We start from the raw sequence: 139982 nt of genomic DNA on the forward strand, positions 1-139982 counted from the left end.
AGCGCGGTGACCTCGTCTCCGAAGCGAGTCATCGTCCAGGCGTCCACCAGCGAGCTCCTGCGCTGCCTCGGCGAGTTCCTGTGCTGCCGCTGCTACCGCCTGAAGCACCTGTCCCCGGCGGACCCGGTGCTGTGGCTGCGGGCCGTGGACCGCTCGCTGCTGCTGCAAGGCTGGCAGGACCAGGCCTTCGTCACGCCGGCCAACGTGGTCTTCGTCTACATGCTGTGCCGGGACGTGGTGGACGGCGACCTGGTGGCGTCGGAGCACGAGCTGCAGGCCATCCTGCTCACCTGCCTCTACCTGTCCTACTCCTACATGGGCAACGAGATCTCGTACCCGCTCAAGCCCTTCCTGGTCGAGGCGGGCAAGGAGGCCTTCTGGGACCGCTGCCTCGCCATCATCAACGCCACCAGCGCCAAGATGCTGCGGATTAACGCCGACCCGCACTTTTTCACGCAGGTGTTCGCCGAACTTAAGAGTGAAGGCGGCTGCGGCCCTCAGGACTACAGTCGAGTGCTGGACCGGTGAGAGTTTGAGCTCCGATCCTCGCTGACCGCATGCCTTTTTGTACTCTTACTGACACGTAGACTTGCACACGACATCCAAATTTGTCAGATTTCCCTTTTTCTTCTTCTGCTGTTCTGAAGGAGAAACAAAACCCTACCTGGACAGATTTATTGCACAAATATTTGATCTCTCCATCCCCCCCTCCCCCCTCCCTCCATCCACAGACAGAAATAAGGAATTAAAACACACCACAAATATTTCTTTGAAAAATTGGCAAACAGAGGCCTAAGAGTTGTGTCTCTTCTTCTTCCACCTGAATTCACTCAAACCAGGGGGGGGGGGGGGGGAACCATTTGGTCCACCTGTCCCCTCTGACCCCCCCTGGGCATTGCAGCTCCCAGTCATCCCAGCTGCCCCCTTCAGATCTGCAGAGCCAGGCATTCCCAACATCCTCACCCCTCCCGTCTGAATGTGATCAATCAAGATAATGAAGAAGAGATAAAAAAAAAAAAAAAGTACCATTCAGGATTTCTCACAGTTTTTATTCGGGTTACATCTGAGTGGATTCACAGGAGAAAGAAGCGCGGTGCAGACGGGCCCCGTTCTGTTCTGTTCCTGAACAATATAAGGAGACATCTTGACATCCGCTGCTGTTCTTTAGCCCCCCATGTGCCAGCAGTGAAAAGTGACTCAGACTGATGGGAGCAGCTGAGGAGGTCCATGTAAGGTCCCGCTGGTCCTGCTGTGCGCTTTGTGATCACTAAAGCAAGACGGAGCAGGCGGTGTGTTTTGTGGAGCCTTTTGAGGGTCGTCTCGCCTGAGGGGTCGGTTGCTGTGTGTGTTTTTTTTTTTTCATCTTAACTCACTCAAAACCTGCCGGCCGACTGTTTCTGTTTTTATCTAATCTCTGGAGAGTTTTCCTGGTGGAAGCAGAGTGTGTGCATGGGCGTGTGTGTGCAGAGTGGACGGCAGCCAGGGTCATCAGCTGTTTACTCCCTCCTTTGTTCCCTGCGTCTTGTTGACAGCGCACCCACAGTTGGGGTATTAATGAGATTAGCCGATTACCGCTGCCCCTCCCCTCTCTCAACCTCTGCCCCCTCTACTAGTCCACTCGGCAGCCCTGCAGAGCTCCAGTGGCTTATCCAGGTCAGGCCGGACTGTAAACACACACACACACACACACAAAAACACACATTTAAATACCTTGTTGAGCGCGCTTTATTCTGCATGAAAAAAACGTTTGATGTACGTGTGCAGCTCTGAGTTCAAGTTAAAGGCTGAATTCACACTGCTGGTGAAAAATGACCTGAATCTGATTTTTTTTTTTTTTTTTTTTGTTGCTCCTTTGTGTTTTAGGTCAGATTTTTTTTGCACAAGACACATGGAATTTGATCTCTTCATATCAGATTTGGGCCACTTTCATATGTGGGAGTCTGAGACAGGCCCCATTCGATAAGTAATTAATAAGTTAACAGACAAACAAACACATCTAAACTGGGCTATAGGGCTTGTATTCTGAACGCAGCCTGAGAGAGATATCTGCACTGGAGTCGAAGACAAACAGTGTTAAGGTTGAACGGGTTCGTTGTGGTTGTTTGTTGTTTGTTGTTTCTGAATTTGCCCCACTTTCTCATGGGTCACCTGCATATTTGCATCTGCAACAAGAGGCTTTGTTTCCTCCCTTATCCCTCTGTAAACTCTTGCGCCACGCTAAATTGCTCCTCTGAATGAGTCATTGGCATCTGTGCTCTCGAATGCCTTTAATCTCTATTTCCCCCTCGTGTGTTTGTGAAAATCTGATGCGGGGAGAGAGAGAGAGAGAGAGAGAGAGAGGAGCCTAAGAGTTGCCACTGTTGCTCTAAAAAAAGATGTGGATTTTTTATTGATATGAGATCATCTTTGGCGTTGATCTTAATCAAACCTACCTTTAGGCAGGGAAGCTGAAAAGATTGGTGAGCCGTAGTCTGCCTTGTGAACCGTAAACATGAAATGTCTGCCTGTGAACCCACTTTGCCTTTTCCTCATGTTTACAAGTTGCTAGAGGTTGAACAGGACAGGAAATATGTTGTCCTTGTTCTGCTGTCGTCCTGTCCTCTGGCGCTGAGAAGTCAAATTATTCAGCACAGTTTCTCTAATATCAATAACACAATCGGAAATGAATCTGATCCCGTCTGAAATGCTCTGTCATCGGCCGGCATGCTCGTCAATCTGATCCTGTTCTGGGGAAGAAAAATGAGAGGAATAGTCAACCCCTCTCTCCAACTTATCTTGAGACCCTTTTTTCTGGGTCTGGCCCTTTAAGACAGGAGCCGCTGGTTAACAGCAGGACGCTCCTGCTTCAGGAAACTGCTTCAAACCAAAAGCTTTACTTCAGCCAAGATGTGATGCCCCACAATAGCATGTGGCAAAGCCTTAATCTTATTGTGTTTGGGCATCTGGAGGTTTCGGGCGCTCCACTTCCCTCCACCAGTCGGCGGTTCCTTTAACACACTTTTCTGTGACGCCACGAGACATACTCAGCGGGATTCCATGAGACAGAAAAAAACATCATTTTAGGGATCTGACCTTTAAACACATTTGGGATTGTACATTGTGGTACACATCCTCTCCTCTGGTAATCCAGTCCTAATCCTGCCGCCCAATTAAACAGAGAGGAAACGTGAGGAAACACATAAACAGTTTACGGTCCAATAGGATCGGCTCTCACGCTTCTCGCATAGTTTTGGCCCTTGACTGAGCCTTCAAATCCAGCTCTAAGAAAGCGGAGGCCTCAGAGACTCAACGCTCAGCTCTGCTCCCTATTGCAGCTCAGCCGGGTTTATCCGAGTCAAGCCTGCCCCGGTGCCCGCCTGAGGGACCTTCGCATGAGCTCATACCGTTCAAGCAGAGCGGAACGACAGGAGTGATTCACGCCCCAAAGAGGCTCTTTTTCTCTAACCATGACTGGCAGCCATTTTGGGCTTGTTGTTATGGTCAGTGCAGCTCTCTCTCTCTCTCTCTCTCTCTCTCTCTGGCTCAAGCTTTCACAAGGACACTTGTGTCTTACTCACCCCCCCCCCCCTCCAATCCCTATATCCATTCACACTCAGCTGTTGTTCCCTGGCTGTTTCATTAGATTTGACACCCCACACCCGCCAGCCATTGTCAGGACGAGGAAGGGCAGAATGGGACGGTTTGTTGGCAGCGTGTTGGTCGTGCTTGTGTGTGAATGTGGGTCAATGTTAAGGGCAACAACTGCTTCCACCGTGCTTCTCCTCTAGACCTGGACGTTAATGAAATCAGATCAAGTATGTCATATGAAGTGATGCGGATAGTAACATCTGGTCTGGTTTTTTTCTTGATGAAAACGAACTCACACATGATCCCGTTCATCGTGTTCACAAATGGCACAGACACAGAGGAACCCCTGTTCATTAAAGCCTAATTCAGTTTTGACATAATTTGTCAAAAGTAACACAATTTGGTCTCCCCCCCCCCCCCCCCCCCTCCTCCAATCACTCGCTCTGCTGGATCACGCAGATTTTTCCCTCCCGGAGTGGAGCGGCTTCCAAGCCAATCAACTCGTGACTCAACCAGAGCTCTAATTCTGTTCATCCAATCAAACTCCTCGGCTTGAGCGCTGAGCTCATTCCACCGACTGACAAAAAAACTCAAAAGACACACGATGCCTGCGACATCTCCTCAGATGATTTACAAACGTTGTTACATAGAAACCGACTGACTGAAGACTATGAAGGACGGTTAAAGTGAAGTGGACACGTCTCTGTGGATGGGACCTTCATATTGGACTTCAGATGAGCCTTAGACCGGCTTTGTTTTGGAGACTTTTAAAATTGTGTGAACAATGTGATACAAGATTTAACGGATAGGTCTGGTGTTATTCTATATTTCTCTTATTGTCATGAAGTGTCATTTATTGAATCATTTTCAAGTACTTTTTAATATTCCAGACTTCAAGAATCCTTAAATTCATATCATGAGGGTGAACGTTCATTTGTGAATGAAGTGGGCGCTGTAGCCTTTAAAAAAACCACGACTCAAACATGAGTAAAAAGCTTCTTTATTGGGGACTATTTTCAGCTGCGGATGAATACGCATCTTGTTCACTGAGCATTTTGGTTTACTTGGGAAGGAACGTGTTATCCAGTGGTGCTCTTTGATGTCATTTTAAAAACTTCTGATTCATTTATTTTTCTCAAGAACAGAACAGAAGATTACTGACGTGCTTTAAGAGTTTTTGGACGTAGAAATGCCACAAAGGAATAAGAAACAACACTTTATTTACACGGTTTATTTACCTGATTCATTGTGGGTTATTGTTCTTTTCCATGACAATAAGAGAGATGTTGAGTACACCATGACGTTTCCTGCAAGTCCCCACAGCTCTGTGAGTTGTGTTTAAGTTATTCGGGTACGCTGCTGCTGCTGCTGCTGCTGCTGCTGCTGCTGTAGGTCGGTGTGAGATTTCAATGGACACCTCAGACTGAAGATGTAAATATGTGGTGGAGCCGTTAAGAATGAAAAAATACGAACAAACTGAAAAAAAACTCTTGCTGTGTAGTAGCATGCATGCCAGCCAGGTAGATTAGAAGTTTTTGTTTTTTTACTTCTGCTTTTGTTTGATTTTTATATGTGATGTTTTCAATGAAATCTTGTTTCCTTGGTAACTTAAAAAATGGATCTCATTGGAGTGCTCCTTCATAGGAAACACGATTATCGACAGTGTTAAAGTCTCTAACGTCTGCAGATGTAAACTATCATCTTTAAGGTGGTCTGTTCATGTTTAGAACCGATAGAGACCAAAACAAATTATAAATAATCAATATGGTTTTCTCAAGCTTGATCTTGAAATAGCAGAGCATGTGAATTCATACGAGCTATTTACAGATTTAAACTCAGCTGTCTCGCACCAGACCTCACTGGTCAATTTGCTAATTTAGAAGTGGTCGCGGTGTTTCATCTTCTGCATCACAACATCACACAGTGCACGTATAGAAATGATCAAGACAGTGGTTATCAATAGCTTTTTTTTTCTCATCAACGCAGCAGCTGGTGTCACAAAGGCAGCCTTTGTAGATGTAGCGTAAGTCGCAGGCGGCTCCGGCTCGAGCCTGCGGCCTCAGCGAGTGTAGCTTCAGCGCTTCAGATTTCACAAACTTTTCATTCATCACTTCAACACTGGACAGATGTTAATACAGAGATGAATATATAACTGTCAAGTGCCCCCTTCCCCCCCGCTCCCCCCCCCCCCCCCCCCAGGTGTCCAGTCAGTTACTTCCCCTCCTGAGCCATCGTTGTGACTGTCAGTCCAAAAAAAAAAAAACACAAGCAGCACATCACCTCGAGTGACTTTTGTAAAGCCGCTAAAATGTGTCGCTAAAAGTCAAAAAAACTGTTGATGGTAAAACTTGAAGAAAAAAAAAGAAATGTGACTGTTTCATGTTTCATGTTTTGTTTTGTTCGTTTTTTCCTTTTTTTTTTTTTTTCATGATGATGACGATGATGATGTTGACTTTGTTGATTATTTAATAAAGTATTGAGCTGAAATCCAGACCTGCTGTTTTTTTAAATTATTTCTAACACATTCAGTTTTTACATCTGTGAGACTCACACACTTAACTCAAAGTGCCTTTGTTCTCCACACAGGACACATGAGACAGTCCTGCCCACTTAAGACTGCCGGTTAATTCACGTGGGACATAAAATAACTTAATGCACAGCCACACAATAGCCCGGCGCTGCAGATGGCCTTTTGGCTTCTTGTCAGTGGGGCGGGGGGGCTTCCCTCCATCTGAACGTGTTCTCTGCAGTCAATCACCACCCCTCTCTCTCTCTCTCTCTCTCTCTCTCTCTCTCTCTCTCTCTGTCTGCTGCGACCACAGGTGGAAAACACTGTGATGCTGCCTCGGTGAGAAACTTCAGACACGTGGAAGAGGAGAGTTGGTGCTTTGTTGACATAAACGTACAAAATGAAGAGTCAACTTTAGTTTGCACCTCTGGTTAGATTCTAATCTGCATGTCGTTGTTTAGCACCAGTACTTGTGCAATGACAATAAAGTTAAATCTAATCTAATTGGATGAGATGAGATGATCACAGCCAGCAGCTGGTTAGCATAGCTTAGCATAAAGACTGGAAACAGGGGGAAACTGCTAGCCTGGCTCTGTCTGAGTTTATTAACCAGGACCTTAAAGTCTTTATATGTGATGTTTCACACTTAAATATAATAGAAATCAAGTATCTCCTCTGAAAATAACTCTGAGTCATGACTGTCTACAATGGGTGTAACACCCGAGTCCCACTGTCTGTGATGTTTTCAGAGTTTTCAGAGTCCTATCTTCACTTTGTTTACATCGCCCAGACAGCCGGCTGACTCCTCCCCTCACGTATAAAAGTTGTTTAATTGAGGGACTAGAGAAAAGAAGAATAACATACTGTACTCACTGCTTAACTGTGTTTCTAGATCACGCTCATTTCAGGTAAATTTACATGCAGTGTGAAGATACGAGCATAATAAAGATCACTAGCATTAGCATGCTAACACAACAATGCAGCGCAAGTTGTTTTGGTTTCATGCTGGTGCTCGATCAAAAAATCGCATAGAAAGCCTTTAAGTGTTAATAAATAAAACATATCTTGTTTTTTTTAAATCCATACAAAAGTGTATAAACATTCATGGTTTTATATGATGGAACCAGATTAAGAGATGTGAATATCTCATAGCAATAATAAAGGTAAGTTTGATTTTCGCTGCAGTGATGTAGCGGGCTGTAAATATCAAAATCAACCACAAATAGAAATTCAGTGTTTGTCAGTTTTAACAGATTCATTTAGCTGTTCTAGTATAACAGATGTCTGCCATAAAAAGACTCAAATGACTTTTCAGTCAAAGCAGCTTACTCGGCGAGGCCCGATGCGTCTGTCTGCTCTCTCAGTCTGATGGTATTGGAAAATGATTATTTAAAATGCCATTTATAATCTGCTCACAATGCTGGACCGAGAGGGCAGCCGGGTGAAAAGCATATGGCGCCGGTCCGAGCCGGGGTCAGCGGTATAGGCTGGGGACACCTCAGAGGGCAGAAGAGGTGAGGGAGGTGGAGGCAGGGGAAGCTTTTGGTTAAGAACGTGGACAGATAAAAATGACATTAAGAGGAATCGCTGCAGATGGCTGCTACAGCCTGACTGAGTCTTTTCCAGCTTCCCCCTGTCCTCTGAAGACACAAATCACCCAGCGCTCTGCCTCCGTGTCACACTTCTATAGTGTGTTCCCAGTGGCTTTCTGAAAGCCTCGGCTGCTGCTGCTGTTCGCTGCCTTTTATCTGCCCTCTGGGATCTAACGTGCTTCAAAACCCCCTCTGCTAATGCGGCCTATAGAAGGCATCCAGAGACGCTATCAATTCAAGCTGTGTTTTCAAGCTGATGTCACTTTTCAGCTTTACATTTTGAATCCTATGTAAAAATAAATATATATACTCAGCAGCACATGCATGCACAAGCTTTGACTTTATATGAACACACATTGTCCAAATAAGCAAAATACAAGCAATAGTGTTGGGAATATACGTCTCTAACCAGACATTTACATTACAGTAGCAGCCTCTTGTATTTTTTAAATTTCTTTTGGACTAATAAGCCACGATGCAACACAAGAAAGCTGTTTATGTCGTTTCATATCGTACACACTGCCAAGATATTCTGCTTTTTCTGGTTTTATATGCTCTTTAGTGTGTTTTCCATGTGTCCTGTGCATGTTTAGACACATATATTTTCAAAAATTCAAAGTCAGCGTTAACGCTGCTTCTCCTACGTCCTCCTGTTAGCTGTAGCATTAGCTGCATGTAACGCTTGGTTCTAGCCCCCCTCAAATTTTTTTTTTGCCAGTGTGACGTCTTGTCAGTGTGAGATCACTGATCTAAACCCATTGGCTCGTTGTGGCAAGCCCAGCAGCTCATGTTGCACGTCCGTTAACTTCTGTAGCACGCCCACGATATGCCGTAGCCTGCGGTAGCACAGTAGAGCTAAGGTGCTAATGTTTTTGCTCGGCCCTCGGAGCCGAAGTGACTGCATTCCCAATATGGTAAAAGGGGCGTGACATTTCCAAGAACCGAGCTGAGCGACTGATCAATCACGACAGAGCCGACAGGGCCGACCAATCAGATCAGACTTGGCCCACGTGGGGACTCTGAACGTGGGCACTTCAGAGCCTTAGAGAGAGAGAGTCAGAAGCGAGCCGGTGCATGGAGCGGCAGTAAATGAAAACAGACACTTTTTTCAAACTTTAGCTATTGTGAACATACTTTAGTAGGTACATAGATTAAATATACGAACCCCAGAAAGTGCATCATATGACCTCTTTAAGAGCCTCAGTCGTCTTGAAACTCAGCTACGTCGGAGCGTTTTGGACCTTTCAGAAAATATTTCCGGCAGCTCGGACAAACAATGTGACGAGCTATGCATTCAATTCTAATGCGTCAACAAAGCAGCGGGAGATACTTGGGGTCAAGTGTCTTGCCCGGGAGACAACCGACTCCACCACTGAGACACAGCCGCCCCTTGAAAAAGAGAGGTGCTCTTACGATCAGGGTATTCAGACTAATATGGGACAAGCTAATGAATTAGCCTTGGGTTTGACTGTTTCACTTTTATAACCATGCGTTTGCAGAACCACTTTCTCCTCTCCAGTCCCATCGTCTCGTACAAACTGGGTCACATCGGGGCTGGAGAAAGCCGAGCTGGAAAGGGGAAGATTCCAAACGGCAAGCTGCAAAACAATAATCCCAAAACTAATGTCATTTTTTTTATGCAGTCTTTGGTTTGCAACTACAGTAACTCCCCTTTTTCCTACATAATATATTTGAATTTTTTCTGGCTGAATGATAGATTCAAACTTCAGAGTGTAGGATTTCCCCAAACTGCAGCGGGACAAGTTAAGACTCTGTGCTGCAGATGCACTGATATCATCTGATATCAGGGTCAGTCTCCACTCTGGGATTCTTTTACAGATCATGAGTACAGTTTGGGACCTTGGAGGGCAGAAGCCTGCTGGCACGTCCTGACTATGTGAACAGATGGTTCACTCAGCCATTCACCCATAAGTAGCGGGCGAAGGACAACGCCGAAGGGGGCTCCAGAGGACTCTTAGGGGGCGACTAATTCTGTGAACAGCAATCAGAGGTCTCATTAAAGCTTCATGGAGTGCTTCAACTAGGAGGCAAGTATGTAAAGTATGTGATGAGTATGATGAAGTGAAAACCAGCTCCTAGTCGAACAGCTACAAAATAAAAGCCCTGTTTACATGTAGCCAAGTTGGTTGCCAGTTCTGAAGTTATTAATTTAAATTGATAGACAATATTATATCAGCTTTGGCACATATTTACAGTTTCTGTGTTCATAGGGATACGAGTAAAGGCGTCGTCAATCGCGCAGTGTACACTGAGGCATGACGGCCGATCACAGCCCCGTTCAGATGCTCCAGACCGTCGGATGATTTTCTGGAATGTTTGACATTTTGGTCGTACGACTGCACACACTCACACACGGTGAGAGCAGAGCCGCGAGCAAATTCCCTGGGCTTCAGAACTTTTTCCCTGGCTGCGTCTGCAAAAAACTGCATATGAGACAACTTAAAAAAAAACTCATAGATCGGACTTCTACCTCCGTCTGTGGGCGTTATCTATTCAGAATTGAGAATGCTACAGTGTGAGCTGACACGCCACAATACAATCGTACAGTGAACGCCAGGGTTTAGCGTAGCATAAACGCTGTAAACGGGCAACAACGAGCCGTGAAACTACAACATGTCAATTTGTTTTTGTTTATTTTTTCAATAAATTCTAAAATCACAAGAGATGTTGTCCTCACTCGTGATGCTTTGAGGTGCTGAGAGGCTAAATGTGTCGTCTCTTTGGCCAGAGCTAAGCTAGCTGTTTCCTTCCGACTCCGACCTTTCTGCTAAGCTAAGCTAGCCGGCTGCTGTTCCTAGCTTAGTTTTGACAGTAGAAACATAAGAGTGGTATCAGTATTCTCATCCAACTCTCCTCAAGAGACTAAATATGTAGCTATGTTTCATAACGTATTAAAATATATGTTGAAGGTACATTTTGAATGCAGCCCTTTCAGAAATCATAAAGTATTTCTATAAAAGTGTCTTTGCTATTTTTACTGAAGTAAATGGTTGGAATTGTTCTTCCACCACAGATAATTTATTCGACATGCTTTGAAAGTAGTTTGCATGTTGGACTTTAGTGACGCTAACAGAAAAATCAGTTTAAGTGCTTCGGTTTCTGAAATATTTCCTGATGATTAGTAAGCATTCAGGCTGACGGCATGTTGATTCAGAGTGAGCCAAAGCAAAAACAATCTCCCCCCTCATGTTACTGTAATCTCCAGCATGTGACCTCCCCTCGAGCCGACGACGGAGAGAGAGAGAGAGGCTGGAAAAACCTGCGGCGCTCAACCCAAACCAGTGGCCGGTCTGCTCTGAGAGGATTTAGAGGGAGAAACACAGCAGCAGCTCTGCGCCACATATTATATTCCCACTGGTAAATCCCCTCCAACTCATTACCAAATCCTCGCTGCAGGGCTGCTAATCTCCAAACAGAGCCCGACCAGGTGCCTGTCTTTTTGTAATGGAATTGCATCGCTCTTTAAGTGATTGCATCAACAATTGCCAGATCTGATGAATTAGATTAGACCAAGTAGAATCTTATTTGTGCAGCAAAGCGAGGAGAAACTTCATCATAATAGCAAAAACAAACGTCGGATGAAAACCTATTAGAATTGATTTACATGCGCGTACATTCTAACTACTGGATTGATTGCACTATTGGGTTTATGTCTGCCCGACTGTCTGCGAGTGTGCTTTTCATCCGCGGGCCTTTCACAGCGATAAGGGAACGAGATTTGAGCTGTCAGACAGGAAAATGATTTGAAGAATTATGGGAAAATAAAAAGCCTGGCAGCGTGTCGCGGCTGTGAATGTGATGAGGAAACAATTGGGGGAATAATTGTTGCACTTTAGTCGGGATAGAAAAGCCGCCGTCAAAGCTAAGCCCATCACAGTTTGATGGAAAAGAAAGAAAAGAGGCCGAATAAATGTGTGCCAGTATGAAAATGTATTCTGGTATACCTCATTTGATTTGAGGATTAACTGTGTACGTGTGTTTGTTTCTTATAATCAGACATGGAGAGGATACTTTGAGTCTTCAATCTCAAAAAAAGGACATCATCCTTATTTATAAATCATGCTTTTAACATTAATGATTAAAGGATTACACAAAATACATATTTCGGTGCATGCCATAATCTGTGTTTCTGAGTGAATGTGACGGGCCGATACATGGGGTCAGCGAGTAATCTGATTGGTGGAGCTGTAACTGGGAGAAGAGCTGTGGTGTCCAGTTTATCAGGGAGCAGCCGACTCTCTCTCTCTCTCTCACTCTCTCTCTGTCTCTCTCTCTCTCTCTGTGTGCAGGGCGGAAACAACAGATTTGTAACGACACAGAGTCTCCACAGAAACAAATATCAGTCGGCAGCTGTTGTTTGTGACATTTCAATAAATAAATCTCGGACGTTCGCTCGAGCACGAGTTTTCCTTTCGGCAGCTGCGGCGAGGATTCGGATTTTCTTATTAGGGAGAATGTGAACCGTGCCAGGAAAGACGTGAGCCCTCTGACCAAAGCGGACGTGAAATTAGATCACAATTAACTTTGTGTTTTTTTTTTTAACACAATGTGCCGTCGAAATGGGACGAGAGAGATGTGAGGAGGAAGGTTATTTCTGCTGGAGGTTTACTCTGACTAATGAGAGCTCAGAATAACTCCAAAGAGCTCAAAGTGCTGAAGAATGAAAGTGTTGTTGCACACACCAGAACCCCAGCACAGAGAGCATTCTGGGTAATATGGGCATTTTTTTTTTTAGAGATATGAAATGCTCAAAATGGAAACCACAGAGAGACTTCTTTAGTATCCTTGTTTGAAGGTATCACTTACAATATAGACAACATCATCACAATGAAGATGAGAGTCGGTAGCTTTTTCTGTGACTGTGTCTGCAGAGATTTTTATGTTTTTTCTTTGTTTTTTGTTGACATGGGACGTTTCCGGGCAGGGGGTGGATGTGTTTCCTGCAGTACATCACCCAATGACAGCGCGCAGGAGAGTTTAGGAGTAGATACAATACAGCGATTTGGAACCAGTGAAAGTGACAGATGTGACACGGATGTAGTGGCAAAGAAGAGAAAACATAATCACATCGAGGCGAGATGCCGCACAGAAAAAGCCGATTCAGAAACGAGGGGGGAAAATGAGGGTTGGCTTTCAACTGTGGACGCAGAGTAGGCCTGCTTTCTGTTGGATAGACAGGTGCCAAACGTTGGTGGTTATAGCTTGTGCTAACGTGCTTTAGCTTGCAGTGTAGGTACAAGATGTAAATGTAACACAGTGTTGAATGTTGCTACTGACTGCACCTTTAAAGTTAAGTAGAGGTTTAAAGTACAAGCTCTTGATCGATGTAAATGTACGATAAGATTACTTCAACCACTTGTTTCTTGTTTGTATAAACTTTGAATTAACACATTTGTCTCCTCTTCCATGTGAATTGAATAGACTGCTCCGTTTGTAACTTTAGTTTCTCCAGTCATTTAAAAAAAAAAGCATTTAAAGTAAGTAGAGTATGACTCATAAAGATAAAAGTCTCTTTCAAAGGTGATCTCACCTCTGGTACAGGATCTTCTGTTCCCCCCTGACCTCCCCCCAGTCTAGCCCTTTTAACTTCCTGCGTGTCGTTCACAAGTCGATGTCACCTGTGGGTCATCAAGGTCGCAGTACAGTGATGTGAGAATCACCAGGAGTTACAAGAATAAAAGGTGTGAATTGGTGTCAAAGAGGCTTTAAAAAGGGACGTCTCAGGGCGGCTTTATGAGGAGCTGATAAGTGCTGCCTCGGGCTCCGAGCTGTGTGACACTCACACGACAAAACTGAGAGCAGCGTTGTGCTCACGGTGAAACGGGACCACATCAAAAGAACGACAGGAAGACGAGCTTTGATTACCATCAATTCAGAGAAGGGATTTGGCTGCTACTTCTGTCAGTTTAACTTCAAGTTATAGACACTGCAGATATTCCTGTAAACACAAGAGAAAGATACGGAAGAAGATACGGAAGCCCTAAGCGGACATGCATCTTTAATTTGTTTTCCTTTGTAAACAAGTCATTTCCGATTGCTATTTATGATCTTCACTTATTTTTCTCTTAATGTCAGAGTTGCAAAAGCACCAAACAAACATAGAAACAGGTTTAACTCACCTCATTAATGTGGACAATGGCTGCATGACATGTCGGGGTCTGGCCCATCACAGTGACCGGCCTGTTGTATTGTCTTCTAGATTGGCAGAAAATGTTCCTGTTATCATGAGAAAACAAGTTTTGATAAGTGGAGATCTTGAGAAACCACCTGAAATGTACTCGTTAACACAGGATAAAGAAGTAAATAGAAAGAATTGATGTGTGTCTGTAGGGCTTCTGTAGAAAAGACCAAATGTATGCATATTTAAAAATACACAGCAGTACAAAAAAAACTACATCTGCAGAGATCCTTTATTAACATGCCTTCATATCATGATGTATATGTGTTTTCTTACACGCCTCAAATGTGTCAAATTGACTGTCAAAGGCGTGAATGTGCTGCACGTAAACAGCACAGTGTGGAGTTAAATTAAAAGGAGAGATTTTTTGCTGTGATGTAAATTATACAGAAACGACACAGAACATTATGTTCCCCCCACATTCTGAAAATCCCACTCACCAGAAATGAACCGACATTGGACACACGCATGTGCACACTCAGAGTATTACAGAGCACAGAGATTTTGGGGGGGGGGGGGGAATCACAGCAGGGAGTGTGTCAGAGAGCAGTGAAAGTGGCGTCACAGCGAGAGCAGGCCGGCTCTTAAGTCGCACTACTCACAGGTCACCGAGGGGAGAGAGGGATGAAAACTGGCAGCGGACAACGGGACTAAGCTCCCAGACTCAACTGTTTAGTCTGATACGACGAGTGTAGTCCAAACTGAAATAGCCAGAAATAGGAAAAGCAAAATGTGAGCAGCATTTGAATCTAATAACGTCTGTTTGAATCAAATTATTTGCACGCTTAATTCAAACCTTTTTAAAATGAAATCCAACATTTGTTCACAGGTGTTCGGGGGACCTAGCCTGCACCAACATGGTTGCTGTAACTGTCCTACCATGCTATTCTTTTAGCATGTTTTTCTATCTGGTGTGTATCTGAGGTGTGTAAAATCAGATTAATTGCCTCAAGTGATGTCACATGAGTTGCCGATCTAGATGTGACTGCTAAAAAACATCTATGGAGGTGTAGGGTGTGAAAGATGTGAGCTTACCAAATCTCTGTTGCTCCTTATTTCTGCTTGATGCTGAAAGCTAAAGGCTAAATTAGCTGCCACTAGCATATCCCACGAGAAGATTAGAAAGAACCATCATCAGTTAAACTGATTTGTTCATTGGTACCAACGCTCCAGGAAGAAGACAATAAAGAAATATCTCTCTCTTTCTCTATTGAAAATAAAATTTATTGCACATTAAGGTTTGAGAAAATGTATTTATTAGTCTATTATTGACTCAAAACACATCTTTGATATGCACTGAAGATCTTTATGTAGAAAGTTTTTAAAGCCCAGTCGTCAGAAATCCTGTGAAAATGCAGCCTGCAGAGTCAGTGTGTGTTTATCAAACCAGCTGATCTGATCTGCAGGACACCAAAGGGACCGGAGAGGAAACAGCTCTTGCGTCACAGAGTCCGGAGAGCTCCTGTTCACAAGACAGTTTGATTGAAGGTCCTTACAGTGTGTGTGTGTGTGTGTGTGTGTGTGTGTGTGTGTGACTTCCTGCAGAGTGGAGGAGCGTCAGCACAAACACCAGGACTGACACTGATACTGTGGATTCACTGTGTTTGATGAGGAATTCGTCTCTGAACAACCCGCTGGGTACTGGAGGATTCCTGATTTATTTCATCACATTTTCATGTCACCCTTCAAAGCACATGTGAGGAGAACTTATTTAAATCACTGTATAATACAGACTTATCTAGAGACACATTAGAGCATGCTGCCTGTTCATGTGTGGAAGCATTGGGGGGAAATTAACACAAAGAGAACTCGCTTCAGTAAATCTTGAATAATTTATTTTCTCCGACTGTGGTCTTTCTTTTTTCCACTTCTCATTACTTCAGACATAATTCCCAGTCTCCCATTTTTTTTTTTTTTGAAGACAAAGCACAAAAAAAGAAGATTCGAAGTACAAAAATATATCTCGATTGTGAGCATGCATTGTGATGTACAATTTGTCATTCAAAAAGTGCATGTATTTGTTTTTGTCCCATCTAACGACGACATAAAATCCTAAACTGACCTCCCTATATGATCACACATTAAGGGAACATCCTATGTTGAAGTGCTGGCTTCTCTGACAACAAAGCAGCAGCCAGTATGTCCTCCTTCTAACTTTAGATTCTGGTCCTGAATGCTCTGTACAGTTTTTGTTTTGACCAGAGAAGTAGGCGGCATCCCCACCCGTCCGTTTTGGACGCCCCTCGGTTTGCCAGATATGAGAGCAGTTATCAGGTTAAACCAACAGATGTTGCAGCGATGGAAGCGGGCAAGAGAACTGGTTCAGATAGAAGTGATTGTACCCGACCTAAAAAGCCTCTGCATGTTTCTAATAAGCTCCACGAGCAGAAACGTGCTCAAACTAGGATCAATATTGGAGATGCTTTTGAAAAATGGAGAGAGGTTAGAACACAGAAAGGTTTACAGACCGATGCAGAGCTGGATAAACACTGAAGCTACAGTGTCTGCAACATGGCAACCTGCACGCACATCGCCCCTAAGAGGAGGGGGCGGGAGGAGACAGCTCTCATGTTTTGAATTGTGGCTGCAGTTCATATTTTAAACACTAGGTGTCAGAGTTACACATTGCTCCTTTAACTATTTTTTTGCAGCTACAGCAAATTTAGAAACAGCATCACACTTTTCATACTTTTCATACTTCGTCTTGAGTCTCAACACAAACATAAAAAACATTTGCATTTCTCAAAATTTGCCTCCAAAAATGAAGATAAGTTTAAGTAAATGTCCAGTGCAAAATGTCTTCCTGAAGCTCAGGATGAAGAAAGCAGACTCTTCCAGAAACTCGGTTTCCGTTAACACTTTTAAAACCTTAAATCGAAACACTTCATGCTAATGTACAGCTAACTTCAAAAGCGTTGTCTTGCATTAATAGATTTACATTCTTGTATAAATGCAGCTCAGTTCAGGTCCTCGGGTCAGACTGCTGTTGGTGGCTTTAGTCGTTAGTTAGCCGGGACGAAGAGGATGAAACCATCTCGAGCCTTCTTGAAATCGGAGTTGGCCTGGCCCGGTTTGGTTTCCACCGTGACGCTCTTTGGTTTTCCTCGCATGTGGACCTGCACGGCTGAACGACAAACCTTCACAGGAAACGGGACCTTTCTGATTCTGAAAGAGAAAAAAAACAAACACACATTTTTGCTTTACTTTGCCTGTGAGGTTTTGAATTTTAAACAATTATTCCCACAACCGATAAAAACAGTCACCTCTAATCCCAAACCAACACCAGGGTCCAATCCACATGAGAATTTGTTATGGTTTTAGTATATCTCATTAAAATCATTGAAATCGATGCACTGATGGATGACATATCAGAATAGTGAGAGTAGTCCAACTCTTTTTAATCCATTAATACAAATAGATATTGATTATAGGAATGTTGTGTCTAAGCTGTAATGCAGCCTCCCGCCACTACATGGTGCTGTAGCTATAGACTTGCTGTAGCTCTTTTTAATGGACCTGCTCTTCCAGCTCTACTGTCAGATGGTAACGAGCACAGATATATAGCATCTCGTAGCACAGCGCGGTTTGGCAGTATTTTTAACTTGTATTTTGAAAAAGACGATGAAGTTGTTTGTACAGGCTGTGTCAGGTTCAACTGATTTATTGGCCGACGCAATGCAGAACCACAGTCAGCTCAGGCATGTGGACGTTAACCTGCAGGGAGGACTGACGGCTGACCTTGCTAGCTCTGCTTACGTTAGCGTACTCCTCAAACCAATCCGACATCGTTTCAACAGAGACGCTGTGATCCCGTGTTCAGCTGTGTTAAATAAATTGTGCTCAAATTGGAAATTAGTCTCCTAGGAACATCCCAAATTTAATTGAACAACAATGCAATTATTAGAAATTCAGAAACTTGTAAACAAAAAGACACAACTTTTTTTTTACCAGGATATACACACAGAACATTTTTCTTTATACTGTAATAATTATTTTTTTAAGACGGGACTTTTGGCGTCTGGAGACAGCCTCAAGTGGACACTCGAGGAACTGCACTTTTTTTCACTTCTGGCTTTGTTTTTCCAACACCAGAGGTTGGCGCTTGCAGCCAATGGGCCCAATATTAAATGTCTAAAGTCTACGGGTGAAGTAAACAATCTGGTCTTTATAGTTGATATTTCCTCTCAGCTACAGAGAGGTGGGGGTATATTAGCTGACTTTTCCCAGGAGAGAAGTTGGTGAGCCAAAGTTTTAAGAAAAGTTTTTTCTTCAGTACTGCCAAAGTGAAACTCTTTTGTTTCATCGGGCGGCAAAATTGCCCACAAATATCTTGTTAAAATCACACCTCGTGTTTTGAAAAAGACACCGTGTTCTTTTCTGTTTTATTACTCATCGATTTGTCTTTGTGTTTTCACTCCATGTACCTACCATCCTGTATGATCCCAACCACATCAGGCCAGGTTCAAAACATACTCTTCTGCACAAACTCCCCCCGGTTACTAAAAAAACGCAACACAACTTTAATGTTTCCACAGATTCTCAAAGACAAAATGAGTATTTGTCTCGTTTCTTTGACAGTTTGTCATTGCTCTCTTCACACTTCACAGTAGCATCCGTGGTGAAGGCGTTTTGGCGTCACACATCCGATCGCTCTGCTGACAGCTCGGACCAGGAAGTGTGACTTTGCTTGCTCGGCAGGCCGCTCACTGCACCGTCAGCTGAAGATGATCCACTGTGAAGTGGCCCTTTGAGATCCTGCAGCTTCAGCCCCGGGCCGCAGCGACCCCCACTTCTCCACCAAAAACACGTCTGTGTCTGTGCGGCGTGCATACAAAGAGCCTCACACTGATCCATCTACGTCACAGCCTGACTCCCAGGAGAACGCGTTTGATACTTCTGCTTGTGACGTTGTTTCTCCTCAGATTGGCTCGTTTGCACTTTGTTTGAACCCGATGAGAAGGCTTTCGGAAAGCAGATGCAGAGCAATATTTGCTGAACAGCTATTTGTGGACGCCTTTGAATGCCGATAATATGACTGATAAGCAGGGCTGGCTCGTGTATATAAGCCAACCTGGCAACTGTCTGCCGACTTTGGCAACAACAACCCCAAAGTAAGTGTCAGTGTCCTGTTCTCCACAGACTGACTGCTCCTCTTCAAAAACATGGCTGAAAATCACAGCAGAGGAAGTCTCACTGTTAAAAAAGGTGAATTTAATTTATGCAGATTACATAATCCTTTATCTGTTATGCAACAGTGCTGGCAATCTGGTTTAGTAGATAGAGACAGCAGGTAAGAGCATCAGACAGATACATGAAAATCTGAGATTTAGAGCTGACACTTAGCTTTTTCACTTCAGCATAGGTACAAATACCACGAGCTTTAAGTACTTTATTTCAAGTCTAGGTCATCATCTGAAGTATACCTGATAGAAGTAAACGTACCTCTTCTACAGTTAAATACATTTTGCACTCTTAAAAGATGGATTGATGGTCAGTGGAGCTACTTTTAGTCGAATGGTTCCAAACCTAGGGGTCGGGTTCCTCCCACGGGTCATGGAATTTGCAATGCTAATAACTACTGTAGCCATACATCTGTGTTATCTGTTGTTGTTGTTGTTCCTCTTTGTCTCCCCGTCTCTATCCATCTTTGTTTTTCTGCAACTTTATCTCAACGACAACATAAGCTTGATTCCATAGTTTCCTGTTGGAGTGTCCAAACAGCCTAGGAGCAACACATCCTGACACAATGTCTCTGAATTTGTCTTTGTCACTTGGGAAGACACGTATGAGGAACCAGGAAGATCGACAAGGCGCTGGGAGTGTAAGACAGGAAGTCTTTTCTGGATTCCCTGTCTGTTTCGTCGCTCACCAGAGCTTGTTAGCTCCATTAATAATATCCATACATCAGATTAAAATGCTTTGAATGTCAACGCTGAAGGAAAGACATTTGCTGGCTCATCGCCATCAAAGGCTCGTCCATACGAGGCACCGTACTTCCATTTTCGCGCCTTCAAAATAAAAGCACCACATGCCATACTGTTTTCAGACGGAAACTTAAATGAACAGAGCATAGAAGTGAATTATAAGGGGTGCAGCGGGGACAGCGAGGGTCCGATGCTGCACGATGTTTTGCGGTATCTGACACTCATGCTCTGTTAGGACAAGCTGTAAGGTACAGGTACTACACAAGTTATCTGTACTTGTTTTTTTAATTGTCACATGATTGTAAAGTACTTATAGCTGATGTGAGGAATTTTCGACATACGTTGATTTTGGCGCCCCCTATGGACACACACACACTTATCTCCTTTCTCTTTACGATGTTGTCCAGTACATATGAAACATTTTAACAAAATGTATCTCTCATTAAGAATATTTGCTGTTGAAAATATATATATTTTTGCACCATGCAGTTATCACTTTGTCTGACACCCCCCGGCAGAGGTTTCAGAGATTTAAATTAACTTTATAGAAATAGTCAATTTCAATGCGGATGCTCTTTTATGCATTCAAAGCTCGTACAGAGATATCAATCCTCCCAGAAGCTTTAAGGAAGATGGTGAATTTAATTTCCCACCAAATCTAAAACTACAGACAGAACCTGAACACTGGCTCCTCTCTCTAAGTCGCTCATCAATGGACTTCATTTAAATACTGAACATTTTTCATGCTTCCCTTTCTTAAGCGAAACAGTCGAAAACAGCATGACCTCAGTAAATCCTGCAGAATACATAATCATCCTCTGTCCACACGTCTCCTCCTATTATTCAAACCATCCTCTCTTACATACATATGCATTAAGGAGAGATCTCGCAGGCATCTCCAGCCTGCTGCGTCCGCTTGATGAAAAAACAGCACACGTGTTTGGGGCAGAATCCATCACATCTGGTGCTAAATCAAAGTAAATGTGGCCCCTCTGTCGCTTTAACACTTCCTGCTTTGCATTTCCTTCAACAAGAAACACAAAATAAGAAACGACTCCGACAACATGCACACTCAAGAGTGAGAAAAAAGAGGAATTTCTTGACAAGTTCTTAGTGATAAATAACCAAACCCAACCTCACATTTTTGCTGATTTTCTGAAGAAGACAAACGAGGTGTGAGAGTGATAAGAGGAGGCTGAAGCTCCAATTTTCAAAACACAAAATGTATTTCACACTCAAAATGTAAGTCACATCGATCTCTTTTCCTCATCTTAAGGGTATTAAACTCGAGTCATGTTTCCAAATCTGTCTCAGCTCATCACAAGTCGCTCCAACAGGTGTGGCCTTGCTCCATTTTTTCCCCCCCTTTGTCAGCCTCAAACCCTGCCTTCCTGAACCACCCCCCCCCCCCCCAAACCAGCTGTCCGGACCTGCTGTGGCAGACGCAAAAAACCCAGACACACAAACCCACCGACCTCCTCCTGGGTTTGGATTTGTGTGCGATAACTGATCTCATCGTGTCGGCTATACCACAAGAGAAAGCCGACACCGGCAGAGCGTGTTTGGGAGAAGCCTCTGGCTGAGCCTGAGGACGGAAGATGAGAGGCTGTGAGGGCCTGTGGTGCAGAAAATGCGCTGCTAGAGGAAGAGGAGAGCTGAGGGCTGCAGAGGCTGAGATTGTACGAGCAACAATTAAAAAAACAGCCAAATACATTTAAAAAAAACAAAAGGGCAACGAACAAGAGTCATTGTATTCTGTAGAGCTGTGAAATAACCAAAAGTTTGTTTTCATTTTTCAAAGATGAAGATACAAGAAGCAGCTTTCATCTTCAAATCTTCATGACAAACTACCCCAGTATTTCTGGAACTAGAGTGGAAGTAGAATGACCCTGATAAGAGCAGCCAAACCTCTGACGGAGGAGGTTAGGGTGGTTGTTTGGGTGTGTATGACACCAGGGTTTTCATCCTGCCTCAGCATGACAATCCCTTTAACCTCAACCACAACTGTTTCCTGATTTAACTGAGTAGTTGAAGTCGGTTACAACCGCAATAACCCGTTAGATATCCTCGGTGACTTTTTTTTTTTGCCTTTTAGAAGACCGGAGAGAAAGAGAGAATACGTATATCCTGTGAACCTGTTAAACTCCTGGAAGCTGCTACACTGGTTCTATCAAACTAAACTCCACCAACCAGCAGCTCTAAAGCTCTTTGATGAAAACCTTTTATTTTGTGTGTTCATTTGTACAAAAACAGCGTTAAAAACTGCCAACTTGCAGGTTTACTGCTGGTCTCGTGCTGGACTGTTTCTTGGCCCGGAGCAGGTTCTCCGTGCAGCAACTGATCTCAGCCAGGAAAATATTTCAGCACAAAACCCTTTTAAATCAGATTTTGCACGGATTAAACCAAAGAGATATAAGGTGTTTATTAGTGAGTCTCAGCGAGAGGTTTAGTTACCTTTGGACAGAGCCAGGCCAGCTGTTCCTTCATGCTACGCTAAGCTAACCAGGGTGGATGATTAGCCTTACTGCAACTTGAAGGGGCAATTACGAGACATTTTTCAGCTTCACATGAAACTGAGAGGAGAAAAAACGAACATAAAAATGTTTCAAACTAAATTAAAATAGTCTGACAAGAGGAGCTGTCTCACGCTCGTCTGCTGATTTCTATCCAACAGAGCCGAAACCCTTCATCCTTAAATCTCGACTTCCTTCCCTCCAAACCGACCTGTCAACACATCGCTGCCATTTCCCCTTTCAATCTCAATTAACACATCCCACACTCTTGTAACCATCGCTCGCCCGGCGGCAGCATCTGCGGCCCGTAGCAGCGCGGGGGGGGCTTCAATGTGGGCTGAAGCGGGGGCAACCTGCATGTCTTGCTGTGTCATAGTGCTGATCATTTACCGATTTCCCTCCATTCCAATTACCATCTACGTCATCGGAAACAGCAGGCCTATCACCACCTGCTGCACCCTGCGTCTGGAGTCTCCTCGGGGGGGCATTCTGGGAAAAGAATGAGTCATTCTGTAAACACAGCAGAGCTAACGCATGAAGGGTGATTTATAGAAATGATGGAAGTTGAATTCAAGAAGCAAAAAAAGAAAAGCGTGCAGCGTGAAATGTGACGGACTTGAACGGCACGGTGTTATTCATGACCACCGACGTGTTTCTGAGGTGAGGGCAAATCAGCGTGGCGGCGAGGGAGCCAATCGATTATAAATGATAGGAGAAGGTTGGACACTATCAGGGTTTTTTTTTTAATGCAGCCGTGACATCGGTTCCACCTCAAAGCGGGGCCAGTTGGTCAGGCGGATGTAGAGAGATCCATCCGAACATCTTCAGCTGAGTGACAAACATTGTGCGTTTAAAGAGGAAAACTTTTCATCTCCTCCTCAGGAACTCCCGTGTCGTGTTAAACACTATGACTGTTGTGAAAGTGGTTGAGAAATCCATTTGTTGCACTCGGAGGTCGAGTTAGAGGCAGCACGTGTGCACTGTTTGAAACCCACAAAGAGGCCTTTTGAAGCAGTTTTTTCGAGGTCAGTTCAGCGGGCTCTGCGAGCGCGTCCAGGAAGCTTTGAGAAGCTCGAACACAAAGTCCCCGAGGTTGAACGACCAGGCAGGACGTCTTCCTGCTCCTCCACAGTCGATCGGTCTTTGAGGTGAATGAGCAGGAATGAGCTCGCCGGGGGGAAAAAAACATCATGTGGTGTTTACTGTCACTGAGTTGGTCGTTACATGTTTGATGTTTCCCAACCAGCCCCATCACCTCCGTTAATCCTCCACATCACATTCACAACACCTCCTCTGAAGCAGATATTCTGCCCCAAAGCTCTCTGTGAAATCTCTGTTACCTGGAAAATCATTTCCATTTCACAACTATCAACATAATGAAGCAGAACAAAGTGCATGAAGAGGTTCGACTTATCCACACACACACACACACACACACACACACACACACAGGGTCAGACATGATCCTCTCTGCCAGGCTGTGGCTGCAGATGTGTGATTTGGACGAAGTTGAAACTGAGTCCCATTTTCTTTTGCATTGTATGATGATTTAAGAGATTTGTTTGTTTCTTGAAGTAGCTCGTCAAAATCCTGAAATATTTGGGCGGACAGATTTGCAAAAAGTGGAATGGCTGTTTAAGCTTGATGGTGGTTAAGTTTGCTAATTTTGTTTCAAACGCCTGGAAAAGAAGACAGGATATTCTGTTGAACTAGTTTGACTTGCTTTTGCTTTCTCTTTTGGTTTCTTGACAATGAATATAGTTTACCTAGTGCACTCTGATCCTGGAACGTTTTAATTTATGGTGTCAGGTAAATCCCATGTGGGCTGGGAATATAAATGTACCTATGACACAATAATAACAAAAAAAACTTCTATACATGTGTTATGATAATGCGTTAGGAGGATTCACTTCAGTGTCTTTAGCGGTAGGCGTGGTTGGTAGGAGGAGAAGCAGGGTCAGTACTGATGACACACCTGAGGGGGGGGGGGGGGTGTGGTGGCTAAAAATTGGATTTGAGTCGAAGAGACGCCACGAGGAAGATCTACTGTACCTGATGTGCGGGATGTAAACAACAGACATGGCGACACTCCAGGAGGTTACTATTATGTTTATTCTGGATCTGACTAACAAAATAAGCAGCCAGCCTCGGCGACTGATGACCCGTGGACAGAACACATTTTCAGCACCGCCCCCACCCCGTTTCTCAAATATTTTTCTCCTGTGAAAAGGTTCTGAACTAGTTTTGTGTAAATGTCGATCAGCTTGTCTTCAGAACTGTCTGCCCTTGCTGCTGTGTCGACCCCGTCACATCCCCTTTGACTCTACACCGCCTCTACCCGTTCATGTGCGTACTGCGTCTTGTGACCTCGCAGCTTTCATTATTTGAGGACGTGCACAGCCAGAACCAGAAGCAGGGCAGCCAGGAGCTCAGTTTGTTTGTAGTGTGAAAAAGCCCAAAAGTTGTTGCTGACGTTTCCTGTGTCTTTAGGGGTGTCAGATCCCAAAGCTGCAAAATCTAACACTGACCTAGTTGGTGACCTGGACCGACTTCAGGCTGTTTCACTTTGGATTTGTAGTCTTTTAAATTAGCTAGCAAGCAGAACTACAAAAAAGAAATGGTGTCATCCCAAAATATAAGTGCAGATGATGATATGCACGAGTCAAACACTCAGCTGTATAGGATACGATTGGAGTATTCTTCTGAGTGAATGCAAGTCAAGAGGGTTGCTTACACACAATGCATCATGGTACATGTAGGCACTTCCAGCTCTAATGGAAGAACACAGTTTCCCGGACACTGAGGAATTCATTGCATACCATTAACACTTATTGGATATAAAATGTGTTGAAACTTTCCTATTTTTACACGTCTGACCTAATTATGTGACCTTAATGAAAACTGTGACTCACGACAAGTTCATACCAGGAAAAAAAACAAAAAACACGAAAGACCGACACAGAAAAAAACACCATTAACAAATTGCCGCCAACCTTTCTTAGAGCTGTACTTCCTGGAATTGAATGTGTCGTAATAAAAATGTGCTTTCCCGTGGAGACTTAATTATTTACAGCTGGCTCTGCCGCCACAGCTGTCAATCAATTACACTTCGCAGAACATAACGAGCTTTTAATCAACAGGCTGAATGTGGCTAAATCGCTGAAGCACATGGTGTGTCAGCTCCATATGACCTGAGGAAGAAGTAGGTCAGTGTTCATATACATCATTTACGTCCTCCTAGATTAACAGCTGTTGCATGTTACATGTGACCTGCCCCAGCACTCGTACGCTACCCAGGTACAGAACTAAAACTAGAGCAGAAAAGAAGAGACAAAACGAGGGTAAGAGAGAAAGCAGAGGGGGGACAAAGTGATGGAGGAGAGTTCAGAGCAGAAGCTGAGTCTCCTGTTGCTTCGGCCGGCAGCACCGACCGAGAGACGAACACATTGAGGACAGCCACTGAGGGAGGAGAGGAAAAAAAAAAGAAAAAAAGGGGGGGGGGGGGGGGGGGGGAGGCAAAGAGACAGAGGAGGATATTTCAGGCTTGGTATGACGCCTTTCACGACCTAAAAAGTGAATTTAGAATAGAGAGGGACGAATTTCAAACTGTTGACGCCTAACGAGGTCGACCTAGAAAAAGTCAACAAGTCCTTGGACATGAGGAAACAGCTCAGTGTGTGTCTGTAGGTCATTACTGACACATCACAAGACTTACTCACTTATATGCTTTGAGGTTAATGAAATCACATCCCTTTTTTATGTCCTGTTTTTTTTTTTTTTTCCCTGCTACGCGGTGAAGGGAGGGGTGACCCAGAAGATTTGCTATTAATGCAACACCGTCCCAGGTCTTTCCATATTCATAAGTGAAAGTGCTGATTTAGAAAAGAGGAGAAGACGGCGGAGAAGGAGAGATGCTGGAGGAGTAAATTAAAACAAACAAGAAGGAAGACGAAAAATATGACTTTCCTCTTCCCAGAATAGAAGGAGAAATATGAATCAGAAACAACTGCAGAAGTGGAAGGAGAACTCAGACGCTTTTAAAGTCTGTGTGTGTTCAAGCTTATTCTGTTTTTCTAATGATATGTCCAGCTTCCAGGGAACTTGTGTTGTGATTTAGCTCGCAAGCTAGCTTGTGTTTGATGCCGTGTGTGTTCATGGGAGAGCGTTTTTAAGGTTGTTTGTTTTTAAGCCGTGCGTATGAGACACATGAAATACACATACTGCAGATCTGACTTCAACTCCTAAATGTGGAAATCAAAGGAAACTTTGTTGAAGATTGTCAATGCACCGTCCTGATTTAGCAATCTGACCATCGGACTACAGTGTGCTCAAATAATTGGCGAGCGTTTGTCGAGCGTTGTAAACTGTTATCACTTTGCACCACACATCACATTTGTACAACCGTTCAGTGTAAAAATGCTCTGCTCAACAAATTGTGTCATAAAAAGTTTTGAATTCAGCACCAACAGGAACGATGACTGACGGATATTTTGTTGAGTAAAATAATCAGTGAAACAGAAGTTTAACAGACAACATATTACGGATCATAGAAGTGAAAATGGTGTAAGATTCAAAAGTGAAGTAAATTCATATATTTGAGTTAATTCATGTATTTAAGTTTAAAGGCTTTCTATGTGATTTTTCACACTTAGATATATAAATCAAGTATCTCCTCTGAAAATAACTCTGTGAGTCATGACTGTCTACAATGGGTGTAACACCCGAGTCCCACTGTCTGTGATGTTTTCAGAGTTTTCAGAGTCCTATCTTCACTTTGTTTACATCGCCGGGACGGCCGGCTGACTCCTCCCCTTGTGTATAAAAGTTGTTTAATTGAGGGACTAGAGAAAAGAAGAATAACATACTGTACTCACTGCTTAACTGTGTTTCTAGATCACGCTCATTTCAGGTAAATTTACATGCAGTGTGAAGATACGAGCATAATAAAGATCGCTAGCGTTAGCATGCTAACACAACAATGCAGCGCGAGTTGTTTTGGTTTCATGCTGGTGCTCAAGGGCGACATCTGCTGGATCAAAAAATCGCATATAAAGCCTTTAAGTTAAAAACGAGTTAACATTTATACAGTGAACTATTTACATATTTGAGTTTACAAAGTTAATATTGATACATTTACATGTTTTAATGTTTGCAGTAGCACCGAGTAACTGAGACCAAATATTATTGAATCTGCCAAATCTGTGTTTGTCATAATGTTTGCCTTGAGTTTAATCATCCTAACCTCTGATTGGCTAACGACGGGGACATGTGATGAGTAACGAGGAAGTGTTGTGGTTGTTGTGTGGCAGAAACAATGTGGATGAAAGTTATCCGTCTCCGTCCTTCTGTTTCCACCACACATCGGACCCTCACGTTACAAAGGTAAATCAAGAGTATGTTGTTTGTGTTCAATGCATCTACAGAAAAGAAACACTGTGGCATTAGCTTCTGTTACACAAGGGGAATACAGTCATATAATTTGAAGAATCACAGATGAAACTTTTATTCTAGTTAGAGTCGGTGAGGAGTAATAAATTAAAATCCCTAAATTACCTTTTAAGTACAGAAATCTCCTCAATCTTTTAAGGCCGGAGCAGATCATTCCCTAAATCCTTCCTTTAGCCCACTCATACTCCCCCAGCTGTCCCAGCAGATGGTGCACGAGTCAGTCAAGCACCCCCAACTCCAAACACACACACACAGCCTCCATCTCAGTCAACATACCAACACACACACACACACACACACACACACACACACAACTCATTCATACTGACAGCTCAGGTCCAGGTGACAGGAAGAGAAAGCAGGAGAGAGAGAGAGAGAGAGAGAGAGAGAGAGAGAGAGAGAGAGAGAGAGAGGGATGAGGAGGTTCGTTCATGATGAAGACGAGCGAGCTTCACTGAGGGAACCAGAGATGGATATGACATGACAGGAGACCAGACAGCTTGTCTTTGCCATCCAACGCCGCCAAACACGGAGCGCCTTTGAAGTCATGATTTCTACCTTGTGCCTCTAACGCTGCCTTCACTGACCCACTTTCAAAACAAGACTCACACTACTCTCTCGGCTGTAAACACTCACTGATCGTCGCTCTCGTGTTTGAACTACAGAGATGAAAAAAAAAAAAAAAAAAAACAAGAATTACAATCGCTCCATTCACTGTTTCCTCCTCTGACCATTCTTCAGACCTCATAAACAAAAATGACGTGCGCGTGACTCTCATCGTCTCACTTCCTGACAGAAGGAAACACGAGAGGAGTGTGTGTGTGTGTGTGTGTGTGTGTGTGTGTTGTCATGCTCCTCTCCCCCCTCGCACACATGCTCACACACACTTGAGCTCGCCCCTGACTTTGTCTCATGAGTAGCCTGGTTGAGGTCGCGACCCCCCCCTCCATTCACTGCAGATGGTGGCACAAAGACAGGCGGAGAGCTGAAACCGACTCCCCTGATGGTCGACCTCCTCCGTGGCGCTCGCTGCACCCCCTAGCAGAGCCGCACAGCTGCTGCAGGGACCCCAGTAACTGAGATACCCCCCCCCCCCCCAACCTAAAGGACCAAAAACTCAGACCAAAAGTCTAAGACTCGTAAAACCCACAAAAGCCTCACCGGGGATCTGGGATGAGCAAGCTGAACACACACAGAAGGACTCTTAAAAGTGGGAACACACACACTGATGCTGCTGCCGTCTGCACGGCCTCCAGAGAGCGAAAACAAACTCAGACATGTGATGTTTTATCTCCATGACAACAGAGATCCCACTGAAACTTCAAACTGGCTGATGACTGTAAATAAGGCTCACAATTTATTTATTTGCAGAAACATAAAATAAAACAAACATAACAGGATATTACAATGAGTTAATATTTACTTAAAGGGCTAGTTCCTGCTTTGGTAGTGGGTTTTATAAATAGTACGTTTACTGCTTACAGACTAGTATGACAGTCTTTTTAGGTATTTTATAGCATCCCTGTTTATTATTGTTTTTATGTGTTTTAGGCACTATATTTTACAGTGTTTATATGTGCTTTCTATGTGATTTTAGACACTATGTTTTACAGTGTTCATATATGCTCTGTATATGTTTTTAGGCACTATGTTTTACAGTGTTCATATATGCTCTGTATATGTTTTTAGACACTATGTTTTACAGTGTTCATATATGCTCTGTATATGTTTTTAGACACTATGTTTTACAGTGTTCATATATGCTCTGTATATGTTTTTAGACACTATGTTTTACAGTGTTCATATGTGCTCTGTATATGTTTTTAGACACTATGTTTTACAGTGTTCATATATGCTCTGTATATGTTTTTAGGCACTATGTTTTACAGTGTTCATATATGCTCTGTATATGTTTTTAGACACTATGTTTTACAGTGTTCATATAGGCTCTGTATATGTTTTTAGACACTATGTTTTACAGTGTTCATATATGCTCTGTATATGTTTTTAGACACTGTTTTACAGTGTTCATATATGCTCTGTATATGTTTTTAGACACTATGTTTTACAGTGTTCATATATGCTCTGTATATGTTTTTAGGCACTATATTTTACAGTGTTCATATATGCTCTGTATATGTTTTTAGACACTATGTTTTACAGTGTTCATATAGGCTCTGTATATGTTTTTAGACACTGTTTTACAGTGTTCATATATGCTCTGTATATGTTTTTAGACACTATGTTTTACAGTGTTCATATATGCTCTGTATATGTTTTTAGACACTATGTTTTACAGTGTTCATATGTGCTCTGTATATGTTTTTAGGCACTATGTTTTACAGTGTTCATATATGCTCTGTATATGTTTTTAGACACTATGTTTTACAGTGTTCATATATGCTCTGTATATGTTTTTAGACACTATGTTTTACAGTGTTCATATGTACTCTGTATGTGTTTTTAGACACTATGTTTTACAGTGTTCATATGTGCTCTGTATATGTTTTTAGACACTATGTTTTACAGTGTTCATATATGCTCTGTATATGTTTTTAGACACTATGTTTTACAGTGTTCATATATGCTCTGTATATGTTTTTAGACACTATGTTTTACAGTGTTCATATGTACTCTGTATATGTTTTTAGACACTATGTTTTACAGTGTTCATATGTGCTCTGTATATGTTTTTAGACACTATGTTTTACAGTGTTCATATGTGCTCTGTATATGTTTTTAGGCACTATGTTTTACAGTGTTCATATATGCTCTGTATATGTTTTTAGACACTATGTTTTACAGTGTTCATATATGCTCTGTATATGTTTTAGACACTATGTTTTACAGTGTTCATATATGCTCTGTATATGTTTTTAGACACTATGTTTTACAGTGTTCATATATGCTCTGTATATGTTTTTAGACACTATGTTTTACAGTGTTCATATGTACTCTGTATATGTTTTTAGGCACTATGTTTTACAGTGTTCATATATGCTCTGTATATGTTTTAGACACTATGTTTTACAGTGTTCATATGTACTCTGTATATGTTTTTAGGCACTATGTTTTACAGTGTTCATACGTTCTCTTAAATGTGTTTTTGTGTATTTTATTTTGAACGATAAAAACAAACACTGATAAATTCAGTTCGGCTAGCTAATATGGACTCGTGGGAGACGGGCCTTGAGCTAAAAGAGGTACAAATAAACAAAAGGCAAATGGTTTTGTTTGTCACCACAAAGTATGTTCATCTACTGCGAGGCTGAAACTTCAAAAAACACCAGCAGACCTTGTTTAAAATGAACGAACCTTCATGAACATTCATATGGACCTGGTGCAGCAGCTCGGAGGATTTCCTCCTCTGTGTGTTTGTTTGTATTTTGTCCTGTTTCCACGTCACTCCCTGTGCTCCTGGCAGGATTTGGAGGATTAAAAATTTTTGAAAGACCAATCCCAGCTGACTGGGTGCTGTCTCAGTGGGCCGTACTTACAACAACACACACCCACACTTATACACACACACACACACACACACACACGCCCCCACCGACACATCCACAACAGTCCGCTGTGTGTGAAAACTTGCTGGTAGTGCCATTCAAATAAAAGCCTGGCAGAGATGGATGTGGGTGGATGTGAATCAGATTTATAAACAGAAACGACAAATCGGGTCAGGAGTGATAAATGTGATAAATGTCAGTGTGACTGATTCATTTCACGGCGGGTTTATTCAGAGCGGGCTGCAGACGCAGACAACTATGACACTGATAAATGCCAGGAGTACCATTGGTGTAATTGTTATTCTGCATTAATAGACTACGTTTGAGCCGGGGGTCTGAAGCGTTTGTGTTTATTCAGTTGACCCAAAAGGCTGCGTGCGTGTCTTCTCGGTGAACAATCACTTCACCAGCTGAGGGCTCTCATTAACTTCTCCTCTCTGTGAGAAGATCTGCACCGAGAGAAAATGAGCTGCTGCTGCGTTTTGTCCCAATGAAATGACGTCTCATCTCAGAGAAACAAAAAAAATGATGAAGCTGAAGAAAATGTAGCAATTAATATATTTTCTATTTCTCTTTTTTTTGTTAAGATGAGATTAGCGTTTGGTGCTTTTTGGTCCTTACTAGGCGAGACAGCAGACACTCACTGACTCCTCCGTCAGTATGCCTTTCTGCTAAGACATTGCATCCGTAAGGGTGAAATATAGATGTCCCAGTGTGTGAATTCATATGACATAAGAACGACAGGCACGTGTATGAGCACAAACAGGAGCTTCACATACACACATACACACACACACACACACTCAGACATGCACACACACGAGACACTGTTCCATCTCGCTGGCTCCAACGTTACAAATTGCCGGGTCGTTGTCCCCATTACACCTCTGTTACAGTTAACAATTTCACGACAGCATTTCCCGCCTGTTTCACATTTGCACGTCAGGCGCAACAGGGATGTAAGTATTTCTCCTACAAATGGCAGTCCTTAAAGGCTTTATATGCTATTTTTTTGATCCAGCAGATGTCGCCCTTGAGCACCAGCATGAAACCAAAACAACTTGCGCTGCATTGTTGTGTTAGCATGCTAATGCTAGCGATCTTTATTGTGCTCGTATCTTCACACTGCATGTAAATTTACCTGAAATGAGCGTGATCTAGAAACACAGTTAAGCAGTGAGTACAGTATGTTATTCTTCTTTTCTCTAGTCCCTCAATTAAACAACTTTTATACGCGAGGGGAGGAGTCAGCCGGCCGTCCAGGCGATGTAAACAAAGTGAAGATAGGACTCTGAAAACTCCGAAAACATCACAGACAGTGGGACTCGGGTGTTACACCCATTGTAGACAGTCATGACTCACAGAGTTATTTTCAGAGGATATACTTGATATCTATTATATTTAAGTGTGGAAAATCACATATAAAGACTTTAAGCGCCACGCTTTAGAGAGAAAAGAAATGTGAAGGACGAAATTAAGGTAGAGAGTTGCACCCAACAGCATGAGGTGAAGCTGTTTGCTTCTGTACATGTGGTGCCTGCTCTACCGACCGAGCTAAACCAGCGCCCTTTGTTCTTCTTATCTTGATTTTAAAAAACTTATCATGTTCCCTGAATCCCTTTCAACTTCTAAAGGTTTTGAAAATGAAGGGGAGAAGTTATGATCTGAGAGGAATATGCTTTTTTAAGAAAACAGAGATAGCGACTAATGAAAGAAAATGTGTCACATGTCCATTAAAGCGACGGATTACTGGCAGAGATTTTCAAACTGGGAGACTTAGAGAATGTAACTTAAAAAGATATACGTTTGTTATTGAAAGGTGACCACATAGAGCAGTGAATCAGTGAACAAAATGTTGAAATTAATAGTTTAGATAAATATTTCTACAGTACTATACCGTTTACTGTGAGTCCTTAAAGTACTGTAATGGTTACTGCATTTTACAGTATTATAGTTATTACTGTGAATTCCTACAGTAGCATAATGGTTTCTGTAATTATTTACAGTGGAGTTATTTTTACTGTGATTTCTACAGTATTGTGTTTATTACTGTGTTTTCAGCCCTATAACACAGTGCCATACTGTAATCATATTCACAGTAATTAAGAGGGCAGTAACACAGTTAATTATTGTGGATTTCACAGCCATTTGTTACAGTGTACGTTTTAATTCAAGGCCCTGTTAAAGGTGTAACTGAGAGGTCTAATTGCCTTATTGGAGCTGGATTTAATCTTTAATCTCTCTCTGGGTTGTGTGTGTTTAGTTCTATTTTAATTAGCAAACTGTAAGAGGTGTGCTGTCTTTACCTTCCTGATCAAAGAGCTCAAAAAGGTGTTTCTAGAAATAAGAAACTTTGTAAATGTCTTTGGACGGATGATTCTTATGTGTCTGGAAACAGCAGCATCAGGCTATTTGCCCCATTTGTTGAGAGACTATAAGGGGTCATCAACTATAATCACAATTCCAAAGTCTTCCAGGAACTGCAGGAAATAAGCAAGTAAACAATTTGGGGTGGGAAGTTCTTTTTTTTTAGAGATTACATAGACGGCGGTCCACAGTTTTAGATTTTGAAAGCTCTAAAATTACGGGACTTAGAAGTAACGTTGCACACTTTGTTAGTTTAAGAAGATTAAAATCAGATCAGAAATGTCTGAAAAGTGGGAACAGGGACAAACAGTGTTTCCTTTCTGACCTGTTGCTTTAGAGGAAGTTTCAATATCTTAGCTTTTCTTGACTAATAAACCAAAATAAACCAGAAAAAATCTTAAACTTGTCTGCACATATTTAAAAAGTAATTCATGAGATCCAGGAAGCTGTGAGACAATAACCTGTTTAATGTGCCCTTGTTACAACATATGAACGTCACCAGCCTCTCCCACTAGCTTAATGTGAATGCTCTGGATAATATCCTGCTGCGTTCTCACATCACTCGGACTTAATGCAGAAACAATACTAGAGGTCTTCTAGGAGAAACTTTGGGTAAAGTCTGAGTGAAAAATCTGGCTGTTTGCATTCACACAAACAGCTCCTCTTGGAAATATCAGGAGTTTTCTGCATGTGTGAAAGCAGTAGGAGAAATCTAAACTTGGGCCTTTTCGTTTTCAGAACAACTCTGCTAGTTTTTCACAGATTTATCATCTACTGTGTAAAAACATGCTGGCTAACAGAAAGAGTATGAAGCAGCTTCATTATCAGTCCATCTTCACCCCACACACTCGCTCACAGTGAATTTCTTTCTGTGGTGCCTTCACACATGTTCACCCCGACAGCTGGCTGAAAGGAGAGCCGGCCCTGATAAAGCCTGATAAAAACTTTGAAGATCACGCATGCAGCTCACCCTGAAAATGTGGGATATTTTCAATAGTTTGGTGCATGTGTGAAAAGGCTTCAAGAGATCATGAATCCAAGTGTGCCATGTGTGCTGCCCCTGAAGATAACGTCTCTCACTGATCATTTTAAAGGCTGCGGAAGCTTTACAGCAGATAATCAGCGGATGTTTTCATGGTGAAACAGTCATGAGGGACTGACCGTGTGAAGTGGTCCACGATGGCTCCCACCAGCTCCCCCACTCGGTCCTGGTTGGGGCACAGCTGCCCTCGCTGCAGACACAGCAGCACGTCATCCTGAGCGGACGTGTGCAGCGCCACCATCTGGTCAACCCCGCTGGTCACACTCAGACCGGTGAACTGAAGAGAGGGAGAGAAAAAGTCAGATACCGACCCGACACAACACCGACTCTTAGAGCTGTGCCTGACAGCGTGCACTGTGATATTCAAGTGTAGAATGAAACGTTACTCTGATGCCTGCAAACAAATATTGAATTCATTTATTTAAACACGTTTTTTTAACACTGCTGTGCTCTGTTGATTGGTTGTCCTGCTGCGGGTTCTTTCCTCTATAACAACCTGCTCGCTGTACATTATCCTTCTACATCCCCTGATCTCTATTACGGTAATCTACGCGCCGTTTAAAGGAGGAATAAGAGGATTGAAGATCTCTTGTGTTTCTCCACCAGAGAAGAAAAACAACACAGTTTAAAGGAAGGGTAAATGTGATATTTATTTATATAAACTATAATATGTTAAAAAGAGGTTGCTTTTTTTGTTGTGAATATACTCTTCTGAGTTGTTGGTGCAGGGTCTGTGTCATCTCCAAAAGCAGTGGAACAAAATGGCAACATGAGTTTACTTTTCTGTAAAGAATTTTTAGATATCTGAAAGTTACTTTTTTGTAACTTTCATTCACTCACTGGTCACTTTGTCAGGTACACCTTGCAAGTTGCAGCTTGCTTTGTCGTGTATTGAATAAGAACAGAAACGGGGAGGAAAGAGAAAATGTCTCTCAAACAGGAGCAGGCTTCCATTGTTCAGCGCCTGACACAAGAAACCAGTTTGGGACGATTTGACTTGGTGATAAGGAACATTGAATGCTGGTCGCATCCATTACAACAATTACAAACCATTGGGTTTTCCCCCACAACAAATAGGCCTACATTCACTTTTAATACTTAAAGCTCCTTTGAGGAACTTTCTGTTCGATTTGGCGCCCCCTGTGGACAAAACAGTTTATCTTTCTTATCTTTTTGCTGACGTCCCGTTCATGTGTAGGAAGTGTTTCCTGTCAATCAAATTTGATCCTGCTGTCTTTCAACAGTCGCTGATTGTAAATCATTACTGCTGATGGCTCTGTTTGCTTTTGTACGTCACCTGGATATAGATCTTACCCCACACTCCCGTTAGTTGGACCTTTCTTTAGCGGCTTTAACACAGCCACTTCAAGATGAAACTGTTACCTCTCTGTTATAGCTCGCTGTGTGTGTGTACATAAACCCATGTGTGTATCTAGAGCTCGGCTTTTTATCCACAAATGGTGCTGCTTTTTGCCTCGTCTGTTGACAGTTTGGTGAAGTTTAAAAGTATCATTTTGATCATAAGGGCGGTGAAGCTCGATTGCTGTTGTGGAATATTTAAGTAAAAAGATCCAAACAGCTTCTTGCTGACAGATTTGACTTTTTGTCTGATACTGAACATCAGATGTGTTTCTTTTCCAGGAGTCAGTGGAAGCACACACATAGAGTGAAACCAGCTCGCAGACGGACCGATCACATATCTGCTGGAATTTAGCGGTAAGTGATGGACTCCACTCGTGATGGGAATACTGACACCAAACCATCAGTAGCACCAAAGAGTGCTGCAAATACCAGAGCTTTCACCAGAGTAACATCGGCTTCAGGTTATGAAGATTATGTCTGTGCTAACTGAATTGTGATTGCAGAACTTGCACATGGGACGTCCGGTTTAAATGTTGCATAGCTACACTGAGTTCATCATAAGAGCCGATTATTCACAGCCCGATGATCGAGATATTTAGTGTCACAACTTCATTTGTTTAAAAATGTCAGGGATTATCAGGTGAACGTGTAACACCTGTGAACTGAATCAAGTGCAGCACAGTATATCTGGGATCAAAAGATCACGGCATGAATGAAGTCAGCGGATTATTTCTGCTCGCAGTATGTAGGGTGAGGGAAACTCTGGCCGCGCTGCACGTGTGCTGCAGCTGAAGGGAGAGTCAGGAGGTGTGACCCAGTTGGAATAATGCACAGAGTTACTGCCAGCAATGCTGCAGAAGGTATTCAGACATTTGCATTTCAGGTAGAAGAGCATTATGGGGTGACGGATGGACTAGTGGTTATGCCGCCGGTATAGAGGCAATACTCCTCATTGTAGCCACCATGGGTTCAAATCTGACCTCAGCACTTTACTGCACGTCGCCCATAACTCTCTCCAAACGTTTCCTGTCTCTCTTCAACTGTCTTATCTAATGACGGCACAAATGATCCAAAAATGTGACTAATAAAGAAAAGAAAAAGAGCATTACAAAACGTAGAAATACTCGTGCAGTGTGTAATATAAGTAAAAACTGTTTTACATCAACATACACTTTAAAGGCTTTATATGTGATTTTTTTTGATCCAGCAGATGTCGCCCTTGAGCACCAGCATGAAACCAAAACAACTCGCGCTGCATTGTTGTGTTAGCATGCTAACGCTAGCGATCTTTATTATGCTCGTATCTTCACACTGCATGTAAATTTACCTGAAATGAGCGTGATCTAGAAACACAGTTAAGCAGTGAGTACAGTATGTTATTCTTCTTTTCTCTAGTCCCTCAATTAAACAACTTTTATACGTGAGGGGAGGAGTCAGCCGGCCGTCCGGGCGATGTAAACAAAGTGAAGATAGGACTCTGAAAACTCTGAAAACATCACAGACAGTGGGACTCGGGTGTTACACCCATTGTAGACAGTCATGACTCACAGAGTTATTTTCAGAGGAGATACTTGATTTATATTATATTTAAGCTCCTGTGAGGAGTTTTTTGCATGTTATGAAACATAATTATCTTTAATGACTGTTAATGGGTAGGTGCCCCCTAATCGATAGACAGCATTCTTAAATTATACGTGTATATTGTACAAATACATTGTCGATGTATTTGTACAATATACACAGTGGAGTATTTCAGGAGTTAACCTGCAATATTTAGTAATTAAAAACAAAAAAATTACCCAATATCACTTGGAAACAAGACTTGAAGTGGTTTGATTTTGTTCTTGACTTTTATCATCGTGTGTGTGTGAGAGATAAACACACACACACACACACACACACACACACACACACACACACACACACACACACACACACACACACACACACACACACACACACACACACACAGAAAGTGAGGTGTGTCACATTTATTTTTTAGAGAGGGAATGGGAGACAACGTGGGCTAAGCCTCTTACATCCCATCGGTACTCTCAGGTTAATCCAGCAGGGACGACAACGTGCCACATTCTGGCACAACCTGTTCCCATGGCAACAGGGACACACTGCAGAGGTCGTCACGCAGAGGTCAGGGATTCAGTGTGTTAAATGAATGTCATCGACAGATACATTACTAGATTTGGAGATTTATTTTTTCAATAAAATTAATGAGAATTAATCCTTAAAAATAAAAAGTTATTAAAGTTTTTGTTTTGTAACATCAGCGGATCTGTCTGTGTAGAAGGATATGTGATCTAATCCATATTAAAAAATGAAGCTTTGAGACCCTCAGTTAACGACTCTTTTCATAATCAGTCATCTTGTTTATAGAAACTGTTTAATTTTGTCTATAAAAAAAAGAGCAGCTTAGACTAACTCATAGTGCGAGGTGAAATCTCTGAGCTGCTCTTTTTGGAAAACAAGCAGCCGAAAAATTTAAATATCAGCCTCGTTTGGATAGAACCGCTAAAGAGAGACAGGAAATGTTGGGAGGAGAGAGTGTGTGTGTGTGTGTGTGTGTGTGGGGGGGGGGACATCCAGCAAAGGGCAGAGGTCAATTCAAACCCATTACCGCTGCAATCAGGACTACAAGCTATCAGCGCTCCATATATTTGAGAAGCTTAAACTAAAAACCTATTATCTTTCTTTTTTGATAAATGTCACTCATTCTGTTTTTCTTTAAACATTTATTCTTCAAATGTTCTCATCTTTCTTACTGACCTACCAAACTCTCTTTATTACTAATAATAAAATCACACATGTTGACTTTATGGACACCAGATTTTAACTCATTTTTAACTTGATTATAAACTGTAAGATATTCCTACTCACTGTCAAACTGCATCTTCCTGCCACGTCACAGCATGTTAAATAAACCTTTTGTACATATTCTGTTCAGTAAGGATTTCATGTTTTTGTTCTGTCTTTTTCTATTTAAGCCTCTTAACAATAAGAGCACAGCTTTTTAAAAGAGGTCTTGCTCTATTTTAAAAAAAAGTTTTTCTCATGTTTTGGCACCAATCCACCGACATGAATGTCTTGTGTGTGTAAACCTAGATCTGTCAAAAAACCTGATTCTGATAAATGATGTCTCGTCTGTCCGAAGCGTCTCTTCCATCTCAGCAGGAATAACGACAACAGCTGCAAACTCAGTCAGTGCCGAGCGTGCGCAGGCGGGAACAAAACATTCCCAAATTCATTCAGATTTGACCCAAATTCAGAAAGTTAATCAACTTAAGCTGCAGATTGTTCTTTTCAACGCTGTTACTTCCTGTTAGTGGTAAACTGTGAGTGTGTGTGACAGACCGCAGCCTCCCAGTCTTAGTTACCTTTTACTGTAGACCAGCGTGTAACATAACCTTTATCAGAGTAACGTTTTCAGCGCAGCTCATTTTTACTGCGACCACAGGAAGTGCTCATTATGTGAGGCATGTAAGTGGTACATGGACTCCCGTTGTAAAACACTTTTCTAGTCTTTAGAGCACTCATGGTGCTTCACATGACCACTGACCCCATTAACACACTTTCAAAGAATGATGGTGCACACTCATCTGGTTCTAACACACACACACACACACACACACACACACACACACACACACACACACACACACACACACACACACACACACACACACACACACACGAGGACACTTCGACATGCGGATCAAACCACTTACTGAACCTAGAAACCACACATTATTTATAAATCATCAGAGAACTCTTTTGTTAATTCACTGAGTTCTGTTATTTCTCATGTTTTTGTTTTTAAGCTCTTTAAACATGAGGTCAGGTGTTAAAACCTTCACTTCTGTACGGCTCTGACGATTGGTCACATCGCTCCGTCAGTCTTTAACCTGAGTGAAGTTTCAGACATCTGTGCTGGCGGTCAGACTGACGGCCGGAGAGACTCCGTTTGACACACTGAGAGGAGAAAAAAGCAGCGTTGCTTTCTTTAGTGTTTTATTCTCAGTTTCTGACCTGGATAAGACTCATTCCCCTCCGTGTGAGCAGCAGAGCTTAATGGCATCAGCTATCTTTAGCCGCTCCGCTGCCGCATAATGATGGTTTTTAACCCTCTGGCATGTTTCAGCTCCCTCTCTCTCTCTCTCTCTCTCTCTCTCTCTCTCTCTCTCCTTCCATCGCTCTCTAAAACCTCTGCCGGGTGTCCAGCGGTGCTGACTCACTCTCTGTCAGGTGGTTATCGTCCGTCCTTGTGCACATCTTCAGTGAAGTCAGTGTACGAACACGTAAGAGCAAACCTGTACCAGCGCAACACCTGATGAAGTCAAGAATAGACGGTGACATCAAAACGTCAGAGCTGAAGCCTCCGATACGACAGGAATGACGGCAAATGCCACGCCATCGAGAAAAAGAACAATAAGACGAGCACTTCATGTCTATGAAAAGTCCACCACAGTTCAAGACAAGACCGCTTTTTCTGTGTTCAATGAGGGGATTAAAACTATTCTTGGTTTATTTCATATTTAAAAAAAGAATAACTAAACCGAATAAATCCTGTTTGGAGGATTATTTTGCCCTTACTGAAGGGGCAAGGGCCAAACCCGTGACAGCAAGGACTCAGCCTACACGTCAAATGTCAACAAATATGAACTGTTTGCTCAACGGCCTCAGCGAGACGTGAATCTTAAATCAAGTTCCTCCATCATGAGATCCTGTGTCGTGCAAAAATCCATCAATCTGTGAGATCAAGTTATTATTTCAAGGGTCACAGAAAGAGTCAGATTAAACAGAGCTGTCTGCACATCAAGCCTAACACCTGACAAACACACACAAACACACACCTGACGAACACACAAACACACACACAAACACACACAAACACACACACAAACACACACACACATCCTGACCTGACATCCTCTCAGATCCTGACAAAACAGGTCAGGAGCTCTTTGAGTCAAAAGGAGACGGTGTTCTCTCCCTGTGAGTCTTCGTACTGCTTCAGTACTTTTCTTTTTGATTGATGGATGGCAGTGACCCGGGTCAAAAATGACGCAGACCTGTGTGTCTGTGAGTGTGTGTGTGTGTGTGTGTGTGTGTGTGTGTGTAAACAGATGACAGCTGGGATAGAGTACCAGGTCTGACCCACATTCCTGGTAGCTATTAGGGAGTAGAGCTGCTGTTTGGTGCTGCACAGCGTGTGTCTGAGCTCTTTTTTTTATGTGTCAGATTGAGGTTCATTATGTAACGGGTTATTTTAGGGTCAAGACTTTGTTTGGAGTTAAAGAGGGAATCCACCAACCTTTTTCAAGTCCAGTGAAGTGTAATGCTAATGGAGATTTTTAGTTACCCTGTTACAGAGAAGAAAATTAAACAAGCTCTGGAGGATCGTTGTCAAGTTGGTTGTTTTGTCATTCTCTCATTTTCTTTGTTTCTTTGTTTTTCCTGCGTTCCCGACATTTCAGATCCAGCCTCTCCCTCCTGTCCTATCCCCGTTAACTCTGTTCCTGTCTTCTGATCTTAACACCTCACCTCTTCACTTGTTCCCACCTCCCCTCACCAGCTCTACAGTAATCCACCAAACTGTCTGCTGTTCTTACACCTGAGCTGTCAAGTCTTTTGTTTTATCTGGTTTTCAGTTTTTAGTTTTTTTTTTCAGTTTTTTTTTTACTTCAAACTTCCCCCAAATTGGGAAAACCTAGACGCAATGGTAAAAGTGCTGTTGTGGTAATTTATTTTGAATAATACAAAGTTTAAAGGTTCAATACATTTCAACCTTTCTGTATCATCAGACATTAAGGAAACATGCCATGTTGAAGCGCAACAACGCAGCAGCCAGTATGTCCTCCTCCTTAGTTCAGATTCTGGTCCTGGATGGTTTGTTTTTGTTTTGATCAGGGAGGGTAGACGGTTTTAAGGCACCCCCACGCGGTCGTTCTGCCCCTTGCCCCTCGGTTTTTCAGGCAAACTGCAAACCAACAGGTGTTGCAGCGATGGAAGCGGGTCAAGAGAAGCGGTTCAGATAGAAGTGATTGTACCCGACCTAAAAAGCCTCTGCATGTTTCTAATAAGCTCCACGAGCAGAAACGTGCTCAAACTAGGATCAATATTGGAGATGCTTTTTGAAAAATGGAGAGAGGTTAGAACGCAGAAAGGTTTACAGACCGACGCAGAGCTGGATAAACACTGAAGCTTCAGAGTCCACGACATGACAACCTGCGTGCACATAACTGTAACTTGTGCGTCTAGTTTTGCAAAAGCCTGAATCATGGCATGTAGCAATACTCACCCTAATTAGAACGTATATCTGTGTTTCACTGCAGCAGAATTAGGTATAGTGGACCAATCATGGATTAACACAAGAGCAAACAACGCACGTGCAACCCCAATCCTTATACCAGGACTAAAGTACTTGAAGGGAATTTTAACCACCTGAAAAATTCTTAGAGAAATTAAATTTAGAGCAAAGCTTTTCTGGTCAATTTGTGAGTTAAGTACCCGTTACAGTTCTTCCAAGAAAGGTTCTTAGACCCTAAGGAGACATAAGCCCCGTTTCCACCAAGCGGTCCGGTTCAGTTTGGTTCAGTACGGTAACCCATTTATTTGCGTTTCCACCGTGAAAAGTTGGGAATGGTACCAAAATAAAGGATCCGTACCGTCCCACTTTTTTGGTACCCTTCTGTTGGGGAAACTGAGGAAACTGAAACAGCCATGGTGCGCCACAGCGCAGCTTTATGCAACTTTTTCAGTGATTATTTTGTTTGTTCAAAAACTACAGAAGAACACAAAAAAGTTAAATTCAAATCTATTTTAAAAAGGCCTGCGCTGCGTGTCTTTATCTGGATGTGTGCGCGGCTCCGTAGCTTTAAGGGTTCAGGGTGGAGTGTGGTGGTGCGCCTGTGCATGAACGCTCTCTCCCATGTGAGTACTTACAGCGTCCAAAGGAAGCCTCTTCAAAACCTTGTTCTGTTTCTTTGGCTCCAATTTGTAGACGTACTTGTCTGTGACGAGCAGGCCTCGGTCTGTGCTTTTGTTGAATCTATTCACCTGAGAGAGCAGAGAGCAGAGAGAGAGAGAGAGAGAGAGAGAGAGAGAGAGAGAGAGAGAGAGAGAGGATAAAGCTCCACATTTGTACATTTTCTATTTTTCTTTTTAGTTGTTGCTGTTTTCTCTACTTCAGATTCAAAACAAGTTTTCCTTATGGAGCTGCAAACAAGAAACATTCACAAAGCAGGAAATAAAAAGATAACTTCAGACTCAAGATAAAAGCTCCGGTGGGTTTGTCAGAGTTTGAGATGGTTTCATTGCCTTTTATCAAAGCCCGCATATCTTCAGGCATACTTTGGCTTAAAAGCTGCACCAAGAGTTTTAGTGGAATCCCTCGCTCCACAATCCCTGATAAGGAAAATATGGCCACTGTGATCCCCAAGGGAGACGATAAGAGCGAGTTCAGCATGAGGCAAAAATAATAATTCAGCCGAGTCTTTTCAGTGGCAGAAAAGAAGAAGACAATCTGTAGGGTTAAGGAGTTCAATTCCTTTCATGATTAATCCTCTGAGATTTGTATTCTTCATATTTCTGTCTGAGAGGGCCGTGTTCACCGCTGGAAACATGAAAACATGAAAGAGGAGCCGATACGAGAGGCAGAGAGTGCGAGGGGGTGGAACAGAGAACACAGAAGAAGGAGAGAAAAAATATCCCTGAGCTGCAAGGGGAACAGCAAAAGAAAGGAAACTCCTCGTACAAAACAGACATTTCTGATCATCTCGTTCTCCTCCCACACATACTGTACCTTTCTGCAGAAGCCCGAGAAGAGGACCTGAGAGTACTCGTCTTTGTTCCTCAGCTCCTTGGAAATATGGACGAAGCCCGGGCTGGTCTCAGGGCTGTCTCGCACCTGCAGAGTTGAAAGAGTTGTGTTATTGCTAGAAGCCGGCTGATGTCATCATCATCATCATCATCATGCAGCCACATTTCAGACGGTTTAGGGAGCGTAACTCTGGGTGACCTCTTCTTCTTCGTTTTGTTGCTTTATCTCTATAAGAAGGAGATGAAAGCTCAGGGCCTCGGGGGGGAAGTTAGCAGACACAGAGTTTGACATGCTGTCGGAGAAGGATGAAGGGCGAGGGTGGCCCTGATACTGGAGCTAAACTGCCTGATTAGAAATACAGTGGGGGGGCCCTGCTAAGAAGAAAATCTCAAACTTTTTATGTGACCATTTCTCCCAAGAACTTTTGCATTTGCTAAAAGTGTGTTGGATAAAACACCAAGAAAATGTTCCTCAACACAGGTTTCCAGCCTCAATTATCCCTGCACTCAAGTTCACTTAATTTGTCTGTCTACTCGCCGTTATATTGAATAGTTTCTGCTGATAATATGTCTACACTCATGCACTTTAACATATGTGTCACTGATTTCACAGCTCTGGACAGCTCCCCATGTCAATACTGTCCATTTACAACTCTGTTTTTTGCACATTTACATTTAATCTTTCATATTTAAGACTAGTAATGCTAAGTTAAATCCTGGTTGTATATATTCTCATTCTTAGTTTTGATATTTTTAGTGCTTATTTACTTTGTATATTGTGTATATTTGCAAATATTGTGTGTTTGGATAACCTGCTGCTGTAACGCCACAATTTCCCAATTTGGGATCAATAAAGTAATTCTATTCTAGTCATTGATGCTCTTTGGGTATGGGAGCTAATTCCTTTAACCAGGGCCATAAATGTTAACAAGGTCTTATTAGAAGATTGTTGATGTGATGCTTATTTGGGTCCATGTTCAGAGGGATCTATGGATGAGCCTGGTGACTTCCTGTTGTGCTCCTCTTAGCACACATGAAGAAGAATAAGTAATGAAATGGCGCTGCTCCTCTACATTTAGCTCCTTTTCTAATGATTCTGAACTGAGGGTAATATATCATAATAATGGCTGTAGGACGTAAGTTGCATGCGATTGCAAAGACAGTGAAGATGTTTTTTTTAAAAATCAAACGTATACGATCATCGCTCCCAGCCGCCTGAAGAATCAAGTGAAAACTTGATTTTTTTTTGATTTTTTTTATGATCATCTTTTCCAGCTCACAGCTTCTTGTCCTGAGGGGTTGCCATGCCAACAACTTCCCTGCTCTGATTTGTAAGACGAGCTTTAATCTGAAATATTGAAGTCAAACTTGTTGACCCTTTAATCTTTAATCTGTTGAAGGTTTTTTTTACGAGAATACATGACTTACACTAATTGGTCTCACTGTCCCATTTTTCTCTCTCTCCCTTTCTGGTACTCGGACACGTCAGACACACACACACACACACACACACACACACACACACACACACACACACACACACACGAGTCCCGATTCAGGCTGACTGAGTGCACTTAACTATAGGTCTTTGTAGGATTTAACTACAATCACGTGAAGCTGGAGCCCTGGAGGAGGGCGACGAGTCACGGGCCGTCTGACGGGCTAACGAGAGGAGTGACTCAGGACTCTGTGGTGGTCATGCTCACACTCCCCCCCCCCCCGAAGGCGTCTCTCAAGAGCCTCGAGCTAGCAAACACCCCCGGATTAGCTGCTAAATGAGCCGTCTGTGGGATTCATTAAGGAAGGGCTGTGTTCACGAGCGCCGTCCTCTTTCAGTCACGCTGTTTACTGCGAGCTCTCGTCACATGCGCCGCAAACATCCCCAACAACAGACGATTCCTGTGATCCGAAACGCTGCTGGGTATTCAAGTGTTGTTCACTGAGATAAATCAAAAAGGAATTCTTCTGCCCGTGAAGTCAGTGGACTTTTTCACTCATCTCTGTAAAAGGAGAAAAAAAGCAGTGTGTGTCAAAGAAGAGGTCGATGAGGTCCTCTTGTGGTGATGACTGCTTCACAGTCCTCAGGTAGGAAGTTAGAAAGTTCATAAAAAACACATTATCTAAACTAGACAACAATTTATTAAAGCCCGATAACATCGTCCGATATCAGCGTATCAAGTGACCGTCGGTATCGCCTAATTTTACTCATATACGCGCTGATATAACAAGATTTATTCACCAGTCAAAAACCATTTCATTTGAGTTTCGTTACATTGCACTAGCAGTTCTCTGTCACCAGCAGAGGGCGCTGTAGGGAGTACAACAAGCGCCATCGCTCTCCAGAGTGTCGAGCGGTGAGGCGCTTACACCGCGTTCGAATTGTCCCTCCTTTCACTGTCCACTTCACCTTAACCCCAGGGGGAAAACGTCATGAGGTCAAGGAAAGATGTTAGGAGAATTCATAAAGGACTTAGGGAAAGGCGATCTCGTTGCTCTGACGATCCGACCGCATTTTCCACTAGGCGACGTCATTAAATTACGACGGGCCGGCGGAGGTTAATGACGTGCGGTCCGCCGTGTTGACACTACAATGTTCAGAAAATGGACTACAAAAAGCGCATCTAAAATAACTTTCCCCTGTGCCTTCTCACCGGTGAAATAATCCTAATCACCACAAGGTTGGGACTGAAATAAAAGAAATATAGACTACCAGGCTACAAGTAAGAAAAGTGAAACCATCAGCTTCCTGTCCACTCAGAAATCAACATAAATATGATTGTATGAAATTAATTGTTACATTTATGTAAGATATAACCTACACATAATGTTTTAAGCATACAAATGTACAGCAGCACAAAGCATTCTTAAGTGAATTAAATATGTTGAATAAAACATCATCTGATAAAAATGTCTCTTATCTTTTTATCTCTTACATGATCTGAAATGTTGCGGTCGCAAGGAATTGTGGGGCGGCATATCTCATCTCCTTTGGTAAAGGATGGTCCAGTGTATCCTATGCTAAAGGAGGTTATAAAGGAAGCGTTGACCCACCTTTCCTTAGCTTTTAGAGAATTCAAACGGCTCTTATCGTGGCCGCCACTTAAATGCTTCCGGGTCATTTCACTCAGTTAGGAACCTTCCTGAGCAAAAATGACAATTCGAACGCACCCATACTTTCCAGTTGAGTCACCATGTGTTTGATTACTGCTTTTGAGGGATCAACACAATAAATGTAGATATATCTCGACAGATCTTACACACATCTAAGAAAGATATCGGCCAATTTATCGTTATCGGATTTTTGCTCTACTCAATATCGGTATCGGCCCCAAAAATCCATATCGGTCGGTCCCTACAATTTATTGTTTTATTCAACATGTCAATAACAATATGAAGAGAGTGCTTATTAGTCATAACTCACAGCGTCTACGTCTATATGCTGGTCTTTATGTTTCACACAGTACCTGTCTTTGAAACATGTTTCTCCTGAATCTTAAATGAATCTAACAAACACTTCTACTGTATATTCACCACTGTCGCATTTCTACTCCTCCGCTCACCTGAACCCCCACTCAAGTCATTTTCCACTCAGCCTGCCTCTGCTTCACTCTGTCTGCCGATCACTCCCACCTCATCAAGCTCAACCCCACTCACCTGCGGACACAGCTGCCTCTCGTCTGCAATCAAGCCAGCATGAAAACCCTCTCCTGCTCCCTCGCACATTCCAAGACTTGTTCTTTGACGTCGAATGCTCGACTCTCCAGCACTCGCTCTGTTACCGAGTCCCTCTTTCTGACCCTGCATGCATTGTTATAATCCTTGAAATCACCTCAGCCGTCTGTCCCTGACCTTGAAGTCTGCCTCGTCCTCTGGCCGTGTGCTGATTCTTAACAAACAATGCTACAGAGTGAGTTTACCTGTTTCCCTCCTCTGTTGATCAGAGACTCTCACTGTGTCGCTGTCTGCGTGTATTCTGTGAACATTTACCCGCTGGTCAATTACCCCTTCATCACTCGCGTATCTCACAGTTCGGACCCCCAAGCCGAAGCCTCCAGTCCAATCAAAGGACTCTGATGGATCCACGCCAAAGAACTGAACTTTACCTACCTTTACTTCTGTCCCCACCTGGGGGGGGACAGAGCCTTCTCCATAGCTGCCCCCCTCCCTCTGGAACTCACTCCCTACACACATTCAACACTGCACCGACCCTCCTACTTTCAAATCACTGATCAAAACTCACCTCTTCAAACAAGCTGCTATGTGATTGTGATGTGTTTTCTGTAGTTTTACCTTTATTGTTGTTATCTTTATGATTTGTGTGTAATGCTGCGATGTCCGTTAGTCTGTCCTTGCTGTGCTGTTCTTTATGTTTTAACTACTGTAAAGTGTCTTTGAGTTTTTCAAAAGCGCTTATAAGTAAAATGTATTATTATTATTTACAAGCTGAGTCTTAAGTAAAGATTCTTATCATTTATCCCTGCTCTTTTGTGCTGCATTTGGGTTCAAAAACACCTTTTTAACACCAGTGTGTGAATATTAATGGACAAAGCCTAAATGACGTCACCCATCTGTCACTGCAGGGGGCGCTGGAGGCTCATCAGCAGCAGTCGCCATGTGGGAAATCCTGTCTCAATCTAAAGACAGGTTGAAAGCTGGAGCTGAGCATCCTGACCTACCATTACCTAACTATGCATAACTCATATCGTTCAGACCAGTTTAGTTTTTTGTTCCAGGCTGGAAACATGTAAATTTCTGTTGTAAAAACTGGCTTTTTTTATTTATTTATTTTTTTTAAATGTGGTGTGTATGTGACTTCTGGTGCTTCTGCAGCCGGCCTCAAGTGGACACTCGACAAACTGCAGTTTCTTGCACTTCCCCATCCATAGGCTTCTTTAGCCAACACCGGAGGTTGCCGCTATATTAAAACCACTAAGGAGGTATCAATTTATATCACGGTAGCTGATAGCTTTAGCTTCATCTGACTGCATCATAATGGTTTGAAAACATGACCATTACACCCAATCCAACAGCGAAGACGTACAATGTTCACATGCTGACTGAGAAAGCATCTAGATTGAGATATTGTGAGTTATTTATTGAGATTCAGACTTTTAAAATGTGTTAATGATGTGTTATCTCCAGCGTTCCCTCGTCTCCTCTTTCCTTGTGTTGTGTGATCGTATGTGGTTCTTACATTGGCGAGGTAGTCCCTCTCCCAGGCTCTGCTGACTCCCCAGTCTTTCCTCTCTCCGCTCAGAGCAGTCAGAGCCGCCACTTTGGCTCGCACCTCCAGCATGTCAGACGGCGGGATGTTCTTCACGATCTGCCTCGCCCACCACCTGACAACAAGGGGATGGGAACAAGACAGCATGTCACGTGGGTGGAGCCATACATCAAAGGTGCAAAGGAAAACAATGCAGTGGGAGGGGGAAAAAAAAAAAAAAGCTTCAAGTCTGTGAGGGATGGAAGAAAAAAAAAAAAAAAAGGTTTTATCTGAAGTGCCAAAACATATTCATGTTGATCAAAAAAGATCTCTCTCTCTCTCGCTCACCCGGAGTAACACATTCAAGTTATTACTCAAATTCTGAGATTTATTTAACTGTTTTAATGCAGATCGGGTGGATTAGAAGATGAATATCACTTTAATGTCTGTGTGACTAAATAAATCCACATTAAGGGGTTTGGAGTGAAGAGGGGGAAACAGCTGGGCGAGGCGCCGTCAAGAGGAGTGTGCTGTGTTCAGAAGTGACAAGGCATCCAGCTTTAAGTCGTCTGGATAGAATCTTAGAAACACAAAGCTTCAAACAGAGGCCTGACACCTGTCACTGAATGAAAGGTGTGATGTACTACGAATCAAAGTCGAGCTCAACTTTTCCAGCGTTCCAGAGATGCAGAGAAACATTCACTTGTTTTCAGCATTTCCTCTCCCGTTGTCTCTCTGCACAAATCAAGTTTTCTACGTTACAGAAAATGGATGAAAAAAAAAATGTGTAACTGGCCTTTCTAATGACAGGACACAATGTTACAGAACCACTAAGCATGACTCCGTAGAAACAGAAACAGAGTGTTGAATTAAGTGCATGAGAGGCATGACGCAGGAGAGGAGGAAGAAGGCGGTCGGCATCCTTCAGCGCCCAAATCCAGAGGACTGAGCAGGGGTTATGACGGATTCAGTCCTGAGTTAAGAGAAGCCCAACATGGGACAGAACCCCCTGTAACAGTGTTCCCTGGTTTTTAACTGTACTCTTTGGTTTTACTGCTTAAAGCTAAAAGCGAGCTGCACGGCTAACTGAGCTATTTTATAAATAGCAGTTCAACTTCAGCACAGCAGCCACATGACATCGGACAGAAAAGTACTTTTTTTTTTCTCCACATGTGATCCAGTTTCACCACAATCAGTAAAAACTATTTTATGTGTTTTCATGGAATAGTCATTGAAGTCGGCGCCAAGAAATGCTGTGAATGGACAGAACCAGGCTGCCCCCCCCCCCCTTTTCCCCTTTACCATGCATAAAAAAACAACTATGTAGAAATAATCCATCTTCACATTGATGGTTTGTTTTTGTAGCTCATAAAGAGGCATCAGTGTTAACATTCAGTCCATTTCATAAACAACTAAAACTCCTCATAGCAGCTCTGATTCAATTAGTACAACTGGGAGCTTGGTTGAGGATTTAACGTAAAAAAAAAAAAACATTTTAGCTGGTTATTTTCATTGTGTCATTATGAGTTTCCCTTCCCGGGTTCTGACCTGCGATGCAGCATGACTGTGATGTTGTGAAACTGGGACAGAGCTGCAGGCGGTGTCGGCCAGTCCACGCTCTTCCCGTAGTCGGCCGTGGTTCGCACATTAGCAAACCTCCGCTCCACCTCCCAGAAGTGGGCCTTCACCTTGTAGCGCTTGTAGCAGCCCATGATGGCATAGATGGCCCTCATCCTTCTGCACCTCATGCGACCTAAAGCCCCCCGCCACACCTGAGGGTTTGAGGGAAAGAGAGACGTGTTAAAGAAAAGAGAGAGAGAGCGAGAGAGAGAGTCCCAACGAGCTGCAGACAAACTTCCTTCCAGTTCTAGACTCAGACTTCTCCGCAGAGTCATCAAAGTAGGTCAGGAGGAAGAGGAGGGAGAGGGGTGTTTCATTGAGCAAGGGGAGGTAATTGACTTTAATGTGACTGTGCTCTGGATCTCATTAATTATCTCAATTATTGTTACAGGAAATTAGAATTCAAGCAGGCAGATGAATTTCAGTCAAACATAACCAGGAGCCACATATTCATGAGACTGAGGCAAACTGCAATCTCCTCTTTGAAACCCAGAGGCCCGAGTCCGTAACGGGAGACGATAATGTTATTCATGATTAACCGGGATCACGTGATCCGAGCTCAATTAGGTCTCTGTGTCGATTAATCAGACTGTCAAGATCAATGCACTCTTGTCAAAATCCACGCACGACTTCCAGAAAACAGCCTTTGAGATCTGACATTTAAGATTTTGAAATCATGCCGAGGCCGTGGGGGAATGCTGGGCGCACGGAAAGAACCTTCGACATTACAGTCGCACTCATCCTGACGTGTCTGACCTTCTGCAGGAAAAGCACCAGGATGGGGATGAGGGCGGCTCGCTCCTGCTCCAGGGTGTAGAGGGAGCGCGGCGTCCGCACGAACAGCTTGGTGTGTCCGTACTCCACGTCGCCCTGGAAACCGTGCTGGGTGACGATGGCCTCGACGGCCTCTCTGTCCGTGGCCATCAGGTGGTTTGGCCAGGTGTACTCGCACGTCATCTTGTATCTGCGGATCGTTCAGGAAGAGAAGAAGAAATCCGGTTTAAAAAGTACAAGAGTTGTGCTCATCAGGATCCCTATTCAGACCGACGCTTAAAGGAGCAGTGATCCCCCTCCTCTGTGCCGCCTCGGGTGGAACAAACAGAGGCGTTACAGGAGGGAGAACAGCGCTGTGTGTGTGTGCATGTCTGACTGTGTGTGTATGTAAAGCTCCCGTTGTGCTGCGCTCTCTCTCTTGCCATTTTGCAACTATGTGACACACTGTGAATTCACAGATTGGGACAACAATATAACGCCGTTGTGGAGCCAATATGAGTGTCTTAGGCTGCACTCACACTAGGCCAGGGGTGCCGAGTGGCCCTCAGGTCAATTTTTACACATCAAAACATGACAAAATCTGCCATGAAATCATGAAAACCAGAAATATGTCCATAAAAAACATTTGATCACTGGTATATGTTGAGTTAAATTTGAGACATAATCGACTGTAATCGTTTTTTGTATCCTACAATTTGCCCCCCTGGCAGTGAGTATTAAATGAACGTGGCCCTTGCTGTGACCAAAGTTGCCCATCCCTGCACTTGGCACTCCATACCGTGCCCCAGCACGCAACTGAGTCTAGTGTGAGTGCCCCCTTAAGGAGAAATGACAGCAGAGGTTCTTCACTGTGTTGTTGCAGATTTGCGCCGTGAAAAGGGCGAGTATTTCTCTCTGTGGATGCAAAAGCGGAACGACTCTTGTTACTTCCATTTAAAGGGCACCGCAGCTATTTTTAACGTTGAAGTTATTTGTCTGACAATCGTAAGAGAAAATACATCCTACACAACAAACTGGGTACATAGTGAGGATTAATAAAGTTGCCATGTCAGGGCAAGAACAGTGATATTTGAAGAAACTTTCCTTTAAAAACAGAAAACTCTGGAGGGGGTTTGATTGTAGTTTACAGACGCCAATAGAGAAACACAGAGATGACGACCTGCTTGTGTTATAGATCAGAGGTCAGAATGAGTCACCCACATTGTTTTTTCCCAGGAAAGTACAGCCTCCATCAGCGTGCAGGTGACAATCAGCACATGACGTAAGTGATAAAAAAAAGAAAACTGTAAATATCTGTTTCATTATCATGTTAAGGATGTCGAGGTTTGCAGGCAGATGTTTGAATAAATCAGCTATATCAAGGTTCATTACAGAAAGTTTAGTACCCAGAGTTTTGACCCACTTAGGGGGGCTTTGAACCAGGAGAACTCTGCAGCATCATTTTATCAAAATAGCACACTTTTAGAATTCTGTATTTTTCGCTCAACCATCCCAGAAAACAACTAAAAGAAACAAATTAAATTAACTCTAAAAGAAAAAAAAACATCAAGTTTCTTGTCTCTCTGTTCTTTAAAGGCTTTATATGTGATTTTTTGATCCAGTAGATGTCGCCCCTTGAGCAGCAGCATGAAACCAAAACAACTCGCGCTGCATTGTTGTGTTAGCATGCTAATGCTAGCGATCTTTATTATGCTCGTATCTTCACACTGCATGTAAATTTACCTGAAATGAGCGTGATCTAGAAACACAGTTAAGCAGTGAGTACAGTATGTTATTCTTCTTTTCTCTAGTCCCTCAATTAAACAACTTTTATACACGAGGGGAGGAGTCAGCCGGCCGTCCAGGCGATGTTAACAAACTGAAGATAGGACTCTGAAAACTCTGAAAACATCACAGACAGTGGGACTCAGGTGTTACACCCATTGTAGACAGTCATGACTCACAGAGTTATTTTCAGAGGAGATACTTGATTTATATTATATTTAAGTGTGAAAAATCACATAGAAAGACTTTAAGAAAACTTTGAAACTGATTTTTAAGACTTATGTTGACTTTTAAAATGTAGTTTTGAGTCAAATGTCATCATGACACCAGCTGGAGTTCAGCGATAGTTTGGTATATTTCACACGCCAGGTGATACCACTGAACTCCTAGTACAAAGACACTTTCTCCTCCACTTCCTCACAGAGAAAAGGGGAAACACTGAACAAGTCTTGCTCCATAAAGCACGTCATGTTCTCTCACCGCTGCAGGAAGCGGAGGTAAGGCTGCCTGTAGGCGAAGCCCGCCCTGCGCACCATCACGTTCTCCATCAAGCCGAGGTAAGCCACCTGGTGCTGGCAGCGGGCGTCGTCGAACAGCACGGGAGACTTCATCTCGTTGGGCTTTATGCATCGCACATAGTACGGCTCCTGAGAGGGAAGACACAACAGAGAACGGTTCATTCCTGTTGGGCTGAGTGAGAGATCAGAAGGAATGCTGAACTTAAAAACATCATCACACTGTCACCTGCATGTGAATGAATTTACAGCAGAAATATAAATTAAATAGGCAGAACAGATTAAGAATGGATGCACTGAACCTTCACTGAGTGTAATCCTAATACCATATCAGTGCCTGAGTGTTGCACAATTCCAACTCAGGGTTTGTATATTGGGGATAATTTATTTTACAACACTCTTGTTTTCTCTGCACAAAATCGTATTCATCACAGTTTTTTTTTTTTTTTTTCATCATGATTTAAATCACTGCTGTGTTCATCACTGTGCAAGTAAATAATCTACACTACCCTTTGAGACGAGCTGCAGAACGGGGCCAACTGAGTCTACTGACCTTAATATCTCTACAGTGAGCAGCTGAGCCTGAGCCCACGTCTACTTATTCACTGCACATTTAACAGCATGTTTTCATTTTTTAACACCACAAAATCCTCAAATGTGAAATAACTGCTGGACGTCCGAACCAGGGGCGTGTCCAGATGAGTGGCCAGGGGTGGCATGGGCCCCCTCTAGAAATCTGATTGCCCCCCCCCCAGGTGCCAATTTTTCTTCCCACTGGACTTTAAAAATGTATCTTCCTTTCACGCACTCTGTGAGTAGTTACACACATTAAGATTTTTTTTCTCATAGTCCACTGCACAGCTCCTACATTGCACCTTTTGTACATTTTGTGTTTTTAATCTTTATTTTTTATATTTTATATTTTACATTTTACATTTTTAAATTCTGTTTTATATATTGTACTATCTTCTTATACTGTATTATTTAAGTTGTCGCTAGTTCTGCTTTATTTCCTTGTTAACTGTTTAGCACCAATACACCAAGTCAAATTCCTTGAATGTGTAAATGTACTTGGCAATAAACCCAGATTCTGATTCTGATCCCCAAAGCCCTGAGGAAGTACTTGTAGGTCTTTTATAGTTTTCTTTACATATCAATCAAGTACATTTATTTGTCTTTGTACTTTAAATTGTAAATAAAAACTTTGCACATCTGTTTCATGAGACACGTGCATAAGAAAGTGATGCCCTCTGTCTTACTTACTGGCAATGTGGAGGGACCAAAACATTGCAAGGTTCACAGTGTGCAGGAGTTTGCATGCACATTTTGAAGTTCTTTAAATTTGAACATAAATCTTCTTTTTGTGTCATTAAAAAAAATGTTGCTAATGTTGTCGTTATCGTGTGTTATGAAGTAGATATTATTGATGAGGTTAGAAAGGGTAAATTATTTATATGTATTTGTTTGTGTGCACATCACACTTCAGACCAACCCTTCATAAGTCAGTGCCCCAGTTTGGGCCCCCCCCCCCAGTCCAAGAAGTCTGGACACGCCCCTGGTCTGAGCCTTGACAGGGATCTCTGAGGGACCTCTTTCCTATAGGAGACACTTGTTTTCCCCTGTATTTCACTCTCTTCTCATGAAAGATGAACAAGAAGGAACTGAGTTAGCATTTTCCTGAGTTCATACCCCACGCTGTCGTTCATCATATCAATGATGCATGTGCATGTGTGCCCCCAATTTCAACTCAGCTCAGCGGAGATTAAAAAAGGGAGTCAGGTAGCGGGGGGCCTGGGAGGAGATGAGGTGGGGGCAGACTGGGCACAGGTGTGTCTGTGGAAGAAGACATCCGCTCTTTCAACGTGACATGAAGGGGTGGGGGGAAATGCCAGGGGGGGGCGGGGGGCGGGGGGGTTTCCTTTAACTTTACCTCAGCCACACCGAGAGGAGATGTTACAGCAACCTGACAGCAGGCCATCCCAAAATAACAGCAGGAAATGTCAGACTTCAGACGGTGAGATGAGGCCAGGAGAGGTGAGCAGCACATTTTGTGGTCCACCATCACCTTCCCTTTTCATCAGCCACCCAGCTTTACAAGGCCGACAGGATGAGGACAAGCAACCCCACAATATCTGCTATACAAGAAAGAGCACACCGGTACTTATACATGTCCCTGCTGGACGCCTGTAGAGAGGCTGTAGCTTAAACCCATCATTAGCAGAAGCCAGAATCTGTTTTACCTGGCTTCACTTTGCACTTCACAACTTCCTACAAAAGGTTAAAGGGACAGGAAGAGGAAGCCAAACTCAAACTGAATTTGCAAACCTTGCAGGCCAGTTTGTCGACGAGGGCCACGATGGAGTTCTTGAAGAGGGTGGCGGCGGTCAGAGGCCTCTTGGTGACCTCGGTGATGCTCAGCTGACCATCTGGCCACATCTCCTTCAGGACCGGGTTGGCACTTCAACAGAGAGAGGAGCGAGCGAGCGAAAAAGAGCAATGAAAGGGAATTATTAAGTAGGCGAGCATGAAACGAGAAAAATGCAAAACAGGGTGAAAGAAGATATTTTTTTTTTTTTAACACTTCACCCAGTTGTTAAACTGAGAGACTGTGAGTGGCACCTGTTGTACATGAGACGCTTGAAATCCTGGAAAAGCATGTCCTTGTTTTTGTCCAAGAACCCCTCGACGGAATATCTGTAGGAGAGAGGGACAAAGTGAGGGCGATCAAGAGTAAAAGGATGACAATAGTAGCACTGGGAGTAGAAAGGATTGTCAGGGATGTTTAAAAAAAACACCAAAGTCAGAGAGTAACAGAGTTTAAATGGCTGCAAGGGTCACTAACATTTCTGTAACTGACTCCATTGTCTTCCCCGAGTGGTCCAGTTCCCCCCCACGGCTCACGTTTTGGAGAAATGAAAATGTCTACAAAACGGAGCGGTCTGCATTTATTCAAATTGGCTGGGTTTGTTTTTTAGAGAGGCATCAGTGGGAGGTCACGGGCGCTCTGCGAGGCTCCGTTACATAAGCCGTCCAGCTCCGGGGTAAAGAGCCTGCTGCGGTGTAAGTGTTGCCTCAAATAAACCTCTACTGACTCCCTCATAATGTAATATCAACCTGCACAGTGTGGATGCTTCGCTTGAAAAAATGCAATTCAAAATCCGACTAAATATTCAGGAATTATCAGGTGAAATGTCCTCGGAACGTCAAAAGTAAAAGTCCTCGATGTGCAGCATGAGGGACACTGAGAAGGCTAATGGATGTGTTACATTATTAGTGATAACACAGATACAGAAATGCAGATGCAGTCTTTGCTGTCATGGCTGGTAAAGGTTCTTGACTACTTTAAATAGAGTTTGTTCATGACAGAGATTTATTATCTTGTAACCAGCCCTCAGACTACAGAAAACTCAACGTTTTGGGAGTTTGGTCAAAAATCTGCTTTAAATCAGAATTATTAAAGTTATTTTTGACCTCCTTCAGGTGCTAACTTGCCTTTAATCATGAAACAAAGTCACAAAAACATTTAGTCTGGAGTCTCTTAGTGTATTTTATGATTTCTGAGTAGAGTTATCAAAGCAACAAAAAGCGTGATGCTGGGGAGGCAGCTGGGCTAGTGAACTAGTTTCATTATAAGGAGAGGAAGAGGGGTCTACAAAATATCCATACTCATCCTGACTCTCATTAAATATCTGGAGCAAAATATCGATATTTTCATTAAAAGAAATTCTGGTGCTCAAATACAGATTTCTGTCTTACATTGTGAGTTACCCTGGAATTCCCCCACCCGTCAAACATCCAATTCTCATGGCGTCTAGTTTAACTTGTAACATTCAGAGCATTTAGCATGACATGACTTAGTAGCCAACACTAACTATTTGTACAGAAGCAAATATTTAATACTGATGCAATAGCAGATTCAGTGCACTTTACATCGACGGGGGCTATCTTGGTTTATACCTGAACTGTTCTATAGATGAAAACCATGTGTGAAGTTTAAATTGGAAATCACTTTTTGATAGAAATATAAATGGTAACATGAAATCTAGAGTATAGGGATGCCAGATATGTTGCACGTCATGTACAGAGGTTGTACTACTCTTAGCAGCATCCGTAGGTTCCTTTGCTGCATATCATCCCCAACTCTCTCCTCCCAACATTTCCTGTCGCTCTTAAGCTTTTCTTTCCACAAGGACAAAAATGTCCCCCAAAAAAAATCTAGAGAAGTATAAAGTTAAAAGTAAAAACGGCAGCTTAAAAACCTTGGCTAAATATACAGAGTGACTTTCCACCACTGCAGTAGCTCAGACTCTACTCCCACAGAGACTTCTCCTCTCCTCTCCTCCCTCTCCAACAAACTCACAAACACAAACAAAACCACAAACATGCAGCGTGTCACATGTCGTCTGCATGGCCCTGTTTGTGTCCCGGCTGTCACATCCGGAGGCAAAGAAAGCGGAGGCCGGCTTTGACAGATGTGTCCCCATGGCTCTCGGGCGTCGGGAAAAAAAACCAAAAAAAACCACCTGACCAGATCCCCGGAAAAGCTCGGCGAGCAGAGACACAGAGTGTGAAATGGAAATAGAAGAGCGGTCAGAACACACACTAACAAGCAACAACAGTCATTCACAAGGACAGGACAGGACGGGAGAGTGCTGGGACGGGAGAGGACATGCAGAGATAACGACAGCAGCTCTCCAGAGACAAGGGGGGATGATGAAGAGGAAAGTATATTTAAGTATGAAGGTGAAGGCTGGTGCAAGGACAGGGCTGTGTTGTGCGAGGTTAAAGGGAATACACACACTGAGAGAGAGAGCCGGACTACAACCACATCCTGCAGTAGAAAGTTGTGCAGTAAGGGAGTATGATGTATCTTATGGCTGCTCAAAGTGCTGCATGTGCAAGCTGAAAATACAACGGGGAATTAAAAAGTGGATGACAAAGAAAACCAGGTGAGGGTTGCAGAACAAAAGAAAGGAAAAACAAAAAAGGAATGAGGAAAGAGAAAAAGGGAGGAGGTGGAGGGAGCGAAGTAGGTCAAAGCTTGTGATAGTGGCAGCTCGGTGAGGCGAGGGTATATTTAGCCGGAGTGAGGATTGACTCAGATGAGGTGGGATGTGACAGGGGAGGGGAGGGGGGGGATGATGGGGGGGTGGGGGGGGGGGTCAGTGTCAGCAGGAAGTAATGTACGAAGTCTGACAGCTCAGCTGGAGAGACCCAGACGAGGCTCAGAGACGAGCTGAGGTAGGGTGACAGAGACACGCACGGCCATCTGTCAGTACCTCTGCAGGTCTGCCACACATGCTCTTATCCAGCCGCCGTGTTGGCGCTGCCAGAGGTGCAACGTACCGCTGCAACCCACAGCCCCTCGCTAAGTCATCTGTTGATTCATTTCTGCAAAACTAATGAGTGGTTTGGTCTGTAAAATGTCTGAGGAGGGTTTAAATGTCCACCAGTGACCTTCAACATTTCACTTTATTGTAATAAAGTAGTTAAAGAATCTGAAAATGTTACTTTTTGAAGAGCTGGAAACGGAGAACTTTGACTTTGTCTCTTTTAAATCACTGATAACCAAACTGTGCAGTAATTTCTCGTTGCCCAGAGAAACCAGCTACATTTAAAATACTATAAACAATATTCTGACTAACTTTTCAATACCACTCTATTGCAAATATTTCTCAATAAACCCCTGTCCATTTATTGGTGGAAAACAAATGAATCACTGCAGCTGTGTAAGTAAATAATGGCTTCAGCCTCTTTTTTTAAGACGCTTACCTATTTGAATCAAAACATGCCGATGTCTGTCTACAATTACATATCGATCACTATTCGGGCAACAATCATCTGTTTGACAAAAATTACACTTGAAGATGTCACTTTTGTTTTTTGGTTTGGGTTATAATACCGTGAATTCATCACTATTCAGTCCAAATAAAAAATATATATATTGCAGGCTCGGTTCTACGAGGGTGCAACATGATGTATAGTACCCTCATTTTAAATTTCTGCACCTGCAATTGAATGGATGCAAAAAAAAATAATGACAGTGACTCAGATCTAATTATTACATCCATGATCTGATGGTCATGACGTGTGCACGTGTCCTGTCTGTTCACTGGGGACCAGGTGATGGATCCATAGCACCTATACGCTGTTTTTCATTGCTGTTGCTGGTCAAGCTGCACCCCCTTTAATCGCAAATGCACCCTTAGTTATTTTGTTCTAGAAAACGGGCCTGACAGATTGTTAAAATAGAATAATCAGCAGATTGATCCAACTGAAGGCAGCAGAAATAATCTTCTAATGATAAAATAAAAAGCAACATTCACATTTTTCTGCACAATTTACATTAATTTTCGCTTCTTAAAGTACATTTCCTGATCAAACTCACATACTTTTATCAGGGTATAATTCCTGTGCATGACTTTTGCTTGTATTGGAGTATTTATGACCTGTGTGTTTTTGGTACTTTTACTTCAGTAAAATACCTGAACACTTCCTCCACCCCTGAGTGTTAAGGAGGGCAGGGCGGTTAGTGAGAAAACAGTGCACTGGTTGTCTGTTTGAGCTATCTGTAGCTTCAGAGAAGGATCAAATTAATCTGTGTTTTGGTCTATGTTTAACATCGTGTTAGCCTGGATTTCCCCGAGTCACAGAAACTCAATAAACCCTCCTCTGTTTCTGTTTGATTACCGCCGCCGCTTCATCTAACAGAGCCAAAATAGTCTCATCAGCTGGCTGCATCCCTTCTCCTCCTACCGTGTTCCCTTGACATATTAACGTCCTTCCCCTCTCTAGATTGAGGGCGGTACACGTGAGCAGGGTGAGGGGGGGGGGGGGGGGGGGGATCTTCTGGAACCGAAGCCATGACGGGTGACTGCTGGCCGGGGGCCTCATCTGCCCACTGTGACGTTTAAATCCAGTGAACACATTAGGGAAGTGGAGCAGCGAAGGAGGAGCAAACTGAGCGAACTCATCTTTACTCTGAGAATCATAAACCAAACAGGCACTCACATCGATGACAATTAATGTGCTTTTAGAATCAAATAAAAAGCCCTGATAGAAATTAATGACATTTTATAGTGGGAAATCTTATATATGATATGATTGACCTCAGAAAAGGGTTTCAAATCTTTTGAGTTTGACTCTAATCGAGGACCATTTTGCTCATCAACAATATTTACTCACTCATATCAGACTGTGCTGTGACTACTTGCAAAAAAAAATACTAAAAGGATCTTGAGACACATTTAAAAAAACATTTAAATCTTAAACATATGGACGCAACACTGTTTCCTGCTGTTTCTGGAACCATTTGAGCTAACTTATGCTAATCTAAAATCATCATATCTCCCCTATGATAACATGCACATTTTGTTTCTTAAAGGTGACATATTATCCTCTTTTTCAGGAAGTTTAAAGAAGTCTCAGAGCTCCTCAAAACATGTCTGTGAAGTTTCTTGTTCTAAATCCACTCTGATCCTGTATTTGATCATGTCTATAAACCCCTCTATTTCAGCCCTGCTCAGAACAGGCTGTTTCTGTGTCTGTACCTTTAAATATGTAAATGAGCTGTGTCTGACCACGCCCCCTCTCTGGAAGGGCTTGGGTGGCTCAGGCTTTCAGGCTTTCATGCACGATTGTTGACGGTTAGAAGGCAGACTCAGAGGGCAGAACAAACACCTAGCTGTGGGAGTGTCACCCACCTGGGGGAGGGGTTACTGCCCTTTGTGATGTCACAAAGGGAAAATCTCCAAACCGGCCTGTTTGAGAACACATTTTCTGAAAAGTGGAGCAGGCAGAAGACGGAGAGGATGGACTTTTCTCATCATTGGGGGGTTTGTAGACGGACTAGTGACACATATTAGAGTTAGAAAAACATGGTGAAGTGTATTTTGAATAATATGTGACCTTTAAAGTAAATTTTCTGTTCGGGATTTATTGCAACACATCAAACTAAATACAATTCTTCCATGTGCAGTGAATGTGGATGTGAAATATCTATGTACCAGATAGCATCAGGAAACGAGGTATAAGTAATCAAATGTCACGCATCAAAGCTGCGATATGGCACATGTTGTGATGTGTGATTCTATGAATTTATACGTCTATACAGGCGGGAATTACATCGACACAGATGAGGTTGTTTGCTCTCCCTGCCTCCATAATGCCACATGTGTCAAACACGATGGCGTCCATACGGCTGCCTGTGCAGATTAATGAATGTGTTTGATGCACAGTTCGCAGCTGAGGATGATATTCACGCTTTTCACGCTTTTTGAGTGGAATGTACATCGTTAACAAGCCACGTGCTTCACGTGTTGTTGGAACACCTGGCATAATAATTAGTCACCACATTTTCTATTTCATCTGCAAACCAGAGCAACGCACACCTGATCAATAAGAGAGTGTTGATTTGGTACACGGTGTGTTTAGACACTGAACTGCACAGTTGTAAACGTGAGACTTTAGATATTTTAAAATGCTTGCTGTGGATTATAGAGCTTACATTAACATATCTGCACAACATCTCTGCTGCTTTCAAAAGAGCGTAAAAATGTATGAGCGACTTACGTGACATCTCCAGCATAGTGGCGGATACGGAAGTGTTTCTGGAAGTCCATGGTTTTGTCTGTTGGGCTGAGCTGAAAATGAGAAGAGGACAACAACGAGTGAAGAGCCAGTCGTGAAAAAACAACAACAACACTATTCTGTCATTAAATGTGTTAGAAACGTCAACAGTGTGCAGAGGACAGATTCAAGATACACTGATTGTCTGAAAAGAATCTTATGAGGACTTCAAAACTCGGAAAACAAAGTCGGAAATTTGAGAAACTCTGCCCTCTACTGGCTGCAACACAACATTTGACCTTTATTACAGCAAGTTGGAAAAATGACAACACAGAACAGAGTGACTCTTTTATATTTCCCGTTCATTTAAGGTTAAAAATCAAACAAACGTAAGAATCTTTAGTAACTATCTGATGCTAAAACATGAGATTTATTTAAAAAAATTTTGTTGTATATACCTGTTTGTAATGACCCATGGGCGGTTCTAGGCAGGGGCCAACAGGGGCCAGTGCACCTGTAACACTGAGCTTGGCCCCCCACGTGGCCACCCCTCCAAAAGGAGTGAACATACACAGTACTTGACTCAACAACTGGACTCACAATCTAGTTATTACTGTTACTGAAACAAATATAAATCATGGTATTTAATGATGTGTGCTATTATTTGGCATAATATTTATATATTTTTTAAAGCGATCATCTTTGTCTATTTTTCACCTGGGTTTAACAACTGGCCCCCGTTTGGCCCCCTCAGTAAAAGTGGTCTAGAACCGCCACTGTAATGACCTCATAGATTTTTGGGCGCCTGTTTGTAGGTAAGTAAGTAAAGTTATTTACTCATACTTACTCATTTATTTATATCGCTCTTTTCATAGACAAATGTCACTAAGTGCTTTACATCAACATAACAACATAAAAATAGGAACAAACAAGTACTTCATGGACCGACATTCTGAAATCCTTCTCTTCTGGTCTCACCTTGCGGGAGGTGTAGTGGGGGTGCTGGGCCAGTTTGATGTCCATGCTGTCCAGGCAGACTGTGTCGGTGACTTTACCGACGGAGAGGCAAGCTTCGTCCAGAATGGAGATGATGCCTTTGTGGGGCTGCTCCACAAGATCCACGATGATCTGGTTGTTGAAGTAATCAATCTGTGAAGAAATATTAAGATCGACAAATGCACGTCATGACACTTTTCGGCCACCAGGGGAATCTCAAACACATCAGAAGACATAGTTTGATGATGTTGTGAAGCAGCGTGGGGTCATGGGAGTTGTTGTCTTTCTTGTTAAAAGCAAACATCATCGCCTAGGAACATCTCTCTGATGAGACTCAGGTAGAAACGTTGTTCAAGGAGGAGGAAATGTATAAAAGCTTTACTCACCTTCAGTATAATTATTCTCATTTACTCAACCAATTGGAATCAAACTAGCTAGCTAACATGAACCATTTGACTTATTACTTCCTCAAAGTCCGACACGTCACCTTGTAGTTCCTAAATTTACAGTAAGACGGAGAGTTCAGAGATTGGAACATTGAGGAAAATGTAAAGGAGAAGAAAAACATGTGGCTGTGATGATGTGAAGCGGAGAATCCTTATTTGCTGCTGGAAACACACTTTGAATAAACTGTTCTGAATTTCAACCTTGACTTTCTGCACCAGGGATCTCAGATCAAACTCTCAAACTAGGCAGCAGTGCTGATCAAACATGGATTTAGACTCTCGTTGTTCAGACTCTAGTGGAAGTAGCTTCTTGTAAGGATTTAGTGCGAGAAAGTTTGTAACAAGGCTGGATGTTTTTTTTTGTTTCTGCTAGAAAATATCAGAGCCAAAACCAGCCCAGCTAAACTCCAATTACATCACCACTCAAAGAAACATCATTTAATGGTTCTCTGGGTTCAGATGCGTCCTCCCCGGAGGACGTTTGTTTTCAACATAAGTAAAAAAAATAAAGAAAATCTCAACAACATATTTAAAATAAGTCAAGTAGACATTTAAATACATGAAATACTTAAAATTAAGAAGGAAACATGACCACATTAGAGATGCACTTAGTGCTTCTGTGTGTGTGTGTGTGTGTGTGTATGTAGCATGAATGTAGCATGTATGTAGCATGTACAATATGTAGCATGTATGTAGCACATATGTAGCATGTATGTAGCATGTACTGTATGTACAGTATGTAGCATGTATGCAGCATGTATGTAGCATGTACTGTATGTACAGTATGTAGCACATATGTAGCATGTATGTAGCATGTACTGTATGTACAGTATGTAGCATGTATGCAGCATGTATGTAGCATGTACTGTATGTACAGTATGTAGCATGTATGCAGCATGTATGTAGCATGTACTGTATGTACAGTATGTAGCATGTATGTAGCATATATGTAGCATGTATGTAGTATGTACTGTATATACAGTATGTAGCATGTATGTAGCATGTACTGTATGTAGCATGTATGTAGCATGTACTGTATGTACTGTATGTAGCATGTATGTAGCATGTACTGTATGTAGCATGTTTGTAGCATGTATGGGTGTAGTAGTGACATCACTGCACTAACAAACCTTCTACTTTGTGTCACAGCTGCACCAGATGTTTTAACCTCAAATAACTTTTTATGGGAAACTTTTTTATAAAAGACAGAGGAAGAAAAATATTTAAAGATAAAAGTATCGGCCCCCATAATCCCATATCGGTCGGGCCCTAACTTTTATGTACCGCGGCATCTCTTACAATCATGTGTTCTCATTTGTGTGTGTTTCTCACATGTTGCCAGGTGATGCCCTCTCTCTGGTACTCGTCTTGTTCCTGTCTGAGGATGACCTCGATGAAGAGCTGCTGCAGCTTCTCGTTGCAGTAGTTGATGCAGAACTGTTCGAAACTGACAAGAGGAGCGAGCACATGAGCGAGCGTCATCCAACAGTGACTCATTCCTTTACATGTTCATAAAAAAAGAATGCAGCAGGTTTGTAACGCGGCGACCCCCACCTGTTGTTGTCAAAGATCTCAAAGCCGTAGATATCCAGCACGCCAATGACTGTGTTCTTCCCATGAAGCACTGGGTTGTAGTCCTTTACTTCTATGACGCTGTTGATTCGGCCTACGATCCAACCAAATAGTCTCTCATATAGAGCCTGCAGCGAGGAAATAAGAGAGTGAGCCAGCGATAAAAAACGATGTGACAAGTGTGTAAGTGAGATCAAAGCAAACAAGTCACTGAGATAATGTTTACATAATATTATTACCCTGTGCAGAGCTGTACGACTACTCATCTGTATAACGCTTCAATCTTTATCCTGATCAGATATTTTTTCAAAAGGACATTCAGCTCGATGTGTGATTGGCAAACAGACAAAAGGTAAGCAGCAGCACCTTGACGAAAGCGTCTCGCCCGAAGCTCGCCTCGTGCTCCGAGTGTCCCTTCTCGATGACCTCGCCGCCCCCGGTGGCCACAGTGCGGTACAGCAGGCTCTTGCTGACGCTTTCCGAGTCCGTGTCGGTCAAGTTAGAGATGTGTCCGACGGCCTCGAGTCCCACGATCTGAACGACCTCACCGTCGCTCTCGAACTGCAAATTACCCTGAGAGACACAAAACTGCGCTTCATAACAGAGCCATGATCAAACGACACGATACATGAAAATGATACTTTCCACACTTTCTATTCATTTCTTTCTTTTTCTATATTTTTAACAACCCGTGCTTTCGCTCACCAGCAGCAGAATGGAGGCCAGGATCTGATAAACGGAGTTGATCTCCTCCTTTGAGAAGCCGATCACACCCAGAGCGCTCATCACTGCTTTGTGGCTCGTGCGATCATTGTTGGAGGTCTTCAAGAAAAGGACAGTGTGCAAATGTCAAAAACAAATCAGGAATTGCCTTCAAGTGCGTGTACAATGCAGGTTGTTTGGTGTCACACTCACAGTGGTCACAGCTCCCTCTCTCGTATACGTGTAAACAGCCGGATCATTCTGCAGATGAAGCGACTCCAACAACTCAGCTGAGCCGCCACGCAGCAACTGCGGAGCACATAACACACACACTCAGGTTTAGATCCAGTGTAGTGATGTCATTTAGTGGACACGGTCTGAAGTGGTGGTTCAGAGGTTTGGAGTTTACCTGGTAAAAAGAGTGGAAGTTCCTCTCCCCGTCTTGCTGCTGGACCACCCTGGACTTGAACAGGAGAGCAGAGCGTCATATTAAATCCAAACAACACACAGAGCCTGTTACACAGCTGTTCTATGATGACCAACCCTTTCCACAGCCCTTCTCAGAGTGCGTTTCTGCAAAAGCGCCGTAACTAAGCTCGGCCATTCAATATGTTCATATTGATTCTTAATTAGGCGTAATATTGGTGCCCCAGTGTGTGGATTCACATTGTGTTAAGGCATTGTGGAAGCCCAACATGTAGAGAAACAGCAGGAGCTCCACACACACAAACACTAGGGCATGCACACACAGCACTGTGTCACTGGTCCTGCCTCGCCCCTGTAATGCCCTCTGTTACTTCCTCCAAACGCAGCACAGAGAGGGGGATCACTTCATCCGCCTAATGCGCTTCTGTGACATTCACACTGAAGGCAAGACGTCAGAGGGACGTAAATATCACACCTTAACAGGCCGTCTGAATATGGCTAAGAAGATCTTTTTTTTTAAATCATCCTGCTCTGTCTTTTCTTACTTTTTCCACTTTCTTTTCCTACTAACCTGAACATTAACCTTCCTCACATCTCTCTTTGAAAAGTCTGAAGGCGAAGTTATTCATTTAATCAACAGCTGATTTACAAAATCTTTACATGTCTGTGAACATCGGACCCCGAGCTATCTTCATAGACTTCATACACCGGAAATTCTTGAACCCTAATAAAGCATCTGTTCCTCTGCTCAGAAAACTGAATTTAATTTTTTTAGTATAAAATATATATATCTATCAAGCGCATTTCTTTATGAATGTCTGCCTTCTTAACCATCATTCTTTTCCAACTTCCTCAAATCAAACTCCCTACTTCACTCTCATCTAACACTGGACAGGTTCATTGATTCAACCTTCCTTAGTGCCAAACCAAATATCTCCAGTATGCCCCTAGATATAACGCCGTACAGAAATGAAGAGCAGATATTGAATAAATACTTGTGCTTCTTTTTTATTTTTTTCTCCTTATGTTGAAGAGCGGCTGGTTGTTGAGGCCTCCGGCTCCTTCACCTCTCCTGACACATCTCATATTTTCCCTTCCTGGATCCTAATCTGATTTTCAGGTGTTAACAAAAGACTAAGACGATATCTAAAAAAAAAGGTCAGAGCAAGTTTTCTCGCATAAAGTAAGAAGTAAAATCATCATCACCATCAACACAGAGTGCAATATTTTATGTGGCCGCTCTAGAACTGACTGGATACTTTGCTGAACTTCGGTGACAAATCTTACGTCTATAAAGAAAGTCTTCACTCTTTGATTTTGAGGGGAGTAAATGTCAAAGTAACAGAACTCAAAATGTCTTATCATGCAGTCAAACACAGACATTCCCCACTAGTTATACTTCATATGTTTAGGTAGAATATTTAGGTTTTATGGGTTGTAGTCTGAACTTTAAATCAAACTGATTAGCACCTGTTCGAGCTGCTCTTTCATGTGGTTCACTCTGCCCTCTCAAAATGAATCACAGCTCCGTCATTCACACCAGCTCTGCGTGCCAGACAGTAGATTAACAGAGTGGATAAATACAGCAGCATTAAGTTCTCCCAGGTGGGCCGTTCATTAACGAGCATGAAGGAGGAGCAGCACCAGCCTCACCCACACGTCTATTCATGGATGTTCCCTCACACCTCTTTGTCATCACCTCATGAAACATTCATGTTCGGGAGGAAAAGACGTCATTTTAAGACTAATGAGCTAAACTTTGTTTCTGTACTTTTCCTACAGGGGCTGGGAACACTGTGTCGGTAGGTTCTCCACCACCCTGCCCCCGCCTCCCTCACCTTCTCCAGCAGGTAGTTGTTGATGTGTCCTCCGGTGGGATCGCCGTTGAAGTTGAAGTTGATGTCCATGTACTTGCCGAAGCGGCTGGAGTTGTCGTTGCGATTCGTCTTGGCGTTCCCAAAGGCCTCCAGCACACAGTTGGACTTGAGCAGCACGTTCTTCACGCTTGATTCATCGCATCAGGGCGACCGTTAATGGAAACATGTGACAAGCGGCCATTAGAGAGGTGGAAATGGAGTTCAAGTAACATCATATTCTCTGATCAAATAATCCATTAGTCTTTGATTTCAGACTGAAACAACATCTGGATCTACAGTTGAGTTTATATAACTGACTTGATGAATCCTCTCAGAGTGAAAAAGAAGATGTTGTAAAGTCCACTCACCTCTCAACCTCCGCCCTCTGGCTTGGGTTTGTGATGGCAGCGATGTACTGCATGATAAATTTACTAGCTTCTGTTTTTCCTGCTCCGCTCTCCCCTGAAACACAAAATAACACACTGATGAGCAGATCAGGAACTCTGTAGTTCATGTAACTCTTTATTTCTAATGAGCCAGCAGCACCTGAAGCCTTTAATAAATGTCAAGTTTTTTTTGTTAAAATGCATAATGAGTTTAATGCAGATTTGTATTCGCAGTATAACATGACCTTTAACTTAAAGGTCACATATTGTGCAAAAATACACTTCATCATGTTTTTCTAACACTAATTTGTGTCCCTAGTCTGTCTACAAACCCCCCAAAAATAAGTGAAGTCCATCCTCTCTGTCTTCTTCCTGCTCCACTTTTCAGAAAATGTGTGCTCAAACAGGCCGTTTGGAGATTTTCCCTTCATGACATCACAAAGGGCAGTAACCCCTCCCCCTTGTGTTTATTTAAAGCCAAAATCTCTTTTTTTTAAATTGGTTATTTAAAGTGTTCTGCTTTTTGGACTGAACATAATTCAACTCATCTACAATGATAGCTTTTCCTCTGGCGCCATCCTCTGGCCAAATCTTCCAATTGCAATTGAGATATCAAAGAAAAGGAAAAGTTTTGCATGTTTCTTTCCTTTAGCCTCATGTCTAGTGTCATAAAACCGTTTGGACTCTTTGTGCACAAACCACAGATAAAGGTTTATATTTGATCAGGTTTTAATGTAAAGTTTGGAAAGTAGCCTTTCACATGTTGAGCGGGGTGGAGGATGTGTCAGAGTGTGAAAAAGGGAAGAGACCTGATATGACGATGCAGGTGTCTTTGGCTCGTCTCTTCATGGCTTTGTATGCAGCGTCAGACACAGCGTACAGGTGAGGAGGGTTTTCATACAGCTCCCGACCCCGGTATGCATCGATGGTGTCTTTACCGTAAATGTCCATCTGAGTGTACGGGTTCACAGAGACCACTACTTCTCCAATGTAGGTGTAGATACGTCCCTTCTGAAACCTGGTGGAAGAACATCACAAACAGGAATCCTTTATTTCTATAGCAATGAAGACATGCTGTAAATATATATCTTTATATGTACTGTAGAATCGTTTCTGTATTTAAGGAGTGAAAGAACCCCACTTCTACATGACATTTTCACATCACCCATGAGAACACCCCCGGTAAAAAATGCACCTTTATGTCTCTGGCTGACAAGAAGTGACACAAGTCTCTGCACTCTGAAAGCAGGAAATGAGAACTTGTGGTCTGAAGGGTGTCATTTTTGAAACATACTGTGGCTTTGTTGAGGATGGGAGGTGCAAAATTGACATGTCATATGGGGTAATGGAGCCAAATGAAGTAATATCTATCTTCTATGTTAATCTTTACACGTCAAGTCAAACGTTCTTATGAAGCACATGTAAAAACAGCAGCAGCTGCATTAAAGAAACAACATTCAGGAGTTTACAACATTTATAAGAATAAAGAAATAATACTAAAGAAAACCTGATGGACCACAGGACTCAAATGCTAACATGTAAAAATACTTCCTGAGGCAGGACTTAACCGTAGAACACCAACGTTGGGTGATTTTCACCCACACGATTGTGGTGAAGTGTTGCTGCTGTCTGATTTGCGAGGGTCTTTGGGAAGCTTCATGCTGCCCCTTGACGTCATTGAAGGTAGGCGTGTTTCTCTGCTCCAGTCTCTGGTTTTTTCCAACAGGCACCTGTTCGGGTGATTTTCACCCGACGTTAGTGACAGTGGGTAAAATATTTACCTCACTTGTCAGTAATGCAGTGAGAGACTTAGCCTTCACCAGACAAGGCTCACATGTCCCAGGAACAAGTGGACCGAAAAACAAGTTCCCAGCTCTGTATTTTAGGGGGAATTTTCCCTAATTTTTAACTAATTTAAGAGACTTTTTATATGGTCCCCTCATGATACCTTTTTTTTTAGTTTTGAGACTTTGTATAAGGGGAAATAAATGAAGAGTACTTCAATTCTCCATGTATTGTTGTACTTTAATATATTTTGATGGGAAGTATATATGGTAAAATATACCTGACTTTAGTGATAGTGTTAACAAACCGTTAGTTAGTGTTCTAGGGTTAAAGAGCCCATATTCTGCCCTTTTTGGGGTTTGTATATTTAATCTAAGTACCTACTTTTGTACGTTCACAATAGATAAAGTTAGAAAAAAGTGTCTGTTTTCATGTACTGCTCCTCCTTGCTCCCTCTCCGCTCTGAGTCCGTCAGCTACGCTCTGTTGAGCCCACACTGTTAGACCCCACGTGGGCCAAGTCGGCCGATCCGCTCTGTCGTTATTGGTCAGTTGCTTAGCACGCGTCTCGGAAATTTCAACATGAGCTGCGGGGCTTGTCACAACGAGCCAATGGGCTTAGATCAGTGATCTCACACTGACAATGACGCCACACTGACAAATTTTTATCGGGGGGGGGGCTAGAACCGAGCGTTACATGCGGCTAATGCTACAGCTAACAGGAGGACGTAGGAGAAGCCGCGTTTCTGCGGACTTTGAATTTTTGTGGCTAAACATGCACAGGACACTTGGAAAACACACTAAAGAGCATATAAAACCAGAAAAAGCAGAATATGGGACCTTGAACAGAGTCCACAGAGGGGGGCAGGCCTGATGGACGGGAGGAGGCTGTTCTACAGTTTAGGGGCTTTGACTGAAAAGCATCTTTGAGCTTGGGCCGTGAGTGAGGGACAGCAAGGAAGCCCATGTCTGACATTCTAAGTGTACAGGCTGAGATGTGGGTTATGTACAATGGAGCCAATCCATTCAGGGCTTTAAAAACAAACAGCGCAACCTTAAAATTGATTCTGGGGCATATTGGGAGCCAATGACGGGATGTTAGGATAGCACTGATATGCTACAAGACGTCAGTGAGTTAATGAGCCACAGGTCAGATTTGAACTCAGGCTGCCCACTTTGATGACTGTAGCCTCTGTACATGGGGAGCACAAAGCCCGAGTCCCACAGGCTGTGTTGTTGTCAGGCTGTGTTTACACCGTGTTTACATGGCCAAGGTCAAGGACTAGAGAAAAGAAGATGAACGTACTCACTGCTTATTTGGATGTCATGTAAATGTTTCTAGACCACGATCAGTCTGTGTAAATTTAAATGCAATGTGAAGCTACAAGCTAACATTAGCCTGCTAACCCAACAATCCAGATTTTGTCCACCGATTGAGCTTAATGGTGCTTCATTTTGGTGCGTTCGATTTGATAACTCCTCAGTGTGAAGGTGAGGAGAGGGGGAGTTGGAGGTGTGTCGCTGGAGGAGAGCGGAGGCTACAGTATGTGCGGAGGTTTTGCCAAACATGTTTGTTGTTTTGGTTTCATGCGACCACTACCAGAATCAGATATTCAAGAGGAATCTTAAAAGCAAGAAATTGAACTTTTTACCCAAATTAAATGAAACTGAGACTGATATCTTTACCTATCACCTAAAAGTGAAGTGACCTTCAGTGATGGGATGTCATGTGGGAAGTGAAAGCTGGTTCAGTCCTGAGATCAGGAGGGGTAAAGGGCATGTCTGTGTGAGCAACACATCCAGGCGGATCCCTGCCTGATCTTACAGCTCAAGGTGATTACTGCTGCACCTGAGTCATTAACCCCCCCTTAACAGTTTAAATAATCTCTGAATGTAGTAGTGCAGTAGGGTTGAACTAGAACTGGCAGTAACACATGTAAGGGGCCCTCTACGTGAGAGTTGTCTTTGGTGCCAGTTAAATGGAGAAGTCGGACTAGTCTCCTTCCTGGTGATATACTGACCAATCAGACCACAGTTGTGCGAGTCCATGGGAGACTTTATCTTTTATGAACAGGACAGAACCCGAGCTGCACAAACTTTCTACTGCCTTGAATATATGTTGATAAAACCAGACGACCTCTACCCTTTAAATCGATGTCTTGTTTGAATCAAGTCTGGATCTCTGCTAGTTTAACAGTTCAAACTTTACATTAGTAATGGTGAAAACTCAGCAAAACGCCTCTCTGTCAACAAACTCTCATAGAAATCTGCTCATATTTATCAGAGAAATCCAGAAGATAGAAAACTAACACAAAAGAAAATCACTCATCTGATTATCCAACACTAACAAGTAAAGAAAACTGTGTGAGAGCAAAAACATTTAAACAAACTCAATGTTGGAACAAGAAACAATAACTGATAAAGAAGAAGGCACACATCAAGAGAAATCCTTTGCATGTGTTCTGCAATCAAACAAGTCTGATCAAGCAGTGTGTTGAAACTCTAGCTACTTATACTATTTGCCAACCAGTGATGACAGACTGACTCCTAGACAGGGCAAGAATGTGAAAAATGTTCATTTAGAGGCATTAGCTGCGCTCCCGTCAGCCGAAAAGCGCAAATTCTTCCCTCTGAATCTGGAGCTTATATGATGTTCTTTGACATTTTGGTGCCTCTCCTGACACTGTGATGTCCAACAGTTTGAATTGAGAACAAGATACCACTGAGGAAGTGATAACAGCCAGATAACACTTTATTTAGTTTACCTGTGAGGTCCATTCATTGATGTATTTGTAGATTTGTTAGCTCTGGCTTCTCATTGGCCGTTGAGTTGTTGTTACTGACATGTGGAGGTAATTGCCTGAATGCTGCTGTGACTGTTTGTTCCCTGATTATTGTCTTGGCTTCTTTCAACGACTCGGTAGGCTGTGACACAGAGTCGCCCGTCTGAATCTGAATCTGCACTCAGTGATAAATAAAACACAAAAGCATGACACACTAAATGATGCTGCTGGTCAACAGGCAAGACAGGCAACAGCTTGGGGGCCCCAGTCCAGTAAGGGGCCCCCAAAGGCTGACAAACTTAAAACTGCAACAATAGAATTGACAGTATGAAACCTCCCTAATGGGGCCCCATCTGACAGCACTCACTCTCATGTAATATTCCTGAGAGAACCATACTTTGTCAATACAAGTCACTGAAGGAAAATTAAGAGAAATGATCCGCCTGAGAGTGAAAAAGAACATATACGTCAGGACACTGGCAGACATAATGGTAGTTGGAGGGGCCCCCCCAATTCATTTTTGCCTACGGCCCCCAACTTACTAGAATCACCACTGTAGCCAAGACAAAACCAGAAAAGATAAAGTAGGGGAGATTTTTGGAGACTAGATGTGTCATTAAAATAAAAAGCATACGTTTTCTTTCAGTACTTTATATCAAAGAAAAGTCTAAAACATTCTCTTTGTTAGAGACGCCAAACGTTTACCACCAATGAGAAAGCACTTGGCAACATTGGCACCAACATTTCATTGGTTAACATCCACCTCCTGAGGCAGCATGGGCCGAGAGGGAGTGATAGAGGCAGGCGCAGAGAGAAAAAGATAGAAAGAGACAAAAATGTGGTCATTGGTAATGTGCGTTGTATGATGCGAGCTGATGATGAAATAAACCACAAGCTTATTTCTGAATAATGTGAGAGAGCGGGAACGGTAGTGGTGACTCACACTTTTTTTCCTCTTTATGTTAATTTGATTTCTTTATTATATCTCCTTCTTTAAGAAGTCGTCAAGAAATTGTAAAATGTGTAATTTAATACAAGAGTTTAGTAAGTTTATGAATGTCAGAGAGAGTTAAAGTGTAATAATAATCCTAAACTGTACAAGTTTGACTCTAATTTTTAACTTTTCTTGGCAGGATGAACAAAGACTTGCAGAAAGAGACATACATCAGGTTTGTATGAGGCGTTCCTCGTTGCATCTCTGACATCCAGCTGCTTCCCCTCCCTTCCTCTTCTTCTAACAGTCGCTCAGGCCTTACCTCAACTTCAGGTTCTCCATAAACTGCTCCATCGTCACCTCATCCAGGAGCACGAAGTCCGACTTCCCGAACTCCAGGCCCTCCAGCTCCGCCATCCTGGCCTGCCTTCAGCGAGCTTTAAAATAAAAAATAAGACAGACAGGGAAAAGGAACAGAGAGCAGCTCAAGGGAGGAAGAAGAGAGAGAAGTATGGGGCCCGGTAGTGCAGGCAGTGGGCGTGGTAAGCTTTTTTTTTTTTTTTTGGGGTGGATTTAGGGCGTGTTTAATCGAGTGACAGAGCGCTGTGGTCTGCAAGCTACAGCACGTCATCCTGTCAGTCAGCCTATGCCCTCACACACACATCTCTGTATAAATAGAAGGAGGCTATCTTTACAAACTCACCACTTCTGCATCTACTTCTGTCTCTTTCTTCCTGCCACAAGACCTCTTCATTTCCAAACGTGTGTGACGCTCCACAAGACTCTACAGATTTTATTTTAAGCCTTATCATTTGTGTGTAAGAAAAATGCACCCATGTTTTACAGGCTGCAAGAAAAGAGCACTTATCTTTGCTAATTTTGGGGTGGAAAATGGCCCTTTTCTCTTGGGAAGGTTCGTGGCATTTCCTTTTTTTAACTTGGCATTGGCAGTACAACATGTCCCTGAGGGTTTTCCCCTTTAAATCAGAGGTTTCCCACTCGTAGAAGAGCCGGCAGCAGCTTGAGAAACTCATTTGTGTGTTTTGGGAAATTACAGCCCGCATGTTTAGCGACAGCCCCTTTGTTTGTGCCATGTTAAGACGAGTAGGTGCAGAGATACAGGACGCTGACTAATCCAGAGATGGTTGATTTGTAAATCCCTCAAACACGACTTCACTGTTTTCTTCAAATCTGGAACTTTTTCCAAGAATTTTTCAGCCTAGTTAATCTCTCTTCTTTGTTTTTGGTCCCTGACAAGTAACTACCAGAGTCTAGAGACGACCAGTCCTGGGGTATTAGATCTCATAAAGTTGTATGTGAAGGGTTGTAGGACTTTATATAAAAAGGTTAAAAGTAAAACATAAAAAGAGCGGTAATGATTGTACATCTTCGTAAATTGAACCAGCAGCAGTTTTTTTTTCAGTTCAACATTATTTTGATTGTACAGTTCCATAACAGTAACAGATTAGCTAGCATTGAAATGTTTAGATTTTACTTTGCTCTGTGATTCTTCTCCCTGAATATCAGTGTTGGAGTATAATCTGTGGAAACCGTTTTAATATAACTTTTATGTTGTGGACTTTGTTAGTTGGCAGCCAAACTAGTCAGTCGCGGCTACTAGCTTAGCCATCTGAGGCTAATGTTTTGCTAACATAACATGGTCGGTTTCTTTACATTTTAGTCGAAGAACAAAATTATAAACACATTTTATGTAAGTGCAACTTTCAACATTGATTTACCTGCAGTTAGTAGTCAACTAAGATTCACATCAGAGGACTAACATCTGACATGAACAGGTTTTCTTAAACTCCTTTTGGAATTTGTTGTCCACAAATGTCTCACAGTTTGCATTAAAAAAAAAAGCCAAAGACTAACATGTCTTTGGTCTTTATTCGGGGTAAGCTTAACTTTATTTGAATTAATAAATAAAGTGAAATAAAGACAAGCACCCAAATGGACTTTCCCAAAGTTACCTTACAGCCGACCAAAACCTACAAAACATTCTGTCATGTCTTCCTTATTGGACCTGCCCTCTTATTTTCTTAATTATTACAAGAATCATCAAGTCATGCTGATTTGTGTTGACAGCTCCAGATGGCAGCGTTTCTCTTTTCTTTTCTTTTCTATTTTTAGTCAACATGTAAGAACAAAATCTTACACAAACTGTCAAAGTTGATTAAACACGTTCTCTGACCAAGTAGAAGCAGATATTAAAGTTATTAGAACTAGCAGAGGGAATCATTATTTCAACCTTTAACCTCTCAGCACTGTGTGAAGCTCAACATGCACTAAAGCTGCTGGCAGCTCTCTTAACATGTTTCATCAGTGTGTTTTTTTTGTGTTTCCAAACAGCGGCACAGTGACACAGCTCAGACTCATGACTCAGATGCTTTTTTCTGAGTTAAGCTCTACATTGTTTGCTTCATGAATAGAGTCTTTGTTGAGGATGTGCCGCTAGCTACTTGACATAAAAGTCACATCCAGAACACAATCAAATAAAATGCTGGATAATTATTGTACTTGTTACTGCTTTCCCTTTATATTTGACGGGTTACTGACGGGGTTGTGTTGAACTTACTCTCTGATGTTCGTCCCTTCGGATAAAAGCGTCTGCTAAATGAAGTGTAGGCTTCCATGTTTTGTCATGTTTACAGTTTACACAACGAGAATTGTATAAAGCACTATAAAAAAAAAAAGACAGTCACCCTAAGGTCCCATCTCCGCATTCGCCCACTGGCCTGCACTCACACTGCTCCAGGACTAACCGGGTCACAACATGTGAATGGCTTTGAGTAATTATGAAAGAGTGATGTGATGATAAAAATCTAAAAGGCTGACTGAGTACGTCCTGACAATCAGATATCGTGAAGTGTTTTGGATTCCTTGGCAACAGACCGAAACAATCAGGGGAACCCCGTGCGCTCTGCACAGGACGAGACATTTATCACCAGATCTTTCCATAAAATAGAAGATCTCTGAGTCATTCTTGTCGTCACACTGTAGGTGCTGCCCCGTTTGAAGGCTCCGTATTTCAGACTTGATTCAGGCACTGATTAGACAACGAGAGCCGAGGCATTTTACCATCACACTGACGCAATAACTACGAGAGCTACACAAACACCGACCTACTGCTGAGCTCCTGCTTCTTGACAGCCTGTGACGATATCCTCTTCTAACTACAGCCGCTTTTAGATCCTCACCCGCCTTGAAGACTTCCTCTCTGAGCATGAGTTAAGTTGTCTTTCAGAGACCGTTTCACTTCCTTTTCACGCTTCCTCTCGCGTCTGTTTCCATCGAGATGATGGTGATGGAGTAACGACGCAGACACACAGGAGCCCTGGATGTTCAGTGTTATCATGGCATAAACACATGAACATGAGAGAGGCATTCAACTTATTAAAACATTTAATAAACACCTACAAAAACTTCCAAGTAATTCCTTTTTTATTATTACTGTATATTAATGGAAATGTGTCTAATTATTTATATTTACAAAAGTTATAATTTAGCAGCCAGAAGCGATAATCCAGAGTACAGATTCAGAATAATGTTAACATTTACAGAACAGACTTTAAATATTACAATACATACAATTGTGTTAGTCTAGAATTGTAAATAAATGTGTTAATATTTTGCAAAAGTAATCTAAGTTTGAACCATAGACTGTAAATATTAACGTTTGAAGCCTGAGTGACGTCACTCATCTGTTCCTGCAGGGGGCTCTGGAGGCTCGTCGGCAGCAGCCGCCATGTTGGAAATCCTGTGTCAGCCTAACTTTCAGTCAACCTAACGACAGGCTGAGAGCTGAGGCGGGTTTTAAGCCTCTTGACGAACCGTTACATGGTGCCCACCTGTCAATCATGTCAGCTACGCGCCCAACTATGGATAACACGTATCGTTCATAAAATCAAAACGGTGCGTTTTCAAAAAATATGTGGTGTGTGTATGTGAGTACTGGGGCTCTTGAAGCCAGCCTCAAGCAGACCCTTTAAGAACTGCAGGATTTTGCACCTTTTTATTGGCTTCATTTTTAAACACCGGAGGTTGTTGCTTGATTTGAAAACGTTTCTTTTTGAAGAATAAAAGTCATGATTCGTCTGTGCTACGAAAATGAAAAACTATAATCACACCTACAGATACATTTAATCGATTATTTGATCAGCCAAATGAATGAAAATGTATTTGCAACCAAATTTGCAAAATGTTGAATGTGACAATGTTCCACTTTTCCTCTGAACATTATACTGAATTAATTATCTACAAGTTTAGGACTGTTGATCAAACATCTGGGCGGCTGAGGCTCAGTGCTATAGAACCTTTCGACCTTAGACACCGTGGGGGCGGGACTTTAAAATATGTATGCACATAAGCCTGACAGATGTCAAGCCTTATGTGAAGAGGCTGGTGTCAGAGGAGAAATGTAAAATCTCTAATTTACCTCATACAAGTATTTCAGCCTTGTGATTTTAATTTTATGTTCTTAGTTTAATCACCCGAGGTTATTTATAGTCTGGGGGTCGGATAGGAAGCTTTGGGGGGGGGGGGGGGGGGGGGGGGCTGGCTGTGGACCGTGGGCCGCTTTAGGACATCAGCATGACCTGAAGAAACCGTGATGGGGATTTGAATATTCAATCTATTGACAAAATGGATAAAGACACCGAGTATGACATTAGTGTGTTAGAGTTAAACACAAATTACAAAACTAACTTTAAATGATGTCATCTATAAGAAGTCTTCTGTCCATCTCCTGCACTTATAATGAACCGACATGCTGACAAAGAAAGTGTAACAAAGGACAGAAGACTGTAGCTTTCTAACAAACTTAAAGGCTTTATATGTGATTTTTCACACTTAAATATAATATAAATCAAGTATATCCTCTGAAAATAACTCTGTGAGTCATGACTGTCTACAATGGGTGTAACACCCGAGTCCCACTGTCTGTGATGTTTTCAGAGTCCTATCTTCAGTTTGTTTACATCGCCCGGACGGCCGGCTGACTCCTCCCCTCGTGTATAAAAGTTGTTTAATTGAGGGACTAGAGAAAAGAAGAATAACATACTGTACTCACTGCTTAACTGTGTTTCTAGATCACGCTCATTTCAGGTAAATTTACATGCAGTGTGAAGATACGAGCATAATAAAGATCGCTAGCATTAGCATGCTAACACAACAATGCAGCGCGAGTTGTTTTGGTTTCATGCTGGTGCTCAAGGGCGACATCTGCTGGATCAAAAAAATAATATAATATAAAGCCTTTAAGTTTCATATGTAATGTTATTTCAAACTTCAAATAAAAATTATCAAGGTCAAAAATAGAGAAAAAGAAGATCTCAGTGCTGTCAAGTCCAGGCTCATTTTTTCTTTCCAATACTCCACCTACTTTTAAACTTCTGCTTCACATCTTCTGTCTTTACAGTTAGTAACTGCTTGAATGTCTTGGGTGGTTTAGCAGGAGTTCGATTGTTTTCTCTTTCTTGCAGCGGTCCATTCGTCTTCTCTGGCTTGGGTTTTTTGCGGGACTCTGATTGGCTTCTTCTCCCAAAAGATCTAAAAGATCTGCCTGAACCAGAACGAGTAGCAGCTGCCCGCTCGGTCCCGACATGTTTCTGTTCATCATCCTGGTACTTTGACGGAGAGTAGCCCGCAGCACCCGCAGGCGATTGATTAGCGTTAGCACTCCTTTCTATTTCTGTGTTCCTGCGACTGATCGGTGGCAAAGAGCTGCTTCTCCCTCTGGAGTTTCTATCCAGCGTCCTCCCGGTGCGTCCTGACTGGTCAGACGATTTCCCCAGCAGCCTTTGCTTCAAGCTGTAGCTCTCACCAGACCCTCCTATGAGGTGGAGTCGGTCACTTTTCTCACGCACGAGCACTGAATCAAAAATGTTTTTATGTTTCCGAATGCGCTCTAAAAGATCTCGGCCCTCGTGATCCAGGTCCCTCAGAGGAACCTCCTGAGTGCGCAGTGATTTTCCGAGATCATCCAGGAGACTCTGGAGTTTCCCCACAGCTATTCTCGCACTCTTTCCCATCAAAGTGATCGTGCAGCTGTCTTCAGTATCTTCCTCGGCTTGCATTTTGACATTATGGCCCTCCAGGATGCAGTCAATGTCTTTTTTCCTGAGCTGCTCTGCGTACAAAAACACATCGGCATCAACCAGAAAGGATTCCTTTCCCGGCCTGAAGGAGCCACCTCGGTCCGGCCTTGGAGAAGAAGAATCCCCGTGCTCTGGAGAGATCGGACGATTGGATCCGGATGCAAAAGGTGACATAATTGTGGGTGAAGATGGAGAAGCATGTGGAGGCTTTTTGGGGGATCCTGATCGGCCTGTAGTACCATGAGTGTTGGCGTAGCGTTTGGGAATGGCTCCAGAGGAAACCTTCAGAGCCGGTGAGGACGGAGCGATGTCTGTTTTAGATTGTAAATAAAGGTTTTGCTCCAAAGAGGCCTTCACTGCTTGAAGTTTCAGAAACGACCCGTTGACGCGCACCTGATCGCGTCCCATCTCTTTCAACTCGAAGCCATTTGACCTGAGGATTTGTCTCACCTTGTTTTTATCGGGGAAACTATTCAAATGTACTGTTGCCTCCACGGGGAAATCCATCTGGGGATAAAAAAAAAAAAAAAAAGGATAAGGAGAGGGAATCATCATCAGGATGACACGAGGAGCTGCAGACAAACCTTTCAGAATGATGAATCTGATCAAACTCTAGACTGGACGTAGTCTCAGTGACGTCACCCTCAGGTCTCTGAAGAGGAGTCATCCATCACACATTTTCCAAACGATGAAAACAACACGACAAAAGGACGACACTTGAAGCCTAAAATTCCACCAGATGCGCGTTCTGTCCGTCTCGGAGCTGATAGGTTTTTTTTACTTTATTCAATGTGTGTGCTTCCACCGGCTCAGCTCGCTCTGGACTGCCAGAGCAATCATTTCGAATTGGGTCTAACCTAAGGGGGAAATTATACATGTGTTGGTAATGTTCAGGTACCTCATGATATCGTTGATGATTCACCTCCGACACACTGGAGCAGCAACTGTGGGACAGAAAAACACGACTTCTTTACTCCATTATGTTAATGAAGGATGTGTCGATTGGCTGATCTAAAACAGGGATGCATCATGGGAAAACACATGTGCATGGGAGTGGGTTGGCTGAAACCTCTCTTTTTTTAACGCATTGTGTAAAGTAACATCAATGGTGTTTTTTTCTGTTGAACGTTTTTGTTGGTCTACAGGTTGTGTTTGGTATTTTACAGGATGAAACACAAGCCGTGAGTTTTTAAGTGTGAGGTAGCTGAAGTTCCAGGGTGTTGAAAAAAGCAGAAAGATAAGACCTAAGAGACCCTCAGTTTACAATCTAACGCCCTGACACTGTTGTAGTTCCTTCAGTCGGTCAGTAGAGGGCGATAACAGCCAAAGAGTTCATGATAACAACTGCAAGAAGAAACAACTGAGGTTTCCTCAAACTGATCGAGAATTAAAACACATTCTGTCTTTGATTAGAAATGGTTCAAAATACAGAAAAAAAGCAACAAGGAGGACCCCTTGACCCCTCGACCCCTCTCTCTCTCTCTCTTAGCCCCTGACTATAGCATTTTTACATTTTTAATCACAGTCTTCCTCAAACTTCTCCTTTATTTTGGCATTTTATTTCCATGTGTAAATCACTTTTTTTTGAAAGACCTACATAAATGAAATTATGAATATTTTACAAACAGAAATATGAACAGCTTTTTTTTAAATGAGCTCAAACTTGCGGAAAATAAAACGAAGTAGTACAGTACAACAAAGTAGTGTTTAACTAATACATCAGAAACGATAATACAGTCATCTTTAACATCATAGTGACTCGTTTTAAGTACATTTTTAGACTTTTCGATGTTCTACTTTGACACCAGGACCAACATGAAACTTAAAAACTGTTTCATCGAAACTGAAAGTTAAGAGCTTGAAGGTCAAACTAGACTAACACAGATTAAGATTCTTTTCACTTCTTTACTCTGAGAGAGTTTCTCTGGAAACGTAAAGGCTAAGGTCAAACTAGCAGTGATAAGAGATGGAGAAATACAAATGTAGACCTGAGAGAACAGGTGAGTCTAGTCATGAGTTCACTCGTTCTTATTTCCGGTTAAACATTCGGGTTTTTTTCAAACATTTTCTTCGTAGAGCATAAAGGAAACAAAAAGAAGAAGTAAATGTTTGTTTTAGTCACTCGGGTTTGTTACTTACTCTGTTGGAGCTCACTCTTTGTAATGTCACGTCATGACGTTGTTTAGTTGAGATGATACAGAAAGTAATGACGTCACATCCGCTTCAGGTAAACAGTTCAAAACAGAATACCAAATTTGAATCGCTCTACACTTTAATAATAAAAGTGTAGAATAAAATATCTGCTGTATTAAAAGTATTAGAAGTACCGGGAACATATTAGAAATCTACCCGATTTATTACAAATATTTAAATCTCCACAAACATTTTTAGGATACAAGATGAATTGATTGTTCCTCAGTCACAGGAGGAACTGCTTTGTAATAAGTTTTATTAAAGAATTTAAACTGTACGTTAAAATTAAATGTTATTTACTTACATTACAACATCCTGACTTACAAAACAGACGAGTGCAGTTTTTCCCTCACCTGGATTTTGATCACTATTACAAACTCATTGGTTTCAGAACAAACAAAATGTGTTTTAAGTTCATTTGGAAAAGACTGATGCTGACATAATCTAATAAATTAAAAATAAAAAGACCAAACTGGTTAAGAGAGATTTTTTTATTTTACTTTGAAATGTTCCTTTTCAAGTTAAGACTTTGAAAGCGAGCATCATGGGGTTTAGAGATTTGGGTTTCAACAAATATGAGGGAGGTAAAGGTTTCATGTAACAACATTTTTTAAGTCCACTGATCGTGCTACTTTTGTAAAAACAACTTAATAGTTTTAGTTAAGAGGAACATGGCACCGTTTATCTTCTGCATCAGGACAAAAAAATCTGTTATTTTGATTGACAGTCATTTAAATAACAAAAAAAATAAAATAAAAATAAAATAAAAATCAGATTCTGAGGTTTATTTAAATCATTTTAGAGTTTGTCACAGTTTAGGCAAATCGTGCTCCACAAAGGGACACAAATCAGGAGGTTTACTGTGAGGGATGTGAGACCAACCACAGGCTGTTCTCACAAACCAAACACCAGTACAGTTCACTGCACATCTGTATGAGCACATGACAAATACACAACATGATCCATCACAACACTGCGCTGTATTACCTAAACACAGTTTATCATGCAGACACTAATAAAGCCCAAACTACAGCAGGTTTGTTTCAGATGTTTATTTCCACAGTGTGTTATTACTAATAAATACACATTCACCTTTTCCAAAAGTGTGCAAACGACACAAAACCACATGATCTGACTATCAGACAGCCAAACAGCAGACGAGCTGGTGAAATCTAAAGAGAAAGAAGGAGATTATTTTACACATTTCATTCTTTGAAAAAAAAACAAAAAAAAACACCACTACAGTAAGTCTTATTGTTTCTTCACCTGGGTCAAAGTCTGGTTGCTGGAGATATCCTGAAGCTCACAGTTAACATCAGTCGTCACGGTTACGGACAAGTCTTTTTGGGGCTGGCAGGAAGTCTGTGGAGAACAAAAACAGGATTCATCAATTCTTAGTGCATTCTCAGGTGCATTTATCTTCATTACAAGGAAACGTCAGCTCATACCTCACTGAGCTGGACTGTATACATCCAGTTCATTTTTATACCAAATCATTTCTTTGAATCTAGTTTCACTGAACACACTGAAGAGTTCAGATGATCTTACCTCCAGAGAGACGTTCAACATGCCTAACGCCTGCAGCCGCTGATCACAGAGCTGAAGTTATCACTCCTGGAAAACAAAACATGTTCTCATGTCAATAAGATAATGTACGACACAGGAGGAGTACAACTTGAATCATCTACTCACCTCGCTTGCTTTTCTGCAACCAAAATGCAAATGTCGGAGGTTTACCTATAACCCTGCCATGAGGAGCACACAGCAGGACCTCAAACGGCCTCACGTCTCTCTAGCAGACACTACAGGAAAGGTCAGAGCCACTGCAGGCTGAGCCTCGCTGGAAGGTCTGCACGATCATTACAGTACTTATGTAACAACAGTATCTGAGTACAGCTCTAACTCTTTATAATGTTGCAGTCTAAACAAAGTGTTCCTCTCCTTTATATCACAAATACTGACCTGAAGTCATTGAGGAGCCTCAGATGTCAGTCAGGAGCTCTGAGTGGAGACACACCATCCTTCATCTGCATCCTGTTAAAGAGAATTTCACAATAAGACTTCTTGTTCACACACAAAGTAACTAAAGACACTTAATGCATCATGAGGAGTGAACTCAGAATAAAGGTGAGCTCAAAGATGATCCTCTACGAGAACTAACTGGACTCTTACAATGACAAAAGTTGTGTTTTGTCGGAGGTTTACCTATAACCCTGCCATGAGGAGCACACAGCAGGACCTCAAACGGCCTCAAGTCTCTCTAGCAGACACTACAGGAAAGATCAGAGCCACTGCAGGCTGAGCCTCGCTGGAAGGTCTGCACGATCATTACAGTACTTATGTAACAACAGTATCTGAGTACAGCTCTAACTCTTTATATTGTTGCAGTCTAAACAAAGTGTTCCTCTCCTTCCTCTTCATTATATCACAAATACTGACCTGAAGTCATTGAGGAGCCTCAGATGTCAGTCAGGAGCTCTGAGCGGAGACACACCATCCTTCATCTGCATCCTGTAAAAGAGAATTTCACAATAAGACTTTTTGTTCATACACAAAGTAACACGGCAAAGTCATTCTGAACATCTGACCAAATTATGTCTTTATATCTGTTTTTTTAAATACTGAAGTAGTGATTTTATTCAGTGCCAAGTTCAAAAGAAAGGCCAGTTAAAGTCTAAACACATGAAAACAAGAGAAAAATCTAAAACATTTATAACTGAGGTCATTTATTTAGCATTTAAGTTTCTTACATTTTAAACATATTTTCACATGTAATCTCATGTGATTATGTATGCCTTGCTCTGTATGTTGTGATTCTTAAAATCAGTCGATGTTGCAGCAGTAGTGCACAAAAAAAACCCTTGAACAGAATCTTGTGCAGCAGTGAACACTCAGTCATGACTTTGTGGCACATGGAAAGGTTCAGAAGCGTCACCTCGAGGTGAACTCAGAATAAAGGTGAGCTCAAAGATTATCCTCTACGAGAACTAACTGGACTCTTACAATGACAAAAGTTGTGTTTTGTCGGAGGTTTACCTATAACCCTGCCATGAGGAGCACACAGCAGGACCTCAAACGGCCTCACGTCTCTCTAGCAGACACTACAGGAAAGATCAGAGCCACTGCAGGCTGAGCCTCGCTGGAAGGTCTGCACGATCATTACAGTACTTATGTAACAACAGTATCTGAGTACAGCTCTAACTCTTTATAATGTTGCAGTCTAAACAAAGTGTTCCTCTCCTTCCTCTTCATTATATCACAAATACTGACCTGAAGTCATTGAGGAGCCTCAGATGTCAGTCAGGAGCTCTGAGCGGAGACACACCATCCTTCATCTGCATCCTGTAAAAGAGAATTTCACAATAAGACTTTTTGTTCATACACAAAGTAACACGGCAAAGTCATTCTGAACATCTGACCAAATTATGTCTTTATATCTGTTCTTTAAATACTGAAGTAGTGATTTTATTCAGTGCTAAGTTCTAAAGAAAGGCCAGTTAAAGTCTAAACACATGAAAACAAGAGAAAAATCTAAAACGTTTATAACTGAGGTCATTTATTTAGCATTTAAGTTTCTTACATTTCTACATTTTAAACATATTTTCACATGTAATCTCATGTGATTACAGATGCCTTGCTCTGTATGTTGTGATTCTTAAATCAGTCGATGTTGCAGCAGTAGTGCACACAAAAAAAAACCCTTGAACAGAATCCTGTGCAGCAGTGAACACTCAGTCACCCCCTCGAGGTGAACTTAGAATAAAGGTGAGCTCAAAGATGATCCTCTACGAGAATTAACTGGACTCTTACAATGACAAACGTCGTGTTTTGTCGGAGGTTTACCTATAACCCTGCCATGAGGAGCACACAGCAGGACCTCAAACGGCCTCACGTCTCTCTAGCAGACACTACAGGAAAGATCAGAGCCACTGCAGGCTGAGCCTCGCTGGAAGGTCTGCACGATCATTACAGTACTTATGTAACAACAGTATCTGAGTACAGCTCTAACTCTTTATAATGTTGCAGTCTAAACAAAGTGTTCCTCTCCTTTATATCACAAATACTGACCTGAAGTCATTGAGGAGCCTCAGATGTCAGTCAGGAGCTCTGAGCGGAGACACACCATCCTTCATCTGCATCCTGTAAAAGAGAATTTCACAATAAGACTTTTTCTTTCACACACACAAACTAACTAAAGACACTTAATGCATCATGAGGAGTGAACTCAGAATAAAGGTGAGCTCAATGACTATTCACTACTAATAATAACTGGACTCTTACAGTGACAAACGTTGTGTTTTGTCGGAGGTTTACCTATAACCCTGCCATGAGGAGCACACAGCAGGACCTCAAACGGCCTCACGTCTCTCTAGCAGACACTGAAGGAAAGATCAGAGCCACTGCAGGCTGAGCCTCGCTGGAAGGTCTGCACAATCACACATTTAACCCTAGTGTTCGTCATTTAGTGTTAAAGTGAAAGTTTTCAGGAGGAATTACTAAAGTGAACAACATGCTCATCCATTCACTTCCCATACCAACTACACGAGGGTTTAAAAAAACACAAATTATATTTACCTTTCCATCTTGTTCCTTGACTTTGTCGACGTCTTACCTGTAAATCTGTAAATAAAACATAATAAATATTAGTAGTGATAAAAAAAAAAAAAAAAAAAACACCAACACGTTACCTAAAAGTACTTCCACACCAACATCTGCTCGAGACTAATTTAAAACCTTTAAAACTACAACTTCGTCAACAAAAACCGCCATCTTTAAAGAACTCTGAGCTCAAAGATTATTTGAAGAAGTAATAAACTTTAAATATTTAGGAAATAAAGTTGGATGGACGCCGATGCAGAAAACTCACCTTCTCTCTCACCGGCTGTGTGTTAAAGTGAACTCTGACCAGCGGATGTGACGTAGTTGTGTCATTCTGGCAGTTGCATGCACGGGTTCACCCAGCAGGGGGCAGTAGGATACCAAAGATGGCGGCCGGATATAACGTTTTCTCTTTTAATATGTTGTTTTTGGTTGAAATCCTTCCTTTATCCAACTATAGCAGTAGAAAATATCTAATGACAAAATATGAAAGGTTAATAAATATAGAATAATCATAATTCATCTCACTTTAGGTACAGAGAAAGAAAGGAAAGAGGGAATAAAAAAGACAAGAAAACATCCAAATACAGAGTTAAGAGCTAAAACAAAGAAAAATAAAGGTAATGTTTTAAATGATTGAATGATCTTGAGGATACAAACTGTTAGCTAACACGTGATCATTATTTTTGAAGGTGTTTTTTTTAATTAAAGGGGTTAAAAGGGGGGAAATAAAATGTGTATGCAGTAAACACATGAATAGCAAACCATGGTGTATTGGATAATTAAGAAAAAGTGCAAAGAAGATTGGAATATAGTCCGAAATAGTCTGAAGCCCTTCCACCTGCTGAACATTTTACAAAAATAGGTGAAGAGGAAAAGTCCTCAACTTAAGAAGTCCAAGATAATATACAGGATGAAATGTCCTTTATGTTTTAATCACATCATTTCAAAATGACTCCCCACTTTCATGAAATGACATAAACGCTCTGTATACTACAGCTAAACATTACAGTTAACCTGTTATTTGTGTTATTTTAAAATGTTCTGAAGGAAGAATGTGCAGTATGTGTTTCAAATATTTTATGTCAGATTTTTATTAGGAACATTTCTTCAAATTGATTATACAGGATTAAAGAATCCATCAATCAACACAGTCCATAGTAGTTTAAAAAACAGTCACCGACAGACTGTTTCTATGTGGGAGGGATTTTATAACCAAGTGGACAGCCGTTGTTGGTGGGTGTTGGCAAGCTCTGGAGCCTCCACGAGGAGGGCGCTCACGGTGGATGACTCAGACTGCATTGGCGTACAACAATACGTCCCATAGAGGAGCAGACTTTGCCTTGGCGGTCTGTCGTGGCCTGCTCCATCAGCAGACGCGCATGATGAATTTGAGCTTTGTTTGGTGGTCGTGACGCTGAACAATTGGCCAGCTGACGTGATTTGCATACTGACGAAAAGCCCAGAACTGACCATCTGAATCTGTGTTTGGACACAAACACCGGCTGTTTAGGCCCGACTCCCATTTCTGCATCAGACATTAAAAGAAAGTTTCGATATTAAAACAAGAGCTGCTCTGTTTAGTCTATAAATAAGAACATGCTGTGTTATCTATTCCCCACTGTCTCCTTATCATAATGTGATCTCTGCGAATAATCCTATTCCAACCATGTCCTTAAATCCTGACGGAGTCTGTTTTGCTGTTTGAACATATCTGCACAATAACAAAAGCGACATAAAGGGAACAGATCAGGCAAAGCTTAAAATAATTTATCAGACTTGAACAATCATATCATCATATTTCAGCCCCTGGGTTGGTTCTGAAAATAGCTCAATGAACAAAATGTTCTTCCAAAAAATGTGTTTTACTTTAATGTAGATCGCTGTTTCATGATTTGGGGGGGTTGAAGCTACCACCGAGGACAATGATGTGATGTTCTGTACAACATGGAGGAAATACGGAATAAGAAACCAAGCCCGAAGAGTTTGTGGTGACAGTGCAATATAAACATTAACCTTTACACGAGACTATATATTATACTTATACTTTCAAACTGGCCCACACCAAGTATCCATTCAATAATTGTGGAGTAGTCTAAATCTATATGAATAAGAGCTGATTACTGCTCATCTCTATGAATGCACACTTTCTAGAATTGTTGTCTGGCCTGCCTTAGGGTTGAATCCTTTCTAAAAAGGTGTTTTCTTTCTAAAAAAAAAACATAGAATGGATGACAAACAATGTTATACCATTACCTGTATCTCATTTGACAGCCAGTAATAATCAACATAAACATTTATATCTAAACTCAAACTTTGAACACGTTTTTTTCCCATCTTTTTATGCGTCCAGCCCTTTTCACATTTGCACAAACAACACGGGTTCACATGTGTGAACGCAAACAACCACATTTTTCAAACCCCACATTTTCCAAAACGTTTCCAGTCATCCCCTGGGTACTATTTAAGCTGATGTTTGAACGCAGCAGGTAATAATCAGGAACATTTACCACAAGCAAGACGTGAATGTAATGAAGCTGCTTTGGACTCTTTTGTTGTTCTTTTCCACTGTTTCATCATAACTGTGACTGCATCCATTGGATTACTTGCTGATGCCAGACACTTCATTGTATGCAGTAATAGAGCCCCTTTTTAGACATTATATTGGAGTGAGACTGAATTCATCAAATATTTAGCCATATAGGCCACTTGTGCAAGAAAGCATCTGAAAAATTGTAATAAGCTGAAACTGTGTTAGGATTAGTTGGCATAAAGAAAGTGCTGCAATGGTGAGCGAGAAGGTTCCTGTTTTGAATCCCCGGCCAAAACTTTGCAGTGGAGTTAACAAGTTCTGCCCGTACATGCGTTGAGTTTCTCCAGGTAGTCTGGCTTCCTCCCACGGTCCAACAACATGCTCATTAGGTTAATTGTCATCTATAAACTGCTCTCGTTCTCTATACGTCAGCCCTGTAATTGACTGGTAAACACTCCCAAGTGTTCCCCACCTCTCGCCAATACACTGTTGTAACCTGCTCAGCCTCCTGCTACTGTAAGCAAAACTGTATATCTGGAGCTGCAGAGAAGTCTTCAAAAAAGCCTTCACATCTTATTTTGAAGGGTTGGGTTTAAAAGGTGTTTGATTATGGTTCTGTTAGAGGGTTTTGTGTCAAATTCAGGACACAATCTCAGCAGACGCGTGGGTAAAGGGGAGACAGAGACCTTGTAAATCCCAATAAAGCTGACTGTACAGGATGAGCCCAGCCTGTGCCAGACGTCATAGGACTGATGAGATCACAGGAAGTGATCCCTCGTCAAATCAAATGTGTAATCCACCTTGAGGCTTTTTGGCCAGCAGACAGCACAAATGTCATCACAGCTCTCTGATTTTTTTTGTTGTTGTAAAAGTGACGTCCTGTGGTCAGCCCCCAGCTGAGAGATTGACACGTAACATACAGAGCTTTTTTCTCAGAATTCGTCTTGAGGTCACGGCTTTTATCTGGTCAATCCAGCTGTTGGGATTAAGTCCTGCATCTGTGTCACTGATGCAAATAAATGCACAGTGTGTAACATGGGTTGAAGGGGGATGCTGCTGTTTAAGTGAGAGTTATGTAAGCATCGTTACACCACACTGAATAATGTGTGTGAGTGTGTTGCATGCTCCTGTCAGCTGACCCTCATCACTGAGCTACAGGGGATGCCAGCTTGTCCGTCACTCTGCTGTAATTATGTTAATAAGGCTGAAGTAATACTTTTTTCCACTATTATGCAAGGGGTCCACAAATATTTTAAAAAATGCCAATCATATTTTACCAGACTCCAAGTGGCTGTCTTTACTTTTCTTTTATTTCTCTGACAAATACACAAATATAAAATCAACTAAGTGGAAAACAGAGGGTGGCAGAAAACCATCATATTTGAAAAGCTGGAATATCTCAACTAGATTTGAATCAGCATTCACAGGTAGACAATCATACGCTGGCCAACGAGGGCATAATGGCCAATACGACTTCAGAAATGATATCAGTTCAAAAGTAAATGCCAAAGTCCAAAACAAATGCAACATCTGAAAAGTGCTGCAATGGAACTAGACGCTGAAACAACTGCATTATCATCACCTTTCTGACTTTGAATTGTTCATGTGTTTGCAGCACGTTTGATGTTAATATGGCGGTTTCCACTTTTGCAGCCCGTGTCTTTCACTTCTATCATGATCTGGTCATTGCATTTGTTCTGTACTATTTTCATTTCATTGTGAATTGATATGCTTTCTGAATTTCACACACCTCTTTCCTATAATGTGAGTCACTTCGGCTGTAGAGGTCAGTTGCTCTTGTCGGCCACTTTACAAAAGAAGGCTAAATACAGCGCTATTCACAAAACTCCTGAAAACGTCCTGAAATTTTCAGTGAGTTTCATCTGTGAATGCAAAGAGCCAAATGTTTCACTGCAATTTCACCTGGAATTTTCCCGGCCAGGCTTCATCAACGACAGAACCCAAAAAGGTGAGCTGAGGAGTAGCTGCTACTCCTGCTGGTTTCTTCGAACGCTAGCTCCTGGTCACAAACCCCACGAGATCTCAGAGGGTTTGTAAGGTCACAGTTTGAGGTTTGATTCAGACTTTAGGCTCTAATGAGAACATAATCCGTTTCACCTGAGCCTTGTTTGCTGAAATGAGGAAATATTACATTCCTCATGGTTTAAAAAATACCCTCATAATGATCCTTTACTCTCTATTATTTAGTTTATTTTTTTAATCTGGCACCATAGATCCATGAGTATCTATGATTTCAACAAGAAATATCTACATTTTTAACTTAACTTATCTCAGAGTCACATTTAAAATACTTCATTTTATTAGAATTTATTTAACCAGGGAAACCTCATTGAGATTAAGAATCTCATTTACACAATATAAATCTCTATATATCTTCTCTAGTGTTTGTGGTGACCAAGATCTTAATTCTTTACAGCAACAGCGTAAGATAGGCTCTAGCCTCCATGACTGTTCAGCTTCTCTACCCCGGTTGACGCTTTGTTGCTCTCAAGAGGAGAACAAAACACTACTGAAACACTTTTGCACCTGCAGCTTTAGCACTAACTAACAAAGCCAACACAAGATGATGCACTTTTACCGTGCCAGGATATTCTGAACTTTTGAGTGGGTTTCTGTGTAAGGACTTGACCTGATGTAAACGACGATGTTTGTTCTTATGAATTCTGTCTGGTCTTTTTAACCTTTCATTTGTATTGCATTGAACCTTGAAGAATGGAAACATAAGAGAGTGAATATTGGTCTTAAATTCAATGTGTGGCTTCACTGTGGTAACCAAATGTCACTCAAAGTGGACTAGCCCCTTTCATTTTGCACAACTTTAATCCTCACTAAGAATTTGAAAGGACATGCTCTTTAAAATGTCAACCTTTCACAGTTTTAATAAATGGTAGAATAAGCTAAAGAGACAAAAGGTGTTCCTGCACCAAACTGTGAATGTTTATTTCTGTTGTAAAGTTAAGCCTTCTAACAAAGGGACTGATTTGTTATTGGAGGCAGCCTCGAGTGGCCATTTAAGGAATTGCAGGACTGACGTCTTTTACCAAATTGCAACCAATACAAGAAAAACTCTCAAACGGACCCTTGAGTTCAGCCAGGTCAGTGCTTGTGCAGTTGTCATTCAGGAGATGGATCATATACTAAGACGTTTCACAGTCCATGGTTTCACACCTTGCAGACTGAGTCATCGTCTTAACACAGCACACAGCTCAACGCAAGATGTCCTCGCACTACGACTCTGAGTCAACCTCTCAGTCAGCTCATACAAATGCCTTCCATCCATGCTCTCTTCTGCCCCCTAAACAGCCTTTCGTGTGTCTTTTAGTCTCAATGGCAGGCGTAAATCCAAGTTATTTAAGGAGACCAGATCCTTCTCTAATAGCCTTAGCACATGACACACTGTCCCGGCTTCATGACTCACCAGGTTCTCTCACCTAGGCTCACCTTCCAGCGTCAGGTCTGTCTTTTAGTTCGGAAGAAATCCACACCATGAGTGAACGACATGCAACCAGTGTATGAGTCAGGAGGCTAAAATAAATCTAATCTTGGAGATACGTCTCCTGCACATGCAAGTCTTCATGTTCATTACTCAGCAGGACTCATTTCATCAGCTTTTGTGTTTGGATTTCACAACCTACAGGACCTGGAATATTGTGTTAGTCATGAGTGTTTGCAGTACAAGTGAATCAAAATGTTTTGTTCTTTAGCTGATATGTTGCACTGAAGTGTTTTTTTCCCCAAAGTGAAGCAATAATTACTTAGTGATAAGAGTATGTTTGTGATCATCAACAGAGGTTGTATTGTGGATTACTCAGATAGCTTTGGCAATGCTTCAACAGATGTCCTCCCCTTGTTCTCACGTTTTATTGCGATTCCGGTCTAACCTGTGAAATACCGCCAATAAAAACACCAGGTATGAGGCATGTTATCACACTTGTTTTGTTGTCTGCTGTACGAGTTTCAGTTTGTGTAACAAAAAGATTTATGGGTTTATGTTCTGTCACATGCCTCCGTTATTCTGTCTTGGAACTCTTGTGGAAAAATTCAGTTTACAGCACAGAGGAGAAACGATGGAAAAACACTTGGGTCCATGCTAGAAGGGTAATATTTGTACAATAAACTTTATTGACTTGATGTTGGGACATGACAACGTACAAAAAACATTTTGTTCAAACTACGATTGGAAAAATATCCTTCAAACTGAATTACTGATTTGTCTTATCACTGCAGTGATCTTTATAAATCATGCTAATAAGGCCAACATTTCCAACCTTGATACCACGGTTACAACATTCACACAAACCTGCATTAGATTACACTTTTTTTTTCAATGAGCTTCAGGCTTAAATATAAATAGAGGCACTAAATATTTTTAATGCTGTATATTTTTGACTGTTGGAGCTGAGCTGGGAAAACTTTTGTTTTCTAACCCCTGTATATTCACTGTACTTAAATGTCTTTTAATTGTAGTCATGTACAAATAAACACATTTTACATAATGAATGGAGCTATAGAATAAAGATAAAGCACTTAACGGGAATTTTTCTGATAATACCTTGAATAACATTTTTCATTAAGGAGCTTTGCTTGTAATGGATGTAAGTAGAGACTTATTTCAAAGTCGGTTAAATGCAAATTTAAATTCTGTTTAATCATAAAGATAAAAAAAACACAAAAAAACCATTCATAACTCAACACATTGTATTAAACATGGCTAAACAGGGGGTTAAACAATGTCAAAATGGTTTGCATTGAGGGGTTAACATCAGTAGTGCTAGCACCGGCAGCCTTCTATCTTCCACATACCTGTGCTGGTTATGCATTATCCCGGTCAATATGCAAAACAAAAAGGACGTACCTTCACCTTCAAATGAAAAACACTCCCCACAGAGAAATGTCTTCAGGCTTCTTGTGAACTACTTTTTTTTTCCACCTGCTGCATTTTTGGAATCCGACAGGGTCACACTTTGACAGGCATTTAAAATAATTTAATTGATATAATCATCTTGATTGTGTGGTTTGTTTTCTTTGGTCGTAAAAACTCACGTGCATGAACCAAGACGGTTTAATTTCCGGTTAGGTTGAGGTAAAGGATCGGAGTACTTTTTATTACACTTAAAGGCCACCAAGTACCACTGTACAGGAAAAGGACTTTAAGGAGCAATATGTGAGACTTCTAATAAATAAAGGTGATAAAATGAGCATGTATGATCAGACATTAAGGAAACATGCTATGTTGAAGTGCTAGCTTCTCTGTCAACAACGCAGCAGCCAGTATGTCCTCTTCTAGAACTTCTAAGTTCAGATTCCGGTCCTGGATGGTCTGGATTTGGCGCCACGTTTTAAGGCACCACCAGACGGTTGTTTTGGACGCCCCTCAGTTTGACAGATATGAGAGCAGTTATCAGGTCAAACCAACAGGTGTTGCAGCGATGGAAGCGGGCAAGAGAAGTGGTTCAGATAGAAGTGATTGTACCCGACCTAAAAAGCCTCTGCATGTTTCTAATAAGCTCCACGAGCAGAATCGTTATAAAACCAGGATCAATATTGGAGATGCTTTTTTTTTTTTTTAAATGGAGAGAGGTTAAAGCGCATGAAGGTTTCAAGATCGATGCCGAGCTGGCTAAACACTGAAGCTTCAATGCCTGCAACATGGCAACCTGCGTGAGCATCGACTCTAGGGAGGAGGGGGCGGGAGGAGACAGCTCTCTACAATGTTTTGAATTTGGACTGCAGTACCAATTTTAAACACTAGGCGTCAGAGTTACATACTGCTCCTTTAATTAATGAGAAATATATACATTTTATTGAAATACTTCAAACATCCACACTCAGCATGCAAACATTATGAAAATTAGTGGTGGAGCCAATGACTCATAGTTTGTGTTAAATTATTATATAATATAATCATATAAATGATTGAATTAATTAAGACTCACCTTGATGTTTGCCACCCTCAGGTGAGCTGACAACTTGACTGGGATGTGATTGTGTCCAATCACAGGAGAGTGCACATCGTATTGCAATGAGAAAGTTGCTCTCCAGGTTCTCACCAACGTTATCACATAATACTGAAATATTCCAAATAAGAAAGCTAATATGACCAAACTTAATCACATACCTTCCTGGAACAAAATAACAACAAATTAAAAAATGACTAAAATATCAGCAAATCTGAATATTATTGTATAATAATGTAAAGTACCTCCAACGATTTGCCAATTTCCTTTTGGAGAAACACGCTCTGCAAAATCAAAAACCTTGTAAATTCCCAAAAACACACATACTTGACCTTCAAGTGGCCCAAATGTCCCGGGTGAATTAATTCCTCAATTTGTTTCCTTTTTATTTTTGATGCCCTGTCGGCACATTTGCCCCAGCAGCAGAAGCCTGGCGGACTCAGAGCTACAGCAGAAGCACAGGAGCGGGTCCTGATGATGATTAGCACTCCATCAGACAGGCTGTAATTGTGAAGTAGATGTGAGGAGGCAGACGGAGGCGGGGGGCTGAGCACCAGCAGCTTGACATCAGGCCAGGTTAGAGGGAGGAGGTCCAGGACAGAACACGCTGATCTGCCACCAGTGCTCATAATAGGTCGTTTGTTTCTCGGCCTACCTGTGGGTGTTGTTCAAACCGAAGCTACAGAGAAACAAGCTGTCCAGAGCTTAATGATGCAGGAACACTTTTTGATCTACACAGGGGGCTCCTCAGAGTGAGAGCAGATTAAGAGTGGCTAATTGAAGCAGTTTTATTTTTTTTCTGATTTAATCCTTTAAACACGTTTCGGGGACAGTTGTGGGGGTCGAGGGTGGAGATGTTTTCAACCAATATGTCTCAGAACTCCACGTTTTGGAACGCATCATTGGTTTTATAACTTAATTCTCAATTTCTGCAAAAAAAAAAAAATGTTCCAAGTACTCACTTTCTATGAGCTTGATATACATAATGAATGGAAGAAGCGTTTCAAAAGTGAAGCCAATGCAGAAGTGTCTTAAACCTGCATTCTAACTAATGACCAGCAGGGAGATGAGACTCAACTAGTTACATGAATATTTCCAATTAAATGGAAATCTTAGCAAATTAGCCCACTTCTCACTTGATTAATAACTTCTGAAAACTCAAAGATGCTTAACAAAGAAAACAATGAATATAATACAAAGAAGAAATCTTGATGCTGAGGAGGTGAGCTTTTAGGGATTTCTTGAAGGTGGAGTGAGGGGTGAGTCTGATGTTTTTTGGGAGTGAGTTCCAGAGGGTGGGAGCAGCAATAGAGAAAGTGCTGTCCCCCTAGGACTCATGGTTAGTCCTGCAGGGAAAGGGGAGAGGAGGTTTGCTCTGCAAGGCCTGAAAGTGTAGGTGGGAGTGTGCCGATGTTGGAGCTCAGACAGGTAGGGGGGAGCCCGGCCATGGAGGACTTTGAATGTGATAATAAGAAGTTTGAAGTGGATATGCTCGGGGATGGAGAGCCAGTGGAGCTTATGAAGAACAGGGTGATGTGGTCACAGTTGTGGGGAGTGTGTTAGAAGACAAACAGCAGAATTTGTGCGTGGCTGCTGAAAAGAGAGACACAGCGATGTGTAATATATCCACACTGTTTACTAATAGAATCTGAAATACTTTATTCAAAAGGAAAATTCACGATAGGGTAACAGACTCTTGCTCCAATAAATCAAGAGTGGGACGACACAAAAGCTAAATTCCAGGCTTCACAACAGTAGTCTACAATTCAATGTGACACGTTGTAATGCCTGCATGTATTTATTTTATATATATATAAAAAAAAAAAACTTTGTTCCTGACTTTGAATACGCTGCTGAAGATGCTGCTGGATTTGCATTGCAAAACACCAGACATGCAACACCAGTAAGAAGCACAGTGTGAGGCCTTTTCCCAACTGAAGTCCTAACAGAGGTTAACTTTTGTGTTGAATTATATTCAGTACATCGGGTTAGGTTAAGTCTCACCCTGCAGATATTAAAGGCTTTATTTTAACTCTTAAATATAATAGAAATCAAGTATATCCTCTGAAAATAACTCTGTGAGTCATGACTGTCTACAATGGGTGTAACACCCGAGTCCCACTGTCTGTGATGTTTTCAGAGTTTTCAGAGTCCTATCTTCAGTTTGTTCACATCGCCTGGACAGCCGGCTGACTCCTCCCCTCGTGTATAAAAGTTGTTTAATTGATGGACTAGAGAAAAGAAGAATAACATACTGTACTCACTGATTAACTGTGTTTCTAGATCACGCTCATTTCAGGTAAATTTACATGCAGTGTGAAGATACGAGCATAATAAAGATCACTAGCATTAGCATGCTAACACAACAATGCAGCGCGGGTTGTTTTGGTTTCATGCTCGTGCTCAAGGGCGACATCTGCTGGATCAAAAAATCGCACATAAAGCCTTTAAAGACCAACCTGACATAATAAGTCATGTTATCATCACGTCAGTCTCCCTAACTAACCTGTGATTGGTAGAAGACTCTGAAGCTACTAGCAGTGTGTTGAGGTTTCTCTCATTCTGTTAAACTAGTGGAAAATATTTCCCATATTTTCTCTAATTTTTTTCAAACATTTTACAGTTTCCAGTTTGGCTCCCACTCGCCCCGCTTACTAATGGTGCTCATTTTGTTTGCTGCATTATTCTCTTCATAAATGTTTTCTTGAGTCAGTCTGAAAATCCTTTCCATTAAAAAACCAATGGTTCAGTGGTTCTTACTTTGGGAACCAGAGCTGCTGAAAAAGTGTGCAGTCACTGTTGAGCTCTATGGGTGGAGTGTTCCTTTAAATAAGTGATCACCTGACTCGTATAATTGTTGACAGCTCGGAGACTAAATGTTTTTCATCCTCCATCAATGAATCTGCAATTAAAGCTGTGTGACCTTCTGCCTCGTTACAAGATAAAAACAAATCTCACAGAGCACAGATAAAATAACAAAAAACACGGTGTCGTCTCATAGTGAACTTTGTCCTGCGGGAGTCCGTCACAAACCGAGGAGTAACGATGCACATAACACCAGATGTCTGAAGCCGTCCCGGCCGGCGGGCTGCTATAATTAGCCAGACACACTTGAGTCCGAGCCAAGGAGAGAGCAACATCTGCAGGAGGTGAAGCCCAAAAAATCGCCCACGGTGCTGCTGGGAATCGCTCCGCTCACTGAAGTCTCTGCAGGGAAACACTCCGAGGGAACAGCCGGTATTCCTAATAACACGCACGGGCCCCTGAAGTCTCCACCTAAGCATACGTGATAGAAACGATAACCTGCAGGGTGGATCTTTTTTTTTTTTGTTTTAGTTTAACATTTTCGGTGCAGCAGGGAGATTAAAAATTCTGCAGCATCAGTACAGACTGTTCCAGTTCCCTCCGTACAGGCAGTACCGTCCTGAGCTTTTAATCTCTTAAAGTTTGATGTCTGAGTGTGGTTTTTTTTTTTTTTCTCCTGATTTCAGCGTGTTTGTGTCCCTGCTCATCCAGCTGTTGCTGCGGCAGGACCGCTTCGGTATAGACTTCATCCAGTCGAGACAAACAGTCAGAGGTGATGCATGAATCATTTTTATTATCATGAGGTAAGATCATCAGTGGGATAAAACTGATAACTGAAACTGATAAAAAGTCAAGCTCCTGATGATGAATTCAGTGAAGCTGAAAGCACATCTGAATGGCGAGGAAGGCATGTTGATTCATGTTGATTCAACAGGGACATAGTCCTGCTTCACCTTCTGTCATTTTGATCCTGGTGGGCTCTGAGTGACCTTCTCTTAACCCGTTTCCCCATAAGCACTCGTGAACATTTTTAGAGAATTTCAGGAGGACTGCCCCTGAAATCCTCCTGATCTGGATGTTCATAGATTTACCTCACAGCGAGAGACTATCACTGTCTGACGGGGGACGGGGGGGGGGGACGGGGGGGGGGACGGGGTCTCCTGAGGCAAGACATGACGTCAAAAAGACGCGGAACGAAGCATCAGCAACTGAGCGCAGGGAAAACGTCATCCCCATCCCCCCCTTCCCATTAGCTCGAGCTGAATTCTCCTGATTATATCCTGCTGCATTCTCACACCAGCTTACCCTGACTTCAAGTGGAAAAAAATACTATTTGGCTTATAGGAGAGACTACGGATAAAGTCTGGGTGAAAAACGTGGCTGTTTGCGTTCACACATGCAGCTTATCTCTAAAAACTTCAGGAGTTTTCGAGGAGTTTTGTGCAAGTGTGAAAGCACTTCTAGACGATCCCAAGAGGTCGACATGCTTCTTAAGTAAATACAACACTCCTTTAAAGTGACTTCTTCTACTTTCATTTAAAGATATTTTTAAATGGGACATTGCATAGGGAGACTGCTTTTTGCACAGCATAATACAGTATTTTCAGGGTGATACATACATTTACTTTTTGTTTTTGAGTTGGGCACATATTTGCAGATATAGTTGTTCATGGCGGTTTTAAATATACCAACTTTCCTTTATTCTATTTTCTTTGTTTTAATGGATACAGAACTTAATTCCTGTTCATTTTTAATGTCTTGCTCTATATTTTGTCTTCAGTGTCTTTCTGCATTGAAAGAAAATCTCTCTGTAGCGCCCGTGTGTAAGAAACGTAAAGCATGAGTCAGTTTGCGTTCATGTATTATCTGGAGGTCGCTCTCTGCTGTCTCAGAGGAGAAGAGACGCTGTGTTTCTGTCACTGATGGACCTTTGTTTACTGAATAATGCTTCCTGTCATTTAAAACGTGTAGGGAACGTTTCAAACCTCATAAACTATTTTCCATTTTCCTGAAGCTGTCGGAAAGATCGGATTCTATTACAGTGACAACACACACACACACACACACACACACACTAACACCCTGAGCATAGACCTGTTTACCCCTCTCCCTTCCCTCCTCTTCATCCATTCATGGAGTCAGATTAAATGAGCCTGTTAATCCCCCGCTGCACTCTTCTCACAGACCCCCGTCATGTACCCGCCACAGCTGACATCTGAGCCTTGTGGACGGAGCCGGAGTCAGAGTTTCTTTATTCTTCTGAATGATGGGGTTTGTATCGGGATTCTTGCTGCCCAGAACACAGAAGCACAGAGGCTCTGCTCATCCCAATTATGCACAGAGAAGATGAATAATCCAGCTGACACCCACAACCCAGCTGTTGGGTCAGGCAGAATATCGGACCGTCATCGACTTTGGATACGTCGCTTGTTCCCTCCTTCATCGAAAGAGAAAATCAAAAGTGAAATGTTTTCATCTATTTGATTTATGTCTGTAATCATTTCTTTGAAACACAGATCACGTCGTTGTTTTACGAGGTCTGATTTATGTGGTGCTCCCTCTAGAGGAATTCTCCAGTAACACACGTTGTATATAGGCAAGTATGTGAATATTTAGATTCACGACGCAGCCGGCTGTCTACACGTACGAGTGGTTTAATAGCAAGTATAAATGAGGGAAAAACAGGTTTCAGGCCTTCTTTAACATGGATTGATCCCAAATCAGACTACAAGGGATTGATATCATTTCATGAGCTGGAAGGGGGGATTTGAGTTTACAGATCTTCTTATTTAATCTTTTCTCATCTTTTACAACTTAATACAAAACTGAAGTGATATTATCGTCGTTTTTTAAAGGTAGCCCCAACAATACACAAACATGAAACCCCGTCTGGATGCAGGCTGTGGACACCAACTCTTCAAATAACGTCATGTAATGTATTTTAAACAAGTCTGTCACTAAAAGACTCCCCTCTTCAAAAACACCAACATCAATAAAAAGAAGGAGGTTCAGTTCCTGCCGGTCGTCTTATTGCTCTCATTGAGAGTCAAATATATCCAAATAAAAGGTTTGAGGGCCGGCGCGTGCCGAGTACATGCAGCATTACATAACTCTCTCAACGGATATTAGCCTAATTCCTCGCATGTGTTTTCTGTGCAGGAATGCAGCCTGTGATCGGTTCCCATGAGCAGAGACATGAGTGGAAAAAGTGTGCACACAGTAGACGGAGAGGGAAAGCAAAGACGAGGCCAGGCATGTGAGCGGTAGAAAGTGTAAACCTCTCATGTGTCTCGCCTCCTTGTCATGTGGTTCACAAAGAAGCGCGTTCAAGTCCGCACTGGTGATCGAGCCTCTTGGTTCCCATGATTCAGCTCATGGAGCCTCCGTGATCAAACGGTCATAAAAGTCTTCATCAGGCACGTGGGGCGTGGTAATCGTCCGCTCGTGTTCAATACGGAATATTTCAGGAAATATTTGTCTTAAAATGTCACAAGGTTCAATTTAAAAGTCAGAGCTCAAACATTCAGGCTCTTTGTTTGACCACAGGAGAGATTGATGTTTCTCGTAGACATGAAGGTGAAATATTTGATTTTCAGTTTAATAAATGTCTCTTAAAGCCCTTTATTCTCTGGGTTGATAATCGAGTCTTTGGACACAGGAAGCCTGAAGACTTTACAGAATTCTTCAGTATGTAAGCTGTTTAACCCCTTTCACAAATACACTGCACTCTTGGTAATTCCCAGAAATTCTCCGGGTAAGCTTCATGTGAACACAGACGACTGTGAGTCCATGTCTGTATTCAGCAGGTAATCAGAAAATACAAAACGGGGCGGCTGCGGCTCAGCTGGTAGAGTCGGGGCCTCTCGACCTGGAAGGCCGAGGGTTCGATCCCCAACACGTCCGATGTGTCCTTGGGCAAGACACTTAACCCCGCATTGCTCCCGCTGCTTCGGGGGCGGTGCATGAATGGATTAGTGTTGTACTTACTCTCTGATGGATAAAAGCGTCTGCTGTGTGAGTGTGCGAGGGTTACGACGTTCATCATGTAAGTTCAGACGTCGCTGAGTTTGTTATTGTGAGTTTGTGCACCGATAACGTCAGCGTTAGTTACAACTTCAATCTTACACCTGGCTTGAAGTCCTTCATTAAAACGCTGTTGTCATGGTGCATCATTTTGAAAGGTAGGATAACTAAAAGACGATGAGGAGCCGAGGCTTTTACCGGATGTTTGGCGTCTGCAATGCGTCCTCTGTGATACATGAAATCCCTCAGAAGATGACTTTGTCTTTACTCCCTCTTTCGTTTTCCACAAGCGGAGATCATTTCATCCGTCCAATAAAAGAGTTAAATGACTTTATGTTTCAGTCAAAGCTTTAGTAATGAAAATAAATTAACTTTTGGAACAGCACTGCGCTCACTTCTCCCGAAACCGACCAATGAGAATCAAGCCGGGACTTACACATCAGCTTTTATCGACAGCAATGGCGGAGGAGATGCTAGTCGGACTTGTCTTTCTGTGGGGTAGAATTTTTCAGACGTAGATCTGCTGCTGCTGAGCGTCCCGGTAAACATTTCACATGTTCACACTCTGAAGTTCACTTCGGCGCCTGCAGCGCTCTGTGACCGCTCGGTGGTATTTCACACCGCTCACATCGCTGGAGAGCCTGCAGAAGTCGGGGCTATGTTTGGAGTCTCCTTGGACGTAGGACGTGTTACATGATCCTATCAGTAGATACTCCTCTTTTACACAGACGCACTGCAGCCTGCAGCGTGCTCTTAAACCAGACTGATACCAGGACACACAGCGCTGATGTTAAATCAAGTAGCTCCATTGTGTTAGGAGAGACTTTCAAAGTACCTGTAAAAGATTCAGAGTGCTCTTTTATCTTCAAAGAGCGGAGGATCAGCAGGCTGTGAAAACACAGACCTGCTCTGCATGCTTTGATCTCTGATCTGGATAAATGAAGCAGCTGCTTTCTGCAAAAACAACAAGAGGAACCACCTTTTGTCTTTTTCTAAGAGCTGAAATCATAAAGGTCAGGGAGGGGAGGAAGACTCCCTAAGGCCACGCTGACACGAGAACGAAAATTGTATTTAGTTTCAAACGTGTTCGGACGACAATGTTTTGATTACGACCGCTGTGCACACGCATCCACTAAAATGATTATGAAGGCTGTAGTATGCATGCCAGACCACTAGTTGGCGGTGTGACTTTGTAAAGAAACCACACACACGTGCTCACACACTCGTCCACAGAGCGGTGTGGAAGGATAGAAACTTACTTGAAAAGCTAGTAAGTTTCAAGAAAACCTCGACTGGGAGGGAGCAGCACAAACACAACCCGGGAGTCCGCCATTGTTGTTGTAGTCCAGCTACTCGCCCATTGCTACTGACTGGAACGTTAATGCTCATGTGTGGATCAAAGCATGCAGAGCAGGTCTGTGTTTTCACAGCCTGCTGATCCTCCGCTCTTTGAAGATAAAAGAGCACTCTGAATCTTTTACAGGTACTTTGAAAGTCTCTCCTAACACAATGGAGCTACTTGATTTAACATCAGCGCTGTGTGTCCTGGTATCAGTCTGGTTTAAGAGCACGCTGCAGGCTGCAGTGCGTCTGTGTAAAAGAGGAGTATCTACTGATAGGATCATGTAAGACGTCCTACGTCCAAGGAGACTCCAAACATAGACTTCTGCAGGCTCTCCAGCGATGTGAGCGGTGTGAAATACCACCGAGCGGTCACAGAGCGCTGCAGGCGCCGAAGTGAACTTCAGAGTGTGAACATGTGAAATGTTTACCGGGACGCTCAGCAGCAGCAGATCTACGTCTGAAAAATTCTACCCCACAGAAAGACAAGTCCGACTAGCATCTCCTCCGCCATTGCTGTCGATAAAAGCTGATGTGTAAGTCCCGGCTTGATTCTCATTGGTCGGTTTCGGGAGAAGTGAGCGCAGTGCTGTTCCAAAAGTTAATTTATTTTCATTACTAAAGCTTTGACTGAAACATAAAGTAATTTAACTCTTTTATTGGACGGATGAAATGATCTCCGCTTGTGGAAAACGAAAGAGGGAGTAAAGACAAAGTCATCTTCTGAGGGATTTCATGTATCACAGAGGACGCATTGCAGATGCCAAACATCCGGTAAAAGCCTCGGCGCCTCATCGTCTTTTAGTTATCCTACCTTTCAAAATGATGCACCATGACAACAGCGTTTTAACGAAGGACTTCAAGCCAGGTGTAAGATTGAAGTTGTAACTAACGCTGACGTTATCGGTGCACAAACTCACAATAACAAACTCAGCGACGTCTGAACTTACATGATGAACGTCGTAAACTTACTTGAAAAGCTAGTAAGTTTCAAGAAAACCTCGACTGGGAGGGAGCAGCACAAACACAACCCGGGAGTCCGCCATTGCTGTTGTAGTCCAGCTACTCGCCCATTGCTACTGACTGGAACGTTAATGCTCATGTGTGAGATGTCTCTGTTTTCAGAGGAACTGCATATTGCCAGTTTACACGACAGCAGAGACGATGCTATTTTCAAAAGTTTGCACTCTGGAACCTGATTTTAAAACTTTCTGTTTTCAGGGACTCAAAACCCAACGACAAAAGGCAACAAAAGGTTTTCGTTTTGAAGCTGAAATTGTTGTCGCGCAAATGTGGCCTCAGTGGTCAAGTGTCTTAACAGCTGAGTTCATTTAATTCTACTGTATTCTGAAGAGATGTTTTCGATGGTTTCCTTCTTCCTCGGTCCCAAAGTCTTTTGGTCACACTGTTTAAAGCTCGCTGTGTTTCCTGTGCTGCCTCACGTTAAAGGTCACCCGCCGTCTGACAGATAAATGGATTTCATTTGAATTAACAGCAGTAGTAAAATGCAGAATTGGATTACCGGTAACTTTAAACAGCTCTGGTACAATTGTCATTCAAGTAACCAGTGACGCTCGTATCAATGAGATGACAAACTCTTACTGTTGTTTACATGCACCACGTCCTGCGGATCCCGCCTCCTGCTGTGCTGCGTCGTCTGGTCATTAGAATCCAACACGGGGAATTGATGAGTCTGTATGAGAGAATTAGAGACATTATGTGGCTTTTTGTAGGTTTGTGGTCATTATAGACGGTTTGTTCAGCGACATAATGAGTGACAGACGCATGAACATTTTGAGAATATTTAAAAAAGATGAAAAAAGAAATAAAAGAGCTAACTATTAGCTAACTAATCAACAAGTAAACACACAAAAATATACAATCATACACACATGGTGTCTCTAAGAAACTCTATTTTAGGAATCAGGCTGTAAACATGTTTAATTCTGCTTTTTTTTTTGGTTTAAGATTTTGGTTTTCATTTTATTTTAGAGATACTGTCAGTGGATAAAGTCAGAAACCGGAGAGTGGGGAACGACATGCGGGAAAGGTGCCTCAGGTCGGACTTGAACCCGGGCCCGCCTGCTCTCGAGGACTTTTAACATGAGACATAATGGGGGTCGACTCGCTTTTGACGCAAGCCTCAACTGGACATTTGTGGAACTGCAGTTTATTCAATTCAACTTTAGCTTTAATGTCAACACCAGAGGGTTGCCACTTGTGCAGTATGCACCTTTTTAAAGAGAATTTGCCTTCATTAGGTCAGCTGAAGAGAGGCCGATGAGGCTCTGTATCAGGACCTCCTGCTCTACAAACTGAGCTGGATATGCACTCTGCAGTATGTTCATTTTAACCTGTTTTTTTACACCTGGCTGTAGGAATCATTTCCCCTTTGTGACAGTAAAAGCCTGAATTTAAAGTCATAAACGTTTGATGAATACAGTTCAGTTCCCTTTGCAGCAGAGGTTTCAGCAGTCGTCCCCATAGCATGATGTAATGTTCGTGTAGGAACACTTTGTCCTACATGTTCACAAACATGACATTCGATATTCCAACCATTGTCCTCGTCTGTTAAGGGACGGCTAATGTTTGTTTCTGTTCCAGCTGGACTCTGACTATCGAGGACTCATTCGTTTAACTCAGTTCAGGTTCAGATAAACTTAGATTGGCCGTGCGAGGGTTAAGAGGATTAGGGCCCTGTGTCATGGTTTGGTGTCACTCAAACACACACGCCACTTAGTTTAATAAGCGAACAGCGTCTCATCTACGCACTTCTTCTGCACAGGACGCTGGGATTTACTTCTTTCTCCCACATGCTTCACTTTTGTCTGCACAGCGGCACCAAAGCCGGCTGGGCGAGGTGGAGGATCCGCTTGGTGATTGCTTGCTGTGTCAAAGTGATGACAGTGATCTATTTTTAAACGGCATTGACAGGCTTCGATCGGTGTAAATGCCAGGGCGGAGGAATGCACAGCTAAATTAAGCACAGTCGCTAATCCCAGCGTGGTATTGGAATACAATGATTTGACGTCAATGATGAAAAACTTTGCCCTGGGGCTCTTGGCAGCGGCATTGTCTTCATGAAAAAGTATGCTTTCATGTTAGAGCAGGGAACCACTGATGACACAGATTAAATGCATGCAGCTAAATTAGGCATCATCTTGGCCTAAAAAAAAAAGAAAACAACAACATTGTGTGAGACAGCAAACCATCCAAACTCAGATTATCACCCTCTCGCAGATGCATCAATATTTTCTCGTTGGACACAGTGTCTCCACCTGTGTCTATAAAACAAGAAAAGGAGAAAGCTGCCCTCTCCGGGGAATGGACGAAGTGGAAAATTCCTCCTTCAGTGGCCAAACAAACGGCGTGGGGGCACAAACTATATAACAGAATAATAACTAACCGTCTTATCTGAGGAATCCCTGGACATTACGTGAGGAGGAGGACGTTTCTTAAACACTTCTCGGCACAAAAACAATCACATTCCTCCGAGAGAAAGAACGACAAGATCAGAGAGAGAGAGAAAACGTGCAGTAAAGTATATGAATCATGAATAATAAAGAAACGTCTGTATTTTTCCCCAGTCGTCTCACCTGGAGGCTCATGTGACCCAGTGGCCTCTGTGAATGTTTAACAAGCACTGACGGACAACTGTGAGGCCGTTGCATAACACTGTGTGCATGATTAACCTCTATACCACTTGCATTCACATAGAGCTGTTCCCATTTTCCTTCCACTTCCTCCTCGACCTTGTGAATGCATCTCAAAGAGAGCCAAACGAAATGATCCACCCCAGTCTTTGTTCACCATATGAAGGTCAATACCAAGCCTGTAAACCTACATTTTTCAGACCAGTTTCTGTTCTGTTTATAATGGCCTTGTGGTGAAGCCTCACATGCATAATAAACCACAAGCCTTTTAATTAAAATATTTGAACTGTCCGTCATCCTCCAAGATGCACATGCCGGTTTGTTTGTGGGTAAGATTCTCTAAGAAGAATTTATTCTTTTTTTAAGGTTTTTATTCCGTCCGCTTGGAAGACCACAGCCTCCGCACCAACCACTTGGCTACCGGCGCCCATCAAATTTTGTTATTAGTCATCATTATTGCATTATGATGAAAACAGAAGAACATAACTTTTCTGTGCTAAAAAATGTCTCTTTAGCGCCTCACTTTGGCCATCTTGAAAGTGATTTGTGGGCATAAATTACACCCAATAAACAGGTGTTTTAAAGCTGGTTTAACTTCTCTGGTAATCTGGAGCTATGCAAAGTTATGATGGGGATAAAATGAGGTCAACATGAAAATCAACAAAACTAAAAGCAAGATTAACACACACATATGTTTATATACTTTAAGGCATCACATTTCAACAATCTTTTTGGGGTTCTTTAAGTTGCTGAATACTTTTTACATCATGAAAATGTTTTCTGGCGATAACTTAAATTATGGAACTCTTATTAGTTATTTAGAGGAAATCTCTGCTACAGAAAAATTAAGCCTATGTGAAGTTCCACAGACTTCTCACTTACTAAAATGTGTATTCATTTTAAACGCGTGACCTTTAACCTGAACTGATTTAATTTTGGGTTTTTTGAACCTTTAATGGAGAGATAGGAAAGTGGACAGAGCTAGAAATCGGGGAGAGAGAGTGGGGAACGACATGCGGGGAAGGGAGCCACAGGCCGGGTTCGAACCTGGGCCGCCCGTTTTGCGGACCACAGCCTCCATACCAACCGCTGCGCCACCAGCGCCCCTGACCTTAACCTTTTTAGGGGCATTATGTATTCGTCAGTTAACGAGCGATACATCGTTATATAATTTATTGCAAAATATCAATTATCTCAGAATCACTGGATCGTGATATTTTTGTTATCCTGGGCCATGTAATGCATATCAGATCATATCATATCGTATCGTGAGCACCTTCAATTCCCATCCCTAATTTCTTCCTATAGTTTCTTAAACTTCAGTAAAGCCTCTGGGTGTTTCTTCAACCACTGCTGGAAAGAACATGAATACTTTTACAAAACCTCTGTTAAAGCCTTCATATTGTCTTCATGTTAAATTTACCACCAAGACCAATCGTGTTCTCTGAAACCATCACTTTGTAAGCAGCAATGAGAGAGGCTGTATCTTCCACAGGCTTTGTTTACACTGTTCTTATGTGCTTACCCACACTGAGCCTGCACTGACCTTGTAAGGAGAAAAAAAAAACACCCTTGACTTACTGATGACATTTCACAGCCTGTAAACTAATTGTGGGTGATGTAGTGTTTGTTGAAGCACCACACATTGAATAATCACTCATACATCAATAAGACACAGTGGTTACAGAAAAGATGACCCAACACTTAGCCGGCACTTAGTGCTGGAAATCATGTCAGAGCTGTTGGCCCGCGATATCGCACAGCACACAGATGATTCAATTACTCGGCTGGGACAGTTACATAAGAAGGAACATGAGCGGCGCAGGAGACAGGGCTGAGATGCCAACCGGCTCCTTCAGAGTGGCTCTGGCCAGTGTTCACTTCGGGACAAATTGGGATCTGATTGGCACAAAGGGATTCAATCAAGTTATTCTGCAGCATGTGTGATCTTTGAGTCTCTTGAGTTTCTGCATCTGGAGTGCGTCAGAGTGGCACCAGCAGGTCCACCAACAGCAGACAGAAGAGGATGGCATGAAGTATGACCAGGAAACATAAACCTAGGCAAAGGTGACACAAGCTTCATGACAAATCATTTATAAAACTATTTCATATCTGCAATGATCTAGAGCAGGCAGTCTGATCAACACCTTACAGTTGATCTACAGAGACAAAGCAGCATTAAAAAAAACTTCTATCTGGTCAAGATAACCCTGATAAAGACAGTGATTAGGTAATTTTTTCATTTTTCTCAAAGCTGCTTTCTATGTGATGTTTCACACTTAAATATAATATAAATCAAGTATATCCTCTGAAAATAACTCTGTGAGTCATGACTGTCTACAATGGGTGTAACACCCGAGTCCCACTGTCTGTGATGTTTTCAGAGTCCTATCTTCAGTTTGTTTACATCGCCAGGACGGCCGGCTGACTCCTCCCCTCGTGTATAAAAGTTGTTTAATTGAGGGACTAGAGAAAAGAAGAATAACATACTGTACTCACTGCTTAACTGTGTTTCTAGATCACGCTCATTTCAGGTAAATTTACATGCAGTGTGAAGATACGAGCATAATAAAGATCGCTAGCATTAGCATGCTAACACAACAATGCAGCGCGAGTTGTTTTGGTTTCATGCTGGTGCTCAAGGGCGACATCTGCTGGATCAAAAAATCACATATAAAGCCTTTAAAGAGCCCTCTAATCATATCTTTGCAGATCTAAAAAGTATTAGAAATTACTTTTAACCCAATTGAGAAATATTTCCAATAAAGTTTCTCTAAACTTTCCAACTATTGGTTTAATTTGAGGGTTGTTACAATAAGATATTTACAACAAAAAGTCAGCATTTATTTCCCCAAATAATCATAGGTATAGGTCGATGTCTTTAAATCCAGCCTAAACATTGTCATTTGACTACATGCCCTGGAGGTTTCTATTCTCGGGCGCTGGAGTTAAATTTGGAACTTTCGAGGATCTATTTTCAGCAAGTGGATGTTTTGCATTAGAGGGAGAAGTTGTAGCTGTAGCACTAGCCAGAACTAGAGAGCAATCACTAAGCATTGCCAAATTCATAGCTCTGGTAACAGAAGAAGTATCTTGGCTAATGTTGCATGTTTATGCTAGCTGCTGCTAACTATGATACGGACAGAGAGGCATTTTGTAAGTCAACATTCAGTGAGTGATTGAAGTGACTCAAACACACTCAGTACACACACACTCATGCAGTTAGAAAAAGACCATTCATTTTGTTAATCCAGCTAAAGCTAGAGGTTTAGTTAGCGGCTTTTTATGCCTTTATTTGATAGGAAAGTGGGTAGAGTTGGAAATCTGGCAGAGAGTTGGGAATGACGTGCAGCAAAAGGAGCCATAGATTCAGATTTAAATCAGGGCCTCGAGGACTAAAGCGTCCGTACTGGGCGCAACTTAACCAATAAGCCGTCTGCACCCCTAAAGCAGGACTTTTACAATACATATAAACATGTTGGTCCAACTAAAAGTCGGGCCCCAACTGGACTAGACTCTACACCAGGATTTAACCCAGAGGTCGAGAAGAATAAATTCATATCATATCAGAAGTTGTGTTGTCGTCTGTTTTTTGGATATCACCATAAGCTAGAGGGATAGCGTGCATCACGTACCAAAATCAAAGCGTAGAGTATGTACTAAATTTACAAAGCTTTTAAGTTTTCTGTTTTCACCGTTTGACATACAACCAGTTTGCTACTTGTTAGCGAGGTCAACCTGAATATACCGCCTACCGTAGAGGAGTCTGACATACTTCAGTCAATAAATCGATTCTCTCGATTTATTGAGCTGTAACCATACCGCCCTACAAAGGCAAAAGAGCTTAAGTCGCCAGAGTGTAGAACTGAGAAAAATGACTTTAAAGTCTTTTTGTTGTCCAGACAAATGAGTTGCAGGCAGAATATTGGAAATGTGGAAATTCTTTGTCTTTTTAATGAGTTTATTAATGTTCATAAAAATCTTTAGCTCAAACATGACCTTTGATCCTTATTTGGAAGTTAAGGTACTCTGCTGTTGCATTGCCTGTACAATAATAACGGGTCATGCCAAGGCAAAAGGCATTAACTTCCATTTGTTAGCTCCCTTGGTTGCTGATCACTATATTAAATCAGTATATGATAATAATGATAACATATACATGAAATCTAGTGATCATGGCACAATTAAGTGCTTGATGACAGATAGTAAAACAAAGGCATAACACCTTAACTCCACTGCAGTAAAACAGTAACTTCACTTTGATCCGCAGCAAAACAAAGGCAGAAGACCTTAACTCAGTTTGAGCATTAAGGAATGCTGCAATACAAAGACAAAGACCCTGATGAGTGAAGTTACTGGACTCTGCCTTGGTTTCTCGGGGGCTTTTGGAAGTTAAGGCAAATACAACCTACAATTGACATCTGTCCACATGATAAAGCACATCAGTAATGTTCCAAAAATGACAAAAACTCATTTTCGAAAAAATTGAAGTTGCCTTTTGCCTTTGTAGGGCAGCATAGCTTGACTTAACTGTGCATGTACGTACTGACTGTTTAAGGCTGCACTTTGCTGTTTGTAAAATGTGCCTTTGTTTTGGACGATGTTGAGCAGATATCAATCAAAGGGATAGGCCACACCCACGCAGTCTTTGGAAATTGACTCAAAGCTGTATTGAACTAGTTTTTCTGATGAAGGTTTGTTTTCAGTAAGATTTTTGTGGATGCTTTATGACACTTTTGACTTTTATCTGATATACACATTTTTTGTACTTCATGACAAATGTTCCGGAGACACGACCCTTTTCCATTATGTAGCACACTGGAGATCAAGCTTGTCAGTCAGGGCATGCTGTTTTCAAAGTGGGATCCTCCTGGCACTGAAAGGGGTCTTGTTGTGTAACATGGAGGTACCTGGCACACAGCGGTATTATAGTTGCCTTTGGATGATGTTCCCCCTTCGGAGACTTTATAGGCTGCTAATCCTCTGTCAGAATAAACCCTCCCCAACTGGCTCCAACTTCTACCTCCTTTGCACCTGCCCTTTCTCGCTCCAGCTGACCCTTTCACTCCGCATCTAGGTCTGACCATGACACTGCAGGCTGAAGAACTTTGGAAGAGAAGCAATAAAAAAGTCAAAGTGGTTTTATTTCCTCTTTTATGGCTCTCTTGATGCATTGCCGTGCTGCAGAAGGAACAGTCTGCCCTTTGAATTTGCATTTTCTTGCATGCAACTCCCAAACTCTGAAAAAGTAGTTTACATTTCTGCTTTAGTTCAACTTACTTTGCCTCTGTCTGACCTACAAGAGCAAACCAGACCCTTAGCTAAAAATGTACCTTATCTAGATTTATATCTTGAATGGTTGTCTCCTACGACACCAGGTCAGATTCTGACAAAGCAGTTCACAGTATGCATGTGTACGATTACTGTAAAGAATCTTCAAAAGGTTCTACAGCTGAGTGAAAACATTGGCTATGACCTTGGCTGGCTGGTTACTTCCTCTTCATGGTTGAATTTGGGGCTTTCCTTAAAAAAATCTACGTACATTTTGCCCTCACACCAAAGTGCGGTGTTGTTGTCTGACTTGGTATATCGCTGTCATGTCACACTTACAGAGGAAGTGAGAAAGAGATGTTAAGATCTTAGCCATCGTGTGTCTGGAGGAAGTGAATCACATCTCATAAAATGTTAGAGTTCAGTCAGACCGAGAAGCTGACACCTCCCACGTGTCACAGACTGTGGCAGCTCGTCATCACAAACACAATTCACCGCACATTTCCATGATAAGAGACAGTTTTGGGGGCTCCGCTGAAAATTTAACAATGTGAGGCTCAGTTTTAGTTCAATTTTATTACAGTAAAAACATCAAATGCAGTTTGATTCCCAAGCCAAACTGATAAAAAAAAGGTAATAGTGTGACATCATTGCAGAGTAAGGCCCGCTAATCAATTAGATGAAGAAGAAGAACCCAACACAGTAAACAAAGGGCAACAATGGAGGACGTCCAGCAGTTCTTTCTTCTTGGCGCTTTGCTTCTTATCACAAGAAGAAGTCGAGCTTTGTTAAAGAGGAGGCTGCAGGCCGCAAGGAAAAACACAGCCACTGTAGCATTGGAAGGAACCATTCTTTTGACCAATAAATGGACTGCAGTGTGTCTAGCTCCACCCCTTTAGGGCCGGATTGGTACACTTGTCACCCCAACAGAAGGGTAGCAAAAAAAGTAGGATGGTATGAATTGGTTATTTTGGGTCCATTCCCAACTTTTGACAGTGAAAACGCCAATAAATGGGAACCAAACTGAACCAGATCGCGTGTTGGAAAAGGGGCTAAAATGCACAGTAACGGGTGGGGAGCTTCTTCTCTCTGGGTTATGACGAAGTCCTTGTCATGATGCACCAAATGGTACAACTAGAGCTACGAAATATCACTCAATGCTATGTGTAGTTTGACAGAATCAACAAAAGAGTGGAGAGGAACATACTTGCAAAAAAAAGGAAAACGTATTGGAGCAGTACACGCTCAAGGTGAATTCTGCTTATTATGTTCAGCTCACTCAGACTTCATGAAGAAAAAAATACTCAGGAGAAATCCTGTATAAAGTCTGAGTGAAAAATGAGGCTGTTAGAGCTCACACAAGCTGCTCACCAGTTTTGTGCAAGTGTGAAGAAGGCTTAAGTCTGGAATCCCCTGATGTAAAACCTCCATTAAAAGACCCCCTGTTGGCTTTAGACCAGAGGAACGATGCACTGAGGAGATGATTTCATACAGAGAAATTCACAGTTGGAAGATTTCATAACAGTTTTTAACAAGATGCCAAAAACGGAATGTCTCTGTTTATTCACTGTATTCTGTTGTTGTTTCTCATGAAGCTGTTTCTCTTTTATTTCTGTTTGCCTGACGTAACCATCAAACACAGAAAGAAACCTAAGTGTCTGCCTTCTCCTCCAGTCTCGCCGTCGGCAAATCACATACTGTAAATATGAGCAGGAGCCCACACAACAAGTGCTCTGAGCAAATGTTTCAATCAGAGCAGCAGCAGGCGCTCAGGGACGCTGACCTTTAAGACAACCATACGCAATATGTAGGCGGGTAACGCTGTGAGCTTTATGAGCTTCAAGGTTAGATTAAACGATGGAAATAGAAATAGTTGTTCAGGGCTGCAGATAATTATGGGATTCATTATTGATTTACTTTTTCATTTTTTAGGTTATCAATTAAACTTTCTGTAACTGAACTCTCAGGGCGCGTAAATATCTTCAACTCGAGCACTCGGAGCGGCCGCACAAAAAAGGAGGAGCGCTCGGAGAAGAGGATGCTGACCGCTGGGCTTTTTCCAAATAAAGTTCTATCTCATCTTATATTATCTTCGTTTTCTCTTTGTTTATTTCTTAACAGGCCTCGTTGGCTTGATGTTGTGACTTATTTCTGTATTTTTGCTTTTGTACGTTCTCGTTTCTGAGTTTGTGAAACACTTTGTAAAAGTCTTTTAAAAGTGATACATGAATAAAGTTTACCGCCTTTGTCCCCTGGCCTTTTCATGCATGTCATCCCAACTCTCTCTCTACATTATTTGATGTTTATCTTTACTGTCCTATCATCATTTGTTAAGTCTTTATTATTTTTTTGTTTAATCGATTGATGGACAACTCTGATAAAATTGCATTTCACTTTCTAGTCGGTGTGATGCCTTCAAGGTCACTTTGAGAACTGGATAACAACACTTGCTGTTATGAGATCGGGACATGTAACTTGTTCCCTGTGTGTGTCCGAGGACATGTCGTCTCTTCTTATCAGACGTGTTCTGTTCCTCCTGTCAGGCTGCTGCAGCATTAACCCAGATTCAGACCGGCGGAGTTTGGAGAAAGAGGAAAAACTCGCCTCTTATGCAACCCCCGCATGAGAGAGAGGGCAGCATCACTCGCGGTCTCATCCTGCCTTTGCACGCGGCGCAAGAAAGCAATGGAAGGACGAGAACATCGCAGCGATGTAAAGAAAACAAAAGCACCGGAGGTCGGGGAGAAGTGAAAGCCTTCACGGTCATTGTCTGCGGCTCCTCGAGGCCGAAAGTGACGGAAGCGCCCGAGGTCGAGAGCGGGGAGGGCAGTCATGCAGCAACTGGATTGAAAGAAGTTAAAGAGCTTTGGTCTTTCACAAGGATTTGAGTTCCTCTGCTGCGCTGGCCTTGTTGGTTTATGTAAGAGAAAGACTGGCAGCCGAGCAGAATGACGTCAGAGGCAGACGAGGATCTTAAACAGCAAATTAAAGAACAAAAAGCAATCAGGAGATGAGGAAAAGTCGGGCTTAATAGATCAAGAACTGAAACATCAGGGCTCAACAACCTGTTTGGTCACATAACTGTAAAACAACAGGAATATGTAGTACATCATGTATTAACAGTGGTAGAAGATGGTTTTAACCATGTGTACATTTCCATTTGTAATATCTGAAGGTATTTCATTTGATTATTACACAGCTATTGAAATTACTTGATTCTGATTGGCCAATAAGTCATAGCAGAGTTGCACCAATTTGGAAAATTAAGGGCCAATACTGATACCGAACAATTTAGCTGATTACCGATACCGATGCCGATGTTTGTTTTACAACTTCTTTAGGTGTAAGACTCCGACAATGCCGACATTTTCTCTCTTGTTTGACAATAAAAACAAGTCAGGGTTTGTTCCACAGGGGACTTCGTTTGCCTGTTATGAAACCTTTTCTCTGAATCAGTAGTCCGGTGTACTTTAGATGGCAGCATTACATTGATTTGGCACAACAAATAAACACATGCTGCTGACATCAGTTTGTGCTACATTATTAGCCGATGTGCCGATGTCTGTCAACATATATCGGCCGATACCGATGTTGAACCGATGCATCCCTAGTGGTCTGCTGTCCCTCCACTGGTAAGAAGAAACGACAGCTACAGAGAAAAGCAGCAGTGAAAGTCTGCAAAAAACTTTGGTAAAAATATATTTTGAAAGTCTGAATTGGCTTCATATTCATACAGCAGCTCTCCATGGCGCCTACACACTACTTAAACGCTGCCTTCTTTTTAATGAGACTTTATTTTACACCATGTTGATACATCGATCCGCAGGTCACAGACCAGCTCTGTGATCCAGTGCACCACTATGAAACAGTATCCGGCAGAACGACCTGCGTTCATCTACTCTGACAGTATGTGGTAGTAACTGATGTCTGACTGTGGTCATACCTGGCAGTGTGTAATATATTCAATATTATTATATATGTCAATTCTTTATTGTTGAAGTAGCAGGTATGACTTCCTTAAAGGTATTTTTTTTTTTGTTTTTTATGCCTTTATTTTGAGATAGGACCATGGATAGAGTCAGAAATTGGGCCGCTCATTTGATGGACTACAGCCTCTGCACATGGGGTGCACACACTATCCACTACGCTACTGGTGCCCTGGTATAACTTCCTAAGTCTAATTTGTGTGGTAGTATTAAATATATACAGTGAGGTAGCATCTTGTGGATTAGAACTAAACTTACATAATCCAGTGAGTCAAATATTGCCAGGTTTGTCCGTCACAACATCCAGCTGTTCTAATCATTAAAGAGCTGGTTTTTGTGTTTTCTGCACATACAGTACATTGTTGAACATAACCTAATAAGTTTGCAAAGCGTTATGTCAGATTCTCGCTCCAATCAGCACCTAATCACAAACGCAGAGTCGTTACACTTAACTGATTAATGGTCCGGAAACAAGTCATTTATCTAGTGCGTGAACATGACTCAAAGGACGTCGTCTCACCTCACACAGAGAGGAAATAGTGCTAATGCAGATTTTCCAGATAGATGACCCGGCTTCACAGTCCCCCTCTATGACCTGCTGGTGACTTTTTAAAACCGTCTCCCACGCTCTGTGTTTTGGACAGACGCTCCACATTACAGCATTATTAATCTCTGTGTTACATATCTACCACAGCTGGCACATCCAGACGTGCTGGCAGAGTGACCCCCTCCAGTTACATAACTCGTTTGAATCCACTTGATTTTACTTTTATACGTCTGCTCTACTACATTCAAAGACAGATACTGTATATAATATAGTATATAATATACTATTTGGCAGCTGTAGTTCATTTCCTTTTTTTCCTCTCAACAGAAAATCTGTCATTTAGGAAAATAGATGAACATAGCTACTAACTGATTGCTCATTACCTCCTCATTGTAAATATAAACCAGAGGTATTGTACTTTGCCTACAAGGATTTCAAACCTCAGGCAACCCCTGCTGCCGAGCTCGGGTAATCCCGGGTTGAAAGCTGATTGACGGCTTTTGTCCCCTTCAAATAAAAAGACGAGCAGTCGGGACTTTGATTTTCAGGATTACATAAAAACATCACATCACTAAAAGCATTTCAAAGAACTCAAACCACCTGTGTCCAAACCGCAGGTACGCTGCTGGAACAACTGATGTGAGCGCCTGTTTTATTAAGTGTTATCAGGAGTCCAATAAAGCTTCTCCAGAGAATATGTCTGCGGCCTTAGTTTGGATCACGATCAATAACTCAAAATATTGATAAGAGAAAATCGATTTCCTCACCTGGTTTTAATGGAAAGTGGCTCAAAGATCAAACAAGAATTGTGCAAAGTGACCGAGCAGCAACCTCCAGTGTAGAAAACTGAAGAATAGGCGGAAGTGCAAGAATCTGCAGTTCATCAAGTGTCCACTAGAGGCTGGCTGCAGAAGCACCGGAAGTCACATACACACCCATTCTAAAATGACCTGTTGCGACAGCAGAAATAAACGTGTTAACAGCCTGGTTCAAAAATGCAAAATGGTTCTGAATATCACGTCATCATCACACACCGTACAGGAGGTGAAGAAGAGGTATTGGCTGACCTGACTGACAGGCGGTGTAGCTGCTCACCATTTGCGTAGCCTAATTTGTGTCAGTCATATTTATTTGAGGAGTTATATAAAAGATTTACTATTCAAATGAACCAACCCAACGATGCAAATCACTAACACAGGGAAACAAGATGCATCACTGCTCCACATTCAGTGTTATAGTTCAGTCATGTTTGAAGGTGTACGTACCTGCTCATAGAAAATGTAAGCATTTTATTAGAGTTTCATATTATTGTTTAGTGAGTTAGTTTTGGTTGAAAGTAAATATTCGAGAGGGTCAGGAGTGTACAGGACTGGAGAGAAAGACTCTTCCTGTTCATATGTGTTCAAATGAATCGTATCCTGATGTCGAGTTTTCAGAGTGAGTCACGCTCTATTTGTTTCTGGGTTTCTGCTTTGAATACCGTGGCTGGTTAACCTGGTTCTTTTTGTTGTTACTACATCCAGCAAACTAGGCCAAATTTTTTTTTGCCATTACCTAACGTCTGATTTCCATACCTCATTTGCCTAACAAAAACACACAGAGGCCTGGAAATCGCTGAATATTTCCAAAGAAGCTCAGAGTTTTCCCTTTGGAGCTTCATCGGAACCCTGTGATCATCATTTGAAACGAGGCGTGTGCGTTTGAAATGAGATGCCCCTCCCCCCCCCCCCCCCCCCCCCCGAGACCTTTGCATCCCGTCATGGGATTTAAATTATGACAGATGGAAAACAAAAGGCTTATTCTGCAAGCGTTGTGGACCGTGTTTGCAGCAGGAATGTGCAACTCTGATACAAGTAATGTGAGTGCACATGCTTTTCCTTTGTAGCACCACATGAGACGAGTCGTGTGGTTTCACGTGCGCTCGGGACAAAAACTGAGAGCGTTTTAAGTGTTTTCACGACAGGAAGAAAAGAAGAGGTCAGAGACACCGATACTGTCAGGGTCAGATCCGGGCTGCTGACCCCAGTTTTCCCCTCGTGAATTATGAAGGAGAGCTTCATCTGTGTCGACCTGAAAGCACAATCAGGACCTTTAGACATGCATGAAGGGACAGATGGGAGGGACACCGCAAGCATTTGGGGTTTCAATGCCTTGCTCAAGGCATCCAATTTCTCCATCAATCAACCCTAATTCCATACTTTGACTGTATCAGGACTCAAACCATGACCCTCCGCTTCCCAACCAAATACTGCCGCCCCCTGAGAAAGCTATATATAAGCTTAATTTAATTAACTTTAAAGATTTCTTTTTGGGCCTTTAATGGAGAGAAAGGACAGTGGATAGAGTCGGAAATCAAGGAGAGAGAGAGAGAGAGAGGGGAATGACATGCGGGAAAGGAGCCACAGGCTGGACTTGAACCCGGGCCGCCCGCCTGGAGGACCACAGCCAAAATACCATGTTATTTAGAGCCAAGGAAATTAGACAAGATCTCCAGCCAGGAAAAGAGAAGCAAACTGGATTTGGGTCAAACTTTTACACAGACGGTTAAAACTGAATGAAGAACAACGACATTAGGTTTCATTTCTGCACATGGGGGCGTGCGCACCAACCACTGCGCCGCCAGCGCCCCAATTTAATTAACTTTGTACGAGAAACTTTACACAGACGTATGTCAAAATGTATTATTTGGAGGCTGTTCTGTTTTCTCTCTAAAACCAAAAGAAGAATGCGTTTGTGTTGTTTGCTGCCTCAGGGTGAAGATGTGCTCTCAGACCGTTAGTTTAATATCCGGCTGAAGGAAGGATTTGTTCTCTAATACATATTAATGACATCAGTCAATGTTTTGAGTAGTGTTGTAGTCAAGACGACATACTCGAAACCAGAGTGCGCCGAGACCCGGAAAAGACCAAGACCATAAATATCACTGAATTCATCTTATGTGCAGCAGGCGTGTTAGACTTTGACACCAGGAAGGCTGCAGCCATAACAGGAGGATAATATAAATGAATACAAGTTATTCCTTCTTTCAGAAAGGGCCGTTATCCTTCTGATCAGAGTGATGACGTGGAAAAACAGCCTTTCAGTGGTGGCCTTGACTGGTCTTGATTAAATCTAAATCAAATCAAAAATGTTTTTGACTCCAAGATGGGACCAAGACCTTCAAAAATTTGTCTCGAGACCAAGACCGATTTCAAGTGCAACACAAGTTTTAAGTTTACCATCGACTGATTGTTGCAGGAAATGGATACAGTGTCATGATTTGGTATTATTTAGTTTTGTATTTTCAGTGTTTCTCTATGTTCTAGTGGGTTTTGTTTCATTCTTGAGTTCTGTGTGTCTTCAGTGTTTCATGTATTTTATTTTGTAGTTGTCCTCAGTGTTTCATGTATTTTATTTTGTAGTTGTCTTCAGTGTTTCATGTATTTTATTTTGTAGTTGTCTTCAGTGTTTCATGTATTTTATTTTGTAGTTGTCTTCAGTGTTTCATGTATTTTATTTTGTAGTTGTCCTCAGTGTTTCATGTATTTTATTTTGTAGTTGTCTTCAGTGTTTCATGTATTTTATTTTGTAGTTGTCTTCAGTGTTTCATGTATTTTATTTTGTAGTTGTCTTCAGTGTTTCATGTATTTTATTTTGTAGTTGTCTTCAGTGTTTCATGTATTTTATTTTGTAGTTGTCCTCAGTGTTTCATGTATTTTATTTTGTAGTTGTCCTCAGTGTTTCATGTATTTTATTTTGTAGTTGTCCTCAGTGTTTCTTGTGTTCATTCCTTCCTCTGTGTGTTTCCCTCCAGTGTGATTGCCCTCATTGTCTTCACCTGTGTTTGATTACCCCATGTCCATTTAGTCTCTGTGTTTCTTCCCTCCTGTGTCAGTTCACTGTATGTGTTTGTCGGTGGCGGTTGTCGTGTGTCAGTTTACCCGTGGCTCCTTGTTTTCTCCTCTTTGGATTTTTGGAAGTAAGTTTTTGTTGAATTAAATATTTTTGTTAATTCTGCATTTGGGTCCTCCTCTTAGTTTTCTCGATCCGTGACATACAGGAAAGTTGTACGTGCAGAAGGAACAAGATTTAGAAAAGAGTCTGAAGATGTTTAGGACAGTGAGGGGGGAGTTATTGTGTTGATGTTTTGACTTTTAAGCCTCTGGTTGGGATCAGTTTGTAGACTTTGTGAAGCAAATGCTTTGGTTCATCATATGCAGGATCGAAAACCTTTGTGTTCTCTTACCTCCATACTCGCTGATATTCAAGGCAACAAACCCACATTTTGGTGGTGGAAGACAAATACTTTTGTCACTGTGAAATAAATCCATCCCTCAGGGTGTTATATAACCGACTTTGATTCAAAACACAAAAGCTCTATTTCTCCAGCGCTCACTTTAAAAGAACGATGATAGAGGTGACTAATTTATAAGCCTGGATCTTTTCATCGGTCCTCCTCTGGAACATCAAAGCTGAGGGCTTGTTTATGTAAGCTTTTCTAAATGTCAAGTGTGCTCTCAAATCTTTGATCAGTTTCATGCCGGCTCCACTGCTCTCATCAGAGCACAGATAAAGTACATCGTGTTTTTAAGGCGTCCAGATTTTAGACATTATTTATTGGTTGAGTCCAATGTAAGAAAATGTTCTCCTCTTTGGAAATTCCTAATTAGCTTTCTTGCTTAAAGTGAGATGAGAGGATTGCCAATACATGTTAGCTTAGCATAACACAAATCTTTTTACAAACACTCAGAAAGTTGCCTTCCTCTATCAAAAGTTAACAGACACATTTAAAGCCTTGTAATAACTGGTGTTTTTACCAGAATGTAAGGATTGGGAGGAGACCCCGGGGTAGACACAGCGTTCGCTTGAGGGATTATATATCCCGTCTAGACTGGGAACGCCATGGAGTCCTCCAGGAGGAGCTGGAAAACGTTGCTGGGGGAGAGAGGGAAGTCTGGGTTGACTTACTGTGCCTGCTGCCACCGTGACCCGACCTCGGATAAGCTGAAGAAAATGGATGGATGGATAAATCGGCATCAATCATTGGTTTCTGCACTTTGAAGCCCAAAGATGGCGTTCACCATATTGGATCTAACTTTCTGTCAATCTAGAAACAGTCAAAGATGTGGCGCTAAGGGAGGCTTAAACAAACAGCTACGATACACCTAACTGTCAGTCAACTCAGCCACGCCCCTAATTATGCATAACTCTTAGCATTTATAGAATCAGAGTGGATACACTATAGAAAAATCCAACCCTATGAACAGTTTACCAATAAAGAAATGAGCTAATAAGACCAAACCCGATTTTGAAGCAGGCTGTAAACATGTTTATTTCTGCTTTAAAAATGAGCATTTTATCATGGACTCTAATGGGGATTCATTGGTTTTGCAGCCAGCCTCAAGTGGACACTGGAGGAACTGCAGGTTTTTTTTTTTAAAGAAGGTTACATGCCAAAACCAGAATGTTGATTTTGTCTTGAATGGAGTACAGGCGTTTTGGTCCATTAGTTTAAAAAAATCAAATGATGTAAGTCTGACTTCAGTTACGGAGTGATTCACAGACTAACCACGGATTTAACCATTACGTGCGGTCAACATTACACCAAAGTGAACAAATGACAGATCGTCAATCCGCCCAGTGTTCTGGCTTGAACTGTGTTTTCTTTGTGTCTAAATTTTTCGTTGACCTCACTGTGATTGGATCATATCCAAACGATGATCTCAAACCGCTGTAGCCACAACGAACACTCAGTACTCTCATTACGTAACCTTACAAATATCAATATTTATCAAATTATGACTTTATAGTTGGAAACCGAAACAACTGAGATGTTTATTTTGGTACCAATGAGCCTCAAAGCGAAGAGTCATAACCTGGGAGTTCGTCCTAAAATTAATCTGAAGGATTCATTGATGATTAAAGACTTTAAAAAGATCAATCTGGGAGAGTAAATTCACTCTTACTGCACAACATGGTTTTTGTCTTGCCTTTCTCTCATTCCTACATTTGTTTAATAAATCCTGGCTGCTTTTGCCTTTTCAGGTCACCAAATGTCCATCAAATGAAACAACAGAGGAAGAAATAATCCCTCTTCAGTTAAAGTGCTCACAGCTCAGTCCACAATAAGACCTTTGACGAGGCGTCACAGCATTATTTATTTTCGAGGGGTCACAAGACACAAGTACGAGCTAAGGATTTATATTATTTATTTACTTTACAAGAAGGTAAAATGGTTCACTTCTTAATTAATCCACACACGGCCTAAAAGGTTATTTCTGTTCAACTAATCAGTCTTCACAACACTTCATATCCAAAAATAGTTGCTCCACCCTCCTGGGTTTAGCTAAAATCTCCTCAAACCGACCCAAAATCTCTCTGAGCAACGGGCCGTGTTATTGTCACTAATCCTTGTTTTCTCCACTCTTCTCTGCATGTGATGTATGGCTTATTTAATGTTTGTTTGGGTTACGTTTCTAAACTTGTATTCGCCGTCCGGCAGTCAAAAACAGGCGTTCCTCCCACTGCGGCTGCACCTGCAGGTCAGAGCCCGTCTCCCCCCGCCCGGCTCCTTTCACTGCAGCCTCTCCTCTCGGAGCGTTACATAACCAACTCCTCCACTGGACCACAGAGAGCAGCGCAGTCCAAATACATGAGACTCAAGTCATTTCCCAGGGGCAAATAAACTAATAAAAAAGACATTAAACATACACCACATCCTCTCACAGGCCTAAGAAGAAATGAAGAGCTGTTCTCAATTTTGAATCAAGTGGAAAACTGAAGAACAAATTCCTTTTTTATTGCCAAAGAGACAACATTCACTGTGAAACTGAACACAGTTTAAATTCTAAATGTTATGTAACTTCAACTTAAACCAACTCTCAGTCTTTTCTGCTCAAATGAGCCAACAAAGTTAGTCCAAAGTGAGTGAATTAAAGTGAATCTGAAGCAGTTTTTTTTAGCAAAAAATTCACTGGTACCAGCCTCGCAAACATCAATATTTACTTTTTGTTGTTTGGCTTTAGACCGTTTGTCAGCGCTCAGTTCAAAAGCATCTGTGATGGTCATAGGGGCGAATTAATGCACACGGCATGGGTGTTAGTGAAGGCTTCATTAATGATTCATGATGTATGCAGCTTATTTTCCAGGTAAGGCGTCGATATTTACACTAAACAATGCCAAACCATATTCTTCATGTGTAAAAACAGCATGGCCTTAGTAAAAGAGTCCTTGTGCAAACTCAGTCTTCTTAGTCCAACACTTTGCATCTTGGACTTTTACCCTGGCTATTTATGTTTAGGAAGACAAGAATCTATAATGGTTGGCCTCTGCTTCAGTTATACAAAACGTCTGATCGCTCTCTATTAGATAAACTCACCTAAAAACTCACATAAAATGTCAGCTGTTACATCCATGCTCCATAAATGAACGGCTCATTTGACTCAAACTGCTCTATTTTTTTCCAAACTTGCTTCACTTTGTACATTTTAAAATTGTACAGTATACAGCTCTTACTCCTCTTTTTCTTTCATGATGACATGTAGGGGGTGGGCAGTGGGTGGAAGGGGGGGGGGGGGGTATTTACAATGTATACTTAACCAATCACTCGTCCTTGATTTATTTTTCTCAAAATCACAAGAAATTAAAGATTTCAAAGAAAAGAAAGGTGATTTATTAATATTCCTCTGAGGAGGTTTTGCTTTTACTTCTGTATTCCCGTGATCATGACACCAAACGAAAACCACACCAAGACTAATAAGAACTCACAGGACTTTCCCGAAACATACCCGCTGAATAGTGAAAGTAAAGCCAGTTTAAAATCAGAGGAGCAAACCGAAGGAAATGTGTCCCTTCTTCACTTCCTGTAATGGGACATGTATGTATAATAAGTGGCCTTGTACTCACACACACACACACATGCGCTCAGATATTATATAAATGTTCGAGTCATGTTCTTTCAGATATGCTCAGTGATTCATCTTTACTCCAGGCCTGCACCTGCTCCCTGTTCCTCATCCCCCCCCTCCCCCCCCCCAGCTTTTCCTACAAACTCAGTCATGGCAGAGAAGCTCATTGATGTTAATCACACAGCTCCAGGATGACGTAATCGTCCTCTGATAAACTCCCTCAAGTCCAGCCGCAGTGATGTCATCCAAACGCCCAGCGGACATGAAACTGCACATTTGGATAAAAAAAACAAAACGCTTCGTATGGTGACGCAGCGCTTCATGCGTTTGATGTGAAGCGATGAAACAAACAACCTGAGAGCAAAGTCGCCCAATCATTTCTACTTCCTGTCGGTCGGGGATGTGAGACGAATCCCCCGAAACTAAAGTCTGAAGAAGTGGTGCGATCATTCGGGATTGTTCTGTAACAGATATGAAAGCCTGCAGCCCCCAGCTTTTACTGGGAAAACGAGAAATACTGAAAAAAGGTCTGTCAAATATAATCACTCCTTTCTTTAGTATTCACGTTTGTTTTTTTTTGGAGTTTTTTCATCATTTCGAGCTGCAAAAAGTAAAAAGCCCAATTCAGACTGTCGTTTCAAACCGCAATATTTACGCCCCTTCAACCTGAATGTCGCAGAGGTGACTCTTTTATAACAGATCTTTGTTCCACTTATGATGGGAATGTGATATAACAACTTTTTTTTTGTGGGCCAGTTGAACTTCCTGCATTAAGACAATGCATCAAGTTGTTAACCTATTTCTTATAACCGGTAATTATGATCTCCTTTGTTAACCAAAAGATAACCAGGCCTAAGGTGTTTGAAGAGGAAAATCAAACCTGCTTCTAAATGTTCTAAAACCAAGACAGGCTGCTGAATCAACACACACAGAGGAGCTCTGGTCGATGTGAGACTCAAGCCTTTTAAAACATTTACAGTCTCTCTCTCTCTCTCTCTGCTTAACTTTCAGAGCTCAAGGCTGCAGTTTATACAAAGCAGACCCGCCTCCAAAGAAGATGGCAGACCAGAGAGTTACTGATGATAGAGATACAAAATCTAAACTACACACTGAGGAGTCGCACACCACAGGAAGAGGCTGTACAGCTACAGGCAAACAGGAGGAGGTGTGATTCATCTGTATAACACGGGGAACACGACACACCCATTTACGTAAATCCAAACACTCAAAACTCTCTGTTACATTCCTGCTGCATACCAGACATTCACACCTCGACACGCACACACAAACTAAACAATGACGAGGTTGGCAATGATTTCATACGATCGGTATTCTTTGAACTCTTGATTATTCACCGATATGAGCTCCACCGTGCTTAGCCTCTGAGCGCTCTTAGCATGGCTGCAGACTCTAAAAAGTGGTATTCATAATTCATATGAACATAAACTGTAGCAACCTTTGATTGCACTTAGCTTAAGCTGCGCGTATAAGTAGAGGGAGTTAAGTAATGCTGCGCTTTCGGGAAAAAGCCTTCATTCACTGATTACTAAGGTTAAGTATACCGCAGACATATATATGCGCCCCTAAGCTCCTCCCTACGCTCTCACTCCCCATTCACATCATTCCCAGTATGGGACCACATCCATGTAATCCTCCCAAGTTCAGCTCAGCAGTTAGGTAAGTATACGAGAGGGGTTGTGTAACTCGGCACAAAGTGTTTGTTATAACTCATTCTGCTCACTGGTCTGCACACGTTTATGCGTTTTACATGCATGACTGCACACACACACACACACACACACACACACACACACACACATGCACACACGCACAGCCGCTCTCAGGCTACTTACACAATAAGCTGACGCCGCGGAATTGGCAGATAATGACATTTTTAGTGGAAAGATTATAAGTCAGGGTAACAGGAAGCGCCGCTGACATTAACGATCTGACCTTTAAATGTGATGTAATGTGTCTCATCACCCTTTTTTTTTTGTTGCAGAGGACGTCTGATAATTACAAAGTGAGCGGGGCTATTCTTACATGTTATATTTTCCCTCCTGCTCTGTCCTTGGGGGGGGGGGGGGGGGGGGTAGAATGGCCAGATGCCCTCCAAGCAAAAAAAGTGCTCTGTCCTCATTACTGACGGAAAGGAATCTGTCACAGTTTTAATAGTGCAGTGGGACAAACAGGCCAAACTTTCCTTCCTCTCTGGTCCCACGGTATATTTAGTTTCACTTTCTGTTGAGTCCAAAGTGGGTCAGTTTCTTCTCTTCAGTACAAACTTACTTCTTTAGACTAAGCCTTTAGTTGTACCTTTGTTTTTCAACCAGTTGATTCATTAAATCAGAGCTTCATACACGTGATATTTTGCACACTTAGCTCATTACTCTCGAATGATAAAAACGGAAACACGCTGTTCGGTGTCACAAAAGCACTAACCTCATCTGAGAGTGCATCTCTGAAGTGCCTGGGAGTGTCTGCGTTAGTGCGAAGCAGTGTCGGCGAGAGGAGAAAACGTAAAGCGTCTCATTCCACCCTGTGACATCACCGGCACGCGTACGTCACATGAAATACCAAACGCACAAAGTATAGATGGCCGAGCGCCAGAACATACCGTCTGACTAACTGCTGATCTTAATGTTGAGGTTTTTAATAAAGAGCGTTCTGTTTGCTTTGGATGACTTGACCTGTGTCGGGTTTCTTTACCTAACTGTGAGGGTCGTTGGTGTGCAAACAGTCGCTAAATTCTTCCTTTACTTTTGTATTAATTATGATTTCTTTCTGTTTGCTTGTAGAAAACATGAGTGTAAGACTTTTGTAGGAATATCTTTGATTGAACGGCTATGCAGATTATGCAAACATGAATTCTTAAGTGCTGAGTCTATGCAGGTATAAAGGTTATGTTCCCTGGAAGATAACTTGTTCACATACCTGCCACTGTGACAGGTGGATTCAAAAATATACCAGCCACTCCTTTTTCTGACCATACCAATGTAATGATGTACATGTATATTATCAAATCAAGGCTTACAGTATTATGTAACAGGCTTTTTATGAAGGGAGGTGTTTCAACTATTAAGGAAAATACTGACATGCTCTTTGTCTCGCTCAAAAACAGAATAAAAGTTTAATTTAGTTCATTATTTTGAGGCTAGAGTTTCCATCACAGCCATGTCCTCAAAGGCTAACTCAATTAGCTAACTCGACCTCGACTGAGAGGCAGGAAAATCAATTTTGTTGTTTTTAAAATCACTCTGTCGTTACTTTTATTTTCCAGCCACTGGGACGGGTAAATCGAGCAAATTCACCCGTCACTGCAAAAAAAACAACAGATGATGGGTGCTAATTTCCAACCCTGTTATGTTCATTAGAGGGGGGAGAAAATATAACCTCAACTTTATTTGCGATCGGTTTGGAAGCAAGACATTTAAAGGACAGAAATATACTGAAGGCAAAAGACATTAAAAAGAGGAACTGAATACTCCTGTTTCATATTTAAAGAAATACATTGTGCCAAATCTCCAAATATCTCTAATGTATTCTTTATTTTTCACACATGGCGCCCTAAACAGAATTCACTGCCGAGTGTCTCCACATTAAGTGTTTTATATGACATCTATAAAACTGAATTAAACTGAATCCTTGGAGTCATGTTGCTAACTTGACGTAGAATCAGAAAAACATAAAACGTCTTGAAGCGTAAACAAAGCCGCTTTTACTCTCGCTCTGAAACATTTTTACTGTTTCAAATGAACACATCAACATGTCTTAAGTCACTCTGCTGGTTTAGTTTAAACTCGATGATTGGCTGGAATAAGTTGCATGCCTTTGCTTATTTGTATTTTTACAGCAGATGTTTGATTTGTCACAGCAGGAGCAGCACACGGGTAACTAATCACATCAACAGGGACTCTTTTCTATGAATGTGTCGCACTAAGACATGACAGTGTGACAAGGGAAAAAGATTTCTACCATCATCACTGTAAACATATGAAGTTGATTTACATCTGTGCTATGCTTACTCTAATGTGTGAAATTAAAAAGAACTCTTTGAACATTTAGAGACGTTAAAAAACCCAACATGTAGAGACTGATCGTTACATCTTCATGACAATCGATGCAAAGTGTGACTCAACTTTTCACATATAAAATCACACGGTTCTTAAGACGATCAAAGTAGCGTGGCTTGTTTCTATTTATGTGGCAGCAGGTGATAAGCCCTTCTATGTTAGGAGTGCATCCCTTTAAATCCAACCTCACCCACTGGGTGACCCTCATATAGAGATTTATCTCTCTACTGAACTGGTACGAATTCAGATCTCCACGGCTATCATGCAGCTCAACAGAAACATCATTCTCAGGTGAGATAAGACTTTCATGGGAACCAAATTCAATTTTTACAGTAAGAGACCACAGACAACACACACACACACACACACACACACACCCACACACACCCACACACACACACAGACCTGCAGCAGATCAGGCCTGCTGCTAATCAGGTTAAAGATAGCAGCAGGTGAGCCGGCCCTCTTCTCAGACTGACCTACTGTACAGACGGAGTGATCTCAATCCCTCGCCTCCTCGCTCCTGCTCTCAGGTTATTCGTCCTTCCCGCCCACCGGGTCGACTTAGCGCTCCTGAATCAGCTGATTAATGCTGAAGAAGGAGAGCGGTGGGCAAACACAGGAGCACACATCTGTCAGAGAGAGCAGGATGGATTCAGCACTTGAGCAGTACAATAGTAAATACTTCAATTTATTCCTGCATGTCAGGGTCTTAATTGCGCCTTGTGGACAAATTTGAGTGACTGTATTCAGAGCGGGGCTCGCTGTTATCCCCTGTTCCCGCTTTATATGCTAAGCTAGGCTAGCAGCTATTATAAACACAAGAGAGAGCCATCATTCTGCTCATGATACTCTCAACAATAAAGGAAATATTATATATTTTCCAAAATGTTACACTACTGAGTCTCATGTTTGTTAAATGAATAAATTGTTAAATTGCCAATATGTCTTGTTTCTTCAGACTTCAATCAAACAATCAACTAAACGACACCAAACAAGAGCCAATAAGCTGTTCGGCATTGGCAGAGAAGATTTGGCAAGTTTTTCATGGGTGCAACCCACATACTCAGCTCTGCTGCTCGTCCCACAAATGCATGTTCCTTACAAACGTGGCACCATTTAAAAAGGGAAATAAACTTTCCAACGGTATCAAATGTTTTGCCAAGAAGCATTGTTACGACAAAGAAATAATCCACCAAACACAAATGTCCTTAGTTTTTGTGCGATGTTTAAGTCAATATATCTTTTTGTTGATTTGTGAGCGTTAGAATTTTGTGGATAGATATTGTCTTACATGAGGAGAGAACCATCCCAGCTGCTTTCAGTGTTTATGCTAAGCTAGGCTAAATGACTCCTAAATGCGTCATATTTTACAGATAGATATGAGAGTGGTATCAATCTATACATCCATCTCTCAGCAAGGAGACGAAGAAGCATCATCTCCAAATGTTACATGTTTCATTCATCTTGTACCTGTATCTTCTTCTCCTGTATTTTGCTTCAGTGTGACCTATATTAGATAGATAGCTCTTCACTGTTTAAGGTGAGTCAAACAACAAGCAGAATTAGATTTAAGTGTGTGTGTCCTGCAGGAAAACTCCACTAAACAAGCAGGACAGTAAACGATTGTTTCCCTGGACTCTGTGTCAGAGAAGCTAAAGGTCTTTCAGTGACAAACAATCGCTCCTCTGCGTCAACATATCACCCGTTTATCACCCTTTTACTCACAGCCGCCTTACACTCCTCTGCTCACACTCAGCCCTGATTTAAATGACATGCAAATCTGTCCAGTCAAAGTGCTCTCAGCCCCCTCGAAACCCTCAGGCTGCATTTTCATTTTTTTTTAAAAAACAACAACAAAAAAAAAAAAAACATCCCTGCCGTCTTTACAGGATATCAATGTGTATTTATTTTCCCTTTCCCGTGAACTATGTCGTGCGGTGTTTCCACAAGATGATTAACAGGCTGAAAAAATATGTTTGTTGGCCACGCTGCTGCCTTTCAACGCGGGGCTGCAGATATAAAATGACTCAGTGGAAGATTTAAAGAGGAAGCCCAGTTCTTCCCTCTTACAGTTTTAATGAGTTCATCTTTAAACTCTCCCTGACCCCTTGGAGGTTTTTGAAAATTTTAATAACGCCTGTTCCTCTGCGGTGGGAGGTGTTTGCTGTGAAGTTTGAGTTTTTGATTTCAGGATCAATAAAAGGTGGAATAAACGGGCTGTAAAACGTTTCACATCATAAATGTCCACGTTTGTTTCTTCGGTGTTTGCGCAGATCTTTTATCAGGGATTTTCACACAATCTATCATCGTTATCCATGAGAATAAGGGAAGAACGGTAAAGGTTACCTGTGGCGCTTATCACTGCGTGTTATTTCATTTGTAGTTCATGTAGAGAAACGTGTTTGTGATGATGTCAAAAAGCAGGTGTTGAAGGATTGAACATGTAGGGGAAGGATTCAAATAGATCTTTGCTTTGCAAATGAGGCTGAATGAACGCAGCAAAAAAAAAAAATCACTTGAAAGTAATTTCAGTGTCTCAACCATTAAATCAATCAGTTTATTGATGTAGCTCAGGATTATAACAAACTGTAACCAGACCGTTGAATTATTTAGAGAGACCCAACATGAATCCACCAAAAGCAACTTAACGATACCGTTGGAACGGCCGTGGCTCAAGTCAGACGTCTCTTAATCAACAGGGATGGGGGTTCGATCCCCAGCTCCTGCAGCCACATGTCGAAGCGTCCTTGGTCAAGACCCTGAACCCCCGAAAGGCTCCTGCTGCTGCACCAGCGGTGAAATTGAAAACCAACAATGAAAAGCTTTAAAATTTGATAGATAGTGTGAATACATTTGTAAAAAAAAAAAAAAACTAATTGATTTGAAAAAGTTTGCTTAAAGTTTCAAGGGGGCATATTTTGTAACTTTCAGAAAGCGCTAGGCGGCTTACTCGTTAACCTCCTGTTTCCTGTTTGTATGCTAAGCTACGCTAACCTGCTGCTGCTTAAAATTCACTATACTTTTTGTAAGAGTGGTATTGATCTTCTCTTCTGATCACAGCAAAAAAGCAAATTCCAGCAAATGTAAAAAAAATCACATTATAAAAGTAATATCCGGGTTCAATAATCGCCGTGCGTTCACTCGTCCAGAAGCTTGATCATAATTCAAAGCACCGCCTCGCTGTCTGACAAAACGACCGAACTCATCAGTGATGCTGCCGTCGCTCCTGTACGTCAGCCCCCACAGACCTCCTCTCATTGTACCTGATGGCCTACAGCCCCGAGGCAGACCGCTAACAAAGCTAATCAGGGCTGTCAGTGTGACTAAGCGGATAATTTTACCCTCCTGAACTCCTCAGAGAGAGTAAATGACAGAGGCACAGGAAGCTGATGGGCACTGAATGCATCACCTGTGCAGCGGTGGCCAATTAAAATCAGATGTTAAAGCCTCTCTGTCTGTTCTTTGTATTCCTCAGGTGGTTCCCGAGTCATGGAGACCGGTCCCCCCCACCCCCACCCCCACCCCCTCTCTCCTGGGGGACTCCCACACTCACGGGAGCCGTAACCAAACACCTGCTTTTTGTTTTGTTCGACGCTCTCCAAGTAAATAAAAGAACAGATGAGGGTGGAGGTGGTGTGGTTTTGGAGGAGGAGGAGGAGGAGGAGGAGGAGGAGGAGGGGGTCGGTGGTGTACAGAAGCAGGTGCGTCACAGATCTTTGGTTTCAGCTTTATTTGGTGTCGCAGGCAGGGCGATAAGAGGAAGACACAGCGGAGGGAAGAGGGAAGTGCAGCAGGGGAAAGTTATTTGCCTTTAAATCGAACACTTCTTTTTTTCTGACCAGAGCCGCAGAGAGACGAAGACGGAGAAGGAGAGGGAGGCATATTTTAGAGGGACTACATCTTTTTATATGCACTCCTGGGCACCTGGACGCTGAGCAGCAGACAGACAGACGTTGATTCATCAGAGAGACCCAGAGCGTGACAGCAAAATACAATCAAACACTTCAGAGGACATGAAGACTGGAAAGAAATCCTTCATAGGTAAGGGCTCCTTTAATTCACTGTCTGTGTTATAAGATTGTCTGGAGAGGAGGACGCACCTTTTCCTCTTGACACAGCTCAATCCTCTCCCTTTTATGTCCCTATTCAATCATGTCACTGTTATATGTTTATTCAATAAACACCCCCCCCAAGCTGCTTCTTGAATCCCCTCTGTTTTCTTTGACGTCACTGCCACTACTTAGATTGCTTCTTGGCAGCACAAAACACCAGATGCCCATTACGAGAAGCATCATCGAGGACTCCTCCGTCTGTTATCGAATTGTTGTTTTGGATAATTATGTAATGTCCAAATGCAGAGCTCGCTCTCTCTCTCTCTCTCTCTGTCTCTCTCTCTCCCTGCTCTTCATCTCATACATCTGTCATCTGAGAGCGCAATAGTTACCGACAGGCCTCCACATTGTAACCAGGACTGGGAGGGTCAGATGATTTTGGCGTTCAGTGATAAGCATGAAAACTCTTCTGTTCCCACAGATATGGATGAAAAGACGAGGCTTAGAGTGACTATTTTTTTTAAAAGGCTCCTTCACTGTTTTAAAATTACTTTAGAGCCTCAGAGAAAAAGTCTGACACATTAAAAAATATACGTATATAGAGTTATATCAGTCTTGCATAGGGTGAATATGAAGCTACAAACAGTCAGCTTAGTTTAGCACAAGCACTGTGAAAAGGTAGAAACTGCATCCAACCACCAGCACATCTAAATCCCACTTGTTATTAGTTTATACATCGTCTATTTACTCAAAACCCAGGTGTAAGAATAAGTCTGTGTTTTTGGCAGAGCTGCAGAGTTCATCCAAATCTCATCCATTTTGCACACGTCACAAAAATCGGAATTTATTCTGCGTCGTGTCCTATGCCGTTGTCATCGCTACATACTTAGCTCTGCAATACTCCGCCTGACAATTGCCAGCCGGCGGTGCTGTCACCATGTTCGTTGTGCTGCCAGTGTCCGGTTCGGGCCACATCCTCTGCTCGCTTTTCGTTCAGGAAACCATGGCGACCGAAACCAAGCGTATCATGTCGTGGGTTGGAGCTGATGAAAAGCGTCCTTCTTCCTTCTGCAGAATTACACAGTGGTGTAAATGCAGTACATAATATAGTATCCAGTAGTCGTTGTTTTGAATTGCATTTTTGGGAAAATGCACGTCCGGCTTCTGCATAGGCACAAGACTATCCAAACAGGCTTGTGCTACAGCAGTAGATTCGACCCAGAAGTATAAATCAGGACTAAGAATGAGCATCTCTAGCTGTTCCCATGTTAGTTCGTATGCTAAGGGAGGCTAAGGTGTTAGCTGTCTTTGCATCAACTCTTCCAAAATGTCACTTATCACTGTTACAAAACATTTTAATGTCCAGCAGGAGTTTTTAAAAAGTAATGAGCAAGACTAGTATTGATTGTAGACCAAAAGTACTTTACATGTCATTTACCCTCCTTTGCATTTAACTCGAAAAAACATAAAGCTGGATAAGTTCCTCTGACAATTTCCACGGGGAAATCAGTTCCTTAATAAAAAAATCCCTCATCATTTTACCACCGATCAGACCGCAAACTGGATGACATTTGTAACTATGGCGTGGCTGTGTGCAGGGGAGCTCACTGTATTTATGTTAGTCGGTTTGTTTATGGTTGTTAGATGAGTATTTGTCCTCTTCTGTTTCATGATTTCACAGTTGAGTCTATAAAAACAGAAACAGGAACCGCACTGAAAAGCAGAAGTCCCCTCCTAGCACTGATTCATGATGTTTGTCCTACACTGGAAACAGATTCAGTTAGTGAATGAGATGCTGGACCTCTGAATGAAAATATCCTCGGCCTACTTCCTCTCTTTGGACTGTTATAGTTTCAGCAATTCTCAGGAAACACAAACAGCACCATAGTTACAGAGCAAGAGATATGATGTTAGACCGGCAGTCATTTCAGAGACCATCGAGACAAAACCAATCTAACCATAATGATAGTCATTAAAGCAGTAATAGCAGTCACATTAATATATTTAATAGAGGCTTTGGGGTTTTTTAAATAGGCAGGATCCAACACTTGGCAGCAAATTAAAGTAATGCATCATTTGTGAAATATTTGGCAGTAAATTAGTGTGAGTCATCACATAAGAGAGCAAAACACTCTTTCTGTTTTATCTGTTGAAGCGAGCGAATGAGCAGCCATCTAACCCCCCCCCCCCCCCCGTGGAGAATTGGAAATATTGAAAAACACATCTCATATCACGCCTGGGAATTCAGCAGGGAAATATGGAAAATCTAACTGAGCTTTCACGAGTCAAAGTCTGTTCCCACGCGTTAGGGCCCCGAGGCTGCACTGCGATGCCGCCCGTCAGGACCGCCACCTCCGGTCTGCATCTCTGCGGTTCTCTGTATGAGTAATAACAATAAGTGCAAAGACACTGTGAGAGAGAGTGTTGAACACTGCAAGCACAAACAGAAAAAAAAAGACTTTCTAAAGACGGGGCATGATCTGTTCTTAAGTGAGATCAGAGGCTGCAGGAGTTGGGATGACTCAGTAGGTGTGCTATTGCTACTCAGAGCCGGATAACAAGACCCACATGGTAATTAGAGATCCTCCATCCTGATTAGCAAACAGGCTTCCTGCCAGCCTCACAGTCGGTCACTGAGGGCTAGTGTGCCTGTATGACTTATTCCTCCACCTTCTGCTGCCTCAACCCCGTTACACTAGAAGCAGACAGCCGGGCAGGCACAGGGCCACATTCTCATGTTTAGCCTTGAGTGCAAATCAAATGATTTTCTGAAAAATACATTCCTATTAATCTTTAACAAAAACCTAGTTCCATGAACAAAACTTAAACAGTTACATAGCACTGTTTCAGCCACTTCAGGCAGATTTTGCCTGTAAAAAACTCTGAGTAGAGATGTGCACATTTAGCAAACTAAACGATTGAACGTCATCACCCTCGCTAATCTGCACCAATAATAATGTCAACCTAATGAATTATTCATATTCTTATTTGTTGGTCCTCGATGCTGGTCAAATGTTACTTTCAAACTGCAATGCAGCCAGCCGCCTCTTTAGCCAGAGACTGACTGTTGCTCCGGTTAATGGGCCTGCTCTCACTGCTCTACTACCCGGATGTAAACAAGCACAGTGAATGGATAGCGTCTCGTAGGGGCAGCGCCATTTGGCAGGTTATCTAGAAAATGGAGATAAAGAAGTAGGTAGGCTTGCATATCAACTCGAGCAATGCATAACCACATTCAGCACAGGCATTTTGATGTTAACCTGCAGGGAGGGCAGAAAGCTGGCGGTGCTAGCACTGCTAACGTCAGCCACACTCTAAAAATCAAGTTTGTTTACCTGCAGACAATTTTATATAAATGGTGCCTAATTTTGACTGTTTACTGAGTGTTATCTTACCTTTACACAAGTTGATAAGTCTGAATTTAATATTCAGTTTAACCAACTAGGAAATTAGTCGCCTGCATCCCTACTAACAAACATTACATGACCAGATGACACTGAACAGAAGTCACAGTTAGCAGCTAGCTGGTGAATATAGTGCAAGCGTTTAGCAGCTAAAGAACGATGTGTGAAACTAAAAAGGCAAAAAAACAAAGCTAAAAGAGAGTGATGACAGAAGGTATTTTAGAGTCGATATGAAACTGAATTTGTGGAGTTTCTGGGACATGTTTATGAGTAAAACATGACGGGCAGCTGGGGAAAGAAACTCTGACAGAAACTTAGTTTGAAAGTTATAAAAACGGGAACTAATAGTAAAGTTTGTCTCCCTGTTGGAGAGAGAGAGAAGAACCCAGTTGTACACTAAACACTAAACGTAGTTGCTGAAGCAGTTAACTTTAATATTCCCAGCACAAAATCTGGGGCAGTCACAGAAGCCATGAATAAATTCTAGTGAGTGGGCTTGAACCCGCTGTACTTCAGGGAAACGGATATGAACAGTTGGTAAAAAGGTAGCGGATACACACGTCTCGTTTGGTTTGAAGTATGATTAGAGCTCGATTTAAGGTGACCAAGAACTGGATTTTTGGAGGAGAAAAATATTGTTAAATAGATTAACTGTATGACTGAGAATAAATTTAAAGGGATAAAAAGGTCAATTTTCATTTTGTCTGGACTTTAAGGATTCTGGATCGGGATGAACAATGTGAAATGACCTTCGTTTTTCAAATACCATCTGATTGCATTTTGGAGTAAATCTGATGCTTAGCTCTTTGTCTTAAAATGTAACACGATGCGGATCACAAACTGGGTTAATTTTCAGAGCCCCTCACGGACAAACCTTCAGCTCCAGACAGAGCCTTTCATCATGTGCCAGGAGTGGTATCACACTGAGTGCGGGGGCGTTATGATCGATGGCACCCGGTGAGATTTGGGAAAGCTTTTTGCCAGATCTGCTGGCAGGTGACTCACATGACTGCTCGACAACGTGATAACAAGAGGAAGTGCTGCCGGTCTGCTCAGCATCAATAATGAGAGGGACGGAAAGCGGTTCTAAATAAAACCGGATTAGTCTGACACTGGAGGAAAATTCTAGAGAAAAACTGAAAGCGATAGAATCTGTGAGTTCTAATAGTCTGAGCGCTCTACAGGACAGATAAACTTTATCGAAACAGAGAGGTGACGTGGATGTGGCTTTTTCCACACTTCATAGAGATACATTTAGATAAAGGGGAAATACAATTTTAGTTCAGCTGTGCCAGAAAGCACTTGACTTTCTGTTCCATCACAGTGGAAACAATGCAAATCAGAAGTGTCGGGCTGTTTGCGGGAACTGCACAGAGTCATGTTTACCCTACATGTAACCAGAGATAACATGATATGCTTAAAATATTCAGAGAGAGAGACTGCATGAGGTGAGGGACAAGCCTCACGCACAGCCGGAGGGAGGGGTCCATGTCAATGCAACCCGACCCCCCCTGGTGTGTTTCTGAGTGTAAACAGAGCTGAAGCTGAGCGGTCCAGAGACTTCCAGCTTTCTGTTTGAGCCTTCATGCCACTTTACTTCCTCTTTCCCCCCCCCCGCCCCCCTCGCTCAGGAACCACCGGTCCTGTGATGTCTCGTTTCAGTCACATTATGCACAAGTGTCACATGTCAAACTCCTGGGACAAAAGCCAGGAGTTCCCCGCTGACTGAGCTCAGCTGAATGAGTCTCTGAGGACCATGGTGATGTTTTTAAATAACACTGTGGGAACAAGTACTCAGATACTTCTCTAGAGTAAAAATATTACAGCTGCAAAGCACATGTGAGGATTTGATGGTCTTCTTTGTCATGTGTTGTTGGCCAGAGACAACATGACATTTAAAGACATCAAACGTAGACTTCAAGGGCCTTTTCTCCGCATATGACATACAGTATTTAACTTAGTAAGAATGATTATCCTTCACAAAATCAGAACAAATTGGTTTTTAAAAAATCCTCCCCCTTTAAGGGACATATTCAGACCAAAATCATTTGGTCAAGGCTGTAAACATCTGTAACATCTGCTGAAAAATGGTCTTTTTAATATGTGTGGGTTTGGGACTTCTAGCCAGCCTCAAGTGGCACACATTCTTCATTTTTCCACACCAGAGGTTACCGCTTGATGCAAATGTGTCTTTAAAAAGCAATAACTGGGGTTAGGGTAGAGTGCCTAGCGGTTAGGTTGCGCCCCATGTAAAGAGGCTATATTCTTCTGAGCAGGCGGCCCCCGGGTTTTCGAGTCCGAGCTGTGGATCCTGTCCCGCATGTCAGTCCCCATTCTCTCTCCCTGGTTTCCTACTCTATCCACTCTCATATCCAATAAAGACAAAAAATAAAAAAGCAAATATTCATCTGTCAGTAATGAATCATAAGTTACCCCATTACACAAACATGATTTGAGATAAAAAAAAAAAAATATATATATATATATTGATGTAATGTAAATGTTCAGATGAACAAAACGGAAATACAGCAAAGTACCTGAACTGGTGTATATCTGGTCTATTTGTGTGAGTAGGACTTCTCTCAATAACAGAGCGTAAACCAGAACGTCCTCTAGGATATAATAAAGTATTTAAAGAAGAAAATATATAATAATTAAATTACACTTCAACAGAGAGAAACGTTTATGTCATGACGCTCCCTGTGGAATCAATCAGTCACAGACAGGTCTCATCCCAAATGACTTTTCTGTTAGTGATCACTTTCAATCAGCCGACACATTAACACCGGCTGGAACACTTGCTTTCATTTGCAGTGCGGCTCCCTCTCCTCCTCAGGCGGTATAGCCATCTGCATTATGCCACTGTTATGTAACTTTCCGGGTTAGTGGACCACATATATGACAGCTGCTGGACTCATGGTCAGCTTAGAAGAGCATTATGTCATGTGTTATATTTCTCTGAATTTATATAATTTTGTCGTGCCGCGTCACCTCCGTAACCTTGACCTCATCGGCTGCACAGATCTACTAATTATTTAAAAAAGGGAAAGCTTATGGAGATTTGTGGAAATTGCATTGGATTTCGTTGAGAGGACAGATGGATAGTCTACACAGGATGGCTATATATGCTTTTATGTGGATTACCAGGGTGGGAAACTGCAGTTGTTGCAGGCAGAAGCTAAAAATGCAGCAATCATGACACACATTTTCAGCACATCCTTTCAAAATAAAAGCACTGCAGGGAGGCTCAGGTGGAGTCAAGCCACTTGTTTAGGTCTGTATGCGGCAGAGGTATAAAAATCATTTGAGTAAATTAATAAAATAGCGCATCAGTAAGTATCTCAGA

General features: G+C 42.1%; 4 protein-coding genes, 2 long non-coding RNA genes and 5 other non-coding genes across 12 annotated transcripts in view; 3 read left to right on the plus strand and 8 right to left on the minus strand.

Moving 5' to 3' along the window:
- The window catches only part of si:dkeyp-92c9.2 (uncharacterized protein LOC571482 homolog), a 2307-nt gene extending 1587 nt beyond the window's left edge, over nt 1-720 (plus strand). The window contains exon 3 of the mRNA XM_061060281.1: nt 3-720. Within this exon, the coding sequence (XP_060916264.1) occupies nt 3-528 (526 nt within the window). The 3' untranslated portion in view covers nt 529-720. The remainder of the gene's footprint in view (nt 1-2) is intronic.
- Nucleotides 721-15685: 14965 nt separating this feature from the next.
- Nucleotides 15686-74722, minus strand: myo1g (myosin IG). Its single transcript, XM_061058868.1, has 22 exons — nt 74514-74722; nt 69500-69708; nt 68673-68766; nt 68287-68452; nt 66432-66485; nt 66236-66331; nt 66026-66142; nt 65687-65893; nt 65303-65448; nt 65081-65195; nt 63285-63455; nt 62310-62380; nt 56358-56432; nt 56064-56196; nt 53704-53870; nt 51442-51649; nt 50614-50837; nt 49057-49201; nt 43846-43950; nt 42987-43100; nt 34787-34944; nt 15686-17032 (listed from the first exon to the last, which is right to left on the minus strand). Exons 1-22 carry the CDS (start codon nt 74606-74608, stop codon nt 16870-16872), a joined length of 3033 nt encoding a protein of 1010 aa, XP_060914851.1. The 5' UTR covers nt 74609-74722; the 3' UTR covers nt 15686-16869.
- LOC132990589 (uncharacterized) lies at nt 74603-76702 on the plus strand. Its single transcript, XR_009676078.1, has 2 exons — nt 74603-74733; nt 76544-76702. It is a non-coding gene; the product is annotated as an uncharacterized LOC132990589 (long non-coding RNA).
- Nucleotides 76703-78122: 1420 nt separating this feature from the next.
- On the minus strand, nt 78123-82468 carry LOC132990585 (uncharacterized). Its single transcript, XM_061058876.1, has 2 exons — nt 82429-82468; nt 78123-80796 (listed from the first exon to the last, which is right to left on the minus strand). Exon 2 carries the CDS (start codon nt 80794-80796, stop codon nt 79546-79548), a length of 1251 nt encoding a protein of 416 aa, XP_060914859.1. The 5' UTR covers nt 82429-82468; the 3' UTR covers nt 78123-79545.
- A 1082-nt stretch (nt 82469-83550) lies between these two features.
- LOC132990588 (uncharacterized) lies at nt 83551-86966 on the minus strand. 2 transcript variants are annotated; one of them, XR_009676076.1, is made up of 6 exons: nt 86551-86966; nt 85753-85824; nt 84922-84993; nt 84445-84516; nt 84031-84096; nt 83551-83844 (listed from the first exon to the last, which is right to left on the minus strand). It is a non-coding gene; the product is annotated as an uncharacterized LOC132990588 (long non-coding RNA). The 2 variants fall into 2 exon arrangements; XR_009676077.1 differs by lacking the exon at nt 84445-84516.
- On the minus strand, nt 84203-84337 carry LOC132991730 (small nucleolar RNA SNORA9). The gene has a single exon (XR_009676243.1). It is a non-coding gene; the product is annotated as a small nucleolar RNA SNORA9 (small nucleolar RNA).
- LOC132991731 (small nucleolar RNA SNORA9) lies at nt 84671-84805 on the minus strand. Its single transcript, XR_009676244.1, has one exon. It is a non-coding gene; the product is annotated as a small nucleolar RNA SNORA9 (small nucleolar RNA).
- On the minus strand, nt 85502-85636 carry LOC132991733 (small nucleolar RNA SNORA9). The gene has a single exon (XR_009676246.1). It is a non-coding gene; the product is annotated as a small nucleolar RNA SNORA9 (small nucleolar RNA).
- Nucleotides 86309-86443, minus strand: LOC132991734 (small nucleolar RNA SNORA9). The gene has a single exon (XR_009676247.1). It is a non-coding gene; the product is annotated as a small nucleolar RNA SNORA9 (small nucleolar RNA).
- On the minus strand, nt 86780-86914 carry LOC132991732 (small nucleolar RNA SNORA9). The gene has a single exon (XR_009676245.1). It is a non-coding gene; the product is annotated as a small nucleolar RNA SNORA9 (small nucleolar RNA).
- A 45983-nt stretch (nt 86967-132949) lies between the features above and the next one.
- The window catches only part of si:ch211-195b13.1 (STKc_SGK domain-containing protein), a 13222-nt gene continuing 6189 nt past the window's right edge, over nt 132950-139982 (plus strand). The window contains exon 1 of the mRNA XM_061059925.1: nt 132950-133221. Coding sequence (XP_060915908.1) covers nt 133194-133221 — 28 coding nt within the window. The 5' untranslated portion in view covers nt 132950-133193. The remainder of the gene's footprint in view (nt 133222-139982) is intronic.

Source organism: Labrus mixtus, chromosome 16 (assembly GCF_963584025.1).
Source record: "Labrus mixtus chromosome 16, fLabMix1.1, whole genome shotgun sequence".
NCBI lineage: Eukaryota > Metazoa > Chordata > Actinopteri > Labriformes > Labridae > Labrus > Labrus mixtus.

Bases quoted from the DNA above. Each gene is read 5' to 3' on its own strand.
- myo1g (XM_061058868.1), bottom strand. From the start codon at position 74,608: ATGGCGGAGCTGGAGGGCCTGGAGTTCGGGAAGTCGGACTTCGTGCTC. The intron at 68,767-69,499 runs GTCTCTTCCCTT...TTTGTGTTTCAG, and splicing joins CACCTGCATCGTCATATCAG to GGGAGAGCGGAGCAGGAAAA. The intron at 56,433-62,309 runs GTAAGTCGCTCA...TCTCTCCTACAG, and splicing joins CACTATGCTGGAGATGTCAC to ATATTCCGTCGAGGGGTTCT.
- LOC132990585 (XM_061058876.1), bottom strand. From the start codon at position 80,796: ATGGATTTCCCCGTGGAGGCAACAGTACATTTGAATAGTTTCCCCGAT.